The following is a 139639-nucleotide window of genomic DNA, read 5'->3' as shown; positions in this document are numbered from 1 at the left end:
AACACAATTACAAACAACACCATTAAGAAAATAAAAAAAAATAAAAAAATCACTGAACACATCCAGGACTGTCCGAGCTCTCTTGTGGACACCAGCACCTGTGAGCTGCTTTCTACATACAGGCCAGTGCAGAATCACTTTCCACAGTGATCCAGCATCCACAGGAGGAGCTTGTGGGTGAAAAAAACCACTCTGGAGCAGGAAACTGGTGAGAAATGAGAGCAGGCTCTGGTGGTGTGGACCACAACTTCAGGTCTAACTGGAGTCGCTGGTTTTTCCAGATGGAGGCTGAAATCCATCTCTGGTCCTGAGCAGGTCTATTTTATTCATCTCTGCTGGGAGCCAGCGAGGCTCAGAACCTGGAGCAGGCTGTGCTTCTGCTGCTGGAGCGTGAAGAGGGTCGGATGTGGAGAGCTTAGAGGGAGCAGTGGGAGGAGGAGCAGCCGGAGGAGGAGCAGATGGAGGTGGAGCAGATGGAGGTGGAGCAGATGGAGGTGGAGCAGACGGACACAGAGGTGGTTGTAGAGGACAGGGGGGGTTTGAGGAGCTGAGGATGAGGCTGACGACGTCCTGGACTGCAGACAGGTGACGGTGCTCTGCTTGTCGTGGTTCTGAATGTGACAGAGGACACAGAGGAGCTGCAGGCCTGATGAGAGAGGAAGAGAGAACAGCTCAAAACATAATGAATGACAGTGGATGGTGAGACTGTCAGTGACTATGAAGCATTTCAACAATCCCACTGAAATGAGGCAGACACCACCGTGCTGCTGCTACGTTACCTTGAAGACATGTTTTCTAGCCAAACTCAGGTTTGGGGTCAATGCAGCATCGTCAACATGTTTTCTCTAAATATTTTTGACATGACCAACACCTGTAACATCATTCATATTTACCAATGCCAAAGTCAAAGAGGGCCTGGGAGCAGTCTGTCCAGATGCTGCTGCTGACGGACCTGGATGATCTGGAGCGCTGGGGGATGTGACCGGGATGCTGCTGGAAGGCTGCAAGAGCACAGGGAAGGAAAATTAATAAAACACCTGCACACATTCATTTCATGAGATACTAACAACACCTTCTGTGCATGGAAACCACAGCTACATGTTTGCATCTGGCCAAACAAAGATGACCGTCCCTCAGCTGCATTGGGCATTTCTCAATCTACAATACAATCTGAATATATCTTATAATGCCTCACACTTTTTTAAATTAAGTTTATTCTTAAGTGCACACTGAATGCTGATTATTCTGTCCAACTTTACCTTCAGATAAAGATCAGGCCACTTCTTCTGGTGGTGCTGGTCTGTTTCCTGCCTCAGAGCCAAACGCTGGAAGCAGCAAACCTTTGCAGGGTGCAAACCCACCCCTCATCCCCCATGGCTCTGTGCTTCTTCTGTTTGGAAGAAGGAATAGATGCACACGTCACACCAAGAAGTCCAGCCAGAGTTATGCCTGAGAAATAACTATTACTGATATGTGTTATATTACTGTCATTATTATTTGGAGGTTCATAAGTTTAAAAAGCACAAATTCTAACATATTGTATGTATATTCTTTAATGCATAGTTAACCTCAGTGTTTTTTCTCATTTCTTTTTTGTGTGTGTGTGTGGGGGGACTTTACTGAGGTGACACTGCAAATTAATAAAAGCTTTTCAGTTAAATTTCTCAGCTGATATTTTTGCCAATATGACAGCACAGTGAAGCTGCAGTAAAAAAGGACTTCAGTGCTTGCAGTTCCAGTCAAGTCAGGCTAAACATGTGGCTCTGGAGCTCAGAGAAGCTCTCAGAAAATGTCAAATATATAAATTCATTGAGGTTAATTGGCACATTGCATAATTAAATAATACTCCTGTGGCTACGGTAACAATTAAAACAAAAGCAGCACTTTAAATAGCTAAAACAGCTTAAAAAACTATAGGTATTCTGAAGTGAAAAAAAAACAAGCATCTAAATAACACAATCAAAACAACAAGCAGGATAACACGAATGAAGGAATGAAATAACTCCAGAGTCACCACGATGCCACGGCCGTTTCTTTCTTGTGATCATAGCGGTGTCACATGTGTTGCTTATTGAGAAAGACTAAAAGAAAGTTAATATCAACTTACCTTGATGTGCAAAGCCACGGTGTTTGTCCACAGAGTTTGAGGAGGAGGAAGCGCACCGGCAGCGGGTCCATCGTGACTTGATACGAGTCCTGTCATTGGTTGTTTAGCGATCCAGTAGTAAGCCGGACATCGATTGGTCGAGAGAAGCCACGTGCTCAGATCTGGATTGGGTGGGTGATTCTGGGCAATTCTGGGCAGAAGAGACGTCGGTTGGCTAAAAAATTCTGGGGCTGGAGATACGCGATTGGTTGCTGTGAGAAATTCTGGACAATCTTGCTCCGGATTGGGTCGGGGATTCTGGGCAATTCTGGGCTGGAGAGAAGGAGATTGGCTGAAAAAGCTGGAGATGCGGAGACGCGATTCGACGAGGAAAAGCAGCCGGACGGCTCCCAGGTAACACATTCATACCTAGGGGCAATTTAGGGTGATCAATTAACCTACCATGCATGTTTTTGGACCGTGGGAGGAAACTCCACACAGAAAGGCCCCGAGCCCCGGCCGGTATTTGAACCCAGGACCTTCTTGCTGTGAGGCAAGAGCGCTAGCCACTGCGCCACCGTGCGGCCATTAAGGAGTTTTTCAACTTTAAAAATACTTATTTTCCACCATTACATACATTCAATAATGTGTCCAATGTGCCCTGACATGTTCATTGTAAGCACCGCTAACAGCACTAAACTGTCACTTGAAAGTCACAGTGCCGGTCCGGCTCCAGAATTGTTTTGGAGAGAATTTGAGACGATGTGACGTAATGCGCCTCCTGCTGGCCTGATATCCTTAGGTTTCGTTTTGTCCGCCATTACTCCGCCAGACGCTGAGCAGCAACAACTGAGCAGCGCTGAGGATGGAGCTTCCAGACAGTCAGAACAGACCGGCTTCTAGCGCTGCAGCTCCACACAGACCCACCAGGCAGGAGAAACTTACATTTTACTCGAGCGCTGCTAAAAGAGCGAGGAAGGAGTTCCCCTCTTCCGTGCACGTACATGGACGCAAGCCACAGACACGAGTGTTTCAGTAAGCTGCAGTTACACCCAAGGCCTGCAGGGGCCGCTGTTTTGCATAAAACGTGCAAACTCCTTAAAGCACCTTTAAACCAACAGCTGGGTTGCTGAAATAAAACAACTACAGGCTCAGTTTGATCACTCTGTGCTGCGCTGCGAACATTTGCTCAGTGTTTTAGTGCCGGTTGCACCGCTTCTCCTAGCATGACCAGACCGCCGCTAGCGCTGCACGCTAGTAGCTAAGCTACTCGGTTCAAACAGAACGTCAAACATGAAGCTCCAGGTCCATCCTCCACCTCTAACCTGTCAGTCTCCATCATCACACAGTTTGTCGTCCAGCCCCCCCCCCCCCCCCCCCCCCCCCCCCCCCCCCCGCTATGTGAGGAGAAGCAGCCCAGCGGCACGAAAAAAACTGTGCAAATCGTCGCGCCGCAGCTGGGATTGTGATTAAAAAGAGTCTTTTGGCCGAGTCGGTAAGCAGATTACTGTCAAGTCAGCACCGACCAACTCGGCCCCTTGAGAGCACCCCCCTGTCCCCCTGCCCCCCTGCCCCCGACACCCCCCCTGACGTAGACTGACTGGTAAATCCAGAGCTTCTCCTTTCAGTTCCTTCTTCACTACAACTGACCGAAACGACGACTGATCCTGCAGCTGCTGCTCCACCCTCCTGTCAGCCTCCTCCACCCTTCCTCCACCCTCCTGTCAGCCTCCTCCACCCTTCCTCCACCCTCCTGTCAGCCTCCTCCACCCTTCCTCCACCCTCCTTTCAGCCTCCTCCACCCTTCCTCCACCCTCCTGTCAGCCTCCTCCCCCCTCCTGTCAGCCTCCTCCACCCTTCCTCCACCCTCCTTTCAGCCTCCTCCACCCTTCCTCCACCCTCCTGTCAGCCTCCTCCATCCTTCCTCCACCCTCCTGTCAGCCTCCTCCACCCTTCCTCCACCCTCCTGTCAGCCTCCTCCACCCTTCCTCCACCCTCCTGTCAGCCTCCTCCACCCTTCCTCCACCCTCCTGTCAGCCTCCTCCACCCTTCCTCCACCTGAGAACCAGACCCTGAGATACTTCAACTCCTCCACTTCGGTCAGAGTCTCTCCACCGACCTGGAGAGGACAGACCACCTTCTTCTGATCCAGGACCAGGGCCTGGGATCTGGAGGCTCTGATCTTCATCCCTGTCACTTCACAGTCGGCTGCAAACCGCCCCAGTGCATGATGGTCCAGGTTCCATGGAGTCAGCAGGACAAAATCATCTGCAAAATACAGAGATGAAATCCTGAGGTCCCTGAACCAGACCCTCTGTCTGGCCCCCCTGGTCCCTGAACCAGACCCTCTCTCTGGCCCCCCTGGTCCCTGAACCAGACCCTCTCTCTGGCCCCCCTGGTCCCTGAACCAGACCCTCTCTCTGGCCCCCCTGGTCCCTGAACCAGACCCTCTCTCTGGCCCCCCTGGTCCCTGAACCAGGCCCTCTGTCTGGCCCCCCTGGTCCCTGAACCAGACCCTCTCTCTGGCCCCCCTGGTCCCTGAACCAGACCCTCTCTCTGGCCCCCCTGGTCCCTGAACCAGACCCTCTCTCTGGCCCCCCTGGTCCCTGAACCAGACCCTCTCTCTGGCCCCCCTGGTCCCTGAACCAGACCCTCTCTGGCCCCCCTGGTCCCTGAACCAGACCCTCTCTCTGGCCCCCCTGGTCCCTGAACCAGACCCTCTCTCTGGCCCCCCTGGTCCCTGAACCAGACCCTCTCTCTGGCCCCCCTGGTCCCTGAACCAGACCCTCTCTCTGGCCCCTGGTCCCTGAACCAGACCCTCTCTCTGGCCCCCCTGGTCCCTGAACCAGACCCTCTCTCTGGCCCCTGGTCCCCGAACCAGACCCTCTCTGGCCCCCCTGGTCCCTGAACCAGACCCTCTCTGGCCCCCCTGGTCCCTGAACCAGACCCTCTCTCTGGCCCCCCTGGTCCCTGAACCAGACCCTCTGTCTGGCCCCCCTGGGCCCTGAACCAGACCCTCTGTCTGGCCCCCCTGGTCCCTGAACCAGACCCTCTCTGGCCCCCCTGGTCCCTGAACCAGACCCTCTCTGGCTTTGTGGGCCATTTTCAAAATGGCTGCCCGCAGGTTGTCTTGAGAGGGCAGGGTGTGTGAGCCCATTCTTGAAAAAATCTCAAGTCCTCCTCAGCAGCTTCATCTGCGTCGCTCGCCCTGCACTGCTTTCTCAAGTCTCGCTCGCTCTCTGAAAGAAGTCTTGCAGTTGACAAACCAACAGACCTTCGTCCGCTGAAGTGAGTCCCTCACAGGCGGGACTAAAGCAGGTGATCGTCTGACTGGTGGGATTTTGTGTCCTTTTAACCACGCTCTTCCAAGAGCCTCCCCTTCCTTCTCTGAATCGTCTGCAGTCTGGGTCCTCTCTCATCCTCTCTCATCCTCCTCCTCACACTGTTCCAAACATTCTTCCCAGAATGCAGTATTTGCCTCTCTTGGGCCCCGCCACTGTCCACAGCGATCTCATTGGTGAATTCCATGTTTAAATGAGCATTCAGTACCTTTGGTTCCATAAAGACACTGAGAACATCCTCAGCTATATTTATCCGCCTCGACTTCACAGAGAGGAGCAGTTTTTCAGGGGTGTGGCGCTGCAGGAAGGCGCCTGAAGATGCAGGCCCTTCATTCAGTGTTGAGTGCTGCGAGTTAAGAAAGGAGGAAGGAAAACAAATCAGATGTGAATAATGACTGATTGATCTATTAATGAGAAGAAAATGCATCAACACATTATCAACAATCGATTAGCTTGCAAAGATGCTGATGTTATTGTGGCTCCAGATTTGTTGCTTTTCTGTTTTTCCTTGTACACACTAACAACAGTTGGGTTACAGAATAACCCAATTTTACCCCGACTGCTGCTTCAGAAAAGGACGAACTCCTTTCTGGGTTGTTTTAACCCGACAGGTTGGGTTCTTTTGTTGCAACCCAAATGTTGGGTTCTTCCTCACCCAACTATTGGGTTGCGCAGTTTAGTGCTCCCAATAGTTCGGTCAAAATAATTATAATAATAAATATATTTTACTGCTGGTTCATCCTACTCCTTCCCAACTACTTATCAGAATTATTTTTATTTTCAACGAGCGGCAGACACAGCAAAGGATGACCGAGTCTGCTCTTTAGTTTCACAAGCACACGAGTTTATTGTGATAAAATTAACCCAGTACACACCAGCGCCCTCCCCACAGGCGCGCAGGCCAGGCCCCTCCCCCAAAGGCCCCCTGGCCCACGCTGCTCACATAAATGAAATAAAAATAAAGGAAAACATGGCAACAGCACAGAACACCAATCAACAAACACCCCCACAACAAACTGGCCCCAAACAGCCCAAAACTCAGTCCCGTTTCCCAGGCTCCTTTGCGGCGGAACACAGCCTGCAGGGCAGCGGCCCTCTGGCGCCCCCAGCGACCCCCGCGACGCCACAATAATAAAACAGGTCAAAGGGAGACGAGAGAAACTCAAGTTCAATCTGATACTTTCTAAAGAAGCTACCAGAAACTGCAGCTCCTCCTCAGTGCCTGATGCAGCTCAGGTCACCGTGGAGGCCTTTCTGCGCTCTCCCTCCCAGATCCCTCCTTTTTCCTCCACCTTTTCATGCCCCTTTCCTGTTGGATCCCTCTCGCCACGTCTTATTCTCGCTCGTCCCTCGCTGATGGAGCCAGACATGTGTCTCCGCTCGGCGGGCCGTCTCAGAATCACAAATACTCCATTGGTCCCAGAGGGAAACTGTTGACTGCATGCAGCAAAGAGCAAAGGGATGAGGAGGAAGCACAGCTGGGCTGATGTTGAAGCTGAGGACTCCACTTGTTCCTGGACTCCTGACACATGGCTGGTGTCACTGCTGAGCACTGCAGATCACTGGAAACACAACACTGTCACATCCGAGCCATTTCCAGCTGCAGTGATGCGAGGGACGTTTCAAGGCTTTTTCTTTTTGTTCTTACCTCTGATGTTCCATTTGCACCATTTGGAGCTCTGGGAGCAGTGATGTGAGACTCTGGGTGAGCAAAGCGCTGGTGTAGCTCTGTATAGTTTTTCACTTAGTTTGTTTCAAAGAGTTGCAGCTGACAAGCTAAAGAACGGCTCTAAATATACAGGCTTTTTATTGAAAATATTTGTATGAGTATTACTTTATTTCAGTTTTACATTTATATGTCCCTATTTGCAACCTATATTTACTTTTTCAAGTTCCAAAACAGTTGGAATAAATAGTAGATTTTTTCAACTCAAATGTAATGATTTCTGTGTGTTTTTGGGCCCAGTGTGTTAATGAAGCAGGTTAAAATGAGAAAATAATTATCAGATCATATACATGAGGTTGTGGTGAAAAAAAAAACATACCAAGCAACATTTTTTTATGTGGTATAAAGGCAAAATCAGAAGTTTTCACCAACGGTCAAAACAGGCTGAGACTCCAGAGGGTTATTCCCACAACACTGCTGTGTGTGGTCAGAGTATCACACACAGCACGCTGCAGCATTTAGCACCTCTTTAAAAGGTAAAGGAAGCATTTCATGTCCTCAAGATGTGTGATTATAAATAATGTTAATGAGATTACTCCATAATATACCCCCCATCAAGAAACAAATAGCTTTTTAATTAAAAAAACAAAAAAAAACAAGCTCCTAACCCAAAGATGAGTTATCCTCTGAAAAACAACCCAAAAATGGTGCATAACCTTGAAAACCCAGAAATTGGGTTAAAATAATGTCCCTACAAGCCAGAAAATGGGCTACTCTTTATAGAAATAACACAAAATTTTAACTCAACACTAGCTGCACATAAATTGGGTTACCAGAATAACTCCACATGTTTTAGTGTGTATGTATTGGTTTTTTTAAATGTTCTGATTAAAAAGTAGGGATGCAGTTAATTGAGTGTCGCTTAATTGTCGATAAGAAATTACTCAAATTAAATAAATTAATTGCAATTAATTGCAAACCCGTAATTTGCTTCTAACAGACAGTCACTTATTTATTTTCATGTTTCAAGTCACATTAAAGCAGCCTTGTTGTGTCGTTGTTCCATTTGTGAATGTGTTGTTCCTGCTGTTCAGAACAAATCTTTTATTGAGAAATAGGATTTTCGTTTCCTCTTTCATAAGACAGACAAAGCTTTTTTGTAGAAAGGAACCTGTTGATTCAGAGGCAAATTCAGCTTCTCAGAGAAACTGGTGCTTCGATCGATCGATCATTGATTGAGAGGATGAAACAAATATTGATTAACGAATTACTCGATAATTTGCACCCCTTTGAAAAAGTAATCTGAAATGATGGCTCTGATTGACAGGTTGTTTAACTGGTCAGAAATCTGTCAAAATAAAAATTAAAAGGGAATCAGAAAGGTTCCGTTTCTGGCTCTGAGTCGGATGACTCGTCAGAAATGAGCGCTGAGCCCTTTGCCTGGCAGCATTAGACCCGCAGCTTCTCAATTCACTCTGTTCATACAGCCGGGACACTGTTACTTCACTACAGCATTATGACTGTAATCACCAATGTCAAACTGGAATTCTTCCACCGGACCTGTGGATGCTTGTCCATGAGGAAGAACAGATCTTTGCCTGTCGTTCCGCCTCCATTTCTTCTTCTGATTTGGTGATAAGTGCGTCTCTCAAAGCTGAGCCATCCCATCTCAACCCGCCGGCTGACTCTGACTGCGACTGTCCTGCCAGCACCGCGTTCTGCCGGTGGTAGCAGAGTCTCCCCGGTCCTCCAGCCTGAGCCTTCTGTTCCCCAAGAGGACAGACTTCACTGTCTCTGTTCCCGCTCGGCTTTCATTTGTTGCAGCTCTCTGACGACAAAACGCCTTTAGTGCAAGCCGGGCCCCATGTCTTGTGATAAACTGTCCTAATTCTCCGTCAGTCAGACCACGAATGACGCTGACGCTCTGTGAAAAGACGGGAAAGCCACAGAAACGTCTGAAACATGGAGAAGCTACAGCAAAACCACTTTGTAGCCCAGCATATTTCATTAAAGCATATTTCATGTTCACCTTGTCGTCTCCTCGTTGATTAGTTACACTTTCCGGTAAATTTGGGCCTCAGACAAGATAACAAGTCTTCCTCTGCCATTCTGAAGGTGAGGGAGGGGTGAGCCGGGAGGCTGGAGCAGCTCTGTGGCCTCAGACACTGAGCCTGGATGGAGCATCAGGAAGGAGGGAAGCCTTTCAGGCGCACCACAAACACAACACAAACCTGAAGCATTTCAGGTGAGCACCTGGATTTTTTTTTTATTTAATTTTTTGCATATCCCTTTAGGGGCTCCGTATTTTTCTGTTTTGATGTAAAAAAATGTGGAGGTTTTGCCACTGAAATGATTCACTTCTCAGCTCGATTCTGTTGGATTGAACTTTTATGTTTTAATTGCAACTTTATGTTTCTTGGTCTCAGCTCTCTTTTTGTTTGCAAAACCTTTTTTGATTGATTGAATAATAAAGAAACAACATTTTCTCCACCGCACGCCACCTGGCTTCAGAACCTTGAATGGGAGCTTTGTTAACGTGAGACTGTGGAGCCCAGCGAGGCGGCGACGTGTCGACACAGAGAGCAGGACAGCAGCCAGGCAGCGGTGAAGCCTGACCACCTGACCACCTGACCACCTGACCACCTGACCACCTGACCACGCCACGCCGGAGGACGAGCCGGACGAACGGGACCGACAGGCCACTGCCCCCCCCCCCCCAGATGAACGGGACCGACAGGCCACTGCCCCCCCCCCCCCCCCCCCCCCCCCCCCCCCCCCCCCCCCCCCCGTGAATATCACCGCAGCTGAAAGAGCAAACCTTAAACAGCGACACGAGGATGAAGGAAAGCTGTTCTGCAGAAGTTACAACAAAGTCATGGATCACAGAAGAAATTCAACAATAAAGATCACTCTGGTGTTTTTACTGCCCGCGGAATCTTAACTCTCATCTTCATTCACTTGTCTTTTTGTTCATTTGCTCGGATCAGGTCCTGACAGGTCAGGAGCTTCAGACGAGCCGCTGGATGATGAGGGTCAGAGGTCACAGCTGGTTTTACAGACAAGACTGGGAAAACAGAAAAACTGAGTACTTTTACTCTGAAAGACGAGCCGCTGGATGATGAGGGTCAGAGAGCAGACCCCCCCTACTCCTGGTCCCTGAACCAGACCCCCTCTGGACCCTGGTCCCTGAACCAGACCCCCCCTCGCTCCTGGTCCCTGAACCAGACCCCCTCTGGACCCTGGTCCCTGAACCAGACCCCCCCTCGCTCCTGGTCCCTGAACTGGAATGAAGACGGTCCTGACAGGCAGGAGGCTGAATGTGAAAGTGTGAACTCTGCAGGAACCGGATCCAGAAGAACCAGAAGAACCAGCTGACGCTGGTCTCAGTCTCCAGGGACCAGATTCCCTGGAACCGCTGCGAGGAAGTGCTGACAGGACCAGCAGCCGCTCAGGTGTGGAATGTGTCGAAACAGGAGCTGTCAGAGAACCTCCGGGGGATTCTGTGGAACCAGGAAGAGAACGCCGACTCTGGGTGTGACTGACGAGGAGCTGAGGACCGTCAGGGCTGCTGGACCGACAGGACCGACCCGAGCTCTGCAGGAACTGTCTTCATGTCACATGATCAGCTGGTCCAGATCAGCTGGTCCAGATCAGCTGGTCCAGATCAGCTGGTCCAGATCAGCTGGTCCAGATCAGCTGGTCCAGATCAGCTGGTCGCTCTGCGGCTGCAGACAGATCATCAAACAGGATTTACAGCAACAGAAACCAGGAAACTAAAAGTGATCAAACGTTTCCATCAGAACCATCAGAAAGGTTGCCATATCATTAAGAATGTGTCGGCTGACCCCCTTATTGTGTACTTGATTTTCTCCAACTTAATAAAATGACGCATGTCTCTAATCCACTGTTTGAATGTTGGAGGGTGGAGGTCTTTCCATCTAATCAAAATCTGTCGTCTGGCTATTAGTGTGGCAAAACACAAGAGGTTTTGGGAATATTTATAAATCGCTACCTTTTGTGTCACCACCCCAAAGAGAGCGAGAAGTGCAGATGGTTCTAGTACGAGTCCTATAGTTTCACAAAGTAACTTAAAAATCAGTGACCAGTAATTAGACAGACTCGGACGTCCCCAAAACATGTGGATCAAAGTGGCTTGGAATCGTTTGCAGCGATCACACATGGAGTTTATGTTTGGCACAAACCTTGACAATTTAACCTTGGTCCAGTGCAAACGATAGAAAATTTTGAGCTGCATAACAGTGTGTTTCATACAAATTGAGGATGTGTATATTTGTTTGATCATTTCCAACCATACAGACTCAGAAATTTCTGTACCAAGATCTCCTTCCCATTGGTTTTTAAGGGCATTAAGGGTTATGGACTCTTCATTTACTAATATGGAATATATATCCCCTGTTTTGCTCCTTCGAGATGGTATGAGATTATTAATAGAATTCATCAGTGTCTGTGAGGGTTTTGAGGGAAAATGAACTATATTAGATGAGATGAAGCTACGAATCTGTAAGTATCTGAAGAAATGGGACCTGGGAAGACCAAACTTCAGCATAGCCTGCTCAAATGATGCAAACACCCCATCAATGAACATGTCATTAAAAGAACAGATCCCATATTGAGGCCATGTACTAAATAAACCATCTGTCAGAGGGGGTGTGAAAACAGGATTTCCTAAAATAGGGGAAAGTAACGAGAAATGACAGATATTGAAATGCTGTCTGAACTGTTTCCAAATGTTTAATGAATGGACAACAACAGGGTTGGATGTATATTTAGACAATGGGTCGGGGAGTGGAATGCTACAGCATAATAAAGCGTTCAATGAGACATTACAGGAATTTTGTTCTAAAACCAGCCAGTCAGGAGCACCTGCTGTTCCTTTGTTTTGCAGCCAGTAGGAAATCATTTTAATATTTGCAGCCCAGTAGTAAAACTGAAAATTCGGTAAACCTAGTCCTCCCTCCTGACGAGGTCTCTGTAATACAGCATTGCGTATCCGGGGTTTCTTTTTATTCCAAATAAAAGACAATAGATTTTTGTCTAGGGAAATGAAAAACGTTTTGGTTAAAAAGACTGGAATGCATTGAAACAAATATAAAAGTCTGGGCAAAAGAGTCATTTTGATGGTATTAATCCTACCTGCCAAAGATAGTGGTAGCAGGCCCCATCGGTCTATATCCTCGTTAAGGGAGGACAGGAAAGATGGAAAGTTTGCATCAAAAAGATCTTTAAATTTGTGTGTGACCCAGACACCCAGATATCTTATCTTTTCCCTGCAAATCTTAAAGGGAAATGCATGTACAGACGATTCTTCTTTATAGTTAAATTTACCGGCATCAGTTCACTTTTTTGTTTGTTTATCTTATACCCAGAGATCTTACCAAATTTATCTAAGAGATCTAAGGTAGGGGGAAGAGAGGAGGATAAGTCAGACAAGTAAAGCAACACGTCGTCTGCATATAGCGAGATTTTGCATTCCAACCCTGCTCTTGTAATACCTTTAATATCCTTGTTGCTACATAAAGCTAAAGCTAGTGGCTCAATAAAGACTGTAAAAAGGAGAGGGGAGAGTGGACATCCCCGCCTAGTCCCACGAGTTAGTGCAAATAGAGTGATATATTATTGTTGGTCCGTACTGCTGCCATTGGAGAACTGTATAAGGTTTGAATCCAGGATAGAATATTGGGCCCAAAACCACATTTTTTGAGGGTATAAAATAAAAAGTCCCACTCCACCCGATCAAAGGCCTTTTCAGCATCTAGTGATATGACCACTTCAGATGTGCCGGGTGCAGAAGGATTATAGATTACATTGTACAACCGCCGAACATTTGCAGCAGAATGGCGGGTCTTTATGAAGCCCGTCTGATCTGGAGAGATTATAGTTGGGAGGACTGTTTCAAGGCGATGAGCAATCATTTTTGAAAGAATTTTACTGTCCACGTTGAGCAAGGAGATGGGGCGATATGATCCGCGGTCCAGTTTATTTTTTCCCTTTTTTAAAATAAGCGATATAGTAGCTTGTCGCAAAGTTTCAGGCAGCACGCCTGTTGAAAGGGATTCAGCATACACAGAATGTAGTATAGGAGCTAATTAGTTTGAAAACATTTTGAAGAATTCTGTTGGGAACCCATCTGGGCCAGGAGATTTTCCGTTTTGCATACTTTTAATGGACAATTCTATTTCTCTGATTGAAAATGGGGATTCTAGTTCAGTTGCTGATGCAAGGTCTATGTGAGGAAATTTAATGTTTTCAAAAAATGAATCGAATAAATTGTCACCTTTCAGCGATTCAGATGAATACAAACTCTCAAAATATCTTGCAAAGCATGCATTAACAGTTTGATGGTCCGTATGAATCTCTCCTGACTCATTTCGAATTTCTGGTATTATCTGACTTGCCGCTTTCTGCCGAAGTTTATGTGCGAGAATCCTTCCTGCTTTCTCCCCGTGCTCATAATAGGCACAACCAGATTTAATTAAGAGATTTTCCGCTTTTTGAGAAGACAAAAGGTCAAATTCTTTCTGAAGTAGTAGACGTTCTTTAAAGCCATCATCTGCTGGAGACCTGGCGAACTGCAAATCCAGACTGGCGATCCTGTTCATGAGTTCAGTAATACGACTGTTTCTAATTTTGTGTAATTGTGCGTTGTATGAAATGATTTGACCCCTAAGATATGCTTTTAGTGCTTCCCATACCATTGATGGTGACATATTTGGTGTTTGATTAATTTCCAAAAAGAAATCAATTTGGGAAGAAATATAATCTGAAAATGTTTTGTCTGACAGCAGCCATGCGTTCAGACGCCAGGGTCTGTAAAGAGGTTTTATGGTTGGTAGATTAAGTTTTAGCCGATGAGGAGCATGATCGGAGATTACGATTGCATCATAATCACTTTCTTGAACTAGTGGAAGAAGACGCTTATCCATCAGAATGTAATCAACTCGAGTAAAGGTTTTATGAACCGCTGAAAAGAAAGAATATTTACGCGCTGTTGGGTTTAAAGTGCGCCAGACATCTGCTACACCATAAGTGTCAAGAAACTGCCTGATTGAAGTGGCTGTCTTGGAACTCGGGGTCATCTTAGAAGAACTTCGGTCCAAGCAGGGAGATAACACACAGTTCAAATCTCCACCTAATATCAAGTTGTTTTTATTTAGGTCGGGAAGGCGAGAGAACAGATTTGTCAGAAATGCTGTGTCGTCCCAATTCGGGGCATAGACACTCACTAAAGTGACAGGCTTGCAAAAGAGTTTACCAGTAACAATTATGAATCGGCCCATGGGGTCCGCATCAACGTGAGAGGAAGCAAAAGGCACATGTTTACTGATAATCACAGCAGCTCCCCTTGATTTGGACCGAAACTTTGAGTGAAAAACTTCCCCAACCCAACTAGTGCGCAGGCGGAGATGGTCAGATAGCCCCAGGTGAGTCTCCTGAAGAAAAGCGATATCTACCTTTAAGTTTTTTAGGTGTGTGAGAACTTTTTTTGCATTTTATGGGATGGTTCATCCCCTTAACATTCCAGCTCACAAATGAGACTGGACATGAAGCTGTTACTCCTGTGTTCACAGTCTGAGCCATAGTCCAAAACAATAAGTATACATGAACATAAATAATAAAATGCACATCAGACCTCTTCTATTACATGTCTCAGGTAAAGAAAGAAAAATAAGTGACGAAACCCACAACTGAACAAATCCCACAGACTCCCTTTCCCCCCTTCCCACCCACTGATCCATAAACATTGGTCAGATTCAAACTTTCTCCCCAAAATATCAAAATCCGCACTATGTGCTTATGGAGGGGAAGCTACTGAGCTCGGAGCTGAGCTCAACAGATGTATAAACATTTTAGGCAGTAAAGTAAAAAAGTAATATTTTCTGAGACAATTATATTGGAAAACATCTAACCGGTCATATGAAACTTTTATCACTACAACCAGATACGTAAACTGGTGCCTCAAAGTAGCACATCATAAGAAGACATGAGCGATGAACATACATTGGCAGGCTGATTTTGGCACGTCACGGCAAAGTGTGGCGCACTATGCATGCTTAGGATGTATGTGCTAACAGGAGTATAACAGCATCGGCTATAATTATCACTGGTTAGCAGCATCATGACAGTCTGTGCAGAATGCATCAATTTCACGATGTCCGTCACTGAGTCGCTGCACCTGTTTTAGTCATGTTTTGCGTGATGTACCTCTGGGCTTCTTCCGGAGAGGAAAAGACCTTCTCCACTCCGTTACGAGTGATGCGAATGTCACCCTTGCTTCTTTGTGTGGTCTAAACAATCAAAAATCAAATCAATGTGGTGTCGCAGAAGCACCAATCCATCTAAATCCACACAAATTTTAGGGTTCTAATAGGTTCGTAAGGAGATTGGCGCTGACGACCTCGCTTAGAGAGGGAAAGGAAAGAAACCTCCAACCGCAATGAAAACACCGACACCTTGCTTTTGGTAAGAAGAAAACATAGAACATGTATTAAAACAGATTTTTAACTCTTCCAAAACAAAACAATGATACAACCGTAGAAATATACCAACAAAACAGATGATACAATGTCCATTTCAGTTCAGATCCTTCTCTTGTAGTTTCACAGTCTCTTTTTGTTATCAGTCTCTCTGATTATGGTTAGTCTCTATTTTTATAGTCAGGCCTGACTCAAAAAAAACGGGGGGTTGGGGGGTGGTCTGAGATCTCAGATTAATGGGGAGAAAAAAGGAGATTCACTCCCAAAGAAAATGGTGAATTGGATTTCTCTCCTACCGCCCTCCTGGGAAGTAGGTGACCTCCGAATTTGGGATCCTCTGTGGTCTTCGCAGATGCAGTCCGGCCCATGGACAACACAGATCAGTTCCTCAATTCGCTTTGATCAATCCCATATAAAAAACCAGCCTGCACAAAACATGCAGAGCCATCAATCAATGAGCAAATAAATTTCACAGTTAATCCTTTTGTCACAAAATAATGCAGAACATCTTCCAATAAATCTCTCTTTCTTGTTCCCAAGTTTCACAATTATAGGCCAATACAACATTTTATCTATGAAAAACACAAAAAAAACAGTCGTATCAGGCCCACGTGTCACTCTACACAGTGTGTTGATTCAATCCACAGTGCATTGCGTCTGCAGGAAAAAAACGTTTAGATGCACAACTTACTTTGTACATTTTCTACAGAAATTAACATTTCACCAAAGTCAAAACACATTTCCTCATTTCTGTGCAAAAGAAAGAACATATCCCGACTGGTTTTTTTTTTAAATAGGTTTGCATACACTCAGTTTCACTTTTTTTTCCTCATGGTGGAACACGATGCAATTTACACACATTTTCAGCCACTCACCGGAATATTCTTGAACTCTCTGCTAAAGGTATCACTCGAACTCAGCACAGACGCTTCCTTGTCCCAAAAAAAATGAAGTATCTCCAACAAAAAACACAGATTTATCTGAGTCACGTCTCCTCCGACTCCCCCAAAACCGAAAGTAAGACGGAAGCTGCACGAGGTGCATTCAAGGTGCATAGGACAAAACTACTTGTTGCACTGCGGTGCATTCACTGCACCTGGGATAGAAACAATATATGAAAAAAAAACCTCATTAATACTGAAAATCTAACTTGAGCAATGAAATAAACCTGGGTTACACTCTCCCCCTCTAAACGGCATGAGTCCCTTCATGCACAGCTGATCTTGGAAACTGTGGAGGTAAACTTCCAGTACTGGAGAATGCAACACCCAAAGTTTGGAAAAACGAACTAATGGCTAAAATCAGTGGCTCTCCCAGTTCATCATAAGTAAACTTACGAGGTGGGCGTCTTTCTCTGTCAGAGCGTCTCAAGCCTACTGACTCTGTAGCAACATTGCCAGTTTCAACAACATCACTACTGACTACAGATTCTGATGGAATGAGAACTGGGTCAGTCGAGGTGGGTACCATGTCAACTTCTGGAATGTCAATCACAACATGGTCTGGGGATCCAGCATCTGTAGGTGACAACTCAACGCTACTTAAACCAGGGACTTCATGTTGTGTATCCATGTCAGATTTGTCACAGTCAGGTACAGACATTTGTGGTCTTGTAATGTCTGGAGATGGCACAGAGGGTTGAACATGTGTGAGGGGTTGAGGTTCTGGAAGAAACTGCTCAGTTTGAACATAGGGACCTTTTGTGATGATTTGTGGCTCCCACATACCAACACAAGTTTCTTCATCATCGCTCTCTTCATCCTCTTCACTGTACACTCCCTCTTCTCCAGTGTCGGTTCTTTTGGTCTTGGGTTTGCTCCTTGTACAGATTTTGTTCCTTTGACGAGGAGAGTCTGATCCACTCTGATCCTCAACAGGTAAGAACCCGCAAGGGAAAAGCAAATCCCTGTGTAAGGTGCGGTGAGGACCGTCTCCAGTTTCCGGTTTAATCACATAAACAGGACTGTCCTTGATGCGCCTCACAACTGTGTGAATGGTTTCCTCCCAACGGTTTGCAAGTTTGTGCTTCCCTCTAATGTTGACATTCTTCACGAGGACTCTATCACCAACAAAGAGTTCAGCAGCCCTTATCCTTTTGTCAAACCGAACTTTGTTCTTCTCACCCATTTTCTTTGAGTGTTCAGACGCAAGGGCGTAGCTTTCTTGGAGGCTGTCACGAAGATTTTGAACATAGTCTGAATAGGACTTTGAAGTAGCCTTTCCAGGGTAAGTACCAAGAACAAGGTCGATGGGCAACCTTGGCTGTCTTCCAAACATTAGCTCATACGGGGAGTACCCCGTTGTGTCGTTTCTTGTACAGTTATAGGCATGTGTCAATGGCTTAATGAAGTCTCGCCAATGATACTTGTCTTTGTCCTCTAGCGTGCCTAGCATGTCTAGCAACGTCCTGTTGTACCGTTCCACCGGGTTTCCTCGAGGATGGTAGGGAGTGGTTCGGACTTTGCTCGTTCCAATCACACCACAGAGCTCTTTGATAATCCTTGATTCGAAATCTCTGCCCTGATCGCTAAGCAGACGACAAGGGAAACCATAGGGAATGATCAGGTTGTCCCAAAGAGCTTTGGCGATTGTTTTAGCTTTCTGATCTCTGGTTGGCACTGCCACAGCAAACTTCGTGAAATGGTCTGTCAATACCAAAACATTTCTAGTGTCTCGGCTATCTGGCTCAATGGACAAATAATCCACACACACTAGTTCAAGGGGATAATTTGAGTGGATGTTTTCCAATGGAGCGGCTTTTTGGGGAAGGGCCTTCCTCCTGAGACATCGAGGACATTTTTTGCATTTGTTTTCAAGTGCCTGGCCCATTTTTGGCCAATAGAACCTGGCTCGAGCAAGATGTAGGGAACGGTCAAAGCCAAGGTGACCAACCTCATCATGCACACCTTGCATAGCTCTCTCATGATACTGGTGTGGTAGTACTAACTGGTACACCAGGGAATCTCTGTCCTCAACCTTCCTGTGCAGCACTCCATTACGGAGCTCCAGTTTGTTCCATTGTCTTAGAAGGAGTTTAACATCGGAGGATTCGAGATTTCTTTCTTTGAATCCAGGTTTCACTCCTCCCTCCAACAAAGTTATGACCCGAGCAATGGAGGGATCTGCTCTTTGTGCCGTACACCAATCAGCATCTGTCATTGAGGGCAAGATATTTTCCCCATATGCCTCAGGGATAACTGTAGGGTCAATAGTGAGAGACTCTACAATAACAAGGGGTTGAGATGGAGATGACACTGAATGACGCTGACACAGAGCAGAAAAGGCTTCATGATCCAGTTCATTTTGTGCTTCACTGAGACGTTTTTTCATGTCATCAATGCGAGCTCTCTCTTTAACAAACTCTTCATCTTCATGGGGTGGCTGTTGGGGTCGCCGAGACAACCCATCGGCATCTCTGTTGGCTTGCCCCGCCCTGTACTTAATGGTGAAATGGTAAGTAGACAAAGCGGCCAACCACCTGTGTCCTGCTGCGTCCAACTTGGCACTCGTTAGAACATACGTTAACGGATTGTTGTCTGTCAGGACACTGAAAGAGGAACCATAAAGGTAGTCATTGAATTTCTCACACACAGCCCACTTGAGGGCTAGGAATTCAAGTTTGTGTGTGGGATAGTTTTGTTCACTCTTGGAAAGCCCTCGACTAGCATACGCAATAGCCCGAAGCTTCCCCTCCTGTTCCTGATAAAGCACAGCCCCCAATCCATCACAACAAGCGTCAGTGTGCAGTATGTATGGGAGTTTTGGGTTTGCGAAGGCAAGAATGGGTGCAGATGTAAGCTTGCTTATTATGGTTTGGAAGGCTGTCTCACATTCAGGAGTCCACTGTTCAGTGAAGGTCTGGTTGGATCCGTGATCACTCTGAGAAGGGGCGCGCTTGTAAATCTTGCCCCGTTTTCTTGGTGGGCGATAATTTGCAGTGAGGCGGTTGAGGGGTTTAGCCATCTTGGAATATCCTTCAACAAAACGCCTATAGTATCCTGCAAAGCCTAAAAAACATTTCAGTTCTTTGAAGGTGGATGGACGTGGCCATGTTTTTAAGGCTGCGATTTTGTCAGGATCAGTATGAACTCCTCTAGCATCCACAATGTGTCCCAAGTATTTGACCGAGTTCCGGAAAAAGTGACACTTCTCTGGGGACAGTTTAAGGCCATAATCTCTGAGGCGTGTCAGGACTTTCATTAATCGGGTTTCATGTTCTTCCAAGGTGTCTGAAAACACGATTAAATCATCCAGGAAGACAAGCACTTCATTGAGATGGAGATCTCCAACACATCGCTCCATGAGGCGTTGGAAGGTGCTTGGGGCGTTTGTGACACCCTGTGGCATCCTATTAAACTCATAGAAGCCAAGGGGGCACACGAAGGCTGTCTTTGGCTTGTCTTCTTCAGCCATTTCTACCTGATAGTAACCAGATTTGAGGTCCATGACTGAAAACCACTTTGCTCCGCTGAGAGCAGTGAATGTCTCTTCAATATTTGGCAAAGCATATGCATCTTTTATAGTTCTCAGATTTAATTTACGGTAATCAATGCATAGCCTGATTGAGCCGTTCTTTTTCCTGACCAATACAATTGGCGAAGAGAAGGGACTGTGAGACTCACGGATGATTCCTGCATCGAGTAGCTCTCTGAGATGCTGTTTCACTGCCTCTCTGTCACTTGGGTGAATTGGCCTTGGCCGTTCCTTGAAAGGTGTTTCATCATGTAACCTGATTTGGTGTTTCACGGCTGTAGTGTGGCCGTATGACTTGTCATCAAGAGCAAACACTTCAGAGATAGATTGCAATTTCTTTTGGATTCGCTCCTTCCATTGCTCAGAAATGGGAGATTCATCAAGATTGAAAGTGAGTTCACTGCGTCCCTGTTCTGCTTGACTTGGGAAAATCTTTGATTGACCAGGTGCTAACGGGGAAACGCGTTGGGCTGCACAAGCATGAGCAACAACTGTCTTTGGCTGCAGTGTTACATCATGTTCACTCACATTACACACCATAACAGGGACTTTGGTTCTGGCTTTGAAAGGAATGTCTACCAGAACTGGTTCGATAAACAATCCTCCAGGTAACTTTGACAGCTCACAAGGTTCGAGGACAAAGCTTATGTTTTGGTCATTCTTCTTCAATCCAACATTGCACATGAGACATAGCCTCTGGTTTGCATGGACTGTAACTGGCTTTTTACAGTGCAACATGACGGGGTAGGAATGAGTGTCATTTCTCTGGGCCTGGGCGACATGTTGAAGGATCATTGCAAACTGTTTAGAGTGAAATTTTTGGATAAACCCGGACCCATCTTGCTCTGCTAATTGTTCATATAGCCGCAACAGGGCATTTGTTCCGATCAGCAGTGGAATTTTACTGTTAAAGTGATATTCGGGAACCACAAGTGCTAGTACAGCCAGCTGCTGTTCTTTGCCTGCCATGTTTGGGGGGAAAGTAATGCTTATTTGAATATAGCCCAAGTATGGAACATTCTGCCCTCCAGCTCCCTCGATTTCAAGAAGAGTACTTATAGGCTGGATGGGAAGATGAGAAAGGTGCAACTTGTGGAAGGATTGAGAGATTGTGGTTACTTGGGATCCAGAGTCCATTATGGATTCACATGGCATACCATCAACGAATACAGAGGCTGCACAGCGTGGGCCTATGAGACCTTGGGGCAAAAATGAGTCACGGTTCAAGATGTCCATTGGTTGTAGTGGGTCCTGGTTCTGCAGCTCAGTGTCAAAAGTTTGGGGACTCTGACAATCTGGGGTCTCAGCTCCTGGGGGTCCCACGGCAGGAGCTGCCACTAGTTTAAAGCAAAAGGAGCAGTAGCCTGTCGTGCTGAAAAATCTGCCTGCCTCCTTTTCAATTCAGCATTCTTGTCTCGAACAAGAGTGGGGTTCGGGTCATTTGTGCAGTGGACTGCAATATGATTGTCTTCCCCACACTTGAAACAAAACCATGCACGAGGCATGCCAGAGACTTTGACAGAAGTCCGTGGTTGTCTGGTGTTCACAACAAAAGACTCCCTGGACTCGGTTTTCTCAGATTTGCTTGCACCCCTTTGGTTCTGGACAAGCATTTGAACCTGTTTGGTCAATTCAGCTATCTGATCTTCCAGCTTGGCAGTTTCATTTGGTTTTTGTTTCATTTGTTGTGGGCTTATTGGGGACTTGTTCAGTTGGATAGTGTCTTTTGGCTTCTGGCTTAACTTCTCCACTTGTTTTGTGAGTTCAGTGACTTTTTGTTCAAGTTCCAATGTTTCACTTCTTGACGAGGAGCTTGTAAGTGGCACTGGGTCGAAGACGGGCATGTTATAAACAGCGTGGGCATGTGCAGCAGCCTTTGTTGCGCCCAAATGCTTCTTCATCCGATCTAGTTTGGCTGATCGTCTGTCTTCCTCAGACCTTAACATGAGAAGAAGATCAGGGAATGAGGGGGGGTGGCTCTTTTTCGCTTCAAGCTGGAGACCAATGATCAAGCTCTGGTCCCAGCAGCCACGAATGAATTGTTTAAGGAGCAGCTCATTCGCATTTGAAGCACTAGCTCCCCCTCTAGAAATGACCCTAGTCAGGAGACTGTGAAGACGGTTAAGAAATGCAGAGGATTTTTCTCCGCTGTTTTGGTTGCATCCCAGGAATGCAGTGAAAAGCTCTTCCCCATCCTCAACAACACCAAAAGCTGACTCCAGCTGAGCAACATAGGTGCTGGGTGGTGCAATGACTCCTAGGGGCTTTACAATATCAGAAGCAGGGCTTAGTAAGCTCTCCAGTATCTTTCTCACTTTGTGTGCATCAGTCATAGAGGTGTCAGTGAGTAGAAGGTCAACTTGGGTGCGCCATGTCTCATAGTCAACTTCACCATTGGGTCTTGGTAGTCGACCCGAGAAAGTGCGGATTTTTGCATGTGAAGGTGGCGTGTGTGAAGGCTCATTACGAATGATGTGTTCAACTACCACTTTCTGGACATGAGGTGGGTTGTAAATACCTTCATCAATCTGAACTGGGCCTGTAGGGGGTTCAGCATGCACACCAAACGCACCTGCATTCACTACCCGTTCACTCTGGTCAGTGGAATGAGTTGTAGTATTGTCATGGTCATCAATAAGCTGGGTCTCAGTCTGGGGTGAGGAGCCTGCCTGCAGCTCACTTTGAAGGAAGCTAAAGAAGCCTGCTTTTGCACTACTCCCCAAAACTTCAAGTTCTTTCAAGTATCTGCGGGCCACTTCTTTGCCTATTTCCCCATGAGTGATGTCCCTAACAGTTTTAGAGAACCAAATAACACTTGGGTCTACAGGGCTCTGCAGTTCACCTAAGGTTGCGGGGTCAATCTTCAAAATGGCCTGTTCTGATTCATAAACTACAAGTATCCTGCCCAAAGGCTGCTGTGGCTCATCTGGAACTCTAATGATTTTAGATATCTTGCCATTAGCCACAAACACATCAGAAATGTCATCTTCACCACAACTCAGTTCAACTCCTGTGACATACAGGGTGTTTTGACCATCAACTTGAAAGCGTTCACAAAGATCCATTCTCTTAGGCAATTTATCAATGTATCAGTGTCTCATATAGGTTGGAGATGACAAAAGCTGTGCCAATCTCCTGGCTGGCTCGCCACTTATTATGTCACCCTTGCTTCTTTGTGTGGTCTAAACAATCAAAAATCAAATCAATGTGGTGTCGCAGAAGCACCAATCCATCTAAATCCACACAAATTTTAGGGTTCTAATAGGTTCGTAAGGAGATTGGCGCTGACGACCTCGCTTAGAGAGGGAAAGGAAAGAAACCTCCAACCGCAATGAAAACACCGACACCTTGCTTTTGGTAAGAAGAAAACATAGAACATGTATTAAAACAGATTTTTAACTCTTCCAAAACAAAACAATGATACAACCGTAGAAATATACCAACAAAACAGATGATACAATGTCCATTTCAGTTCAGATCCTTCTCTTGTAGTTTCACAGTCTCTTTTTGTTATCAGTCTCTCTGATTATGGTTAGTCTCTATTTTTATAGTCAGGCCTGACTCAAAAAAAACGGGGGGTTGGGGGGTGGTCTGAGATCTCAGATTAATGGGGAGAAAAAAGGAGATTCACTCCCAAAGAAAATGGTGAATTGGATTTCTCTCCTACCGCCCTCCTGGGAAGTAGGTGACCTCCGAATTTGGGATCCTCTGTGGTCTTCGCAGATGCAGTCCGGCCCATGGACAACACAGATCAGTTCCTCAATTCGCTTTGATCAATCCCATATAAAAAACCAGCCTGCACAAAACATGCAGAGCCATCAATCAATGAGCAAATAAATTTCACAGTTAATCCTTTTGTCACAAAATAATGCAGAACATCTTCCAATAAATCTCTCTTTCTTGTTCCCAAGTTTCACAATTATAGGCCAATACAACATTTTATCTATGAAAAACACAAAAAAAACAGTCGTATCAGGCCCACGTGTCACTCTACACAGTGTGTTGATTCAATCCACAGTGCATTGCGTCTGCAGGAAAAAAAACGTTTAGATGCACAACTTACTTTGTACATTTTCTACAGAAATTAACATTTCACCAAAGTCAAAACACATTTCCTCATTTCTGTGCAAAAGAAAGAACATATCCCGACTGGTTTTTTTTTTTAAATAGGTTTGCATACACTCAGTTTCACTTTTTTTTCCTCATGGTGGAACACGATGCAATTTACACACATTTTCAGCCACTCACCGGAATATTCTTGAACTCTCTGCTAAAGGTATCACTCGAACTCAGCACAGACGCTTCCTTGTCCCAAAAAAAATGAAGTATCTCCAACAAAAAACACAGATTTATCTGAGTCACGTCTCCTCCGACTCCCCCAAAACCGAAAGTAAGACGGAAGCTGCACGAGGTGCATTCAAGGTGCATAGGACAAAACTACTTGTTGCACTGCGGTGCATTCACTGCACCTGGGATAGAAACAATATATGAAAAAAAAACCTCATTAATACTGAAAATCTAACTTGAGCAATGAAATAAACCTGGGTTACACGAAGACGGGCCGGGTGAAGTATTCCAAAGCCAACTCCCTCGATCTCCCGCAGCTGTTGTCTGATGCCGTTGTAAGCCGCCCGTGCACGAGCAGCTTTTGCCGTGTAGTCCAGATACACCGAGACGGTTAAATCCTTGACCTTCACTCGTCTCAGTTCTCTGGCGTGGCGCAGGATGTTAGCGCAGTCGTGGAAGTAGTGAAGGCGAGCAATGACGGCTCGCGGAGGCGCTCCCTGTTTCGGCGGTGGCTGCAGGGTCCGATGCGCTCTGTCCAGTAGCGGAGCCTTTTCCAGCTGGAAAGCTTCTTTCAGAAGTGCGGAGATTGCAGTTGTGCTGCAGCTGCCTTGATCTTCGGGTACGCCCAATATTCGAATATTATTACGTCTAGATCTCCCTTCTAGGTCTTCGCATTTACTTTCCAAAGCAGCCACCTGAATTGAAAGTTGTTTTACAGTGTTCTGTAGCTCGGTTACGTCACCCGAGCATCCAGAAAGTCCCCGCTCCATCTCCTTCGTTGTGTTTTCCATCCCCGTCACCTGGGTCTGCACAGCCGTTTTAAAGCTAAGAAGCTCCGTCTTGGCGGCTTGAATTTCAGTCTTGATGACCGACATTTCACTCTCAAAAACCATCCGGATTTCGTCTTTGCGAACGGCCACAAAATCCGATCGGAGCGTTGTTAGCAGCTCCTCTTTGAAGGCAGTAATTTCGGCGGAGGCCGCTGAAGTTGGAGCTGCTGTAGCCTGGGCAGCTGAGCCACGCGAGGTCGCGGGCAGCGATACTTCCGTAGCTTTAGCAGGCCCGGTCGACGGAGTGTAGACGTTACGGCTTTTGGTGCTTCTGCTGGCCATGATATATCTTTCCATCCGGTTGGTGAAGAAAAGCAGAGCGAGAATTGTCACTATTAATCTCGATTTATGCCAGTTTATATCTTAAATGACAAAATGATCCGCAGAGCTCAGCGACACGCAGCCGACTCCACTGCTTGCTCACCAGCGCCCCCCCAGCTCAGACCTGTTTGAAGATGTATTCAACAACTTGCAGTTTCTTCTCTCAAAAAGCGGCAGACCTGCAGCTCACAGTGCTGCCCCCTGCTGAGCCGTGAGCCTGGAGGTCCGGTACTTCTGAAAGTAACGGAACAAGAGTTCAGAAGAGACTCGGATCAGGTCCTGACAGGTCAGGAGCTTCAGACGAGCCTCTGGATGATGAGGGTCAGAGGTCACAGCTGGTTTTACAGACAAGACTGGGAAAACAGAAATACTGAGTACTTTTACTCTGAAAGTACATTTCATAGCCTGTACTTTTTACTTTTTACTTGAGTAATTATTTCAATGAGTACTTTAACTTTTACCAAATTTGTTTTTTTTTCACAAGTACTTGTACTTTTACTGAGTACAGAATGTACTCCACTGCCCCTGAAACCCCCGGTCCCTGAACCAGACCCCCCCTCGCTCCTGGTCCCTGAACCAGACCCCCTCTGGACCCTGGTCCCTGAACCAGACCCCCCCTCGCTCCTGGTCCCTGAACCAGACCCCCTCTGGACCCTGGTCCCTGAACCAGACCCCCCCTCGCTCCTGGTCCCTGAACTGGAATGAAGACGGTCCTGACAGGCAGGAGGCTGAATGTGAAAGTGTGAACTCTGCAGGAACCGGATCCAGAAGAACCAGAAGAACCAGCTGACGCTGGTCTCAGTCTCCAGGGACCAGATTCCCTGGAACCGCTGCGAGGAAGTGCTGACAGGACCAGCAGCCGCTCAGGTGTGGAATGTGTCGAAACAGGAGCTGTCAGAGAACCTCCGGGGGATTCTGTGGAACCAGGAAGAGAACGCCGACTCTGGGTGTGACTGACGAGGAGCTGAGGACCGTCAGGGCTGCTGGACCGACAGGACCGACCCGAGCTCTGCAGGAACTGTCTTCATGTCACATGATCAGCTGGTCCAGATCAGCTGGTCCAGATCAGCTGGTCCAGATCAGCTGGTCCAGATCAGCTGGTCGCTCTGCGGCTGCAGACAGATCATCAAACAGGATTTACAGCAACAGAAACCAGGAAACTAAAAGTGATCAAACGTTTCCGTCAGAACCATCAGAAAGGTTGCCATATCATTAAGAATGTGTCGGCTGACCCCCTTATTGTGTACTTGATTTTCTCCAACTTAATAAAATGACGCATGTCTCTAATCCACTGTTTGAATGTTGGAGGGTGGAGGTCTTTCCATCTAATCAAAATCTGTCGTCTGGCTATTAGTGTGGCAAAACACAAGAGGTTTTGGGAATATTTATAAATCGCTACCTTTTGTGTCACCACCCCAAAGAGAGCGAGAAGTGCAGATGGTTCTAGTACGAGTCCTATAGTTTCACAAAGTAACTTAAAAATCAGTGACCAGTAATTAGACAGACTCGGACGTCCCCAAAACATGTGGATCAAAGTGGCTTGGAATCGTTTGCAGCGATCACACATGGAGTTTATGTTTGGCACAAACCTTGACAATTTAACCTTGGTCCAGTGCAAACGATAGAAAATTTTGAACTGCATAACAGTGTGTTTCATACAAATTGAGGATGTGTATATTTGTTTGATCATTTCCAACCATACAGACTCAGAAATTTCTGTACCAAGATCTCCTTCCCATTGGTTTTTAAGGGCATTAAGGGTTATGGACTCTTCATTTACTAATACGGAATATATATCCCCTGTTTTGCTCCTTCGAGATGGTATGAGATTATTAATAGAATTCATCAGTGTCTGTGGGGGTTTTGAGGGAAAATGAACTATATTAGATGAGATGAAGCTGCAAATCTATAAGTATCTGAAGAAACGGGACCTGGGAAGACCAAACTTCAGCATAGCCTGCTCAAATGATGCAAACACCCCATCAATGAACAGGTCATTAAAAGAACAGATCCCGTATTGAGGCCATGTACTAAATAAACCATCTGTCAGAGGGGGTGTGAAAACAGGATTTCCTAAAATAGGGGAAAGTAACGAGAAATGACAGATATTGAAATGCTGTCTGAACTGTTTCCAAATGTTTAATGAATGGACAACAACAGGGTTGGATGTATATTTAGACAATGGGTCGGGGAGTGGAATGCTACAGCATAATAAAGCGTTCAATGAGACATTACAGGAATTTTGTTCTAAAACCAGCCAGTCAGGAGCACCTGCTGTTCCTTTGTTTTGCAGCAATCCGTGTATCATTCGTTCAATTGATATTCAATTAAGAATCGAAAAACAAAATATTGAAAAATGAGTCGTTTTTCCTTTTTTCATTTTTAAAATGAAAACAAATAAATGAAAATTGGTTTTTTTTTCAATATCCCGTTTGTTAAGACAGATCAAATACAGGAAATTTGAAATACGGCCACAGAGCAGACTTTCACGTGATTTTTCAATTTCTTCGATCTCCGTGACCCGGAAGTTCTATCGTCTGTGTTTTGGTTTTTTTCCCGGCGGGAAAGTGGGCGGGTCACGTCAACCTGTGGGTCAGTTTAAGGCCAGCACACTGCAGAATCCCGATCTTCTCCTCCCGGCCGAAGCCGACAAGGTCCGACTGTCGGGAGTATACAAATGAGTTCGGCTCCGATCTTCGTATGGTGTGCGGTGCGTTCCGAGAGATTTTTTCCAGTCGGAGCCTCTCGGGAGGCGTCGGAAGGGGAGATCATCGATAATGAACATGTTTCATATTTCTGATCGCAAATCCTGTGGTGTGTGGAGCTCTGAGAGGCGCTGATCAGCTCCGAGTAGAGCTGTCCACACCCTCGAAATAAAGTTCCCTGATTGGCTGGTGCTGCTGCTTAAAAAAATCCCCTCTCAGCTGTCAGAGATGGAGACATGTGTGAAATATATTCTCTACATGACAATGAAAGAGAAAAGTCAGAACTCCTAAACTCAGCAGTGCAGAAAGTGAGGGGTTAATCCTCAATAACTGGATCGCTCCTGGATCAACTGTATTTCCTCCATTCAGACCCAAACTCCGATCTGATTCATCCATCTGCATCTCCAGAGTCCTGCAATAATCCCAATGTGTGAATTCATCTCCACCATTAACCATCACGGAAGAATAGGGAGAAAAAAAGCTTTCCCTGCCTTCAGAGAGACAGAGCGACATATCATTAAACTGACCTAATCAAAGCTCAACGAGTTTTTATTCTGGTGTAAACTATCCAATCTGGGGACAAAACGAATGATTTAAGATATTTGGTGATTTAAAAAAGTAGCTTCATTTGTCAGAGTCTGCTACTAATAACTTTATTCTACTGCTCCACTCGGCACACTACAGGATTTTTTCAATCTTCCCTGATTCAGAGACCACGCATGAGAAGACAACAGAGGACAGATCACTTGTCAGAAAATGTAAATAAATGTTCTAGTAGGCTACTGAAGAGGGAATCATAGTTTGAGATGATTTTCATATAAATTAACCTCTGCATTTTACAATAATTCAGCTTATTAATGTGTGCGTTTTTTTTTCTGTTTTTTTTTTACTTGTGGAGCAGTAGAATAAAGTTATTAGTAGCAGTCTGTGGTACTTTTTTGAATCAGCAAATATCTTAAATCATTCTTATTGTCCCCAGATTGGATAGTTTACACCAGAATAAAATCTCATTGAGCTTTAAGTTTCATTATGCGTTGCTCTGTCGCTCTGAAGTCACGGAGTCATTGACTTTTTTTCATGTATTTTTTTCCTCATTCTTCCGTGATGGTTAATAATGGAGATGAATTATTACTTTGGAATTATTGCAGGACTGGTGATGCAGATGAATGAATCAGATCGGAGTTTGGGTCTGAATGGAGGAAATACAGTTGATCCAGGAGCGATCCAGTTATTGAGGATTAACCCCTCAGTTTCTGCACTGCTGAGTTTAGGAGTTCTGACTTTTCTCTTTCACTGTCATGTCAAGAATATATTTCACAAACATGTCCCCATCTCTGGCAGCTGAGAGGGGATTTTTTTTTTAAGCAGCGGCACCAGCCAATCAGGAAGCTTTATTTCGAGGGTGTGGACAGGTCAGCTCGGAGCTGATCGGCCCCTCTCAGAGCTCCACACACAATAGGATTTGCGATCAGAAATATTAAGCATGTTCATTATCTACGATCTCCCCTTCCGACGCCTCCCGAGAGGCTCCGACCGGAAAAAGTCTCTCTGAACCCCCCGCACACTACACGAAGATCGGACCCGAACTCATTATCATACTCCCACAGTCGGACCCTGTCGGCTTCGGTCAGGAGGAGAAGATCGGGGCAAAATTCGGCCTGATCATTCTGTAGTGTGTGCTGGGCTTAAACTGGCCCACAGGTTGACGTGGCCCGCCCACTTTCCCGCCGGGAAAAAACCAAAACACAGACGATAGAACTTCCAGGTCACGGAAATCGAAGAAATTGAAAAATCACATTAAAGTCTGCTCTGTGGCCGCATTTCAACTTTCCTTTATTTGATCTGTCTTAACAAACGGGATATTGAAAAACAAACCAATTTTCATTTATTTGTTTTCATTTTAAAAATGAAAAAAGGAAAAACGACTCATTTTTCAGTATTTTGTTTTTTGATTCTTAATTGAATATCAATTGAACGAATAATACACGGATTTGCAGCCAGTAGGAAATCATTTTAATATTTGCAGCCCAGTAGTAAAACTGTAAATTCGGTAAACCTAGTCCTCCCTCCTGGCGAGGTCTCTGTAATACAGCATTGCGTATCCGGGGTTTCTTTTTATTCCAAATAAAAGACAATAGATTTTTGTCTAGGGAAATGAAAAACGTTTTGGTTAAAAAGACTGGAATGCATTGAAACAAATATAAAAGTCTGGGCAAAAGAGTCATTTTGATGGTATTAATCCTACCTGCCAAAGATAGTGGTAGCAGGCCCCATCGATCTATATCCTCGTTAAGGGAGGACAGGAAAGATGGAAAGTTTGCATCAAAAAGATCTTTAAATTTGTGTGTGACCCAGACACCCAGATATCTTATCTTTTCCCTGCAAATCTTAAAGGGAAATGCATGTACAGAGGATTCTTCTTTTATAGTTAAATTTACCGGCATCAGTTCACTTTTTTGTTTGTTTATCTTATACCCAGAGATCTTACCAAATTTATCTAAGAGATCTAAGGTAGGGGGAAGAGAGGAGGATAAGTCAGACAAGTAAAGCAACACGTCGTCTGCATATAGCGAGATTTTGCATTCCAACCCTGCTCTTGTAATACCTTTAATATCCTTGTTGCTTTACGTAAAGCTAAAGCTAGTGGCTCAATAAAGACTGTAAAAAGGAGAGGGGAGAGTGGACATCCCCGCCTAGTCGCACGAGTTAGTGCAAATAGGGTGATATATTATCGTTGGTCCGTACTGCTGCCATTGGAGAACTGTATAAGGTTTTAATCCATGATAGAATATTGGGCCCAAAACCACATTTTTTGAGGGTATAAAATAAAAAGTCCCACTCCACCCGATCAAAGGCCTTTTCAGCATCTAGTGATATGACCACTTCAGATGTGTCGGGTGGAGAAGGATTATAGATTACATTGTACAACCGCCGAACATTTGTAGCAGAATGGCGGGTCTTTATGAAGCCCGTCTGATCTGGAGAGATTATAGTTGGGAGGACTGTTTCAAGGCGATGAGCAATCATTTTTGAAAGAATTTTACTGTCCACGTTGAGCAAGGAGATGGGGCGATATGATCCGCGGTCCAGTTTATTTTTTCCCTTTTTTAAAATAAGTGATATGGTAGCTTGTCGCAAAGTTTCAGGCAGCACGCCTGTTGAAAGGGATTCAGCATACACAGAATGTAGTATAGGAGCTAATTAGTTTGAAAACATTTTGAAGAATTCTGTTGGGAACCCATCTGGGCCAGGAGATTTTCCGTTTTGCATACTTTTAATGGACAATTCTATTTCTCTGATTGAAAATGGGGATTCTAGTTCAGTTGCTGATGCAAGGTCTATGTGAGGAAATTTAATGTTTTCAAAAAATGATAAATTGTCACCTTTCAGCGATTCAGATGAATACAAACTCTCAAAATATCTTGCAAAGCATGCATTAACAGTTTGATGGTCCGTATGAATCTCTCCTGACTCATTTCGAATTTCTGGTATTATCTGACTTGCCGCTTTCTGCCGAAGTTTATGTGCGAGAATCCTTCCTGCTTTCTCCCCGTGCTCATAATAGGCACAACCAGATTTAATTAAGAGATTTTCTGCTTTTTGAGAAGACAAAAGGTCAAATTCTTTCTGAAGTAGTAGACGTTCTTTAAAACCATCATCTGCTGGAGACCTGGCGAACTGCAAATCCAGACTGGCGATCCTGTTCATGAGTTCAGTAATACGACTGTTTCTAATTTTGTGTAATTGTGTGTTGTATGAAATGATTTGACCCCTAAGATATGCTTTTAGTGCTTCCCATACCATTGATGGTGACATATTTGGTGTTTGATTAATTTCCAAAAAGAAATCAATTTGGGATGAAATATAATCTGAAAATGTTTTGTCTGACAGCAGCCATGCGTTCAGACGCCAGGGTCTGTAAAGAGGTTTTATGGTTGGTAGATTAAGTTTTAGCCGATGAGGAGCATGATCGGAGATTACGATTGCATCATAATCACTTTCTTGAACTAGTGCAAGAAGACGCTTATCCATCAGAATGTAATCAATTCGAGTAAAGGTTTTATGAACCGCTGAAAAGAAAGAATATTTACGCGCTGTTGGGTTTAAAGTGTGCCAGACATCTGCTACACCATAAGTGTCAAGAAACTGCCTGATTGAAGTGGCTGTCTTGGAACTCGGGGTCATCTTAGAAGAACTTCGGTCCAAGCAGGGAGATAACACACAGTTCAAATCTCCACCTAATATCAAGTTGTTTTTATTTCGGTCGGGATGGCGAGAGAACAGATTTGTCAGAAATGCTGTGTCGTCCCAATTCGGGGCATAGACACTCACTAAAGTGACAGGCTTGCAAAAGAGTTTACCAGTAACAATTATGAATCGGCCCATGGGGTCCGCATCAACGTGAGAGGAAGCAAAAGGCACGTTTACTGATAATCACAGCAGCTCCCCTTGATTTGGACCGAAACTTTGAGTGAAAAACTTCCCCAACCCAACTAGTGCGCAGGCGGAGATGGTCAGATAGCCCCAGGTGAGTCTCCTGAAGAAAAGCGATATCTACCTTTAAGTTTTTAGGTGTGTGAGAACTTTTTTGCATTTTATGGGATGGTTCATCCCCTTAACATTCCAGCTCACAAATGAGACTGGACATGAAGCTGTTACTCCTGTGTTCACAGTCTGAGCCATAGTCCAAAACAATAAGTATACATGAACATAAATAATAAAATGCACATCAGGCCTCTTCTATTACATGTCTCAGGTAAAGAAAGAAAAATAAGTGACGAAACCCACAACTGAACAAATCCCACAGACTCCCTTTCCCCCCTTCCCACCCACTGATCCATAAACATTGGTCAGATTCAAACTTTCTCCCCAAAATATCAAAATCCGCACTATGTGCTTATGGAGGGGAAGCTACTGAGCTCGGAGCTGAGCTCAACAGATGTATAAACATTTTAGGCAGTAAAGTAAAAAAGTAATATTTTCTGAGACAATTATATTGGAAAACATCTGAGAGGGTCTGAACCAGACCCTCTCTGGCCCCTGGTCCCTGAACCAGACCCCCCCTCACTCCTGGTCCCTGAACCAGACCCCCTCTGGCCCCTGGTCCCTGAACCAGACCCCTTCTGGACCCTGGTCCCTGAACCAGACCCCCCCTCACTCCTGGTCCCTGAACCAGACCCCCTCTGGCCCCCGGTCCCTGAACCAGACCCTGCCTCACTCCTGGTCCCTGAACCAGACCCTCTCTGGCCCCTCGTCCCTGAACCAGACCCCCCCTCACTCCTGGTCCCTGAACCAGACCCTCTCTGGACCCTGGTCCCTGAACCAGACCCCCCCTCGCTCCTGGTCCCTGTACTGGAATGAAGACGGTCCTGACAGGCAGGAGGCTGAACGTGAAAGTGTGAACTCTGCACGAACCGGATCCAGAAGAACCAGAAGAACCAGCTGACACTGGTCTCAGTCTCCAGGGACCAGATTCCCTGGAACCGCTGCGAGGAAGTGCTGACAGGACCAGCAGCCGCTCAGGTGTGGAATGTGTCGAAACAGGAGCTGTCAGAGAACCTCCGGGGGATTCTGTGGAACCAGGAAGAGAACGCCGACTCTGGGTGTGACTGACGAGGAGCTGAGGACCGTCAGGGCTGCTGGACCGACAGGACCGACCCGAGCTCTGCAGGAACTGTCTTCATGTCACATGATCAGCTGGTCCAGATCAGCTGGTCCAGATCAGCTGGTCCAGATCAGCTGGTCCAGATCAGCTGGTCCAGATCAGCTGGTCCAGATCAGCTGGTCGCTCTGCGGCTGCAGACAGATCATCAAACAGGATTTACTGCAACAGAAACCAGGAAACTAAAAGTGATCAAACGTTTCCGTCAGAACCATCAGAGTCCCGGTCCTGAAACGAGACGCTGAAGCTTCAAAGCTTCAGTCGACCGTCTGAAGCTCAGCTCTCAGCAGGGGGTCAGGAGACTCCGGCGGTTTACGGCTTCTCCAGTAGAATCCCAGTAAATCTCAGTGTGATTACCCATACTCCATGATAGTAATCTGATTACCCATACTTCATGATAGTAATCTGATTACCCATACTTCATGACAGTAATCTTTCTCCACAGCACGCCACCTGGCTTCAGATCCTTGAATGGGAGCTTTGTTAATGTGAGACTATGGAGCTCAGCTCGTGTCGTGGATTTTTATTTAAAAACTATCCTCGGCCAGTTGCGATGCAAAAAAACCCACAAACATATTTTCCAGAAAAACCGTAAAATCTTCAATTATATTCACTCTTGGTTAAAAATCAGACACGGAGTCGGAGTCAGACAAGTCGAGAACCTTTATTTGTGGAAGCTGGCGGCAGCCAGCCCGGCCGTCTGAAGCTGGAGAAAGACCGAGCTCAGCCTCGCCCTTTTATACTGAAGGACACCTGTGGCTGTTTGACACTCAGCGGGGACGGTACACATGCTAAACACTCCTCCTGATATCACTCCGTAGTGAATGTACACCTCTTGGCAAACCTGTCAGTTCCCTCTCTCCTTCCTCCACCAAGGTGTCCAGTCCTGGACCCCCCCAGTCCTCTCTGTCAGGACTTTCAGCTTCTCCATACATCTCACACCAGAGCCAAGTTCTTCCTAACATTTCATATAGTTCTTCATTGCTTGACTTGTGAAAAAAGGAAAAAGGAGCCCAGACCAGGTGGCCTCTGCCTCTGAAAAAAGAAGAACAGACTGGCAGGCTGCCCGGAGGATGCCAGTAAGAAAAAAGGGAAAAGGCGTGCAGAAAAAACAAAGAGAGGCAAACTAATACTTGGGTTTTGTGTCACTCATAATACATCTTTTTCACATCTGTTTTACACAAACACACAACTTAAACAGAAACATGCATAATATGAATAAGACTGAATCACATAATATAAAGAACACTAGATAAACATAATATGAAGAATACTGGATAATTATTCAACACCAGGCAGCAACGTGTCGACACAGAGAGCAGGACAGCAGCCAGGCAGCGGTGAAGCCTGACCACCTGACCACCTGACCACCTGACCACCTGACCACCTGACCACCTGACCACCTGACCACCTGACCACCTGACCACGCCACGCCGGAGGACGAGCCGGACGAACGGGACCGACAGGCCACTGCCCCCCCCCCCCCCCCCCCCCCCCCCCCCCGTGAATATCACCGCAGCTGAAAGAGCAAAACTTAAACAGCGACACGAGGATGAAGGAAAGCTGTTCTGCAGAAGTTACAACAAAGTCATGGATCACAGAAGAAATTCAACAATAAAGATCACTCTGGTGGAATCTTAACTCTCATCTTCATTCACTTGTCTTTTTGTTTATTTGCTCGGATCAGGTCCTGACAGGTCAGGAGCTTCAGATGAGCCTCTGGATGATGAGGGTCAGAGGTCACAGCTGGTTTTACAGACAAGACTGGGAAAACAGAAAAACTGAGTACTTTTACTCTGAAAGTACATTTCATAGCCTGTACTTTTTACTTTTTACTTGAGTAATTATTTCGATGAGAACTTTAACTTTTACCAAATTTGTTTTTTTTCACAAGTACTTGTACTTTTACTGAGTACAGAATGTACTCCACTGCCCCTGAAACCCCCGGTCCCTGAACCAGACCCCCTCTGGACCCTGGTCCCTGAACCAGACCCCCCCTCGCTCCTGGTCCCTGAACCAGACCCTCTCTGGCCCCCGGTCCCTGAACCAGACCCCCCCTCGCTCCTGGTCCCTGAACCAGACCCCCCCTCGCTCCTGGTCCCTGAACCAGACCCTCTCTGGCCCCTGGTCCCTGAACCAGACCCCCCCTCACTCCTGGTCCCTGAACCAGACCCCCTCTGGCCCCTGGTCCCTGAACCAGACCCCTTCTGGACCCTGGTCCCTGAACCAGACCCCCTCTGGACCCTGGTCCCTGAACCAGACCCCCTCTGGACCCTGGTCCCTGAACCAGACCCCCCCTCGCTCCTGGTCCCTGAACCAGACCCCCTCTGGACCCTGGTCCCTGAACCAGACCCCCTCTGGACCCTGGTCCCTGAACCAGACCCCCCCTCGCTCCTGGTCCCTGAACTGGAATGAAGACGGTCCTGACAGGCAGGAGGCTGAACGTGAAAGTGTGAACTCTGCAGGAACCGGATCCAGAAGAACCAGAAGAACCAGCTGACACTGGTCTCAGTCTCCAGGGACCAGATTCCCTGGAACCGCTGCGAGGAAGTGCTGACAGGACCAGCAGCCGCTCAGGTGTGGAATGTGTCGAAACAGGAGCTGTCAGAGAACCTCCGGGGGATTCTGTGGAACCAGGAAGAGAACGCCGACTCTGGGTGTGACTGACGAGGAGCTGAGGACCGTCAGGGCTGCTGGACCGACAGGACCGACCCGAGCTCTGCAGGAACTGTCTTCATGTCACATGATCAGCTGGTCCAGATCGGCTGGTCCAGATCGGCTGGTCCAGATCGGCTGGTCCAGATCGGCTGGTCCAGATCGGCTGGTCCAGATCAGCTGGTCGCTCTGCGGCTGCAGACAGATCATCAAACAGGATTTACTGCAACAGAAACCAGGAAACTAAAAGTGATCAAAGGTTTCCGTCAGAACCATCAGAGCCCCGGTCCTGAAACGAGACGCTGAAGCTTCAAAGCTTCAGTCGACCGTCTGAAGCTCAGCTGTCAGCAGGGGGTCAGGAGACTCCGGCGGTTTACGGCTTCTCCAGTAGAATCCCAGTAAATCCCAGTCTGATTACCCATACTTCATGATAGTAATCTGATTACCCATACTTCATGATAGTAATCTGATTACCCATACTTCATGATAGTAATCTGATCACCTGTACTTCATGACAGTAATCTGATTACCTGTATTTCATGACAGTAAGGGTCACGGTGTCATCCTGAGAGGGTGAATCAGAACCTCAGAACCCCCCCTGCCCCCCCCCCTCCCCGTCAAACACTGAGTCTTTCATCATACTGAAAGTTACGAAATGTTTTACTTCAAGTGTCACTTTGACTTCAATGAACTCTTATCTACTGCCCCCCCCCTCCACAGACACACCCCCACCCCCCCTCCACAGACACACCCCCACCCCCCCAGGGGAGGGCACAGCGTTGTGTATAAAGCCTGGGGAGTTGTCGCTTGTCGTCAGTCACTTGTTGAACATCACCGCTTCACCGCAGCATCATGTCCTCCTCCTCCTCCTCCTCCAGCGGGACGGCCCTGTCCCAGGCTCTGTCTCGGTCCAGCCTGGACCCCGGCGCCCCGTCCCAGAGCCCCCACCTGCAGACGTCCAGGAGGAAGCAGCTGCGGAGCCGCACCCCCTCTGAAGACCCGCTGGTCCTGGAGTTTCGAGTCCTGGTCCTCTACACCGGGGGAACCATCGGCATGAAGAAGGACAGCAAAGGAGGTAGAGAACCTCACTGTTCTGTTACTGTTTAAAGAGGGAGGGGGGGATTAGAGAGAGAGAGAGAGAGAGAGAGAGAGAGAGAGAGAGAGACAGACCAGGACCAGGACCATCTCCATTCTGTGAGTGAGGCTGTGTCCCGGACCTGGAGCTGGTCCTGCAGAACACTGAGAACACCTTCTGAAAAACTACAAAGAGACAATTTATTTTTATTCTTTTCATTTTTATTCTTGTTTCATATTTGCACCGTCCTGCAGTGTTTTGTGTCAAAGTGTTTATATTGTGTTTATTTTATGTAACGCTTTGGCAGTGAGTGTGTGTTTGTCACGCCAAGAAGGCTTCTTTGAATTGACTTGAAAGAGAGAGAGAGAGAGAGAGAGAGAGAGAGAGGGGGGGGGGGGGGGGGGGCAGTCCAGGCAGGAGACCACATGAACCAGTCCTTCAACAAACTGCTGACTCTGACGGTGACTGTTGAGGAAGAGCTGGTGATGAAGAGTCTTCTGGGAAAAGGAGCTGGAGGACGGAGGGTATTTATGGCTTCATGTGATGAAAATGTTGAAATGACTGCAGGAAATTGCAAAAACTGTGGTTTGATGAAAAAGAAAAAAAAGTGACGTGATAAAGGAAGAAACAGGAGAAGAAGTCAGAACTCAGTCCAACGGCCTGAAGACAGGAAGTGACTCAACACTAGAGGGACCAGTCAGTCCAGAACACCGGCTCCTCCAGTCTCCAGGTGACAGGGGGACCAGTCAGTCCAGAACACCGGCTCCTCCGGTCTCCAGGTGACAGGGGGACCAGTCAGTCCAGAACACCGGCTCCTCCGGTCTCCAGGTGACAGGGGGACCAGTCAGTCCAGAACACCGGCTCCTCCGGTCTCCAGCTGACAGGGGGACCAGTCAGTCCAGAACACCGGCTCCTCCGGTCTCCAGGTGACAGGGGGACCAGTCAGTCCAGAACACCGGCTCCTCCGGTCTCCAGGTGACAGGGGGACCAGTCAGTCCAGAACACCGGCTCCTCCGGTCTCCAGGTGACAGGGGGACCAGTCAGTCCAGAACACCGGCTCCTCCGGTCACTCGTCAGCCCGTTGGATGAAGACACTCCTCTCGGGCTCGTCTGGGGCGCTTAACGAGCCCGGGCCAGGACTGTCTGGGCCTCGGCTCCGGGATCTGAACCGTCAGTCAAACGTCCCGCTGGGCTTCAGCAGAGGACTGATGATGAGCCTGGCATGCCAGACCGACTTCATTTAAGTGTTACACACATATAATGTCACGGGCGCCAGGTGGAGTTCAACCTCATTTATTGCGGGTAACAGGAACGCAGGATTCAGGAACGCAGGATTGAGATTGCTCTTGGCACAGCTGCAAACCTGTCAATTCCCTCTCTCCTTCCTCCACCAAGGTGTCCAGTCCTGGACCCCCCCAGTCCTCTCTGTCAGGACTTTCAGCTTCTCCATACATCTCACACCAGAGCCAAGTACTTCCTAACATTTCATATAGTTCTTCATTGCTTGACTTGTGAGAAAAGGAAAAAGGAGCCCAGACCAGGTGGCCTCTGCCTCTGAAAAAAGAAGAACAGACTGGCAGGCTGCCCGGAGGATGCCAGTAAGAAAAAAGGGAAAAGGCGTGCAGAAAAAACAAAAAGAGAGGCAAACTAATACTTGGGTTTTGTGTCACTCATAATACATCTTTTTCCTGCACCTGTTTACACAATCACTCTGTACCTAAACAGAGACATGAATAACATGAACATTACTAAATAACATATTATAATAAAGAGGATGTGAAGAAAACTATATAATTATTCAACACGTGCCAGGCCAGAAGCTGATGGTTCCTCCACGGTTCTCTTCTAGAACTCCTCCAGACTCAGTCCCCCCTGTGTCCTGTCCCTCAGGTCTCGTCCCCGTCCCCGGCCTGCTCCTGAAGTTCCTGCGTTCGCTTCCCATCCTGCACGACCAGGACTATGCTGAGAAGCACCACCTGCGTGAGCGCTACGGGGATCAAACCCTGGTTCTGCCGTGAGTCCACTGAGCCTCTGCTCCGCTGACGAAGCTCCTGCCGCTGCTCTGCTTCATGTTCCACTGAAACCTCGTCTTTGTTCTAGACCTGGAACCGTCTCTCAGATGTGAAGAACGCTTGGTGGGCGATCACATGATCCAGCATGTTGTTGTTGGTCATGTTGTGTTTTTAGCTGTGGAGCTGATTGATAGAGCAGACAGTGGACTGTGGTCCGACTGGGGACTCCGTGGTTCTACTGGGGACTCCGTGGTTCTACTGGGGACTCCGTGGTTCTACTGGGGACTCCGTGGTTCTACTGGGGACTCCATGGTTCTACTGGGGACTCCATGGTTCTACTGGGGACTCCATGGTTCTACTGGGGACTCCATGGTTCTGCTGGGGACTCCGTGGTTCTGCTGGGTACTCCATGGTTCTACTGGGGACTCCGTGGTTCTACTGGGGACTCCATGGTTCTACTGGGGACTCCATGGTTCTACTGGGGACTCCGTGGTTCTACTGGGGACTCCATGGTTCTACTGGGGACTCCGTGGTTCTACTGGGGACTCCGTGGTTCTACTGGGGACTCCGTGGTTCTAGTGGGGACTCCATGGTTCTACTGGGTACTCCATGGTTCTACTGGGGACTCCATGGTTCTACTGGGGACTCCGTGGTTCTACTGGGGACTCCGTGGTTCTACTGGGGACTCCATGGTTCTACTGGGGACTCCATGGTTCTGCTGGGGACTCCGTGGTTCTGCTGGGTACTCCATGGTTCTACTGGGGACTCCGTGGTTCTACTGGGGACTCCATGGTTCTACTGGGGACTCCATGGTTCTACTGGGGACTCCGTGGTTCTACTGGGGACTCCATGGTTCTACTGGGGACTCCGTGGTTCTACTGGGGACTCCGTGGTTCTAGTGGGGACTCCATGGTTCTACTGGGTACTCCATGGTTCTACTGGGGACTCCGTGGTTCTACTGGGGACTCCATGGTTCTACTGGGGGACACAGACACAGGAACAGGGTGTAGTTTTCCCGTTGGTCCACTAGTTGGTGCTGTTTGAAAATAAAACTCCACATCAAGACAGTCAGCTTTCAGCTTCCTGCTCTTCTGACAATCAGCTTCATCCGGCGGAGTTTCAGGAACATGAAGCATCAGATCATCGTCCTGTCTCTGTCCTCGCTTTCTGTCCTCCTGCTGTGAACGTCCCACATGCAAAGACAGAGACATGTCCCTTCACGTCTCTTCTTCTCCTTCATTCAGTGAGAGTGCTGAGAGGAAGAGGGTGGTCTACACCATCGATGAGTACAACCCTCTGCTGGACTCCTCCAACATGACCCCCGAGGACTGGGTCAAGATCGGGACCGACATCGAGGTGCTTCATCCTTTCCCTGAGATCCATGTGCTGAGAGAAGGAACCGCTCCGGAAATATGACGTTCTCTGACACGTTCCAGTGTTTGAGGCTCTAAAGGTTCCTGGAGAAAAGTTTCATAACTTGGGGGAAATTCACAGTTACTAGAAAACAGCTCAACAGCGCCACCTGCATCACGCATCACATCCAGCTACCAAACCCAGAACACACGAGTACCATCACAAGACGGACATGAAGGTCTGGTAGAGCCAGAACCAGAACTCAGCAGGAAGTCCGTCTTTTGAATGACGTGTTCTCCAGCGATGGTTTGTTTCTGTTCTTTGGTTTTCTGGTGAAACAAGCTTCAAATCATGAATTTTGGTTTTTTGATTCCAACTTTCAAACCAGAAACGGGAGACGAGCCGCTCCTGGTTTTCGTCTCCGGACATCAAACCAGAAAACTGAGTCGTCTTGTTTGTGGTTTCTGGATTTCCCCAATCAGAAGGGAACTGGAACGGCCGGAAGGTCCCGGAACCTGAAACCATCCACTGCATGTCCTCGTCCTTTTCTCTGTCCTCCAGAAAAACTACGAGACGTACGCAGGATTCGTGGTCCTTCACGGTACCGACACCATGGCCTACACGGCGTCCGCCCTGTCCTTCCTGTGTGAACACCTGCGGAAACCGGTGGTGGTCACCGGCGCCCAGGTGAGCCGCCGTCTCGCCGCTCCGTCCTTGTCGGGTCTTGACGGAGCTGAAGACGTCTTTCTGTCTTCAGGTGCCGATCTACGAGTTGAGGAACGACGGCAGAGACAACCTGCTGGGGGCGCTGCTGCTCGCCGGACAGTTTGACATTCCTGAGGTGAGACGAGGACGTCACCACGCTGATTCTCCAGGCCGCTCTCACACCAGGACAGTCCGGGACTCGGTTCAGGTTTTGGTTTTCTGAGATCAGACCAAACTCCTGGACTACGTCACGTCGTTACACCAGCTGAGCACCTGGAGGCGCTGTGGCCGAAACCAGCACTGAGCAGAGAGGAAGTAAAGCCCGATGAGGAAGAAACCGGCTCGTTGACCGGTCTAGACCGGAAGTGGAAGTCCCCCTAGTGGCCGGCTAGCAGCTAGGAGCTAGTGGCTAGCAGCTAGGAGCTAGTGGCTAGCAGCTAGAAGCTAGTGGCTAGCAGCTAGGAGCTAGTGGCTAGCAGCTAGGAGCTAGTGGCTAGCAGCTAGGAGCTAGTGGCTAGCAGCTAGGAGCTAGTGGCTAGCAGCTAGGAGCTAGTGGCTAGCAGCTAGGAGCTAGTGGCTAGCAGCTAGGAGCTAGTGGCTAGCAGCTAGAAGCTAGTGGCTAGCAGCTAGGAGCTAGTGGCTAGCAGCTAGGAGCTAGTGGCTAGCAGCTAGAAGCTAGTGGCTAGCAGCTAGGAGCTAGTGGCTAGCAGCTAGGAGCTAGTGGCTAGCAGCTAGGAGCTAGTGGCTAGCAGCTAGGAGCTAGTGGCTAGCAGCTAGGAACTAGTGGCTAGCAGCTAGGAGCTAGTGGCTAGCAGCTAGGAACTAGTGGCTAGCAGCTAGGAACTAGTGGCTAGCAGCTAGCTAAGACATGCTGAGCATCAATCAATGAGCCGCTGCTCTTCCTCCAAACTCCTCGTCCGACTAGCAGACATTTTAACTATCTTTGTGTTTCACGGAACTACTCTGGTGGGCGGGGCTAGCTCATCACTACTTCCTGGTTCCTGGAGTTGGTCCCCACTTCCTGGTTCCAGAGCCAATCACATAAGAACTCCCAAAGTTGCCAGATTCTGTGTGTTCTATGTCTGCTCCATTGGTGCGATGCCCCTCGCCTGTCTAAACTCACTGAACTGTGGGCCGTCTCTCTCGGGGGGTATTTGGTGATGAAATTTTACTTATTGCACCATTAAGGAACATGTCCTCTGAGCCGTCACTTCACCATCCTGAGGAACGTTTTCCAGGACAGGAAGAACCTTGTGGACTTTCTTTCTGGTCCAGTCTGAAGATGTTCTCTCTGCCTGGTTCTCAGGTCTCCCTGTATTTCTACAACAAGCTCTACCGAGGGAACTGCTCCACCAAGGTGGATGCTGAGAGCTTCGATGCCTTCTGCTCCCCGAACCTGGTTCCTCTGGCCTCCACTGAGGCCCACATCAAAGGTCGGTCGCAGAGCTCCTGTCTGCTGACCAGAAACTCTGAGCTGTCTTCTAGCCTGTCCTCTCCGTCTCTCCTCCAGTCAACACGGACATCCTGTGGAAGGACAAATCCACGGACAAGTTCCAGGTCAGCAGACACCTGAGCCGGAACATCGGCCTGCTCCGACTGTTCCCGGGAATCACTGCCGCCACGGTGAGTCCCAGCTTCATGGAACCAGCCGGTTCCTCCAGTCAGACGTTGCTCTGAGACCCACAGAGAGCCGGACCTCTCCCTGGAGCAGGAGGGAGACGAGGCAGGGCGGAAGAACAGGAGCGGAGTTTGAAAATACACTGCAACACCTTTCAAGTGGCTCCAGATCCTCTCTGCGATATTATCATGTGCGCATTTTAGACACGATATTGAAATTTCACTTTTTAATACCACGATTATCGTCAATACCGGTTTACCGCGACAGCCCTACTTCAGGGGTGTGTTCTCTGAAGGGACCGTTGGCAGAACCTCGCGGTGAGTTCCGGGCTGTGGAGAACCGACCCGTGTCTTGTGGTCCAGGTGAAGGCGTTCCTGCACCAGGACCTGCAGGGGGTGGTCCTGGAGACCTACGGCAGCGGGAACGCCCCCGATAAAGACCAGGACCTGCTGCAGGCGCTGAAGAAGGCCACGGACGACGGCGTCATCGTCGTCAACTGTACGCAGTGTCTGCGAGGAACCGTGTCCATGACCTACGCCACCGGACAGGTACTGCTGCCGCGGCGCCGCCTCCGTCAGGATCCACAGGAACCCGGTCGGTTCTGTCTCTTCCAGGCGCTGATGGACGCCGGCGTGATCTCTGGAGGGGACATGACTCCGGAGGCCGCTCTGACCAAACTGTCCTACCTGCTGGGGAAGACGGGCCTGGACACCAAGACCAGGAGGACGGTCTGTGTCTCTGTTGAGGACAGAAGAGCAGCAGGGTTCTGCTGGGTCTGACCTTCAGAGTGTGTTCCTTCCAGATGATGGAGGAGAACCTGCGAGGCGAGAAACACACCGACCTGCCCGGAGTTCCGCTGCGTCTGAGCGACAGCGGCTTCATCCAGACCGTGGCCAGGTCTCTGCAGGTCTGCGTCCCCAAGGTGAGGACCGAAGCTCGTCTCCTGACGGCGGTCAGTCCCGTCACGTCCAGAGACCTGACCCTGTTTCCTCTGGTCCGGTTCTGGTTCTGAAGGAGCTGGAGGCCATCCGGGACGCTCTCGGCCCCCCGCTGTGCTGTGCTGCTGCCAGGATGGGGGACGTGGAGGCCTTACGAGTCCTGAAGGACCTGGTGAGAGACCCTGCAGCTCCATCACCTGCTCTGCCTCTCCACCTCAGTCACCGTACTGCGCCCTCCATCAGTACACCTGGGACCATTACTGGGCCTGGTCCAGATCCTCCTGGTCCTGGTTCCTGTCCAGATCCTCCTGGTCCCGGTCCAGATCCTCCTGGTCCTGGTCCCAGGATAGTGGTTCAATTGGTCCTCTATGTGTGTGGTTTCAGCTCCCTCTAGTGGCCCAACCTGAGAACTACATTGTTTTCAGTGTTTCTGCCGTTTCCATGGAAACGGGCCTCCATGAACACATCAGCAGGAAGCTCCTGTGAGGCGCCAGTGTTTAAAGAAGCGTTTGGTCTTGAGAGGTTCCATGCAGGGTTCCTCCGGAGCCGTCCGCTGCTCTCTGGTCCTGGTTCCTGGTTCCTGGTTCCTGGTTCCTGGTTCCTGGTTCCTGGTTCCTGGTTCCTGGTTCTCCACAGCTCAGGAATCCCGGACCGAGAGCAGAAACACGAAGCTCCAGCAGGTGGCGCCGTTCAGAACCCTGAGCCCTGACGTCCCTGTTCTGACAGGGCAGCGACCTGAGCGCGGGGGACCAGGACGGACGGACCCCGCTGCACGTGGCCTCCTGCCAGGGCCGCCTCCAGGCGGTGGAGCACCTGCTGACCGGCGGAGCCTCCCTCCACGCTCTGGACGTCTACGGGGACACGCCCCTCTCCGCCGCCGTGCGCTGCAGGTCAGTCCGGCTGCAGGGTCCGGGAGGGCGCTGGAAAACTGATCCAGACCAGACCTGGAGGGTCCCCCTTCAGGTTCTCCCTCCAGGTCCCCCTTCAGGTTGTCCCTCCAGGTCCCCCTTCAGGTTGTCCCTCCAGGTCCCCCTTCAGGTTCTCCCTCCAGGTCCCCCTTCAGGTTCTCCCTCCAGGTCCCCCTTCAGGTTCTCCCTCCAGGTCCCCCTTCAGGTTCTCCCTCCAGGTCCCCCTTCAGGTTGTCCCTCCAGGTCCCCCTTCAGGTTCTCCCTCCAGGTCCCCCTTCAGGTTCTCCCTCCAGGTCCCCCTTCAGGTTGTCCCTCCAGGTTCCCCTTCAGGTTCTCCCTCCAGGTCCCCCTTCAGTTTCTCCCTCCAGGTCCCCCTTCAGGTTCTCCCTCCAGGTCCCCTTCAGGTTCTCCCTCCAGGTCCCCCTTCAGGTTCTCCCTCCAGGTCCCCCTTCAGGTTCTCCCTCCAGGTCCCCCTTCAGGTTCTCCCTCCAGGTCCCCCTTCAGGTTCTCCCTCCAGGTCCCCCTTCAGGTTCTCCCTCCAGGTCCCCCTTCAGGTTCTCCCTCCAGGTCCCCCTTCAGGTTCTACCATCAGGTTCTCAGTTCTTTGATCTGTTCATTCTTCCTTCCAGCAAAACCGAAAACAGAAAATGTTTTATTTACTGAAGACGTCAAACAGAATCCAGATGATTAGAACACCGAGGAAAACCCTGGAAGGAGGCTGTCTGAGCGCGTTGTGGTAGTTTCCTGTAGTTCGTGGTAGTTTGTGGTAGTTCGTGGTAGTTTGTGGTAGTTTATGATAGTTTCTTGTCGTCTGCTGTTGTTTCCTCACGGAGCTCCTGTTTGATTGACTCAGGCGTAAAGACGTGGTGAGACTCCTGAGGAAGGCCGGCGCCCACCTGACCCCAGACCAGCATGAGGAAGCCGGAACCGAGCTGTGCAGGTGAGCCGTCCCGACACCCCCCCCCCCCCACCCCCCCACCCCACCCCGCCCCCCCTCATTCACCATGTCATGTGTCAGCCTGGCGCTGTGCGGAGACCTGGACGGCCTGGAGACCTGGAGCCTGGCCGGAGCAGACCTGGACCGGCCCGGATACAGCGGCCAGACGGCGCTTCAGCTGGTAGGCTGGACGGAGACGTAGAGCGGGACGCCGGGACGCCGGGACGCCTGGCTTCACGCTGTCACAACATCAATGCTTTCCACTGAATTAGCTTCCGGGTCAGAGGTCGGCTCGAAGGAAAGAAACAGGAGAGAAAAGTCTGAACTGAGATGAGTCCCGTCACTTTGGTCACTGTCGAGTGAATTCAGTTCAGAACAAACAACAAGAACAAACTCCACTCAGTCGAAAGACTCACATTAAAACAATTTTGTTCTTTGAACTGGTAATCTTTAATGGCGTCAATCGATTAAAACAAAATAACAGACATGAGACGGTGAAGAGAGACCAAAGTGTCCAGAGCAGAAGTTCAGTCTGTCCCACTTGTCCTGATTCATTAGTCTTTAGCAGCCTCTAGCGGCCGCAGGCGGTACTGTTTACTGCTGCTTCACCAGTCTGGTTCCTCCCAGCTGAGCTTCAGTCTCAGGACCAGAAACTGAGGAACACAGTCTGCAGGTCTGACTCGAGCTGGATCAGTGGATCAGGCAGTGGATCAGTGGATCAGGCAGTGGATCAGTGGATCAGGCAGTGGATCAGTGGATCAGGCAGTGGATCAGTAGATCAGGCAGTGGATCAGTGGATCAGGCAGGGGATCAGTGGATCAGGCAGTGGATCAGGCAGTGGATCAGTGGATCAGGCAGGGGATCAGTGGATCAGGCAGTGGATCAGGCAGTGGATCAGTGGATCAGGCAGTGGATCAGTAGATCAGGCAGTGGATCAGTGGATCAGGCAGGGGATCAGTGGATCAGGCAGTGGATCAGGCAGTGGATCAGTGGATCAGGCAGTGGATCAGGCAGTGGATCAGTGGATCAGGCAGTGGATCAGTAGATCAGGCAGTGGATCAGTGGATCAGGCAGGGGATCAGTGGATCAGGCAGTGGATCAGGCAGTGGATCAGTGGATCAGGCAGTGGATAAGTGGATCAGGCAGTGGACCAGTGGATCAGGCAGTGGATCAGTGGATCAGGCAGTGGATCAGTGGATCGGGCAGTGGATCAGTGGATCGGGCAGTGGATCAGTGGATCGGGCAGTGGATCAGTGGATCGGGCAGTGGATCAGTGGATCCGGCAGTGGATCAGTGGATCAGGCAGTGGATCAGTAGATCAGGCAGTGGATCAGTGGATCGGGCAGTGGACCAGTGGATCAGTCAGTGGATCAGGCAGTGGATCAGTAGATCAGGCAGTGGATCAGGCAGTGGATCAGTAGATCAGGCAGTGGATCAGTAGATCAGGCAGTGGATCAGTGGATCAGGCAGTGGATCAGTGGATCAGGCAGTGGACCTGGTCCAGTCCAGCAGAGTCCAGATGTTCCGGGTCTCACTGCTCTTCTGTCTCAGGCCAAAGCCGCGGGGAGCTCCAGGGTGGAGGATTTCATCCAGCAGCTCCGGAGCCGACCCGTCCAGGTGAGCCACTGCAGGCGGTGTCAAAGGGGCGTGGCCTCGCTGGCGGCGGGCTGACCGTTCTTTCTGTGTTTGTGAACAGCAGTAGCCGGTGTTCTTCCTGCCGCTCGCCACGGGAGGGCGGAGCTGCCTGGGTGTCCCAAGTCCCCGACCCGTCTTCAACACGCCGTCCGCCTCTTCGCTCGCTTTCTGAACGTCCGCTGAACCCGGAACCGCTGCTGTTCCTCTGGAGTCCAGGCAGAACCACAGCCGCTCAGCGGAGAGCGCCCCCACTCTGCTGCCTTTCAACAACTTCCACAGGAGACGCCGGGCTGTGATGTCATGACACGTCAGTGATGTCATAACGATGTCATAATGAGGTCTTGGTTTCATGGTGGCGTGATGACATCATAACGAGGTCTTGGTTTCTTTATGGCGTGATGATGTCATGCTTTGCGGGGTCTGTGCAGCCCCGCCCACCCGGCTGGGCTCCAGCAGGTCTCAGTGGAACCTTCAGTTCTCTGGAGAACGTCTCTCTTCAGGAACTCCGTTCAGCACTGATCATCTGGAAGATCGATTTTACTCACTTTTGGTTTTTCTGCTGCTTTATGCTAAAATATTCACGTTTGGGGACAAAACAAGAATAAATCTCTGGTTTGAGAAAGAAAAACCGTCTGCTGTGATTTCTACTGTGATGAACAAAACTCTGAAAGTCACATCAAAGTGAAGGTTTCCCATCATTCTCTGCATGAATTAGTCTCTTCTCATTCATTTTTTATTGTTATTTCTTAATTGCAGGATTGTCAGATGTGTCATGTTTTGGACTGCGTGTTTAAAATGGTTTCATTTTGCATCTGAACCCAGATGAATGAATTCATCCGATCAAACAGGAACATAAATCCTGCAGGATTCAGAGACCGGCTGAGTTTACAGAAACCTGCACCTGAAGAACCTGGATGAACCAGGAAGGCATGAGCTGTGGGCGGGGCTTAGAGATCATGTGACTTCTGAGAAACCAAGCTCAGAGACAAGCTGCGCACACACACACACACACACACAAACGCACACAGGCATACACTCTCTCTCTCACAGTGGAGGAATATTCTCCCCTCGGCGGACTAAAGAAGAGAAGAACCCTGGATCAACTAAAGGTAAATAAAGTTTCTTAGGGAATCATTAATGATCTCGTTTGCTGGTTTGCTGTGGGTCAAAGGTCATGAAAAATACTGAAGTCTAAGTGAAAGTCCTGCAGTTGGAAAACACCTGAGTGAGAGTCGGAGGTTCTCTTCTGCAGACCAACCAGACCAACCAGCGCCCACGTGAGACGCTTGTTTTATTCACCTGGTGAAATGTCAACCGTTTAGAAAGGTGAAAGCAGGACAGTTCAGTAACCAGACAGCAGTGTTGGGTAGTAACGCGTTGTTAGTAACGGCGTTACTTTTTCTAACGTAATGCGTTCTTTTTTTTAATTCAGTAACTCCGTTTCCGTTACCAGACGTTGCGTTACTCCGTTCCTGTTGGTGAGGTTTCGTACAGCGCTCTCATGCAGTGGCGGCCGCTCCTGGAACATCCAGCGAAGCTTCACTGAACTGAGAACAAACATTGGGCGCTCTCTCTCCCGCGTCCGCGCTCCGGTCAGTGTCTCTCGACCACTCTGGTCTGATGAGCAACAAGACGGCAGAGAAGCAGAGTTTCCAGCATGGCCGTTTCTTCCTATAGGCCAACTAGGCGAATGCCTAGGGCCCCCAAGCCACCAGGGGGCCCCAAAGCTGCATGTTCAACCTCTTCTGAGGATAATTGAAATGTCCTGTTTTTATCTGTAGCTAGCTCTTGTGTTTATTACACCTCTTATATGCTTAAAAATAAACGTTGGATATAATAAACTGCAATGATAAGCTGTGGCTGGTGCTTCTGTGGCGTCTGTTGGACCGCACTGTCACACAGCAAGTGACGTCACGTAGCGGCCGCCGACAGGTATGATGGGAATGATTGACAGCTACCCGGCATTAATGGCATCAAAAAGAAATAATCCCAGCGGAGCGGAAAAACGGAAGAAAAAGAAGAATGAGGAAGAAAAACGTTCAAAGGATCAAGGTAAGTCATTTGTTGGTGATGTGGGCTGGAGAGGTGGAGGTGAAACGAAGTTTTTTTTTGTGTGTTTTTTTTGCAAGTTTGTTTATTTGTCCCACTTGCCAGCTAGCTAGCGTCGGATAAATGTTAGCCTGCTGCCGGATATTATCTGTTCGTCACAAACTCAGCTTTAATGTTTGTGTCATGAAAGTTGGCCTGTCTTACCGTGGGAATGATTGGCTGACTCCGTAGACCCGTTCATTCAGATGGATGGAGAGGAGGAGAGGAGAGGAGGGAGGGCATGTTGTTGTGGTAGTCTGCTCTGTCAGTGTTCAGTGGAAGTTGTCTCAAAATATTTTACACTTTATTTTATGATTAGTTAGAATTAATTTACTAAGTTTAGTGTGTATTGTATAGGGCTGTAATTAGGGACCGAGCCTGGAGGGCAAGGTCTCTACATGGTTCTTAAAACTGCTACTGTTTTGTTTAGTTTTTAATTTAAAGAACTGTTTTAAAGATTTGTTTTTAATCTATTAATCAATCAACATTTATTTAATAGAGCCCTTTACAACACATACAGTGACCAAAGTGTGTTCCAACAAAATTAAAGCATATGAATAAAAATAACTACATCATTTAAAGCCAATAAAGCAAATAATAAAACAAGATTAAACCAATAAAAACAAATACAAGGAATTTATTTGATTATTGTGTTTTAATTGATGTATAAATATTATTCATGGCGTTTATCCTTATTTCAGACTTTTGTGGCAGTTTTTTTTGTCTCAGTTTTATTACTTTAGTACAATTTGTAAACTATTGCAGAAAACTCTAAAAAGTGGCAACTTTGTCAATCAATCAATCAATTTATTTTTGTATAGCCCAGTATCACAACAACAGCTGCCTCAGAGGCTTCAAAATGTTACATTGATTGGTAAAAATAAAAACAGTGAATAAGCATAATGTTAATATGTCAAATTCACTTTGTAACTGGATACAAACTTTAAAGGGACACTGTACATCACAATGTTTAATATAAAAACAGATTGCCAGTAATTTTAATTTTCTGTATTACTGCAACAACACTAATAATAAAACAGAATATGTACTCAGGATCTATTTTTTGCTTGATAACCTAATGAGCTTTGTCTTTGCAGGAGCAATTCTAAAATATTTCGGAGCTCCAGTCCAGACATCGAGCCTGAGTGATCGTCCGAACATCCTGACCCGGAAGCCCTGGGACCATCAGGTATCTCCTTCTGTCCAGGAAGCTCCAGAACAATCGCTAACATCAGAACCTCTTTCTGCCCAGGAAGCATTGGAGCAGAAGAAGATACAAATACAAACTCTGAGAGCAACTCCCTGTGTTGTGTCTACCTTGGCAAGTGTGCTCACACCCGGTCAGACCCCTTTCATTGATGGTAAACTTCAACCAGGTCAAATTTTTCCATTACTCAACCTTTCCATAACCCCACCTCACAATTTTAAGCAGTGGTTTGTTTTGATTGTTGCACTTTAAAATACATGTTGATTTGTTATGTTTTCTTATTTGAAATAAACGTGTTTCTTTTTATAAACACTCAATCTGTTTTATTTATTGACATGTAGAGGATGGTTTTCCTCGTATTATAGTTTTATCGGTTTAACTTGCCTGAGTGGCTCAACTCTTCAGACGTTTGATTTTAACTGTAGCCTGGGCTTAGTAGACCATCTAAAGGGTTAGGAATCTCTTCTTCACAGTCTGACAAAATAGGGGCCCCCAGACAACATCTGGCCTAGGGCCCCCATGAAGCTAGAAACGGCCCTGGTTTCCAGTCGTGCAGATATTCGCATTATTTCACGCATTAATTATTGCGTGTGTGACCCCGGGGAACATCCTTTTTTTTAACAAGGCATGATTTTCAGTAGAAATAAAACAATCTACTACTTCGACTATGATTTAATTTAATCCATTTATGAAACCCGTCCGGCCCGACGGACTGCGGGTCCAGCAGCTGTACGCGCCACTGCAGAGCGCCATGCACGCCAACGGCGAACAGTCACTATTTCTGTGATATTTGGCAAATTTCTTTTTATTCTGAAACATGCAGATTTGTCTTCATTGTGCGTTTCTACAGCACATTGCACATTGTTTCTTTCTTTATTTGGATTTTGCATATATCATTGTTTACATATTGCAAAGGGGATTTTTTTTGTTTTCCTGTGATATAATTGGCTGTTTCCGTATTGATATGCATGTGGTGTTGTGCATCAGTCTGCATTTCATATTCCATTTGTCCTCTTTAACAGAAGTTCTCAGGTGCTGAGTGAAAGCTCGTAAATTTGTCCAACTTGATTCTCAATAATAGTTTATATCAGAAAGTCTATATTTGCTTTAAGCCACTTTATTTTTTGCAGGCTGTTGCTGAATAAAATAAATAGGCATTGAAAAAATCCTCTGGTGTTTGTGTTGGAGCTCAGTGGAGAGTATTCCATCAGCAGTCAGATTCAGTGATGTGGAGCAGATGAGCTGAAACGCTCGGTTTCATCGACAGTCTGGAAAGTAACATCAGTCCAGACTGGAACCAGGGCGACAGGCAGTCCAATCAGCCAACCTTTAAAAGTAACTAGAAAGTTACTTTTTCAGTAATGCATTACTTTTTGGTTTAAGTAACTGAGTTACTAACTGAGTTACTTTTTCATGAAGTAACTAATAACTGTAACTAGTTACTATTTTTCAGTAACTAGCCCAACACTGCCAGACAGAGAGGAGGAGGAGCTTCAGTCAGCAGAACAGGTGGAACCTTTAACAGAGAGAGGACCGACCGCGTTAGGCTGGGATTAGAGTTAGACTCAGGTTCAAAGTTAGACTCAGGTTCAGACTTAGACTCAGGTTCAGACTTAGGCTGAATCCCATTTCACCCCTTAGCCCTTCCCCTTGGCCCTCCGCCTATGAAACGGAGTGCTAAGGGGTAGGGGAGAAAGTCAACCCCTCCGAATTGGGACACCCCTCCGACAATCGCGTACGTCATCAGTAGTCGCCGCTGCCGATGACGTAGGCAGATGCGACAATTATCTGCCGAAGAAGAATGTTTTTCTTACATTTTAAAACTTTATTAATTGACAAAATACTGACATTTATGAACGTCTTTCGTTGCGGACGCCGCCATCTTGCCGATCTTGGAAGGCTTTCTGAGAAATCTGTCATCCAGTGGCGCCGGTGGCGAGGGGCGCTTGTTTTGTTCGCCTGGACCGTCAGTGGCGGGTGGGGGAGTTCACTTCCGCATTGGCGGGGGCGCTCGTTTCCCACCCGCGCATTCCAGGCGGGCCGTGTTGAAGAAACCAGTTTATTGAAAATAATCGTCTATCTGTTGTGTTTGGAATGCGCCTGGAATGCGCGGGTGTGGAAACGATCACTCCCGTCAATGCGGAAGTGAATTCACCCCGCCCGCCAGGCATGACCTAGGCTGAAAGAACAAGCGCCCCTCGCCATCGCCCGATACCCCTCCGTTTGGAGTGTGCCTCTCGAGAATCTCCTTTTGGAGGGGTGACTGGCCCTCTTTCTTGGCCCTACCCCTCCGTCATAATGACAATTGGGACACTCCTACCCCTCCACGTGAACGCGCAAAACGAGGGGTAGGGCCAAGGGGAAGGGCTAAGGGGTGAAATGGGATTCAGCCTAAGTCAGCTGTGTGCAGCTGTTCACATGACAGAGTGAACCATACAGATGTGCAGCAAGCAGTTTGTAACACCAGAACAGCCGACATGCAGCTGTAAGTGTGTGTGATAAAGTGTGTGTGTGTGTGTGTGTGTGTGTGTGTGTGTGTGTGTGTGTGTGTGTGTGTGTGTGTGTGTGTGTGTGTGTGTGTGTGTGTGTGTGTGTGTGTCTTAAAGGTGTAATACAAGATTTTCTATTTGCTTTGAGTTCCGGGTGGATCATCAAAATAAATGTTGGGTCTGTTGGTCAGTCATTCTGAGGAGCTGCTCGCTCCCAACAAGCTTCTCCCTTCTGCGCATTCAGAGTGTTTCTGTAGCCGTGAGCTTCGCTTTCAGCTAGTAGCTACTGACCGATGGCGAGTCTGACATAATGAAACTGTAACTGTTTCAGAAAACAAGCTTTCTGAGCGAGGCCGATCGCAGAAACTGTGAACAGAGCCGTGCACGCCCAGAGAAGATGGGTCGCGCTCGCACGCCTCCGCCATTGATAGGCGTTTCCTGGGAGAAGCAGCAGAGCCGGGCGGATGGTCTGGCGCAAGCACGTTTTTCAAAAAGTGAGTAACAGACGTTTGGCTTCGTCTTTTCGAAAAAAAAATCCTGTATTACACCTTTAAGGTGCGTGGTGTGTGTCGGTCCAGGCTCGGTTATTGTTTAACCGCCCCCCCACAAAGAGGCGCTGAAGAGCCGCATAGCGAGGGGGAGGAGCCACCTGCCCAGTCTGTCCCTGAAGCTGCTGCTCTGCCTGCAGGTGGCGCTGTGCAGCGGATGGTCTGGACTGTCCCTGATGGACAGGAGCTTGTTGCGGTCCACCGCTCTGCTGTCCAGCTCTGTACCAACGACGACAACAGATTAGCAGAAATTAGATTAGTAAGAAACCTTTCTCCAAAAATAATGAAAAACTTTTGCATTTGTTGCCTGTTCCTGAAGAAACACCCCCTTAAAATAATCTGTCTGTCAATCAACAATGTCCTGGTCAAGTTTTTTCTTTCAAACTGAGACATGCAGGGGGCAGAGCTAGGCCCTGTCCCAATACTCGCACTCCCACTCTTGTGCCCCTCGATTGCGCGTTCCCGCTGAGGGTTGTGAGTGCGTAGGGTGTCCCAATCCTCCAGAGTGCTCTTTGGCCCCGCCCCCTTTGCGCCCTTGATCCACACTCCAGCGAAGCCCGCATCGGAGCGGACTCAGCCGAAGGAGATTACCCACAGTTCCTAACGGCCGACAAGACAGAAAAACATGGCGGTGGTCAGCGACGCTCCGGCGCCAAAAAATGTATTTTCAAGTGTAAGTATTACGATATTTGATTTTTTTTATGATGTACCTGTGGGTTAGCACTGTTACTTAGAAAGATACATCGAATGTGAATCATTATTTCACTGATAAATGCACCGTTTTGTATTTACGGATACTGAATTAACCATAACGTGGAGTGGAATGACTGAAATAAAAGTGTAAAAGCAAAAGTGAAATTTGCACACGTTTAGTATATTTATATTTATACTTGCCATTTATTTATTTTGTGTATGGAGGTAAGCCCCCTTGAGATTCACCATCTCGTTTTCAAGGGGACGCTTCACATCAGCTAAAATGAAACAAAAGACAATAGATTAAAATTACCGGTTGACGAAAGTCCGGCGCAGCGGCGAGTGCCTGGCGAATGAACCACATTCGTTTCTGGCTCTTCTTTCTCCGTAAAATCATCAACTGGTAATAATGATAATAATAATAATAATAATAATAATAATAATAATAATAATAATAATGCATTGGTTTTATAAAGCGCTGGTGCATTTTTGCAATCATTTTCAAAAGCAAAATTCCGAAGACAACGCCAACTCCCGCCATGATTAGTGTCGCAGATCTGATGCAGTGACGCAAAGCAAAGACGTAACCATCACCGTCCCAATTCTTCAATTTTTGCACCCTTGTAACCTACACACTTGAACCCTTACGCGCACTTCAACTAAGTGCACACTCCACTGAGGACCGGAGGGCGTAGTGTGGGTATTGGGACAGGGCCCTAGTCCCCTCACTACTTCCTGGTTCCTGTAGCTCTTCACTACTTCCTGGTTCCTGTAGCCCCTCACTACTTCCTGGTTCCTGTAGCTCCTCACTACTTCCTGGTTCCTGTAGCTGTTCACTACTTCCTGGTTCCTGTAGCCCCTCACTACTTCCTGGTTCCTGTAGCCCCTCACTACTTCCTGGTGTGCACAGTTCTCTGCTCCTGAGTTGTGAGAGCTCCTGCTTTTGCGAGCTGTTGCTCGATCGCCGACCCAAAACCTGAGTAATGCTCTTCCCGCACAGGCTCGTCCTATTCACCGGGTGTACCTGTGTCTCCTGGCTGAGCAGCCAGGGCGAACACCAGCATGTCACCGGTGTTTCCACCGGACGCTACACGAATTTTTTGTGCGATGAAATTACATACAAAGTCAATGTAATGATGCGGTTGTCGCTCAAACTTGAGCGGCCGGCAGCTATTGCATCCCCAAAGATGGTCCAGACAGCGGCGTGACTTCAATAAATGAGACTTTATTCTGGCATACATTTCCCATGATCCCCAGGGTGCAAACAGCGCCTACAAATACCTTATGTCATCACCACATTTACCCCCCCCCCCAAAAAAAAAAACACAAAAAGAAAACAACCCAGTGCAATAACTGACACGATAAAGCGATACAACCTGTCTAGACAAACCGGGTGGACCACTGGTTTGCCTCCACAGCCCAGTGGATTATTCTGCCACGTCACGGGCTCTGTACCTAAGGTCAAAAGTCCGTGATGTAGTCCTGGAGGTGTACGGGCCTCTGGCGGGCCCTGACTGGACGAGCTTCCGGCTGCTCAGATGGCACAGCCAACTCAGAGGGTTGCCCCACCGGGAATTAAGCAGGGCAAGAACGATGACCCCCCCCCCCCCATCATGGTGGTCTTTGAAGCAGACAATAATGGAGTCAATGAGATGAGAAGAGATGAGATGAGAGATCCTTTTGAAATAGTTCTGTTTGTGTTCACAGTGAGTCCTGAAGCAGTTGAACTTCTCATCGACCTCCAGAGGAAACTTCGTCAGATAGATTCAGAACCAGTCAGAGGGCGGAGCAGAGGATCTCCACCCACACCGCCGGACCTGATAGAGGTCTTCCAGAGAGCCACGTTCACCTCCCAGTTCCTAAAGCTTGAACCAGAACAAAAGAGGAACATGGATCATGCTCAGAGGTTTTCCCAACAACTGGAAGCCTTGAAAAAGAGAACACCCATGGAGGCGTTATCAACCAGCGGAGTCCCAGCTGCCGTGTGCATCGTGTTGGAGATCGTCATGGGAGGACTGGCGGGGCTTCCTCTGGTTGCTGCCGCAGCAGCAGCAGCTGCAGTAGGAGTAGGGTTGCCAACTCCCAGAGATTGAAATAAGGAACGCCTCTCGCGGGCAGCTGAAAAAAACAAGGTTTTTGGGGGGTGAAAAACGCATATATAACAGCATTTTGCCACAGTTATACCTATTACAGACTATAAAAACACATCAGGCTACTGCATTACACCTACAGTAGCAAGACTGTAATAACTCATGATCAGCTTGATCAGTTTGTATTTGAGGCCCACAGTGAGACAGTTATCATTCAAGTATCATCATCATCATGGACAGCAGCTCTCAGCCACTGCACCGGACGGTAAAGTAGCTCAGCAGCTCCTTCAGAGGTGACTGAGACCCTCAGAGCAGGAAGGAGCTACCACAGGCCTCTCATCCCCACCGCTGTCAGACTGTACAATTCTACTGTGTAGAATATAACCTAATCCTGGACATTATAATATCCTGCACCCGCCCTTTCAGAAATTCAGCGACACTTTATCATCCATTCACTCTGCTAAAACATATTGTACGTATTATATCATACTGCATCATATATTGCATATTGTATTGTATATATTGTATATTTTATACACACACACACACACACACACATATATATATATATATATATATATATATATATGTGTGTGTGTGTGTGTGTGTGTGTGTGTATATATATATATATATCCTGTTACATTTTTAAGATTCAGGTTGTACATACAGTTAAATCTTCATTGTCTTTAGCTTCTATTGTCCATCCTAGTATGATTTGCACTATAACTTGTTAATTATTGCACCATGCATTACTTTTGCACCCTGCTGTGTGTTCTCCACTCCACTCCACTGTGAGATTAATAAAGTCTTCTATTCCTATTCTATTCTATATTTATTGCTAAATGTGCAAAATAACAAACAGCTGCTGTCTCTTCTGGATTTTAACATGTTTTTTTTTTTAATTTTCAACTAAAAAAGTGCAAAATCAAAACTGAAAAACCTTCTGAACAGAAAAACCAACAAGGTTCCGTTTCTAAACTGAAAACACTCCACAGTCTGCAGCAGCAGACACAAATCAATGAACTAAACATAATATATCCGATATGGAAACGGCACAAACTTACATGTCTATGGAAGCCATGATGCGCGCTGCTGTAATGTTTTGATTTACTTCTTCCCATGCGCTCTGTGACCAAACTGACTACTGGCCAATGAGCTGCCGTAGCCTCCGAGGAACGGCCTTTTTTTGACCAATGAGATAACAGTGATTCTGTGTTGTCGAGCCATCTCTGTCAGCTCATTGGTCACAGAACGTCAGAGAGCCGGTGAACAATTTACCGTAAGTTTTAAAAAAAAAAGCGCAAGTTCCATTGCTCACGTTTTGACTCTCACAAAAATAAGGAACAAAGTGCGTTCCTTTTCAGCTCAATACGGAACGCACACTTTTACATTCAAATACGGAACGATTCCGTTTTTCAAGGAACGGTTGGCAACTCTAAGTAGGAGTAGCAGCAGGAGCTCTGGGAGGAGTCATAGGAACAGTAGCAGGAGCGCTAGGAGAAGCAGCGGGAGCAGCAGTAACAGGACCATTAGGAGCAGTAGCAGTATCAGATGTAGCAGCAGCAGCAGAGCAGCAGGAGCAGCAGCAGGAGTTTTAGGGGCAGCAGTGGTAGTTGGAGCAGCAGCAGGAGAAGCAGTACTAGAGGTAATGGTAGCAGCAGTAGAAGTAATAGTAGCAGCAGTAGCAGGATTAGGAGGAGGAGCAGGCGGAGCAACAGCAGCAGAAGCAGCATTGGCAGAATTAGGAAGAAGAAAAGAAAGAGCATCAGCTTCAAGATTAAGAAGAGGAGAAGGAGAAGCAGCAGGAGCAGGATAATCTCTGGACAGGGAGGAACATGTCAGAGAGCAGCAGCAGCAGGAGGAGAAGCAGCAGATCTTCATCAGGAACTCCAGAACATTAGCAGAGATGACTTGTGGAGACGTGGAGAAACTGGTGAAGGAGATCATTGAACCCATGAAGAACGACTTGGAGGAAATGTACACCACATGTTGACATCGGGAGGAGAACCAGACTAAAGACCTGGAGGAGAAACAGAGTGAACTCTGGTGAAGATGATCCAGGATCTGATCCAGGATGTGATCCAGGTCGTTCCACACAGGAAGAGAGACAGAACTTAAGACGCCACGATCCACTCAGCTGATCGGAGCGACAGGGTTCTAGATCACTTCTTCCTGATGAAGAAGGAACTGATGAAGATCAGATGGAGTGAAACTTCTGGGCCACATTGTCATCTGGCTCTGCTAACTGCTAGCTGTACTGTTAGCTATGCTCTAGCTGTGTTGTTAGCTGTTAGCTCTGTTCTGGCTGTATTGTTAGCTGTTAGCTGTGTTCTAGCTGCATTGCTCGTTCTGCCAGGTTAGCCTTTTTATTGTTTCTGAAGAAAACCAACGATCCACCCAAAGGCGGAGTCCGCCACGGAATCAGCCACGGAATCCCAGAAGGCGCCGACCTGCCGCTGAGGGTAGAGACCCGGAGAACACACGGAACAACAGCACCGCAGACATGGAGACCAGACGATCCGAACCGAGGAACACAGACCAGAGAACCCCAACAGCTCAGAGCACCAGGGGACTGGACTCCATCAGGGAGGGGCCTCTGTCACGCTGTTTTCCCAAGTCCAGAGTAAGAATCTTCTTCCGTGGTCTAACTTAACTTTGACTCTCAGTTGGCAGAAAAATGACCTGCACACTTTTTGGAAAAACAAAGTACCTGAGGAGCGTGTTGTAATTCATCATAAATGAGTATCTAAGCTCCACAGGGATTATAGGAGTTTGGATTGTGTGTGAGAGTTCATTTTGGTGGATTTTATATGTTTTCATGATTAGAAAATGTCCAGAGCTTTTTGGTCTTCTTGCCTCTGCGAAGAGCAGTGTGGATTTTTTGATTCTGTTAACTAACTGGTCCGGTCTCACCCGCTGGCTGGACCTGGATCCAATAGGGTTCAGATCCCAGTGACCCGTCTCCATTAGTGCTGTGATGTTCAATGAACGAGCCGTTCGTTTGAACGGCTCTTTTAAGTGAACAACGAGAGCCGGTTCACAGCTGTCTGAGAGCCGTTCCTTTGCTCAAATTGTCCACGCTTCCTTCACGTGTCTCCTGAGTGTCTCCTGAGTGTCTCCTGAGTCCAGCTGTCTCCGCTGCCTTCATGTAAACGACCGAGTTTCAGTTTTCCGCGGCAGCTCCAGTCACCTGAACGCAGCAGCTAGCTAGCGGAGGAGGAGTGTCCAGAACCCGGAGAGGAGCCGGTGTTTTGGAAGAACTGGTTTCCCTTTTAACTGGAGACGGGGTTTCTTTCTCGTCCCTTGTTGCTGATAGATGTTAAAAACCAGACAAAAAGCTGTCGGACCTTTAATGAGTCTGATTTCAACACTGATGGCTACGAGCAGCAGCAGCAGGAAGGGCTACAGGAAGTCAGTCACCAGTTAGCAAGGAAGCCAGTTAATTTGAAACACCGTATTGACCCCTTTGTCAAAGGTTTTAGCAATGGAACACACACACACACCCACACACCCACACACACACACACACACACACACACACCCACACACACACACACACACACACACACACACACACACACACGCACCATAAAATGCTCAGTTAAAGGACATGTAGCAGCGTTTTGAAGCTGTTCTCTGGGGACGACGTGCACGGTGAGCCACAATGTAATGTGTATCAGAAAAACATCTGTTAAATCTGTCATTAAACAAACTAAAGAACCAGATGAAAACTCATAGCTGAAAGTAAAGAAAATCCAGCATATTTCTACGTAGAACTTTTTGCAGTGAATGGATCAGAACCTGAACACGATCAGTGTCCATGAAGCAGTTCAACATGTACTTTCTGTGATTACTCTGTTAATAAAGTCAAAAACTGCTTCTGTTTCATGTCTCCTGTGAAGGTAAGGAGGTGCATGTGGCATCAGAGGAACAGTTGGTGTCGTTTGCCGTCACGTCCTCGTCGTTGGCGTTGAACTTCAGGGACTCGTCAGTCTGGATCTCTTCCCTCCTCAGTCACAGCTTCAGGTTTTTTAATGTTTTTCCACATTTCCTGCCATGGAGGGACGAGAAAACGCCACAGCAGCACTTTGCACCGCGTCGTCCTGCTCCTCCGGGGTGAGACGCCCACAAGCGTGGCTGGAAAGACGTCCATCTGTCCTGCAGGACAAGACGTCCATCTGTCCTGCAGGACAAGACAAGAAACACTGGACAAAGTGTCCTACAGCAGGAGGAACACAGTCAGAATGTGTGGTGCTTCGACTGTGCTGACCACTCTGTCAGACTTCTGTGATTCTGTCCTTCGGTCTGGGATCACCGCCGTCCCGGGTCCAGGTCTGAAGACGGTCCTGACAGGCAGGAGCTGAACCTGAAATTGTGAACTCTGCTGGAACCGGGCCAGAAGAACCAGGAGAACCAGCTGACACTCGTCTCAGTCTCCAGCGATCAGATTCCCTGGAACCGCTGCGAGGAACCGCTGACGTTCTGCTGATTAGCAGGAACTTCTCAGGTGTGGAACGTGTTGAAACAGGAGCTGTGAGGGCGAGTCAGAGAACCTCAGGGAACCTCTGTGGAACAACACACTAAAAAATGTCGGGTTAAAAACAACCCAATAAAGGTTATTTTTTAACCCAACACTGGTTAAATATTGGACAGAACACATGCTGGGTTAGTTTGACCCAACAAGTTGGGTTGGTTTCCTTAAAGGTCCCTGACATATTCATTGTAAGCACCGCTAACAGCACTAAACTGTCACTTGAAAGTCACAGTGCCGGTCCGGCTCCAGAATTGTTTTGGAGAGAATTTGAGATGATGTGACGTAATGCGCCTCCTGCTGGCCTGATATCCTTAGGTTTCGTTTTGTCCGCCATGACTCCGCCAGACGCTCAGCAGCAACAACTGAGCAGTGCTGAGGATGGAGCTTCCAGACAGTAAGAACAGACCGGCTTCTAGCGCTGCAGCTCCACACAGACCCACCAGGCAGGAGAAACTTACAGGAGCGCAACCTAAAGAGCGAGGAAGGAGTTCCCCTCTTCCGTGCACGTACATGGACGCAAGCCACAGGCACGAGTGTTTCAGTAAGCTGCAGTTACACCCAAGGCCTGCAGGGGCCGCTGTTTTGCATAAAACGTGCAAACTCCTTAAAGCACCTTTAAACCAACAGCTGGGTTGTTGAAATAAAACAACTACAGGCTCAGTTTGATCACTCTGTGCTGCGCTGCAAACATTTGCTCAGTGTTTTTGTGCCGGTTGCACCGCTTCTCCTAGCATGACCAGACCGCCGCTAGCGCTGCACGCTAGTAGCTAAGCTACTCGGTTCAAACAGAACGTCAAACATGAAGCTCCAGGTCCATCCTCCACCTCTAACCTGTCAGTCTCCATCATCACACAGTTTGTCCTTGCAAACCGCCCCAGTGCATGATGGTCCAGGTTCCATGGAGCCAGCAGGACAAAATCATCTGCAAAATACAGAGATGAAATCCTGAGGTCCCTGAACCAGACCCTCTCTCTGGCCCCCCTGGTCCCTGAACCAGACCCTCTGTCTGGCCCCCCTGGTCCCTGAACCAGACCCTCTGTCTGGCCCCCCTGGTCCCTGAACCAGACCCTCTCTCTGGCCCCCCTGGTCCCTGAACCAGACCCTCTCTCTGGCCCCCCTGGTCCCTGAACCAGACCCTCTCTCTGGCCCCCCTGGTCCCTGAACCAGACCCTCTCTGGCTTTGTGGGCCATTTTCAAAATGGCTGCCCGCAGGTTGTCTTGAGAGGGCAGGGTGTGTGAGCCCATTCTTGAAAAAATCTCAAGTCCTCCTCAGCAGCTTCATCTGCGTCGCTCGCCCTGCACTGCTTTCTCAAGTGTCGCTCGCTCTCTGAAAGAAGTCTTGCAGTTGACAAACCAACAGACCTTCGTCCGCTGAAGTGAGTCCCTCACAGGCGGGACTAAAGCAGGTGATCGTCTGACTGGTGGGATTTTGTGGTCAAGGTGTCCTTTTAACCACGCTCTTCCAAGAGCTTCCCCTTCCTTCTCTGAATCGTCTGCAGTCTGGGTCCTCTCTCATCCTCTCTCATCCTCTCTCATCCTCTCTCATCCTCTCTCATCCTCTCTCATCCTCTCTCATCCTCCTCCTCACACTGTTCCAAACATTCTTCCCAGAATGCAGAATTTGCCTCTCTTGGGCCCCGCCACTGTCCACAGCGATCTCATTGGTGAATTCCATGTTTAAATGAGCATTCAGTACCTTTGGTTCCATCAAGACACTGAGAACATCCTCAGCTATATTTATCCGCCTCGACTTCACAGAGAGGAGCTGTTTTTCAGGGGTCTGGCGCTGCAGGAAGGCGCCTGAAGATGCAGGCCCTTCATTCAGTGTTGAGTGCTGCGAGTTAAGAAAGGAGGAAGGAAAACAATTAGGAAATCAGATGTGAATAATGATTGATTGATCTATTAATGAAAAGAAAATGCATCAACACATTATCATCAATCGATTAGCTTGCAAAGATGCTGATGTTATTGTGGCTCCAGATTTGTTGCTTTTCTGTTGTTCCTTGTACACACTAAAAACAGTTGGGTTACAGAATAACCCAATTTTACCCCGACTGCTGCTTCAGAAAAGGACGAACTCCTTTCTGGGTTATTTTAACCCGACAGGTTGGGTTCTTTTGTTGCAACCCAAATGTTGGGTTCTTCCTCACCCAACTATTGGGTTGCGCAGTTTAGTGCTCCCAACAGTTCGGTCAAAATAATTATAATAATAAATATATTTTACTGCTGGTTCATCCTACTCCTTCCCAACTACTTATCAGAATTATTTTTATTTTCAACGAGCGGCAGACACAGCAAAGGATGACCGAGTCTGCTCTTTAGTTTCACAAGCACACGAGTTTATTGTGATAAAATTAACCCAGTACACACCAGCGCCCTCCCCACAGGCGCACAGGCCAGGCCCCTCCCCCAAAGGCCCCCTGGCCCACGCTGCTCACATAAATGAAATAAAAATAAAGGAAAACATGGCAACAGCACAGAACACCAATCAACAAACACCCCCACAACAAACTGGCCCCAAACAGCCCAAAACTCAGTCCCGTTTCCCAGGCTCCTTTGCGGCGGAACACAGCCTGCAGGGCAGCGGCCCTCTGGCGCCCCCAGCGACCCCCGCGACGCCACAATAATAAAACAGGTCAAAGGGAGACGAGAGAAACTCAAGTTCAATCTGATACTTTCTAAAGAAGCTACCAGAAACTGCAGCTCCTCCTCAGTGCCTGATGCAGCTCAGGTCACCGTGGAGGCCTTTCTGCGCTCTCCCTCCCAGATCCCTCCTTTTTCCTCCACCTTTTCATGCCCCTTTCCTGTTGGATCCCTCTCGCCACGTCTTATTCTCGCTCGCCCCTCGCTGATGGAGCCAGACATGTGTCTCCGCTCGGCGGGCCGTCTCAGAATCACAAATACTCCATTGGTCCCAGAGGGAAACTGTTGATTGCATGCAGCAAAGAGCAAAGGGATGAGGAAGAAGCACAGCTGGGCTGATGTTGAAGCTGAGGACTCCACTTGTTCCTGGACTCCTGACACATGGCTGGTGTCACTGCTGAGCACTGCACATCACTGGAAACACAACACTGCTACATCCGAGCCATTTCCAGCTGCAGTGATGCGAGGGACGTTTCAAGGCTTTTTCTTTTTGTTTTTACCTCTGATGTTACATTTGCACCACTTGGAGCTCTGGGAGCAGTGATGTGAGACTCTGGGTGAGCAAAGCGCTGGTGTAGCTCTGTATAGTTTTTCACTTAGTTTGTTTCAAAGAGTTGCAGCTGACAAGCTAAAGAACGGCTCTAAATATACAGGCTTTTTATTGAAAATATTTGTATGAGTATTACTTTATTTCAGTTTTACATTTATATGTCCCTATTTGCAACCTATATTTACTTTTCAAGTTCCAAAACAGTTGGAATAAATAGTAGATTTTTTCAACTCAAATTGAATGATTTCTGTGTGTTTTTGGGCCCAGTGTGTTAATGAAGCAGGTTAAAATGAGAAAATAATTATCAGATCATATACATGAGGTTGTGGTGAAAAAAAAAACATACCAAGCAACATTTTTTTATGTGGTATAAAGGCAAAATCAGAAGTTTTCACCAACGGTCAAAACAGGCTGAGACTCCAGAGGGTTATTCCCACAACACTGCTGTGTGTGGTCAGAGTATCACACACAGCACGCTGCAGCATTTAGCACCTCTTTAAAAGGTAAAGGAAGCATTTCATGTCCTCAAGATGTGTGATTATAAATAATGTTAATGAGATTACTCCATAATATACCCCCCATCAAGAAACAAATAGCTTTTTAATTAAAAAAACAAAAAAAAACAAGCTCCTAACCCAAAGATGAGTTATCCTCTGAAAAACAACCCAAAAATGGTGCATAACCTTGAAAACCCAGAAATTGGGTTAAAATAATGTCCCTACAAGCCAGAAAATGGGCTACTCTTTATAGAAATAACACAAAATTTTAACTCAACACTAGCTGCACATAAATTGGGTTACCAGAATAACTCCACATGTTTTAGTGTGTATGTATTGGTTTTTTTAAATGTTCTGATTAAAAAGTAGGGATGCAGTTAATTGAGTGTCGCTTAATTGTCGATAAGAAATTACTCAAATTAAATAAATTAATTGCAATTAATTGCAAACCCGTAATTTGCTTCTAACAGACAGTCACTTATTTATTTTCATGTTTCAAGTCACATTAAAGCAGCCTTGTTGTGTCGTTGTTCCATTTGTGAATGTGTTGTTCCTGCTGTTCAGAACAAATCTTTTATTGAGAAATAGGATTTTCGTTTCCTCTTTCATAAGACAGACAAAGCTTTTTTGTAGAAAGGAACCTGTTGATTCAGAGGCAAATTCAGCTTCTCAGAGAAACTGGTGCTTCGATCGATCGATCATTGATTGAGAGGATGAAACAAATATTGATTAACGAATTACTGGATAATTTGCACCCCTTTGAAAAAGTAATCTGAAATGATGGCTCTGATTGACAGGTTGTTTAACTGGTCAGAAATCTGTCAAAATAAAAATTAAAAGGGAATCAGAAAGGTTCCGTTTCTGGCTCTGAGTCGGATGACTCGTCAGACATGAGCGCTGAGCCCTTTGCCTGGCAGCATTAGACCCGCAGTTTCTCAGTTCACTCTGTTCATACAGCCGGGACACTGTTACTTCACTACAGCATTATGACTGTAATCACCAATGTCAAACTGGAATTCTTCCACCGGACCTGTGGATGCTTGTCCATGAGGAAGAACAGATCTTTGCCTGTCGTTCCGCCTCCATTTCTTCTTCTGATTTGGTGATAAGTGCGTCTCTCAAAGCTGAGCCATCCCATCTCAACCCGCCGGGTGACTCTGACTGCGACTGTCCTGCCAGCACCGCGTTCTGCCGGTGGTAGCAGAGTCTCCCCGGTCCTCCAGCCTGAGCCTTCTGTTCCCCAAGAGGACAGACTTCACTGTCTCTGTTCCCGCTCGGCTTTCATTTGTTGCAGCTCTCTGACGACAAAACGCCTTTAGTGCAAGCCGGGCCCCATGTCTTGTGATAAACTGTCCTAATTCTCCGTCAGTCAGACCACGAATGACGCTGACGCTCTGTGAAAAGACGGGTAAGCCACAGAAACGTCTGAAACACGGAGAAGCTACAGCAAAACCACTTTGTAGCCCAGCATACAAAGCATATTTCATATTCACCTTGTCGTCTCCTCGTTGATTAGTTACACTTTCCGGTATATTTGGGCCTCAGAAAGGATAACAAGTCTTCCTCTGCCATTCTGAAGGTGAGGGAGGGGTGAGCCGGGAGGCTGGAGCAGCTCTGTGGCCTCAGACACTGAGCCTGGATGGAGCATCAGGAAGGAGGGAAGCCTTTCAGGCGCACCAGAAACTTTCAGGTGCTCACCTGAAGCATTTCAGGTGAGCACCTGGATTTTTTTTTTTTTATTTAATTTTTTGCATATCCCGTTAGGGGCTCCGTATTTTTCTGTTTTGATGTAAAAAAAATGTGGAGGTTTTGCCACTGAAATTATTCACTTCTCAGCTCGATTCTGTTGGATTGAACTTTTATGTTTTAATTGCAACTTTATGTTTCTTGGTCTCAGCTCTCTTTTTGTTTGCAAAACCTTTTTTGATTGATTGAATAATAAAGAAACAACATTTTCTCCACCGCACGCCACCTGGCTTCAGAACCTTGAATGGGAGCTTTGTTAACGTGAGACTGTGGAGCCCAGCGAGGCGGCGACGTGTCGACACAGAGAGCAGGACAGCAGCCAGGCAGCGGTGAAGCCTGACCACCTGACCACCTGACCACCTGACCACCTGACCACCTCACCACGCCACGCCGGAGGACGAGCCGGACGAACGGGACCGACAGGCCACTGCCCCCCCCCCCCCCCCCCCCCCCCCCCCGTGAATATCACTGCAGCTGAAAGAGCAAAACTTAAACAGCGACACGAGGATGAAGGAAAGCTGTTCTGCAGAAGTTACAACAAAGTCATGGATCACAGAAGAAATTCAACAATAAAGATCACTCTGGTGGAATCTTAACTCTCATCTTCATTCACTTGTCTTTTTGTTTATTTGCTCGGATCAGGTCCTGACAGGTCAGGAGCTTCAGACGAGCCGCTGGATGATGAGGGTCAGAGAGCAGACCCCCCCTACTCCTGGTCCCTGAACCAGACCCTCTCTGGACCCTGGTCCCTGAACCAGACCCCCCCCTACTCCTGGTCCCTGAACCAGACCCCCTCTGGACCCTGGTCCCTGAACCAGACCCCCCCTCGCTCCTGGTCCCTGAACTGGAATGAAGACGGTCCTGACAGGCAGGAGGCTGAACGTGAAAGTGTGAACTCTGCAGGAACCGGATCCAGAAGAACCAGAAGAACCAGCTGACACTGGTCTCCGTCTCCAGGGACCAGATTCCCTGGAACCGCTGCGAGGAAGTGCTGACAGGACCAGCAGCCGCTCAGGTGTGGAATGTGTCGAAACAGGAGCTGTCAGAGAACCTCCGGGGGATTCTGTGGAACCAGGAAGAGAACGCCGACTCTGGGTGTGACTGACGAGGAGCTGAGGACCGTCAGGGCTGCTGGACCGACAGGACCGACCCGAGCTCTGCAGGAACTGTCTTCATGTCACATGATCAGCTGGTCCAGATCAGCTGGTCCAGATCAGCTGGTCCAGATCAGCTGGTCGCTCTGCGGCTGGAGACAGATCATCAAACAGGATTTACTGCAACAGAAACCAGGAAACTAAAAGTGATCAAACGTTTCCGTCAGAACCATCAGAAAGGTTGCCATATCATTAAGAATGTGTCGGCTGACCCCCTTATTGTGTACTTGATTTTCTCCAACTTAATAAAATGACGCATGTCTCTAATCCACTGTTTGAATGTTGGAGGGTGGAGGTCTTTCCATCTAATCAAAATCTGTCGTCTAGCTATTAGTGTGGCAAAACACAAGAGGTTTTGGGAATATTTATAAATTGCTACCTTTTGTGTCACCACCCCAAAGAGAGCGAGAAGTGCAGATGGTTCTAGTACGAGTCCTATAGTTTCACAAAGTAACTTAAAAATCAGTGACCAGTAATTAGACAGACTCGGACGTCCCCAAAACATGTGGATCAAAGTGGCTTGGAATCGTTTGCAGCGATCATACATGGAGTTTATGTTTGGCACAAACCTTGACAATTTAACCTTGGTCCAGTGCAAACGATAGAAAATTTTGAACTGCATAACAGTGTGTTTCATACAAATTGAGGATGTGTATATTTGTTTGATCATTTCCAACCATACAGACTCAGAAATTTCTGTACCAAGATCTCCTTCCCATTGGTTTTTAAGGGCATTAAGGGTTATGGACTCTTCATTTACTAATACGGAATATATATCCCCTGTTTTGCTCCTTCGAGATGATATGAGATTATTAATAGAATTTATCAGTGTCTGTGGGGGTTTTGAGGGAAAATGAACTATATTAGATGAGATGAAGCTGCGAATCTATAAGTATCTGAAGAAATGGGACCTGGGAAGACCAAACTTCAGCATAGCCTGCTCAAATGATGCAAACACCCCATCAATGAACATGTCATTAAAAGAACAGATCCCATATTGAGGCCATGTACTAAATAAACCATCTGTCAGAGGGGGTGTGAAAACAGGATTTCCTAAAATAGGGGAAAGTAACGAGAAATGACAGATATTGAAATGCTGTCTAAACTGTTTCCAAATGTTTAATGAATGGACAACAACAGGGTTGGATGTATATTTAGACAATGGGTCGGGGAGTGGAATGCTGCAGCATAATAAAGCGTTCAATGAGACATTACAGGAATTTTGTTCTAAAACCAGCCAGTCAGGAGCACCTGCTGTTCCTTTGTTTTGCAGCCAGTAGGAAATCATTTTAATATTTGCAGCCCAGTAGTAAAACTGAAAATTCGGTAAACCTAGTCCTCCCTCCTGACGAGGTCTCTGTAATACAGCATTGCGTATCCGGGGCTTCTTTTTATTCCAAATAAAAGACAATAGATTTTTGTCTAGGGAAATGAAAAACGTTTTGGTTAAAAAGACTGGAATGCATTGAAACAAATATAAAAGTCTGGGCAAAAGAGTCATTTTGATGGTATTAATCCTACCTGCCAAAGATAGTGGTAGCAGGCCCCATCGGTCTATATCCTCGTTAAGGGAGGACAGGAAAGATGGAAAGTTTGCATCAAAAAGATCTTTAAATTTGTGTGTGACCCAGACACCCAGATATCTTATCTTTTCCCTGCAAATCTTAAAGGGAAATGCATGTACAGAGGATTGTTCTTTTATAGTTAAATTTACCAGCATCAGTTCACTTTTTTGTTTGTTTATCTTATACCCAGAGATCTTACCAAATTTATCTAAGAGATCTAAGGTAGAGGGAAGAGAGGAGGATATGTCAGACAAGTAAAGCAACATGTCGTCTGCATATAGCGAGATTTTGCATTCCAACCCTGCTCTTGTAATACCTTTAATATCCTTGTTGCTACGTAAAGCTAAAGCTAGTGGCTCAATAAAGATTGTAAAAAGGAGAGGGGAGAGTGGACATCCCCGCCTAGTCCCACGAGTTAGTGCAAATAGAGTGATATATTATCGTTGGTCCGTACTGCTGCCATTGGAGAACTGTATAAGGTTTGAATCCATGATAGAATATTGGGCCCAAAACCACATTTTTTGAGGGTATAAAATAAAAAGTCCCACTCCACCCGATCAAAGGCCTTTTCAGCATCTAGTGATATGACCACTTCAGATGTGTCGAGTGCAGAAGGATTATAGATTACATTGTACAACCGCCGAACATTTGTAGCAGAATGGCGGGTCTTTATGAAGCCCGTCTGATCTGGAGAGATTATAGTTGGGAGGACTGTTTCAAGGCGATGAGCAATCATTTTTGAAAGAATTTTACTGTCCACGTTGAGCAAGGAGATGGGGCGATATGATCCGCGGTCCAGTTTATTTTTTCCCTTTTTTAAAATAAGTGATATAGTAGCTTGTCGCAAAGTTTCAGGCAGCAAGCCTGTTGAAAGGGATTCAGCATACACAGAATGTAGTATAGGAGCTAATTAGTTTGAAAACATTTTGAAGAATTCTGTTGGGAACCCATCTGGGCCAGGAGATTTTCCGTTTTGCATACTTTTAATGGACAATTCTATTTCTCTGATTGAAAATGGGGATTCTAGTTCAGTTGCTGATGCAAGGTCTATGTGAGGAAATTTAATGTTTTCAAAAAATGAATCGAATAAATTGTCACCTTTCAGCGATTCAGATGAATACAAACTCTCAAAATATCTTGCAAAGCATGCATTAATAGTTTGATGGTCCGCATGAATCTCTCCTGACTCATTTCGAATTTCTGGTATTATCTGACTTGCCGCTTTCTGCCGAAGTTTATGTGCGAGAATCCTTCCTGCTTTCTCCCCGTGCTCATAATAGGCACAACCAGATTTAATTAAGAGATTTTCTGCTTTTTGAGAAGACAAAAGGTCAAATTCTTTCTGAAGTAGTAGACATTCTTTAAAACCATCATCTGCTGGAGACCTGGCGAACTGCAAATCCAGACTGGCGATCCTGTTCATGAGTTCAGTAATACGACTGTTTCTAATTTTGTGTAATTGTGTGTTGTATGAAATGATTTGACCCCTAAGATATGCTTTTAGTGCTTCCCATACCATTGATGGTGACATATTTGGTGTTTGATTAATTTCCAAAAAGAAATCAATTTGGGATGAAATATAATCTGAAAATGTTTTGTCTGACAGCAGCCATGCGTTCAGACGCCAGGGTCTGTAAAGAGGTTTTATGGTTGGTAGATTAAGTTTTAGCCGATGAGGAGCATGATCGGAGATTACGATTGCATCATAATCACTTTCTTGAACGAGTGCAAGAAGACGCTTATCCATCAGAATGTAAACAATTCGAGTAAAGGTTTTATGAACCGCTGAAAAGAAAGAATATTTACGCGCTGTTGGGTTTAAAGTGCGCCAGACATCTGCTACACCATAAGTGTCAAGAAACTGCCTGATTGAAGTGGCTGTCTTGGAACTCGGGGTCATCTTAGAAGAACTTCGGTCCAAGCAGGGAGATAACACACAGTTCAAATCTCCACCTAATATCAAGTTGTTTTTATTTAGGTGGGGAAGGCGAGAGAACAGATTTGTCAGAAATGCTGTGTCGTCCCAATTCGGGGCATAGACACTCACTAAAGTGACAGGCTTGCAAAAGAGTTTACCAGTAACAATTATGAATCGGCCCATGGGGTCCGCATCAACGTGAGAGGAAGCAAAAGGCACGTTTACTGATAATCACAGCAGCTCCCCTTGATTTGGACCGAAACTTTGAGTGAAAAACTTCCCCAACCCAACTAGTGCGCAGGCGGAGATGGTCCGATAGCCCCAGGTGAGTCTCCTGAAGAAAAGCGATATCTACCTTTAAGTTTTTTAGGTGTGTGAGAACTTTTTTTGCATTTTATGGGATGGTTCATCCCCTTAACATTCCAGCTCACAAATGAGACTGGACATGAAGCTGTTATTCCTGTGTTCACAGTCTGAGCCATAGTCCAAAACAATAAGTATACATGAACATAAATAATAAAATGCACATCAGGCCTCTTCTATTACATGCCTAAGGTAAAGAAAGAAAAATAAGTGACGAAACGCACAACTGAACAAATCCCACAGACTCCCTTTCCCCCCTTCCCACCCACTGATCCATAAACATTGGTCAGATTCAAACTTTCTCCCCAAAATATCAAAATCCGCACTATGTGCTTATGGAGGGGAAGCTACTGAGCTCGGAGCTGAGCTCAACAGATGTATAAACATTTTAGGCAGTAAAGTAAAAAAGTAATATTTTCTGAGACAATTATATTGGAAAACATCTGAGAGGGTCTGAACCAGACCCTCTCTGGCCCCTGGTCCCTGAACCAGACCCCTTCTGGACCCTGGTCCCTGAACCAGACCCCCCCTTGCTCCTGGTCCCTGAATCAGACCCCCTCTGGACCCTGGTCCCTGAACCAGACCCCCCCTCGCTCCTGGTCCCTGAACTGGAATGAAGACGGTCCTGACAGGCAGGAGGCTGAACGTGAAAGTGTGAACTCTGCAGGAACCGGATCCAGAAGAACCAGAAGAACCAGCTGACACTGGTCTCCGTCTCCAGGGACCAGATTCCCTGGAACCGCTGCGAGGAAGTGCTGACAGGACCAGCAGCCGCTCAGGTGTGGAATGTGTCGAAACAGGAGCTGTCAGAGAACCTCCGGGGGATTCTGTGGAACCAGGAAGAGAACGCCGACTCTGGGTGTGACTGACGAGGAGCTGAGGACCGTCAGGGCTGCTGGACCGACAGGACCGACCCGAGCTCTGCAGGAACTGTCTTCATGTCACATGATCAGCTGGTCCAGATCAGCTGGTCCAGATCAGCTGGTCCAGATCAGCTGGTCCAGATCAGCTGGTCGCTCTGCGGCTGCAGACAGATCATCAAACAGGATTTACTGCAACAGAAACCAGGAAACTAAAAGTGATCAAAGGTTTCCGTCAGAACCATCAGAGTCCCGGTCCTGAAACGAGACGCTGAAGCTTCAAAGCTTCAGTCGACCGTCTGAAGCTCAGCTGTCAGCAGGGGGTCAGGAGACTCCGGCGGTTTACGGCTTCTCCAGTAGAATCCCAGTAAATCCCAGTCTGATTACCCGTACTTCATGATAGTAATCTGATTACCCATACTTCATGACAGTAATCTTTCTCCACCGCACGCCACCTGGCTTCAGAACCTTGAATGGGAGCTTTGTTAATGTGAGACTATGGAGCTCAGCTCGTGTCGTGGATTTTTATTTAAAAACTATCCTCGGCCAGTTGCGATGCAAAAAAACCCACAAACATATTTTCCAGAAAAACCGTAAAATCTTCAATTATATTCACTCTTGGTTAAAAATCAGACACGGAGTCGGAGTCAGACAAGTCGAGAACCTTTATTTGTGGAAGCTGGCGGCAGCCAGCCCGGCCGTCTGAAGCTGGAGAACGACCGAGCTCAGCCTCGCCCTTTTATACTGAAGGACACCTGTGGCTGTTTGACACTCAGCGGGGACGGTACACATGCTAAACACTCCTCCTGATATCACTCCGTAGTGAATGTACACCTCTTGGCAAACCTGTCAGTTCCCTCTCTCCTTCCTCCACCAAGGTGTCCAGTCCTGGACCCCCCCAGTCCTCTCTGTCAGGACTTTCAGCTTCTCCATACATCTCACACCAGAGCCAAGTACTTCCTAACATTTCATATCGTTCTTCATTGCTTGACTTGTGAGAAAAGGAAAAAGGAGCCCAGACCAGGTGGCCTCTGCCTCTGAAAAAAGAAGAACAGACTGGCAGGCTGCCCGGAGGATGCCAGTAAGAAAAAAGGGAAAAGGCGTGCAGAAAAAACAAAGAGAGGCAAACTAATACTCGGGCTTTGTGTGACTCATAATGCATCTTTTTTCACACCTGTTTTACACAAACACACTACTTAAACAGAAACATGCATAATATGAATAAGACTGAATCACATAATATAAAGAACACTAGATAAACATAATATGAAGAATACTGGATAATTATTCAACACCAGGCAGCAACGTGTCGACACAGAGAGCAGGACAGCAGCCAGGCAGCGGTGAAGCCTGACCACCTGACCACCTGACCACCTGACCACCTGACCACCTGACCGCCTGACCACCTGACCACCTGACCACCTGACCACCTGACCACCTGACCACCTGACCACCTGACCACCTGACCGCCTGACCACCTGACCACCTGACCACCTGACCACCTGACCACCTGACCACCTGACCACCTGACCACCTGACCACCTGACCACCCCACGCCGGAGGACGAGCCGGACGAACGGGACCGACAGGCCACTGCCCCCCCCCCCTGTGAATATCACCGCAGCTGAAAGAGCAAACCTTAAACAGCGACACGAGGATGAAGGAAAGCTGTTCTGCAGAAGTTACAACAAAGTCATGGATCACAGAAGAAATTCAACAATAAAGATCACTCTGGTGGAATCTTAACTCTCATCTTCATTCACTTGTCTTTTTGTTTATTTGCTCGGATCAGGTCCTGACAGGTCAGGAGCTTCAGACGAGCCGCTGGATGATGAGGGTCAGAGGTCACAGCTGGTTTTACAGACAAGACTGGGAAAACAGAAAAACTGAGTACTTTTACTCTGAAAGTACATTTCATAGCCTGTACTTTTTACTTTTTACTTGAGTAATTATTTCAATGAGTACTTTAACTTTTACCAAATTTGTTTTTTTTTCACAAGTACTTGTACTTTTACTGAGTACAGAATGTACTCCACTGCCCCTGAAACCCCCGGTCCCTGAACCAGACCCCTCCTCGCTCCTGGTCCCTGAACCAGACCCCCTCTGGACCCTGGTCCCTGAACCAGACCCCCCCTCGCTCCTGGTCCCTGAACCAGACCCCCTCTGGACCCTGGTCCCTGAACCAGACCCCCCTCGGTCCTGGTCCCTGAACCAGACCCCCTCTGGACCCTGGTCCCTGAACCAGACCCTCTCTGGACCCTGGTCCCTGAACCAGACCCCCCCTCGCTCCTGGTCCCTGTACTGGAATGAAGACGGTCCTGACAGGCAGGAGGCTGAACGTGAAAGTGTGAACTCTGCACGAACCGGATCCAGAAGAACCAGAAGAACCAGCTGACACTGGTCTCCGTCTCCAGGGACCAGATTCCCTGGAACCGCTGCGAGGAAGTGCTGACAGGACCAGCAGCCGCTCAGGTGTGGAATGTGTCGAAACAGGAGCTGTCAGAGAACCTCCGGGGGATTCTGTGGAACCAGGAAGAGAACGCCGACTCTGGGTGTGACTGACGAGGAGCTGAGGACCGTCAGGGCTGCTGGACCGACAGGACCGACCCGAGCTCTGCAGGAACTGTCTTCATGTCACATGATCAGCTGGTCCAGATCAGCTGGTCCAGATCACCTGGTCCAGATCAGCTGGTCGCTCTGCGGCTGCAGACAGATCATCAAACAGGATTTACTGCAACAGAAACCAGGAAACTAAAAGTGATCAAACGTTTCCGTCAGAACCGTCAGAGTCCCGGTCCTGAAACGAGACGCTGAAGCTTCAAAGCTTCAGTCGACCGTCTGAAGCTCAGCTGTCAGCAGGGGGTCAGGAGACTCCGGCGGTTTACGGCTTCTCCAGTAGAATCCCAGTAAATCCAAGTCTGATTACCCATACTTCATGATAGTAATCTGATTACCCATACTTCATGATAGTAATCTGATTACCCATACTTCATGATAGTAATCTGATCACCTGTACTTCATGACAGTAATCTGATTACCTGTATTTCATGACAGTAAGGGTCACGGTGTCATCCTGAGAGGGTGAATCAGAACCTCAGAACCCCCCCTGCCCCCCCCCTCCCCGTCAAACACTGAGTCTTTCATCATACTGAAAGTTACGAAATGTTTTACTTCAAGTTTCACTTTGACTTCAATGAACTCTTATCTACTGCCCCCCCCTCCACAGACACACCCCCACCCCCCCTCCACAGACACCCCCCCACCCCCCCAGGGGAGGGCACAGCGTTGTGTATAAAGCCTGGGGAGTTGTCGCTTGTCGTCAGTCACTTGTTGAACATCACCGCTTCACCGCAGCATCATGTCCTCCTCCTCCTCCTCCTCCTCCAGCGGGACGGCCCTGTCCCAGGCTCTGTCTCGGTCCAGCCTGGACCCCGGCGCCCCGTCCCAGAGCCCCCACCTGCAGACGTCCAGGAGGAAGCAGCTGCGGAGCCGCACCCCCTCTGAAGACCCGCTGGTCCTGGAGTTTCGAGTCCTGGTCCTCTACACCGGGGGAACCATCGGCATGAAGAAGGACAGCAAAGGAGGTAGAGAACCTCACTGTTCTGTTACTGAGGGAGGGGGGATTAGAGAGAGAGAGAGAGAGAGAGAGAGAGAGAGAGACCAGGACCAGGACCAGGACCAGGACCATCTCCATTCTGTGAGTGAGGCTGTGTCCCGGACCTGGAGCTGGTCCTGCAGAACACTGAGACCACCTTCTGAAAAACTACAAAGAGACAATTTATTTTTATTCTTTTAATCTTCATTCTTGTTTCATATTTGCACCGTCCTGCAGTGTTTTGTGTCAAAGTGTTTATATTGTGTTTATTTTATGTAACACTTTGGCAGTGAGTGTGTGTGGGGGGGGGGGGGGCAGTCCAGGCAGGAGACCACATGAACCAGTCCTTCAACAAACTGCTGACTCTGACGGTGACTGTTGAGGAAGAGCTGGTGATGAAGAGTCTTCTGGGAAAAGGAGCTGGAGGACGGAGGGTATTTATGGTTTCATGTGATGAAAATGTTGAAATGACTGCAGGAAATTGCAAAAACTGTGGTTTGATGAAAAAGAAAAAAAAGTGACGTGATAAAGGAAGAAACAGGAGAAGAAGTCAGAACTCAGTCCAACGGCCTGAAGACAGGAAGTGACTCAACACTAGAGGGACCAGTCAGTCCAGAACACCGGCTCCTCCGGTCTCCAGGTGACAGGGGGACCAGTCAGTCCAGAACACCGGCTCCTCCGGTCTCCAGGTGACAGGGGGACCAGTCAGTCCAGAACACCGGCTCCTCCGGTCTCCAGGTGACAGGGGGACCAGTCAGTCCAGAACACCGGCTCCTCCGGTCTCCAGGTGACAGGGGGACCAGTCAGTCCAGAACACCGGCTCCTCCGGTCTCCAGGTGACAGGGGGACCAGTCAGTCCAGAACACCGGCTCCTCCGGTCTCCAGGTGACAGGGGGACCAGTCAGTCCAGAACACCGGCTCCTCCGGTCTCCAGGTGACAGGGGGACCAGTCAGTCCAGAACACCGGCTCCTCCGGTCTCCAGGTGACAGGGGGACCAGTCAGTCCAGAACACCGGCTCCTCCGGTCACTCGTCAGCCCGTTGGATGAAGACCCTCCTCTCGGGCTCGTCTGGGGCGCTTAACGAGCCCGGGCCAGGACTGTCTGGGCCTCGGCTCCGGGATCTGAACCGTCAGTCAAACGTCCCGCTGGGCTTCAGCAGAGGACTGATGATGAGCCTGGAATGCCAGACCGACTTCATTTAAGTGTTACACACATATAATGTCACGGGCGCCAGGTGGAGTTCAACCTCATTTATTGCGGGTAACAGGAACGCAGGATTCAGGAACGCAGGATTGAGATTGCTCTTGGCACAGCTGCAAACCTGTCAGTTCCCTCTCTCCTTCCTCCACCAAGGTGTCCAGTCCTGGACCCCCCCAGTCCTCTCTGTCAGGACTTTCAGCTTCTCCATACATCTCACACCAGAGCCAAGTACTTCCTAACATTTCATATCGTTCTTCATTGCTTGACTTGTGAGAAAAGGAAAAAGGAGCCCAGACCAGGTGGCCTCTGCCTCTGAAAAAAGAAGAACAGACTGGCAGGCTGCCCGGAGGATGCCAGTAAGAAAAAAGGGAAAAGGCGTGCAGAAAAAACAAAAAGAGAGGCAAACTAATACTTGGGTTTTGTGTCACTCATAATACATCTTTTTCCCACACCTGTTTACACAATCACTCTGTACCTAAACAGAGACATGAATAACATGAACATTACTAAATAACATATTATAATAAAGATGATGTGAAGAAAACTATATAATTATTCAACACGTGCCAGGCCAGAAGCTGATGGTTCCTCCACGGTTCTCTTCTAGAACTCCTCCAGACTCAGTCCCCCCTGTGTCCTGTCCCTCAGGTCTCGTCCCCGTCCCCGGCCTGCTCCTGAAGTTCCTGCGTTCGCTTCCCATCCTGCACGACCAGGACTATGCTGAGAAGCACCACCTGCGTGAGCGCTACGGGGATCAAACCCTGGTTCTGCCGTGAGTCCACTGAGCCTCTGCTCCGCTGACGAAGCTCCTGCCGCTGCTCTGCTTCATGTTCCACTGAAACCTCGTCTTTGTTCTAGACCTGGAACCGTCTCTCAGATGTGAAGAACGCTTGGTGGGCGATCACATGATCCAGCATGTTGTTGTTGGTCATGTTGTGTTTTTAGCTGTGGAGCTGATTGATAGAGCAGACAGTGGACTGTGCTCCGACTGGGGACTCCATGGTTCTACTGGGGACTCCGTGGTTCTACTGGGGACTCCGTGGTTCTACTGGGGACTCCGTGGTTCTACTGGGGACTCCGTGGTTCTACTGGGGACTCCATGGTTCTACTGGGGACTCCGTGGTTCTACTGGGGACTCCGTGGTTCTACTGGGGACTCCATGGTTCTACTGGGGACTCCGTGGTTCTACTGGGGACTCCGTGGTTCTACTGGGGACTCCATGGTTCTACTGGGGACTCCATGGTTCTGCTGGGTACTCCATGGTTCTACTGGGGACTCCATGGTTCTACTGGGGACTCCATGGTTCTACTGGGGACTCCATGGTTCTGCTGGGTACTCCATGGTTCTACTGGGGACTCCATGGTTCTGCTGGGTACTCCATGGTTCTACTGGGGACTCCATGGTTCTACTGGGGACTCCGTGGTTCTACTGGGGACTCCATGGTTCTACTGGGGACTCCATGGTTCTACTGGGGACTCCGTGGTTTTACTGGGGACTCCATGGTTCTACTGGGGGACACAGACACAGTAACAGGGTGTAGTTTTCCCGTTGGTCCACTAGTTGGTGCTGTTTGAAAATAAAACTCCACATCAAGACAGTCAGCTTTCAGCTTCCTGCTCTTCTGACAATCAGCTTCATCCGGCGGAGTTTCAGGAACATGAAGCATCAGATCATCGTCCTGTCTCTGTTCTCGCTTTCTGTCCTCCTGCTGTGAACGTCCCACATGCAAAGACAGAGACATGTCCCTTCACGTCTCTTCTTCTCCTTCATTCAGTGAGAGTGCTGAGAGGAAGAGGGTGGTCTACACCATCGATGAGTACAACCCTCTGCTGGACTCCTCCAACATGACCCCCGAGGACTGGGTCAAGATCGGGACCGACATCGAGGTGCTTCATCCTTTCCCTGAGATCCATGTGTTGAGAGAAGGAACCGCTCCGGAAATATGACGTTCTCTGACACGTTCCAGTGTTTGAGGCTCTAAAGGTTCCTGGAGAAAAGTTTCATAACTTGGGGGAAATTCACAGTAACTAGAAACAGCTCAACAGCGCCACCTGCATCACGCATCACATCCAGCTACCAAACCCAGAACACACGAGTACCATCACAAGACGGACATGAAGGTCTGGTAGAGCCAGAACCAGAACTCAGCAGGAAGTCCGTCTTTTGACTGACGTGTTCTCCAGCGATGGTTTGTTTCTGTTCTTTGGTTTTCTGGTGAAACAAGCTTCAAATCATGAATTTTGGTTTTTTGATTCCAACTTTCAAACCAGAAACGGGAGACGAGCCGCTCCTGGTTTTCGTCTCCGGACATCAAACCAGAAAACTGAGTCGTCTCGTTTGTGGTTTCTGGATTTCCCCAATCAGAAGGGAACTGGAACGGCCGGAAGGTCCCGGAACCTGAAACCATCCACTGCATGTCCTCGTCCTTTTCTCTGTCCTCCAGAAAAACTACGAGACGTACGCAGGATTCGTGGTCCTTCACGGTACCGACACCATGGCCTACACGGCGTCCGCCCTGTCCTTCCTGTGTGAACACCTGCGGAAACCGGTGGTGGTCACCGGCGCCCAGGTGAGCTGCCGTCTCGCCGCTCCGTCCTTGTCCGGTCTTGACGGAGCTAAAGACGTCTTTCTGTCTTCAGGTGCCGATCTACGAGTTGAGGAACGACGGCAGAGACAACCTGCTGGGGGCGCTGCTGCTCGCCGGACAGTTTGACATTCCTGAGGTGAGACGAGGACGTCACCACGCTGATTCTCCAGGCTGCTCTCACACCAGGACAGTCCGGGACTCGGTTCAGGGTTTGGTTTTCTGAGATCAGACCAAACTCCTGGACTACGTCACGTCGTTACACCAGCTGAGCACCTGGAGGCGCTGTGGCCGAAACCAGCACTGAGCAGAGAGGAAGTAAAGCCCGATGAGGAAGAAACCGGCTCATTGACCGGTCCAGACCGGAAGTGGAAGTCCCCCTAGTGGCCGGCTAGCAGCTAGGAGCTAGTGGCTAGCAGCTAGAAGCTAGTGGCTAGCAGCTAGAAGCTAGTGGCTAGCAGCTAGGAGCTAGTGGCTAGGAGCTAGGAGCTAGTGGCTAGCAGCTAGGAGCTAGTGGCTAGCAGCTAGGAGCTAGTGGCTAGGAGCTAGGAGCTAGTGGCTAGCAGCTAGGAGCTAGTGGCTAGCAGCTAGCTAAGACATGCTGAGCATCAATCAATGAGCCGCTGCTCTTCCTCCAAACTCCTCGTCCGACTAGCAGACATTTTAACTATCTTTGTGTTTCACGGAACTACTCTGGTGGGCGGGGCTAGCTCATCACTACTTCCTGGTTCCTGGAGTTGGTCCCCACTTCCTGGTTCCAGAGCCAATCACATAAGAACTCCCAAAGTTGCCAGATTCTGTGTGTTCCATGTCTGCTCCATTGGTGCGATGCTCCTCGCCTGTCTAAACTCACTAAACTGTGGGGCGTCTCTCTCGGGGGGTATTTGGTGATGCAATTTTACTTATTGCACCGTTAAGGAACATTTCCTCTGAGCCGTCACTTCACCATCCTGAGGAACGTTTCCAGGACAGGAAGAACCTTGTGGACTTTCTTTCTGGTCCAGTCTGAAGATGTTCTCTCTGCCTGGTTCTCAGGTCTCCCTGTATTTCTACAACAAGCTCTACCGAGGGAACTGCTCCACCAAGGTGGATGCTGAGAGCTTCGATGCCTTCTGCTCCCCGAACCTGGTTCCTCTGGCCTCCACTGAGGCCCACATCAAAGGTCGGTCGCAGAGCTCCTGTCTGCTGAGCAGAAACTCTGAGCTGTCTTCTAGCCTGTCCTCTCCGTCTCTCCTCCAGTCAACACGGACATCCTGTGGAAGGACAAATCCACGGACAAGTTCCAGGTCAGCAGACACCTGAGCCGGAACATCGGCCTGCTCCGACTGTTCCCGGGAATCACTGCCGCCACGGTGAGTCCCAGCTTCATGGAACCAGCAGGTTCCTCCAGTCAGACGTTACTCTGAGACCCACAGAGAGCCGGACCTCTCCCTGGAGCAGGAGGGAGACGAGGCAGGGCGGAAGAACAGGAGCGGAGTTTGAAAATACACTGCAACACGTTTCAAGTGGCTCCAGATCCTCTCTGCGATATTATCATGTGCGCATTTTAGACACGATATTGAAATTTCACTTTTTAATACCACGATTATCGTCAATACCGGTTTACCGCGACAGCCCTACTTCAGGGGTGTGTTCTCTGAAGGGACCGTTGCAGAACCTCGCGGTGAGTTCCGGGCTGTGGAGAACCGACCCGTGTCTTGTGGTCCAGGTGAAGGCGTTCCTGCACCAGGACCTGCAGGGGGTGGTCCTGGAGACCTACGGCAGCGGGAACGCCCCCGATAAAGACCAGGACCTGCTGCAGGCGCTGAAGAAGGCCACGGACAACGGCGTCATCGTCGTCAACTGTACGCAGTGTCTGCGAGGAACCGTGTCCATGACCTACGCCACCGGACAGGTACTGCTGCCGCGGCGCCGCCTCCGTCAGGATCCACAGGAACCCGGTCGGTTCTGTCTCTTCCAGGCGCTGATGGACGCCGGCGTGATCTCTGGAGGGGACATGACTCCGGAGGCCGCTCTGACCAAACTGTCCTACCTGCTGGGGAAGACGGGCCTGGACACCAAGACCAGGAGGACGGTCTGTGTCTCTGTTGAGGACAGAAGAGCAGCAGGGTTCTGCTGGGTCTGACCTTCAGAGTGTGTTCCTTCCAGATGATGGAGGAGAACCTGCGAGGCGAGAAACACACCGACCTGCCCGGAGTTCCGCTGCGTCTGAGCGACAGCGGCTTCATCCAGACCGTGGCCAGGTCTCTGCAGGTCTGCGTCCCCAAGGTGAGGACCGAAGCTCGTCTCCTGACGGCGGTCAGTCCCGTCACGTCCAGAGACCTGACCCTGTTTCCTCTGGTCCGGTTCTGGTTCTGAAGGAGCTGGAGGCCATCCGGGACGCTCTCGGCCCCCCGCTGTGCTGTGCTGCTGCCAGGATGGGGGACGTGGAGGCCTTACGAGTCCTGAAGGACCTGGTGAGAGACCCTGCAGCTCCATCACCTGCTCTGCCTCTCCACCTCAGTCACCGTACTGCGACCTCCATCAGTACACCTGGGACCATTACTGGGCCTGGTCCAGATCCTCCTGGTCCTGGTTCCTGTCCAGATCCTCCTGGTCCCGGTCCAGATCCTCCTGGTCCTGGTCCCAGGATAGTGGTTCAATTGGTCCTCTATGTGTGTGGTTTCAGCTCCCTCTAGTGGCCCAACCTGAGAACTACATTGTTTTCAGTGTTTCTGCCGTTTCCATGGAAACGGGCCTCCATGAACGCATCAGCAGGAAGCTCCTGTGAGGCGCCAGTGTTTAAAGAAGCGTTTGGTCTTGAGAGGTTCCATGCAGGGTTCCTCCGGAGCCGTCCGCTGCTCTCTGCTCTCTGGTCCTGGTTCCTGGTTCCTGGTTCCTGGTTCCTGGTTCCTGGTTCCTGGTTCCTGGCTCTCCACAGCTCAGGAATCCCGGACCGAGAGCAGAAACACGAAGCTCCAGCAGGTGGCGCCGTTCAGAACCCTGAGCCCTGACGTCCCTGTTCTGACAGGGCAGCGACCTGAGCGCGGGGGACCAGGACGGACGGACCCCGCTGCACGTGGCCTCCTGCCAGGGCCGCCTCCAGGCGGTGGAGCACCTGCTGACTGGCGGAGCCTCCCTCCACGCTCTGGACGTCTACGGGGACACGCCCCTCTCCGCCGCCGTGCGCTGCAGGTCAGTCCGGCTGCAGGGTCCGGGAGGGCGCTGGAAAACTGATCCAGACCAGACCTGGAGGGTCCCCTTTCAGGTTGTCCCTCCAGGTTCCCCTTCAGGTTCTCCCTCCAGGTCCCCCTTCAGGTTCTCCCTCCAGGTCCCCCTTCAGGTTCTCCCTCCAGGTCCCCCTTCAGGTTGTCCCTCCAGGTCCCCCTTCAGGTTCTCCCTCCAGGTCCCCCTTCAGGTTGTCCCTCCAGGTCCCCCTTCAGGTTCTCCCTCCAGGTCCCCCTTCAGGTTGTCCCTCCAGGTCCCCCTTCAGGTTCTACCATCAGGTTCTCAGTTCTTTGATCTGTTCATTCTTCCTTCCAGCAAAACCGAAAACAGAAAATGTTTTATTTACTGAAGACGTCAAACAGAATCCAGATGATTAGAACACCGAGGAAAACCCTGGAAGGAGGCTGTCTGAGCCCGTTGTGGTAGTTTCCTGTAGTTCGTGGTAGTTTGTGGTAGTTTATGATAGTTTCTTGTCGTCTGCTGTTGTTTCCTCACGGAGCTCCTGTTTGATTGACTCAGGCGTAAAGACGTGGTGAGACTCCTGAGGAAGGCCGGCGCCCACCTGACCCCAGACCAGCATGAGGAAGCTGGAACCGAGCTGTGCAGGTGAGCCGTCCTGACACCCCCCCCCCCCCCCCCCCCCCCACCCCGCCCCCCCTCATTCACCATGTCATGTGTCAGCCTGGCGCTGTGCGGAGACCTGGACGGCCTGGAGACCTGGAGCCTGGCCGGAGCGGACCTGGACCGGCCCGGATACAGCGGCCAGACGGCGCTTCAGCTGGTAGGCTGGACGGAGACGTAGAGCGGGACGCCGGGACGCCGGGACGCCTGGCTTCACGCTGTCACAACATCAATGCTTTCCACTGAATTAGCTTCCGGGTCAGAGGTCGGCTCGAAGGAAAGAAACAGGAGAGAAAAGTCTGAACTGAGATGAGTCCCGTCACTTTGGTCACTGTCGAGTGAATTCAGTTCAGAACAAACAACAAGAACAAACTCCACTCAGTCGAAAGACTCACATTAAAACAATTTTGTTCTTTGAACTGGTAATCTTTAATGGCGTCAATCGATTAAAACAAAATAACAGACATGAGACGGTGAAGAGAGACCAAAGTGTCCAGAGCAGAAGTTCAGTCTGTCCCACTTGTCCTGATTCATTAGTCTTTAGCAGCCTCTAGCGGCCGCAGGCGGTACTGTTTACTGCTGCTTCACCAGTCTGGTTCCTCCCAGCTGAGCTTCAGTCTCAGGACCAGAAACTGAGGAACACAGTCTGCAGGTCTGACTTGAGCTGGATCAGTGAATCAGGCAGTGGATCAGTGGATCAGGCAGTGGATCAGTAGATCAGGCAGTGGATCAGTGGATCAGGCAGTGGACCAGGTCCAGTCCAGCAGAGTCCAGATGTTCCGGGTCTCACTGCTCTTCTGTCTCAGGCCAAAGCCGCGGGGAGCTCCAGGGTGGAGGATTTCATCCAGCAGCTCCGGAGCCGACCCGTCCAGGTGAGCCACTGCAGGCGGTGTCAAAGGGGCGTGGCCTCGCTGGCGGCGGGCTGACCGTTCTTTCTGTGTTTGTGAACAGCAGTAGCCGGTGTTCTTCCTGCCGCTCGCCACGGGAGGGCGGAGCTGCCTGGGTGTCCCAAGTCCCCGACCCGTCTTCAACACGCCGTCCGCCTCTTCGCTCGCTTTCTGAACGTCCGCTGAACCCGGAACCGCTGCTGTTCCTCTGGAGTCCAGGCAGAACCACAGCCGCTCAGCGGAGAGCGCCCCCACTCTGCTGCCTTTCAACAACTTCCACAGGAGACGCCGGGCTGTGATGTCATGACACGTCAGTGATGTCATAACGATGTCATAACGAGGTCTTGGTTTCTTTATGGCGTGATGATGTCATAACGAGGTCTTGGTTTCTTTATGGCGTGATGATGTCATGCTTTGCGGGGTCTGTGCAGCCCCGCCCACCCGGCTGGGCTCCAGCAGGTCTCAGTGGAACCTTCAGTTCTCTGGAGAACGTCTCTCTTCAGGAACTCCGTTCAGCTTTCCTGGCTCTGACTGATCATCTGGAAGATCTGATCGATTTTACTCACTTTTGGTTTTTCTGCTGCTTTATGCTAAAATATTCACGTTTGGGGACAAAACACGAATAAATCTCTGGTTTGAGAAAGAAAAACCGTCTGCTGTGATTTCTACTGTGATGAACAAAACCCTGAAAGTCACATCAAAGTGAAGGTTTCCCATCATTCTCTGCATGAATTAGTCTCTTCTCATTCATTTTTTATTGTTATTTCTTAATTGCAGGATTTTCAGATGTGTCATGTTTTGGACTGCGTGTTTAAAATGGTTTCATTTTGCATCTGAACCAAGATGAATGAATTCATCCGATCAAACAGGAACATAAATCCTGCAGGATTCAGAGACCGGCTGAGTTTACAGAAACCTGCACCTGAAGAACCTGGATGAACCAGGAAGGCATGAGCTGTGGGCGGGGCTTAGAGATCATGTGACTTCTGAGAAACCAAGCTCAGAGACAAGCTGCGCACGCACACACACACACACACACACACACACAAACGCACACAGGCATACACTCTCTCTCTCACAGTGGAGGAATATTCTCCCCTCGGCGGACTAAAGAAGAGAAGAACCCTGGATCAACTAAAGGTAAATAAAGTTTCTTAGGGAATCATTAATGATCTCGTTTGCTGGTTTGCTGTGGGTCAAAGGTCATGAAAAATACTGAAGTCTAAGTGAAAGTCCTGCAGTTGGAAAACACCTGAGTGAGAGTCGGAGGTTCTCTTCTGCAGACCAACCAGACCAACCAGCGCCCACGTGAGACGCTTGTTTTATTCACCTGGTGAAATGTCAACCGTTTAGAAAGGTGAAAGCAGGACAGTTCAGTAACCAGACAGCAGTGTTGGGTAGTAACGCGTTGTTAGTAACGGCGTTACTTTTTCTAACGTAATGCGTTCTTTTTTTTAATTCAGTAACTCCGTTTCCGTTACCAGACGTTGCGTTACTCCGTTCCTGTTGGTGAGGTTTCGTACAGCGCTCTCATGCAGTGGCGGCCGCTCCTGGAACATCCAGCGAAGTTTCACAGAACGGAGAACAAACATTGGGCGCTCTCTCTCCCGCGTCCGCGCTCCGGTCAGTGTCTCTCGACCACTCTGGTCTGATGAGCAACAAGACGGCAGAGAAGCAGAGTTTCCAGTCGTGGAGATATTCGCATTATTTCACGCATTCCCGGGGAACATCCTTTTTTTTTAACAAGGCATGATTTTCAGTAGAAATAAAACAATCTACTACTTCGACTATGATTTAATTTAATCCATTTATTAAACCCGTCCGGCCCGACGGACTGCGGGTCCAGCAGCTGTACGCGCCACTGCAGAGCGCCATGCACGCCAACGGCGAACAGTCACTATTTCTGTGATATTTGGCAAATTTCTTTTTATTCTGAAACATGCAGATTTGTCTTCATTGTGCGTTTCTACAGCACATTGCACATTGTTTCTTTCTTTATTTGGATTTTGCATATATCATTGTTTACATATTGCAAAGGGGATTTTTTTTGTTTTCCTGTGATATAATTGGCTGTTTCTGTATTGATATGCATGTGGTGTTGTGCATCAGTCTGCATTTCATATTCCATTCGTCCTCTTTAACAGAAGTTCTCAGGTGCTGAGTGAAAGCTCGTAAATTTGTCCAACTTGATTCTCAATAATAGTTTATATCAGAAAGTCTATATTTGCTTTAAGCCACTTTATTTTTTGCAGGCTGTTGCTGAATAAAATAAATAGGCATTGAAAAAATCCTCTGGTGTTTGTGTTGGAGCTCAGTGGAGAGTATTCCATCAGCAGTCAGATTCAGTGATGTGGAGCAGATGAGCTGAAACGCTCGGTTTCATCAACAGTCTGTAAAGTAACATCAGTCCAGACTGGAACCAGGGAGACAGGCAGTCCAATCAGTCAACCTTTAAAAGTAACTAGAAAGTTACTTTTTCAGTAATGCATTACTTTTTGGTTTAAGTAACTGAGTTACTAACTGAGTTACTTTTTCATGAAGTAACTAATAACTGTAACTAGTTACTATTTTTCAGTAACTAGCCCAACACTGCCAGACAGAGAGGAGGAGGAGCTTCAGTCAGCAGAACAGATGGAACCTTTAACAGAGAGAGGACCGACCGGGTTAGGCTGGGATTAGAGTTAGACTCAGGTTCAAAGTTAGACTCAGGTTCAGAGTTAGACTCAGGTTCAGACTTAGACTCAGGTTCAGACTTAGGCTGAATCCCATTTCACCCCTTAGCCCTTCCCCTTGGCCCTCCGCCTATGAAACGGAGTGCTAAGGGGTAGGGGAGAAAGTCAACCCCTCCGAATTGGGACACCCCTCCGACAATCGCGTACGTCATCAGTAGTCGCCGCTGCCGATGACGTAGGCAGATGCGACAATTATCTGCCGAAGAAGAATGTTTTTCTTACAGTTTAAAACTTTATTAATTGACAAAATACTGACATTTATGAACGTCTTTCGTTGCGGACGCCGCCATCTTGCCGATCTTGGAAGGCTTTCTGAGAAATCTGTCATCCAGTGGCGCCGGTGGCGAGGGGCGCTTGTTTTGTTCGCCTGGACCGTCAGTGGCGGGTGGGGGAGTTCACTTCCGCATTGGCGGGGGCGCTCGTTTCCCACCCGCGCATTCCAGGCGGGCCGTGTTGAAGAAACCAGTTTATTGAAAATAATCGTCTATCTGTTGTGTTTGGAATGCGCCTGGAATGCGCGGGTGTGGAAACGATCACTCCCGTCAATGCGGAAGTGAATTCACCCCGCCCGCCAGGCATGACCTAGGCTGAAAGAACAAGCGCCCCTCGCCATCGCCCGATACCCCTCCGTTTGGAGTGTGCCTCTCGAGAATCTCCTTTTGGAGGGGTGACTGGCCCTCTTTCTTGGCCCTACCCCTCCGTCATAATGACAATTGGGACACTCCTACCCCTCCACGTGAACGCGCAAAACGAGGGGTAGGGCCAAGGGGAAGGGCTAAGGGGTGAAATGGGATTCAGCCTAAGTCAGCTGTGTGCAGCTGTTCACATGACAGAGTGAACCATACAGATGTGCAGCAAGCAGTTTGTAACACCAGAACAGCCGACATGCAGCTGTAAGTGTGTGTGATAAAGTGTGTGTGTGTGTGTGTGTGTGTGTGTGTGTGTGTGTGTGTGTGTGTGTGTGTGTGTGTGTGTGTGTGTGTGTGTGTGTGTGTGTGTGTGTCTTAAAGGTGTAATACAAGATTTTCTATTTGCTTTGAGTTCCGGGTGGATCATCAAAATAAATGTTGGGTCTGTTGGTCAGTCATTCTGAGGAGCTGCTCGCTCCCAACAAGCTTCTCCCTTCTGCGCATTCAGAGTGTTTCTGTAGCCGTGAGCTTCGCTTTCAGCTAGTAGCTGCTTACCGATGGCGAGTCTGACATAATGAAACTGTAACTGTTTCAGAAAACAAGCTTTCTGAGCGAGGCCGATCGCAGAAACTGTGAACAGAGCCGTGCACGCCCGGAGAAGATGGGTCACGCTCGCACGCCTCCGCCATTGATAGGCGTTTCCTGGGAGAAGCAGCAGAGCCGGGCGGATGGTCTGGCGCAAGCACGTTTTTCAAAACGTGAGTAACAGACGTTTGGCTTCGTCTTTTCGAAAAAAAAATCCTGTATTACACCTTTAAGGTGCGTGGTGTGTGTCGGTCCAGGCTCGGTTAATGTTTAACCGCCCCCCCACAAAGAGGCGCTGAAGAGCCGCATAGCGAGGGGGAGGAGCCTCCTGCCCAGTCTGTCCCTGAAGCTGCTGCTCTGCCTGCAGGTGGCGCTGTGCAGCGGATGGTCTGGACTGTCCCTGATGGACAGGAGCTTGTTGCGGTCCACCGCTCTGCTGTCCAGCTCTGTACCAACGACGACAACAGATTAGCAGGAATTAGATTAGTAAGAAACCTTTCTCCAAAAATAATGAAAAACTTTTGCATTTGTTGCCTGTTCCTGAAGAAACACCCCCTTAAAATAATCTGTCTCTCAATCAACAATGTCCTGGTCAAGTTTTTTCTTTCAAACTGAGACATGCAGGGGGCAGAGCTAGGCCCTGTCCCAATACTCGCACTCCCACTCTTGTGCCCCTCGATTGCGCGTTCCCGCTGAGGGGTGTGAGTGCGTAGGGTGTCCCAATCCTCCAGAGTGCTCTTTGGCCCCGCCCCCTTTGCGCCCTTGATCCACACTCCAGCGAAGCCCGCATCGGAGCGGACTCAGCCGAAGGAGATTACCCACAGTTCCTAACGGCCGACAAGACAGAAAAACATGGCGGTGGTCAGCGACGCTCCGGCGCCAAAAAATGTATTTTCAAGTGTAAGTATTACGATATTTGATTTTTTTTATGATGTACCTGTGGGTTAGCACTGTTACTTAGAAAGATACATCGAATGTGAATCATTATTTCACTGATAAATGCACCGTTTTGTATTTACGGATACTGAATTAACCATAACGTGGAGTGGAATGACTGAAATAAAAGTGTAAAAGCAAAAGTGAAATTTGCACACGTTTAGTATATTTATATTTATACTTGCCATTTATTTATTTTGTGTATGGAGGTAAGCCCCCTTGAGATTCACCATCTCGTTTTCAAGGGGATGCTTCACATCAGCTAAAATGAAACAAAAGACAATAGATTAAAATTACCGGTTGACGAAAGTCCGGCGCAGCGGCGAGTGCCTGGCGAATGAACCACATTCGTTTCTGGCTCTTCTTTCTCCGTAAAATCATCAACTGGTAATAATGATAATAATAATAATAATAATAATAATAATAATAATAATAATAATAATAATAATAATGCATTGGTTTTATATAGCGCTGGTGCATTTTTGCAATCATTTTCAAAAGCAAAATTCCGAAGACAACGCCAACTCCCGCCATGATTAGTGTCGCAGATCTGATGCAGTGACGCAAAGCAATGACGTAACCATCACCGTCCCAATTCTTCAATTTTTGCACCCTTGTAACCTACGCACTCGAACCCTTACGCGCACTTCAACTAAGTGCACACTCCACTGAGGACCGGAGGGCGTAGTGTGGGTATTGGGACAGGGCCCTAGTCCCCTCACTACTTCCTGGTTCCTGTAGCTCTTCACTACTTCCTGGTTCCTGTAGCTCCTCACTATATCCTGGTTCCTGTAGCCCCTCACTACTTCCTGGTTCCTGTAGCTCCTCACTACTTCCTGGTTCCTGTAGCCCCTCACTACTTCCTGGTTCCTGTAGCCCCTCACTACTTCCTGGTGTGCACAGTTCTCTGCTCCTGAGTTGTGAGAGCTCCTGCTTTTGCGAGCTGTTGCTCGATCGCCGACCCAAAACCTGAGTAATGCTCTTCCCGCACAGGCTCGTCCTATTCACCGGGTGTACCTGTGTCTCCTGGCTGAGCAGCCAGGGCGAACACCAGCATGTCACCGGTGTTTCCACCAGACGCTACACGAATTTTTTGTGCGATGAAATTACATACAAAGTCAATGTAATGATGCGGTTGTCGCTCAAACTTGAGCGGCCGGCAGCTATTGCATCCCCAAAGATGGTCCAGACAGCGGCGTGACTTCAATAAATGAGACTTTATTCTGGCATACATTTCCCATGATCCCCAGGGTGCAAACAGCGCCTACAAATACCTTATGTCATCACCACATTTCCCCCCCCCCCCCCCCCCCCCCAAAAAACACAAAAAGAAAACAACCCAGTGCAATAACTGACACGATAAAGCGATACAACCTGTCTAGACAAACCGGGTGGACCACTGGTTTGCCTCCACAGCCCAGTGGATTATTCTGCCACGTTACGGGCTCTGTACCTAAGGTCAAAAGTCCGTGATGTAGTCCTGGAGGTGTACGGGCCTCTGGCGGGCCCTGACTGGACGAGCTTCCGGCTGCTCAGATGGCACAGCCAACTCAGAGGGTTGCCCCACCGGGGTCTCCGCCTGTGCTGGAATCCCTGCCGGTGCACGAGGAGGGTCCCAGACCTCATCTGTCAAAAGGCCTGCGGGTCAGGCGATTTCTGCCCCTTAAGGAGCGTTAGGCGAATGGGGCCCCCTGCTGGTCATGCAGGGGTAGTGACGTCTGTTTCAGAATCAGAATCAGAATCATATTTATTGGCCAAGTACAGTTGCCCATACAAGGAATTTGATGCGGTGGAGAGACACCCAGGCAGCCAGTTGGGGTGCCTTATCTTGAAAGGGCAAAGAGTTGAGGGTTGTTTGGAATTCCAAAGGACTCCAGAATGCAATCAGTAGGTCTCTTGTTTTGCTGGAAGGAGCCGTCTGACCTTCCTCTGCTCGGTTCTCAACTTCTCAGACAGCAGCTGAGTTTAGCCCTCTCGTGATGGAATCCAACTTGCGTCTCAAATCGTCCTCAACCCCAATCAAACTGTCCATCTTTCAGTGAAAGGAAGGGAGAAGTAAAGTAGAGAGCAATAGTAAAAATGTCTGCCTCCTCCGAGAGCCAAGCGGCGTTTCGCTGGTCACATGACGCACCTGCAGGCTGGTTTGGCCGGACGCCGTCTGTTCTGGCTCTGCTGTTAACGGCTGCGGGTCAGTGCACGCTAGTGACCACAGAACTTGGTTCACAGTGTCCCGTTGGGTCCCAAGCCTGAAAAGGAGATCCGCCCTGGTGAGACAGGGGGGACATAGACCATGAATGATGCTCATACGGCGCAACGGTTTCTTTCTGTCCGATGTGCTTGGACAGAACGCAAACACCGATGGCCTTAATGAAGCTCTGGGCGGAGCCTGCTGACAGTAGGCGGTGACTGCGTTGCACCTGATTGGGAGGTGCATCGTGCTAGCACAAAGCTGTCAGCAGGTCCTCGTTGATGGCAGCTTTCTCAGACCAGAGAACCAAGAGTGTCTCAGATTTTGATGAGCAGTGGAAGGACAGGTGATCGTGAGAGCAGTTCTGGTTCCCAGCTCATGGCGGCTGGTGACGGTCCGGAGGTGTGGTCAGGGATGTCTGCAAGCTGAATTCTGGGAGCAGCATGAGCATCAGTACCAGACCCGGAGACTCCATGACAATGACTCTGCTGTCGGAAGCGGCCTGGTCCATCTCTGGACCGGGTTGAGTCAGACTACTGATTTGGGCCCATAGGTGCCCAAGATGTCAACCAATCAGCAGAGCCAGCTGGTCTGGGAGGTCTTGAACAATGAGAATTGCCTCTGTGTTCAGTGTGGTGACGGAGATGGGATGAACCAATGGTGTCTTCTGGAAGACGATGTCCACCCAGACCCGCTGGGTGACGGGTGAAGAGTCCTGAGTGTAGCTGCTGATGCTAACACTGCAGGCTTCCTCTTGAAGTGGTTCCCTGAGAGAGAGCAGGGTTCTCTGGACCTCTGCGGAAGTCGCGGAACACATTGAGCTGATTTCAGACCCAGAATCAAGCAGGGCAAGAACGATGACCCCCCCCCCCCATCATGGTGGTCTTTGAAGCAGACAATGACGGAGTCAATGAGATGAGAAGAGATGAGATGAGATGAGAGATCCTTTTGAAATAGTTCTGTTTGTGTTCACAGTGAGTCCTGAAGCAGTTGAACTTCTCATCGACCTCCAGAGGAAACTTCGTCAGATAGATTCAGAACCAGTCAGAGGGCGGAGCAGAGGATCTCCACCCACACCGCCGGACCTGATAGAGGTCTTCCAGAGAGCCACGTTCACCTCCCAGTTCCTAAAGATTGAACCAGAACAAAAGAGGAACATGGATCATGCTCAGAGGTTTTCCCAACAACTGGAAGCCTTGAAAAAGAGAACACCCATGGAGGCGTTATCAACCAGCGGAGTCCCAGCTGCCGTGTGCATCGTGTTGGAGATCGTCATCGGAGGACTGGCGGGGCTTCCTCTGGTTGCTGCCGCAGCAGCAGCAGCTGCAGCTGCAGTAGGAGTAGCAGCAGGAGCTCTGGGAGGAGTCATAGGAACAGTAGCAGGAGCGCTAGGAGAAGCAGCGGGAGCAGCAGTAACAGGACCATTAGGAGCAGTAGCAGTATCAGATGTAGCAGCAGCAGCAGAGCAGCAGGAGCAGCAGCAGGAGTTTTAGGGGCAGCAGTGGTAGTTGGAGCAGCAGCAGGAGAAGCAGCAGCAATAGACATTCTTCAGTAGGAGCAGTACTAGAGGTAATGGTAGCAGCAGTAGAAGTAATAGTAGCAGCAGTAGCAGGATTAGGAGGAGGAGCAGGCGGAGCAACAGCAGCAGAAGCAGCATTGGCAGAATTAGGAAGAAGAAAAGAAAGAGCATCAGCTTCAAGATTAAGAAGAGGAGAAGGAGAAGCAGCAGGAGCAGGATAATCTCTGGACAGGGAGGAACATGTCAGAGAGCAGCAGCAGCAGGAGGAGAAGCAGCAGATCTTCATCAGGAACTCCAGAACATTAGCAGAGATGACTTGTGGAGACGTGGAGAAACTGGTGAAGGAGATCATTGAACCCATGAAGAACGACTTGGAGGAAATGTACACCACATGTTTACATCGGGAGGAGAACCAGACTAAAGACCTGGAGGAGAAACAGAGTGAACTCTGGTGAAGATGATCCAGGATCTGATCCAGGATGTGATCCAGGTCGTTCCACGCAGGAAGAGAGACAGAACTGAACAGACGCCACGATCCGCTCAGCTGATCAGAGCGACAGGGTTCTAGATCACTTCTTCCTGATGAAGAAGGAACTGATGAAGATCAGATAGAGTGAAACTTCTGGGCCACATTGTCCTCTGGCTCTGCTAACTGCTAGCTGTACTGTTAGCTATGCTCTAGCTGTACTGTTAGCTGTTAGCTCTGTTCTAGCTGTGTTGTTAGCTGTTCTGCTGTGTTCTAGCTGAATTGTTGTTAGTTGTTCTTCTATGTTCTAGCTGCATCGTCAGCTGTTAGCTATGTGCTAGTGGTTTTGTTAAGCCAGGTTTACACTTGCGTGATTCTGTGGCACGCATTGGCATGAATCGAGTCGCAAACCACTCGTAAAGTGGCGTGACGTGTGCGTAAACCCATCGTGACTGCGTGCTATGTTGGGACGAGAATTTTGACATGTTCAAAATTTTGGTCACGACAAAACATCGCGACCGGGCCGTGAACTATGCGCCAACTGTTCGTGAACTCGTCGTGAACGTGTCCGGACAGTGCGGGAGGATGCGTGCCAGTCGTGGCATGGCACGCACTGCCACACACTGCAACGAATAGTTCACAAACTACCCACGTCGAATTGCGCAACCACGTCGTGCCAATGCGGGAAGCACGTAAACTATGCGTGAATGCGTCATGCCAGTTCATGACACTGACGGGCGCGTATTCGTGCGCATTCGTGAACAATTCATGCACTTTTCGTCAACAGTGTGGGAGGCTGCCAGTTTGTGACTCCAGATTGGCACGCCTTGCCACGACAACATTGTGGCAAAAAGCCGTGCAAGTGTGAACCTACGCTTAGCTTTTGTGCTATGTTGTAGCTGTACTGTTAGCTGTTAGCTGTGTTCTAGCTGTACTGTTAGCTGTTAGCTCTGTTCTAGCTGTACTGTTAGCTGTTAGCTCTGTTCTAGCTGCATTGCTCGTTCTGCCAGGTTAGCCTTTTTATTGTTTCTGAAGAAAACCAACGATCCACCCAAAGGCGGAGTCCGCCACGGAATCCCAGAAGGCGCCGACCTGCCGCTGAGGGTAGAGACCCGGAGAACACACGGAACAACAGCACCGCAGACATGGAGACCAGACGATCCGAACCGAGGAACACAGACCAGAGAACCCCAACAGCTCAGAGCACCAGGGGACTGGACTCCATCAGGGAGGGGCCTCTGTCACGCTGTTTTCCCAAGTCCAGAGTAAGAATCTTCTTCCGTGGTCTAACTTAACTTTGACTCTCAGTTGGCAGAAAAATGACCTGCACACTTTTTGGAAAAACAAAGTACCTGAGGAGCGTGTTGTAATTTATGATAAATGAGTATCTAAGCTCCACAGGGATTATAGGAGTTTGGATTGTGTGTGAGAGTTCATTTTGGTGGATTTTATATGTTGTCATGATTAGAAAATGTCCAGAGCTTTTTGGTCTTCTTGCCTCTGTGAAGAGCAGTGTGGATTTTTTGATTCTGTTAACTGACTGGTCCGGTCTCACCCGCTGGCTGGACCTGGATCCAATAGGGTTCAGATCCCAGTGACCCGTCTCCATTAGTGCTGTGATGTTCAATGAACGAGCCGTTCGTTTGAACGGCTCTTTTAAGTGAACAACGAGAGCCGGTTCACAGCTGTCTGAGAGCCGTTCCTTTGCTCAAATTGTCCACGCTTCCTTCACGTGTCTCCTGAGTGTCTCCTGAGTGTCTCCTGAGTCCAGCTGTCTCCGCTGCCTTCATGTGAACGACCGAGTTTCAGTTTTCCGCAGCAGCTCCAGTCACCTGAACGCAGCAGCTAGCTAGCGGAGGAGGAGTGTCCAGAACCCGGAGAGGAGCCGGTGTTTTGGAAGAACTGGTTTCCCTATTAACTGGAGACGGGGTTTCTTTCACGTCCCTTGTTGCTGATAGATGTTAAAAACCAGACAAAAAGCTGTCGGACCTTTAATGAGTCTGATTTCAACACTGATGGCTACGAGCAGCAGCAGCAGGAAGGGCTACAGGAAGTCAGTCACCAGTTAGCAAGGAAGCCAGTTAATTTGAAACACTGTATTGACCACTCTGTCAAAGGTTTTAGCAATGGAACACACACACACACCCACACACACACACCCACACACACACACGCACCATAAAATGCTCAGTTGAAGGACATGTAGCAGCGTTTTGAAGCTGTTCTCTGGGGACAACGTGCACGGTGAGCCACAATGTAATGTGTATCAGAAAAACATCTGTTAAATCTGTCATTAAACAAACTAAAGAACCAGATGAAAACTCATAGCTGAAAGTAAAGAAAATCCAGCATATTTCTACGTAGAACTTTTTGCAGTGAATGGATCAGAACCTGAACACGATCAGTGTCCATGAAGCAGGTCAACATGTACTTTCTGTGATTACTCTGTTAATAAAGCAAAAACTGCTTCTGTTTCATGTCTCCTGTGAAGGTAAGGAGGTGCATGTGGCATCAGAGGAACAGTTGGTGTCGTTTGCCGTCACGTCCTCGTCGTTGGCGTTGAACTTCAGGGACTCGTCAGTCTGGATCTCTTCCCTCCTCAGTCACAGCTTCAGGTTTTTAAATGTTTTTCCACATTTCCTGCCGTGGAGGGACGAGAAAACGCCACAGCAGCACTTTGCACCGCGTCGTCCTGCTCCTCCGGGGTGAGACGCCCACAAGCGTGGCTGGAAAGACGTCCATCTGCCCTGCAGGACAAGACGTCCATCTGTCCTGCAGGACAAGACGTCCATCTGTCCTGCAGGACAAGACGTCCATCTGTCCTGCAGGACAAGACAAGAAACACTGGACAAAGTCTCCTACAGCAGGAGGAACACAGTCAGAATGTGTGGTGCTTCGACTGTGCTGACCACTCTGTCAGACTTCTATGATTCTGTCCTTCGGTCTGGGATCACCGCCGTCCCGGGTCCAGGTCTGAAGACGGTCCTGACAGGCAGGAGCTGAACCTGAAATTGTGAACTCTGCTGGAACCGGGCCAGAAGAACCAGGAGAACCAGCTGACACTCGTCTCAGTCTCCAGTGATCAGATTCCCTGGAACCGCTGACGTTCTGCTGATTAGCAGGAACTTCTCAGGTGTGGAACGTGTTGAAACAGGAGCTGTGAGGGCGAGTCAGAGAACCTCAGGGGGATTCTGTGGAACAACACACTAAAAAACAACCCGATAAAGATTATTTTTTAACCCAACACTGGTTAAATATTGGACAGAACACATGCTGGGTTAGTTTGACCCAACAAGTTGGGTTGGTTTCCTTAAAGGTGCATTAAGGAGTTTTTCAACTTTAAAAATACTTATTTTCCACCAGAAATATGTTACATACATTCAATAATGTGTCCAATGTGCCCTGACATTTTCATTGTAAGCACCGCTAACAGCGCTAAACTGTCACTTGAAAGTCACAGTGCCGGTCCGGCTCCAGAATTGTTTTGGAGAGAATTTGAGACGATGTGACGTAATGCGCCTCCTGCTGGCCTGATATCCTTAGGTTTCGTTTTGTCCGCCATGACTCCGCCAGACGCTCAGCAGCAACAACTGAGCAGTGCTGAGGATGGAGCTTCCAGACAGTAAGAACAGACCGGCTTCTAGCGCTGCAGCTCCACACAGACCCACCAGGCAGGAGAAACTTACAGGTTACTCGAGCGCTGCTAAAAGAGCGAGGAAGGAGTTCCCCTCTTCCGTGCACGTACATGGACGCAAGCCACAGGCACGAGTGTTTCAGTAAGCTGCAGTTACACCCAAGGCCTGCAGGGGCCGCTGTTTTGCATAAAACGTGCAAACTCCTTAAAGCACCTTTAAACCAACAGTTGGGTTGCTGAAATAAAACAACTACAGGCTCAGTTTGATCACTCTGTGCTGCGCTGCGAACATTTGCTCAGTGTTTTTGTGCCGGTTGCACCGCTTCTCCTAGCATGACCAGACCGCCGCTAGCGCTGCACGCTAGTAGCTAAGCTACTCGGTTCAAACAGAACGTCAAACATGAAGCTCCAGGTCCATCCTCCACCTCTAACCTGTCAGTCTCCATCATCCATCATCACACAGCCCCCCTGGTCCCTGAACCAGACCCTCTGTCTGGCCCCCCTGGTCCCTGAACCAGACCCTCTCTCTGGCCCCCCTGGTCCCTGAACCAGACCCTCTGTCTGGCCCCCCTGGTCCCTGAACCAGACCCTCTCTGGCCCCCCTGGTCCCTGAACCAGACCCTCTCTTGCTTTGTGGGCCATTTTCAAAATGGCTGCCCGCAGGTTGTCTTGAGAGGGCAGGGTGTGTGAGCCCATTCTTGAAAAAATCTCAAGTCCTCCTCAGCAGCTTCATCTGCGTCGCTCGCCCTGCACTGCTTTCTCAAGTGTCGCTCGCTCTCTGAAAGAAGTCTTGCAGTTGACAAACCAACAGACCTTCGTCCGCTGAAGTGAGTCCCTCACAGGCGGGACTAAAGCAGGTGATCGTCTGACTGGTGGGATTTTGTGTCCTTTTAACCACGCTCTTCCAAGAGCTTCCCCTTCCTTCTCTGAATCGTCTGCAGTCTGGGTCCTCTCTCATCCTCTCTCATCCTCTCTCATCCTCTCTCATCCTCTCTCATCCTCTCTCATCCTCCTCCTCACACTGTTCCAAACATTCTTCCCAGAATGCAGAATTTGCCTCTCTCTGCCCCCGCCACTGTCCACAGTGATCTCATTGGTGAATTCCATGTTGAAATGAGCATTCAGTACCTTTGGTTCCATAAAGACACTGAGAACATCCTCAGCTATATTTATCCGCCTCGACTTCACAGAGAGGAGCAGTTTTTCAGGGGTGTGGCGCTGCAGGAAGGCGCCTGAAGATGCAGGCGATTCATTCAGTGTTGAGTGCTGCGAGTTAAGAAAGGAGGAAGGAAAACAAATCAGATGTGAATAATGATTGATTGATCTATTAATGAGAAGCAAATGCATCAACACATTATCAACAATCGATTAGCTTGCAAAGATGCTGATGTTATTGTGGCTCCAGATTTGTTGCTTTTCTGTTTTTCCTTGTACACACTAACAACAGTTGGGTGAGAGAATAACCCAATTTTACCCCGACTGCTGCTTCAGAAAAGGACGAACCCCTTTCTGGGTTATTTTAACCCGACAGGTTGGGTTCTTTTGTTGCAACCCAAATGTTGGGTTCTTCCTCACCCAACTATTGGGTTGTGCAGTTTAGTGCTCCCAGTAGTTCGGTCAAAATAATTATAATAATAAATATATTTTACTGCTGGTTCATCCCACTCCTTCCCAACTACTTATCAGAATTATTTTTATTTTCAACGAGCGGCAGACACAGCAAAGGATGACCGAGTCTGCTCTTTAGTTTCACAAGCACACGAGTTTATTGTGATAAAATTAACCCAGTACACACCAGCGCCCTCCCCACAGGCGCGCAGGCCAGGCCCCTCCCCCAAAGGCCCCCTGGCCCACGCTGCTCACATAAATGAAATAAAACTAAAGGAAAACATGGCAACAGCACAGAACACCAATAAACAAACACCCCCACAACAAACTGGCCCCAAACAGCCCAAAACTCAGTCCCATTTCCCAGGCTCCTTTGCGGCGGAACACAGCCTGCAGGGCAGCGGCCCTCTGGCGCCCCCAGCGACCCCCGCAACGCCACAATAATAAAACAGGTCAAAGGGAGACGAGAGAAACTCAAGTTCAATCTGATACTTTCTAAAGAAGCTACCAGAAACTGCAGCTCCTCCTCAGTGCCTGATGCAGCTCAGGTCACCGTGGAGGCCTTTCTGCGCTCTCCCTCCCAGATCCCTCCTTTTTCCTCCACCTTTTCATGCCCCTTTCCTGTTGGATCCCTCTCGCCACGTCTTATTCTCGCTCGCCCCTCGCTGATGGAGCCAGACATGTGTCTCCGCTCGGCGGGCCGTCTCAGAATCACAAATACTCCATTGGTCCCAGAGGGAAACTGTTGACTGCATGCAGCAAAGAGCAAAGGGATGAGGAGGAAGCACAGCTGGGCTGATGTTGAAGCTGAGGAACTCCACTTGTTCCTGGACTCCTGACACATGGCTGGTGTCACTGCTGAGCACTGCACATCACTGGAAACACAACACTGCTACATCCGAGCCATTTCCAGCTACAGTGATGCGAGGGACGTTTCAAGGCTTTTTCTTTTTGTTCTTACCTCTGATGTTACATTTGCACCATTTGGAGCTCTGGGAGCAGTGATGTGAGACTCTGGGTGAGCAAAGCACTGGTGTAGCTCTGTATAGTTTTTCACTTAGTTTGTTTCAAAGAGTTGCAGCTGACAAGGTAAAGAACGGCTCTAAATATACAGGCTTTTTATTGAAAATATTTGTATGAGTATTACTTTATTTCAGTTTTATATGTCCCTATTTGCAACCTATATTTACTTTTTCAAGTTCCAAAACAGTTGGAATAAATAGAAATTGGGTTAAAATAATGTCCCTACAAGCCAGAAAATGGGCTACTCTTTATAGAAATAACACAAAATTTTAACTCAACACTAGCTGCACATAAATTGGGTTACCAGAATAACTCCACATGTTTTAGTGTGTATGTATTGGTTTTTTAAATGTTCTGATTAAAAAGTAGGGATGCAGTTAATTGAGTTTCGCTTAATTGTCAATAAGAAATTACTCAAATAAAATAAATTAATTGCAATTAACTGCAAACCCGTAATTTGCTTCTAACAGACAGTCACTTATTTATTTTCATGTTTCAAGTCACATTAAAGCAGCCTTGTTGTTTCGTTGTTCCATTTGTGAATGTGTTGTTCCTGCTGTTCAGAACAAATCTTTTATTGAGGAATAGGATTTTCGTTTCCTCTTTCATAAGACAGACAAAGCTTTTTTGTAGAAAGGAACCTGTTGATTCAGAGGCAAATTCAGCTTCTCAGAGAAACTGGTGCTTCGATCGATCGATCATTGATTGAGAGGATGAAACAAATATTGATTAACGAATTACTGGATAATTTGCACCCCTTTGAAAAAGTAATCTGAAATGATGGCTCTGATTGACAGGTTGTTTAACTGGTCAGAAATCTGTCAAAATAAAAATTAAAAGGGAATCAGAAAGGTTCCGTTTCTGGCTCTGAGTCGGATGACTCGTCAGACATGAGCGCTGAGCCCTTTGCCTGGCAGCATTAGACCCACAGCTTCTCAATTCACTCTGTTCATACAGCCGGGACACTGTTACTTCACTACAGCATTATGACTGTAATCACCAATGTCAAACTGGAATTCTTCCACCGGACCCGTGGATGATTGTCCATGAGGAAGAACAGATCTTTGCCTGTCGTTCCGCCTCCATTTCTTCTTCTGATTTGGTGATAAGTGCGTCTCTCAAAGCTGAGCCATCCCATCTCAACCCGCCGGCTGACTCTGACTGCGACTGTCCTGCCAGCACCGCGTTCTGCCGGTGGTAGCAGAGTCTCCCCGGTCCTCCAGCCTGAGCCTTCTGTTCCCCAAGAGGACAGACTTCACTGTCTCTGTTCCCGCTCGGCTTTCATTTGTTGCAGCTCTCTGACGACAAAACGCCTTTAGTGCAAGCCGGGCCCCATGTCTTGTGATAAACTGTCCTAATTCTCCGTCAGTCAGACCACGAATGACGCTGACGCTCTGTGAAAAGACGGGTAAGCCACAGAAACGTCTGAAACATGGAGAAGCTACAGCAAAACCACTTTGTAGCCCAGCATATTTCATGTTCACCTTGTCGTCTCCTCGTTGATTAGTTACACTTTCCGGTAAATTTGGGCCTCAGAAAGGATAACAAGTCTTCCTCTGCCATTCTGAAGGTGAGGGAGGGGTGAGCCGGGAGGCTGGAGCAGCTCTGTGGCCTCAGACACTGAGCCTGGATGGAGCATCAGGAAGGAGGGAAGCCTTTCAGGCGCACCAGAAACTTCCAGGTGCTCACCTGAAGCATTTCAGGTGAGCACCTGGATTTTTTTTTTTTATTTAATTTTTTGCATATCCCTTTAGGGGCTCCGTATCTTTCTGTTTTGATGTAAAAAAATGTGGAGGTTTTGGTCTGAAATTATTCACTTCTCAGCTCGATTCTGTTGGATTGAACTTTTATGTTTTAATTGCAACTTTATGTTTCTTGGTCTCAGCTCTCTTTTGTTTGCAAAACCTTTTTGATTGATTGAATAATAAAGAAACAACATTTTCTCCACCGCACGCCACCTGGCTTCAGAACCTTGAATGGGAGCTTTGTTAATGTGAGACTGTGGAGCCCAGCGAGGCGGCGACGTGTCGACACAGAGAGCAGGACAGCAGCCAGGCAGCGGTGAAGCCTGACCACCTGACCACCTGACCACCTGACCACCTGACCACCTGACCACCTGACCACCTGACCACCTGACCACCTGACCACGCCACGCCGGAGGACGAGCCGGACGAACGGACCGACAGGCCACCGCCCCCCCCCCCCCCCGTGAATATCACCGCAGCTGAAAGAGCAAAACTTAAACAGCGACACGAGGATGAAGGAAAGCTGTTCTGCAGAAGTTACAACAAAGTCATGGATCACAGAAGAAATTCAACAATAAAGATCACTCTGGTGGAATCTTAACTCTCATCTTCATTCACTTGTCTTTTTGTTTCTTTGCTCGGATCAGGTCCTGACAGGTCAGGAGCTTCAGACGAGCCTCTGGATGATGAGGGTCAGAGGTCACAGCTGGTTTTACAGACAAGACTGGGAAAACAGAAATACTGAGTACTTTTACTCTGAAAGTACATTTCATAGCCTGTACTTTTTACTTTTTACTTGAGTAATTATTTCAATGAGTACTTTAACTTTTACCAAATTTGTTTTTTTTCACAAGTACTTGTACTTTTACTGAGTACAGAATGTACTCCACTGCCCCTGAAACCCCCGGTCCCTGAACCAGACCCCCTCTGGCCTCTGGTCCCTGAACCAGAGGCCCCCTCACTTCTTGTCCCTGAACCAGACCCCCCCTCGCTCCTGGTCCCTGAACCAGACCCTCTCTGGCCCCTGGTCCCTGAAGCAGACCCCCCCTCTGGACCCTGGTCCCTGAACCAGACCCCCTCTGGACCCTGGTCCCTGAACCAGACCCCCCCTCGCTCCTGGTCCCTGAACTGGAATGAAGACGGTCCTGACAGGCAGGAGGCTGAACGTGAAAGTGTGAACTCTGCAGGAACCGGATCCAGAAGAACCAGAAGAACCAGCTGACACTGGTCTCAGTCTCCAGGGACCAGATTCCCTGGAACCGCTGCGAGGAAGTGCTGACAGGACCAGCAGCCGCTCAGGTGTGGAATGTGTCGAAACAGGAGCTGTCAGAGAACCTCCGGGGGATTCTGTGGAACCAGGAAGAGAACGCCGACTCTGGGTGTGACTGACGAGGAGCTGAGGACCGTCAGGGCTGCTGGACCGACAGGACCGACCCGAGCTCTGCAGGAACTGTCTTCATGTCACATGATCAGCTGGTCCAGATCAGCTGGTCCAGATCAGCTGGTCCAGATCAGCTGGTCCAGATCAGCTGGTCCAGATCAGCTGGTCCAGATCAGCTGGTCGCTCTGCGGCTGGAGACAGATCATCAAACAGGATTTACTGCAACAGAAACCAGGAAACTAAAAGTGATCAAACGTTCCGTCAGAACCGTCAGAGTCCCGGTCCTGAAACGAGACGCTGAAGCTTCAAAGCTTCAGTCGACCGTCTGAAGCTCAGCTGTCAGCAGGGGGTCAGGAGACTCCGGCGGTTTACGGCTTCTCCAGTAGAATCCCAGTAAATCCCAGTCTGATTACCCATACTCCATGATAGTAATCTGATTACCCATACTTCATGATAGTAATCTGATTACCCATACTTCATGACAGTAATCTTTCTCCACAGCACGCCACCTGGCTTCAGAACCTTGAATGGGAGCTTTGTTAATGTGAGACTATGGAGCTCAGCTCGTGTCGTGGATTTTTATTTAAAAACTATCCTCGGCCAGTTGCGATGCAAAAAAACCCACAAACATATTTTCCAGAAAAATCATAAAATCTTCAATTATATTCACTCTTGGTTAAAAATCAGACACGGAGTCGGAGTCAGACAAGTCGAGAACCTTTATTTGTGGGAGCTGGCGGCAGCCAGCCCGGCCGTCTGAAGCTGGAGAAAGACCGAGCTCAGCCTCGCCCTTTTATACTGAAGGACACCTGTGGCTGTTTGACACTCAGCGGGGACGGTACACATGCTAAACACTCCTCCTGATATCACTCCGTAGTGAATGTACACCTCTTGGCAAACCTGTCAGTTCCCTCTCTCCTTCCTCCACCAAGGTGTCCAGTCCTGGACCCCCCCAGTCCTCTCTGTCAGGACTTTCAGCTTCTCCATACATCTCACACCAGAGCCAAGTGCTTCCTAACATTTCATATCGTTCTTCATTGCTTGACTTGTGAGAAAAGGAAAAAGGAGCCCAGACCAGGTGGCCTCTGCCTCTGAAAAAAGAAGAACAGACTGGCAGGCTGCCCGGAGGATGCCAGTAAGAAAAAAGGGAAAAGGCGTGCAGAAAAAACAAAGAGAGGCAAACTAATACTCGGGCTTTGTGTGACTCATAATACATCTTTTTTCACACCTGTTTTACACAAACACACTACTTAAACAGAAACATGCATAATATGAATAAGACTGAATCACATAATATAAAGAACACTAGATAAACATAATATGAAGAATACTGGATAATTATTCAACACCAGGCAGCAACGTGTCGACACAGAGAGCAGGACAGCAGCCAGGCAGCGGTGAAGCCTGACCACCTGACCACCTGACCACCTGACCACCTGACCACCTGACCACCTGACCACCTGACCACCTGACCACCTGACCACCTGACCACCTGACCACCTGACCACCTGACCACGCCACGCCGGAGGACGAGCCGGACGAACGGGACCGACAGGCCACTGCCCCCCCCCCCCCCCCCCCCCCCCCCCCCCGTGAATATCACCGCAGCTGAAAGAGCCAAACTTAAACAGCGACACGAGGATGAAGGAAAGCTGTTCTGCAGAAGTTACAACAAAGTCATGGATCACAGAAGAAATTCAACAATAAAGATCACTCTGGTGGAATCTTAACTCTCATCTTCATTCACTTGTCTTTTTGTTTATTTGCTCGGATCAGGTCCTGACAGGTCAGGAGCTTCAGACGAGCCGCTGGATGATGAGGGTCAGAGGTCACAGCTGGTTTTACAGACAAGACTGGGAAAACAGAAAAACTGAGTACTTTTACTCTGAAAGTACATTTCATAGCCTGTACTTTTTACTTTTTACTTGAGTAATTATTTCAATGAGTACTTTAACTTTTACCAAATTTGTTTTTTTTCACAAGTACTTGTACTTTTACTGAGTACAGAATGTACTCCACTGCCCCTGAAACCCCTGGTCCCTGAACCAGACCCCCTCTGGACCCTGGTCCCTGAACCAGACCCCCCCTCGCTCCTGGTCCCTGAACCAGACCCCCTCTGGACCCTGGTCCCTGAACCAGACCCCCTCTGGACCCTGGTCCCTGAACCAGACCCTCTCTGGACCCTGGTCCCTGAACCAGACCCTCTCTGGACCCTGGTCCCTGAACCAGACCCCCCCTCGCTCCTGGTCCCTGTACTGGAATGAAGACGGTCCTGACAGGCAGGAGGCTGAACGTGAAAGTGTGAACTCTGCACGAACCGGATCCAGAAGAACCAGAAGAACCAGCTGACACTGGTCTCAGTCTCCAGGGACCAGATTCCCTGGAACCGCTGCGAGGAAGTGCTGACAGGACCAGCAGCCGCTCAGGTGTGGAATGTGTCGAAACAGGAGCTGTCAGAGAACCTCCGGGGGATTCTGTGGAACCAGGAAGAGAACGCCGACTCTGGGTGTGACTGACGAGGAGCTGAGGACCGTCAGGGCTGCTGGACCGACAGGACCGACCCGAGCTCTGCAGGAACTGTCTTCATGTCACATGATCAGCTGGTCCAGATCAGCTGGTCCAGATCAGCTGGTCCAGATCAGCTGGTCGCTCTGCGGCTGCAGACAGATCATCAAACAGGATTTACTGCAACAGAAACCAGGAAACTAAAAGTGATCAAAGGTTTCCGTCAGAACCGTCAGAGTCCCGGTCCTGAAACGAGACGCTGAAGCTTCAAAGCTTCAGTCGACCGTCTGAAGCTCAGCTCTCAGCAGGGGGTCAGGAGACTCCGGCGGTTTACGGCTTCTCCAGTAGAATCCCAGTAAATCCAAGTCTGATTACCCATACTTCATGATAGTAATCTGATCACCTGTACTTCATGACAGTAATCTGATTACCTGTATTTCATGACAGTAAGGGTCACGGTGTCATCCTGAGAGGGTGAATCAGAACCTCAGAACCCCCCCTGCCCCCCCCTCCCCGTCAAACACTGAGTCTTTCATCATACTGAAAGTTACGAAATGTTTTACTTCAAGTTTCACTTTGACTTCAATGAACTCTTATCTACTGCCCCCCCCTCCACAGACACACCCCCACCCCCCCTCCACAGACACACCCCCACCCCCCCCAGGGGAGGGCACAGCGTTGTGTATAAAGCCTGGGGAGTTGTCGCTTGTCGTCAGTCACTTGTTGAACATCACCGCTTCACCGCAGCATCATGTCCTCCTCCTCCTCCTCCTCCTCCAGCGGGACGGCCCTGTCCCAGGCTCTGTCTCGGTCCAGCCTGGACCCCGGCGCCCCGTCCCAGAGCCCCCACCTGCAGACGTCCAGGAGGAAGCAGCTGCGGAGCCGCACCCCCTCTGAAGACCCGCTGGTCCTGGAGTTTCGAGTCCTGGTCCTCTACACCGGGGGAACCATCGGCATGAAGAAGGACAGCAAAGGAGGTAGAGAACCTCACTGTTCTGTTACTGTTTAAAGAGGGAGGGGGGGGGGGTTAGAGAGAGAGAGAGAGAGAGAGAGAGAGAGAGAGAGAGAGAGAGAGAGAGAGAGAGACCAGGACCAGGACCATCTCCATTCTGTGAGTGAGGCTGTGTCCCGGACCTGGAGCTGGTCCTGCAGAACACTGAGAACACCTTCTGAAAAACTACAAAGAGACAATTTATTTTTATTCTTTTCATTTTTATTCTTGTTTCATATTTGCACCGTCCTGCAGTGTTTTGTGTCAAAGTGTTTATATTGTGTTTATTTTATGTAACACTTTGGCAGTGAGTGTGTGTTTGTCACGCCAAGAAGGCTTCTTTGAATTGACTTGAAAGAGAGAGAGAGAGAGAGAGAGTGTGTGTGTGTGGGGGGGGGGGGGGGGCAGTCCAGGCAGGAGACCACATGAACCAGTCCTTCAACAAACTGCTGACTCTGACGGTGACTGTTGAGGAAGAGCTGGTGATGAAGAGTCTTCTGGGAAAAGGAGCTGGAGGACGGAGGGTATTTATGGTTTCATGTGATGAAAATGTTGAAATGACTGCAGGAAACTGCAAAAACTGTGGTTTGATGAAAAAGAAAAAAAAGTGACGTGATAAAGGAAGAAACAGGAGAAGAAGTCAGAACTCAGTCCAACGGCCTGAAGACAGGAAGTGACTCAACACTAGAGGGACCAGTCAGTCCAGAACACCGGCTCCTCCGGTCTCCAGGTGACAGGGGGACCAGTCAGTCCAGAACACCGGCTCCTCCGGTCTCCAGGTGACAGGGGGACCAGTCAGTCCAGAACACCGGCTCCTCCGGTCTCCAGGTGACAGGGGGACCAGTCAGTCCAGAGCACCGGCTCCTCCGGTCTCCAGGTGACAGGGGGACCAGTCAGTCCAGAACACCGGCTCCTCCGGTCTCCAGGTGACAGGGGGACCAGTCAGTCCAGAACACCGGCTCCTCCGGTCTCCAGGTGACAGGGGGACCAGTCAGTCCAGAACACCGGCTCCTCCGGTCTCCAGGTGACAGGGGGACCAGTCAGTCCAGAACACCGGCTCCTCCGGTCACTCGTCAGCCCGTTGGATGAAGACACTCCTCTCGGGCTCGTCTGGGGCGCTTAACGAGCCCGGGCCAGGACTGTCTGGGCCTCGGCTCCAGGATCTGAACCGTCAGTCAAACGTCCCGCTGGGCTTCAGCAGAGGACTGATGATGAGCCTGGCATGCCAGACCGACTTCATTTAAGTGTTACACACATATAATGTCACGGGCGCCAGGTGGAGTTCAACCTCATTTATTGCGGGTAACAGGAACGCAGGATTCAGGAACGCAGGATTGAGATTGCTCTTGGCACAGCTGCAAACCTGTCAGTTCCCTCTCTCCTTCCTCCACCAAGGTGTCCAGTCCTGGACCCCCCCAGTCCTCTCTGTCAGGACTTTCAGCTTCTCCATACATCTCACACCAGAGCCAAGTACTTCCTAACATTTCATATAGTTCTTCATTGCTTGACTTGTGAAAAAAGGAAAAAGGAGCCCAGACCAGGTGGCCTCTGCCTCTGAAAAAAGAAAAACAGACTGGCAGGCTGCCCGGAGGATGCCAGTAAGAAAAAAGGGAAAAGGCGTGCAGAAAAAACAAAAAGAGAGGCAAACTAATACTTGGGTTTTGTGTCACTCATAATACATCTTTTTCCCACACCTGTTTACACAATCACTCTGTACCTAAACAGAGACATGAATAACATGAACATTACTAAATAACATATTATAATAAAGATGATGTGAAGAAAACTATATAATTATTCAACACGTGCCAGGCCAGAAGCTGATGGTTCCTCCACGGTTCTCTTCTAGAACTCCTCCAGACTCAGTCCCCCCTGTGTCCTGTCCCTCAGGTCTCGTCCCCGTCCCCGGCCTGCTCCTGAAGTTCCTGCGTTCGCTTCCCATCCTGCACGACCAGGACTATGCTGAGAAGCACCACCTGCGTGAGCGCTACGGGGATCAAACCCTGGTTCTGCCGTGAGTCCACTGAGCCTCTGCTCCGCTGACGAAGCTCCTGCCGCTGCTCTGCTTCATGTTCCACTGAAACCTCGTCTTTGCTCTAGACCTGGAACCGTCTCTCAGATGTGAAGAACGCTTGGTGGGCGATCACGTGATCCAGCATGTTGTTGTTGGTCATGTTGTGTTTTTAGCTGTGGAGCTGATTGATAGAGCAGACAGTGGACTGTGCTCCGACTGGGGACTCCATGGTTCTACTGGGGACTCCGTGGTTCTACTGGGGACTCCGTGGTTCTACTGGGGACTCCATGGTTCTACTGGGGGACTCCGTGGTTCTACTGGGTACTCCATGGTTCTACTGGGTACTCCATGGTTCTACTGGGGACTCCATGGTTCTACTGGGGACTCCGTGGTTCTACTGGCGACTCCATGGTTCTACTGGGGACTCCGTGGTTCTACTGGGGACTCCGTGGTTCTACTGGGGGACTCCATGGTTCTACTGGGGGACACAGACACAGGAACAGGGTGTAGTTTTCCCGTTGGTCCACTAGTTGGTGCTGTTTGAAAATAAAACTCCACATCAAGACAGTCAGCTTTCAGCTTCCTGCTCTTCTGACAATCAGCTTCATCCGGCGGAGTTTCAGGAACATGAAGCATCAGATCATCGTCCTGTCTCTGTCCTCGCTTTCTGTCCTCCTGCTGTGAACGTCCCACATGCAAAGACAGAGACATGTCCCTTCACGTCTCTTCTTCTCCTTCATTCAGTGAGAGTGCTGAGAGGAAGAGGGTGGTCTACACCATCGATGAGTACAACCCTCTGCTGGACTCCTCCAACATGACCCCCGAGGACTGGGTCAAGATCGGGACCGACATCGAGGTGCTTCATCCTTTCCCTGAGATCCATGTGTTGAGAGAAGGAACCGCTCCGGAAATATGACGTTCTCTGACACGTTCCAGTGTTTGAGGCTCTAAAGGTTCCTGGAGAAAAGTTTCATATCTTGGGGGAAATTCACAGTAACTAGAAAACAGCTCAACAGCGCCACCTGCATCACGCATCACATCCAGCTACGAAACCCAGAACACACAAGTACCATCACAACACGGACATGAAGGTCTGGTAGAGCCAGAACCAGAACTCAGCAGGAAGTCCGTCTTTTGAATGACGTGTTCTCCAGCGATGGTTTGTTTCTGTTCTTTGGTTTTCTGGTGAAACAAGCTTCAAATCATGAATTTTGGTTTTTTGATTCCAACTTTCAAACCAGAAACGGGAGACGAGCCGCTCCTGGTTTTCGTCTCCGGACATCAAACCAGAAAACTGAGTCGTCTTGTTTGTGGTTTCTGGATTTCCCCAATCAGAAGGGAACTGGAACGGCCGGAAGGTACCGGAACCTGAAACCATCCACTGCATGTCCTCGTCCTTTTCTCTGTCCTCCAGAAAAACTACGAGACGTACGCAGGATTCGTGGTCCTTCACGGTACCGACACCATGGCCTACACGGCGTCCGCCCTGTCCTTCCTGTGTGAACACCTGCGGAAACCGGTGGTGGTCACCGGCGCCCAGGTGAGCCGCCGTCTCGCCGCTCCGTCCTTGTCCGGTCTTGACGGAGCTGAAGACGTCTTTCTGTCTTCAGGTGCCGATCTACGAGTTGAGGAACGACGGCAGAGACAACCTGCTGGGGGCGCTGCTGCTCGCCGGACAGTTTGACATTCCTGAGGTGAGACGAGGACGTCACCCTCGCTGATTCTCCAGGCCGCTCTCACACCAGGACAGTCCGGGACTCGGTTCAGGGTTTGGTTTTCTGAGATCAGACCAAACTCCTGGACTACGTCACGTCGTTACACCAGCTGAGCACCTGGAGGCGCTGTGGCCGAAACCAGCACTGAGCAGAGAGGAAGTAAAGCCCGATGAGGAAGAAACCGGCTCATTGACCGGTCTAGACCGGAAGTGGACGTCCCCCTAGTGGCTGGCTAGCAGCTAGGAGCTAGTGGCTAGCAGCTAGGAGCTAGTGGCTAGCAGCTAGGAGCTAGTGGCTAGCAGCTAGGAGCTAGTGGCTAGCAGCTAGGAGCTAGTGGCTAGGAGCTAGGAGCTAGTGGCTAGCAGCTAGGAGCTAGTGGCTAGCAGCTAGGAGCTAGTGGCTAGCAGCTAGCTCAGACATGCTGAGCATCAATCAATGAGCCGCTGCTCTTCCTCCAAACTCCTCGTCCGACCAGCAGACATTTTAACTATCTTTGTGTTTCACGGAACTACTCTGGTGGGCGGGGCTAGCTCATCACTACTTCCTGGTTCCTGGAGTTGGTCCCCACTTCCTGGTTCCAGAGCCAATCACATAAGAACTCCCAAAGTTGCCAGATTCTGTGTGTTCCATGTCTGCTCCATTGGTGCGATGCCCCTCGCCTGTCTAAACTCACTAAACTGTGGGGCGTCTCTCTCGGGGGGTATTTGGTGATGAAATTTTACTTATTGCACCGTTAAGGGACATGTCCTCTGAGCCGTCACTTCACCATCCTGAGGAACCTTTCCAGGACAGGAAGAACCTTGTGGACTTTCTTTCTGGTCCAGTCTGAAGATGTTCTCTCTGCCTGGTTCTCAGGTCTCCCTGTATTTCTACAACAAGCTCTACCGAGGGAACTGCTCCACCAAGGTGGATGCTGAGAGCTTCGATGCCTTCTGCTCCCCGAACCTGGTTCCTCTGGCCTCCACTGAGGCCCACATCAAAGGTCGGTCGCAGAGCTCCTGTCTGCTGAGCAGAAACTCTGAGCTGTCTTCTAGCCTGTCCTCTCCGTCTCTCCTCCAGTCAACACGGACATCCTGTGGAAGGACAAATCCACGGACAAGTTCCAGGTCAGCAGACACCTGAGCCGGAACATCGGCCTGCTCCGACTGTTCCCGGGAATCACTGCCGCCACGGTGAGTCCCAGCTTCATGGAACCAGCAGGTTCCTCCAGTCAGACGTTACTCTGAGACCCACAGAGAGCCGGACCTCTCCCTGGAGCAGGAGGGAGACGAGGCAGGGCGGAAGAACAGGAGCGGAGTTTGAAAATACACTGCAACACGTTTCAAGTGGCTCCAGATCCTCTCTGCGATATTATCATGTGCGCATTTTAGACACGATATTGAAATTTCACTTTTTAATACCACAATTATCGTCAATACCGGTTTACCGCGACAGCCCTACTTCAGGGGTGTGTTCTCTGAAGGGACCGTTGGCAGAACCTCGCGGTGAGTTCCGGGCTGTGGAGAACCGACCCGTGTCTTGTGGTCCAGGTGAAGGCGTTCCTGCACCAGGACCTGCAGGGGGTGGTCCTGGAGACCTACGGCAGCGGGAACGCCCCCGATAAAGACCAGGACCTGCTGCAGGCGCTGAAGAAGGCCACGGACAACGGCGTCATCGTCGTCAACTGTACGCAGTGTCTGCGAGGAACCGTGTCCATGACCTACGCCACCGGACAGGTACTGCTGCCGCGGCGCCGCCTCCGTCAGGATCCACAGGAACCCGGTCGGTTCTGTCTCTTCCAGGCGCTGATGGACGCCGGCGTGATCTCTGGAGGGGACATGACTCCGGAGGCCGCTCTGACCAAACTGTCCTACCTGCTGGGGAAGACGGGCCTGGACACCAAGACCAGGAGGACGGTCTGTGTCTCTGTTGAGGACAGAAGAGCAGCAGGGTTCTGCTGGGTCTGACCTTCAGAGTGTGTTCCTTCCAGATGATGGAGGAGAACCTGCGAGGCGAGAAACACACCGACCTGCCCGGAGTTCCGCTGCGTCTGAGCGACAGCGGCTTCATCCAGACCGTGGCCAGGTCTCTGCAGGTCTGCGTCCCCAAGGTGAGGACCGAAGCTCGTCTCCTGACGGCGGTCAGTCCCGTCACGTCCAGAGACCTGACCCTGTTTCCTCTGGTCCGGTTCTGGTTCTGAAGGAGCTGGAGGCCATCCGGGACGCTCTCGGCCCCCCGCTGTGCTGTGCTGCTGCCAGGATGGGGGACGTGGAGGCCTTACGAGTCCTGAAGGACCTGGTGAGAGACCCTGCAGCTCCATCACCTGCTCTGCCTCTCCACCTCAGTCACCGTACTGCGACCTCCATCAGTACACCTGGGACCATTACTGGGCCTGGTCCAGATCCTCCTGGTCCTGGTTCCTGTCCAGATCCTCCTGGTCCCGGTCCAGATCCTCCTGGTCCTGGTCCCAGGATAGTGGTTCAATTGGTCCTCTATGTGTGTGGTTTCAGCTCCCTCTAGTGGCCCAACCTGAGAACTACATTGTTTTCAGTGTTTCTGCCGTTTCCATGGAAACGGGCCTCCATGAACGCATCAGCAGGAAGCTCCTGTGAGGCGCCAGTGTTTAAAGAAGCGTTTGGTCTTGAGAGGTTCCATGCAGGGTTCCTCCGGAGCCGTCCGCTGCTCTCTGGTCCTGGTTCCTGGTTCCTGGTTCCTGGTTCCTGGTTCCTGGTTCTCCACAGCTCAGGAACCCCGCACCGAGAGCAGAAACATGAAGCTCCAGCAGGTGGCGCCGTTCAGAACCCTGAGCCCTGACGTCCCTGTTCTGACAGGGCAGCGACCTGAGCGCGGGGGACCAGGACGGACGGACCCCGCTGCACGTAGCCTCCTGCCAGGGCCGCCTCCAGGCGGTGGAGCACCTGCTGACCGGCGGAGCCTCCCTCCACGCTCTGGACGTCTACGGGGACACGCCCCTCTCCGCCGCCGTGCGCTGCAGGTCAGTCCGGCTGCAGGGTCCAGGAGGGTGCTGGAAAACTGATCCAGACCAGACCTGGAGGGTCCCCCTTCAGGTTGTCCCTCCAGGTCCCCCTTCAGGTTCTCCCTCCAGGTCCCCCTTCAGGTTGTCCCTCCAGGTCCCCCTTCAGGTTGTCCCTCCAGGTCCCCCTTCAGGTTGTCCCTCCAGGTCCCCCTTCAGGTCCCCCCTCCAGGTCCCCCTTCAGGTTGTCCCTCCAGGTCCCCCTTCAGGTTGTCCCTCCAGGTCCCCCTTCAGGTCCCCCCTCCAGGTCCCCCTTCAGGTTCTCCCTCCAGGTCCCCCTTCAGGTTGTCCCTCCAGGTCCCCCTTCAGGTTCTACCATCAGGTTCTCAGTTCTTTGATCTGTTCATTCTTCCTTCCAGCAAAACTGAAAACAGAAAATGTTTTATTTACTGAAGACGTCAAACAGAATCCAGATGATTAGAACACCGAGGAAAACCCTGGAAGGAGGCTGTCTGAGCGCGTTGTGGTAGTTTCCTGTAGTTCGTGGTAGTTCGTGGTAGTTCGTGGTAGTTTGTGGTAGTTTATGATAGTTTCTTGTCGTCTGCTGTTGTTTCCTCACGGAGCTCCTGTTTGATTGACTCAGGCGTAAAGACGTGGTGAGACTCCTGAGGAAGGCCGGCGCCCACCTGACCCCAGACCAGCATGAGGAAGCCGGAACCGAGCTGTGCAGGTGAGCCGTCCCGACACCCCCCCCTCCCGGCCCTCCTCCACCCCCCGCCCCCCCTCATTCACCATGTCATGTGTCAGCCTGGCGCTGTGCGGAGACCTGGACGGCCTGGAGACCTGGAGCCTGGCCGGAGCGGACCTGGACCGGCCCGGATACAGCGGCCAGACGGCGCTTCAGCTGGTAGGCTGGACGGAGACGTAGAGCGGGACGCCGGGACGCCGGGACGCCTGGCTTCACGCTGTCACAACATCAATGCTTTCCACTGAATTAGCTTCCGGGTCAGAGGTCGGCTCGAAGGAAAGAAACAGGAGAGAAAAGTCTGAACTGAGATGAGTCCCGTCACTTTGGTCACTGTCGAGTGAATTCAGTTCAGAACAAACAACAAGAACAAACTCCACTCAGTTGAAAGACTCACATTAAAACAATTTTGTTCTTTGAACTGGTAATCTTTAATGGCGTCAATCGATTAAAACAAAATAACAGACATGAGACGGTGAAGAGAGACCAAAGTGTCCAGAGCAGAAGTTCAGTCTGTCCCACTTGTCCTGATTCATTAGTCTTTAGCAGCCTCTAGCGGCCGCAGGCGGTACTGTTTACTGCTGCTTCACCAGTCTGGTTCCTCCCAGCTGAGCTTCAGTCTCAGGACCAGAAACTGAGGAACACAGTCTGCAGGTCTGACTCGAGCTGGATCAGTGGATCAGGCAGTGGATCAGTGGATCAGGCAGTGGATCAGTGGATCAGGCAGTGGATCAGTGGATCAGGCAGTGGATCAGTAGATCAGGCAGTGGATCAGTAGATCAGGCAGTGGATCAGTGGATCAGGCAGTGGATCAGTGGATCAGGCAGTGGATCAGTGGATCAGGCAGGGGATCAGTGGATCAGGCAGTGGATCAGTAGATCAGGCAGTGGACCTGGTCCAGTCCAGCAGAGTCCAGATGTTCCGGGTCTCACTGCTCTTCTGTCTCAGGCCAAAGCCGCGGGGAGCTCCAGGGTGGAGGATTTCATCCAGCAGCTCCGGAGCCGACCCGTCCAGGTGAGCCACTGCAGGCGGTGTCAAAGGGGCGTGGCCTCGCTGGCGGCGGGCTGACCGTTCTTTCTGTGTTTGTGAACAGCAGTAGCCGGTGTTCTTCCTGCCGCTCGCCACGGGAGGGCGGAGCTGCCTGGGTGTCCCAAGTCCCCGACCCGTCTTCAACACGCCGTCCGCCTCTTCGCTCGCTTTCTGAACGTCCGCTGAACCCGGAACCGCTGCTGTTCCTCTGGAGTCCAGGCAGAACCACAGCCGCTCAGCGGAGAGCGCCCCCACTCTGCTGCCTTTCAACAACTTCCACAGGAGACGCCGGGCTGTGATGTCATGACACGTCAGTGATGTCATAACGATGTCATAACGAGGTCTTGGTTTCTTTATGGCGTGATGATGTCATAACGAGGTCTTGGTTTCTTTATGGCGTGATGATGTCATGCTTTGCGGGGTCTGTGCAGCCCCGCCCACCCGGCTGGGCTCCAGCAGGTCTCAGTGGAACCTTCAGTTCTCTGGAGAACGTCTCTCTTCAGGAACTCCGTTCAGCTTTCCTCGCTCTGACTGATCATCTGGAAGATCTGATCGATTTTACTCACTTTTGGTTCTTCTGCTGCTTTATGCTAAAATATTCACGTTTGGGGACAAAACAAGAATAAATCTCCGGTTTGAGAAAGAAAAACCGTCTGCTGTGATTTCTACTGTGATGAACAAAACCCTGAAAGTCACATCAAAGTGAAGGTTTCCCATCATTCTCTGCATGAATTAGTCTCTTCTCATTCATTTTTTATTGTTATTTCTTAATTGCAGGATTGTCAGATGTGTCATGTTTTGGACTGCGTGTTTAAAATGGTTTCATTTTGCATCTGAACCAAGATGAATGAATTCATCCGATCAAACAGGAACATAAATCCTGCAGGATTCAGAGACCGGCTGAGTTTACAGAAACCTGCACCTGAAGAACCTGGATGAACCAGGAAGGCATGAGCTGTGGGCGGGGCTTAGAGATCATGTGACTTCTGAGAAACCAAGCTCAGCGACAAGCTGCGCACACACACACAAACGCACACAGGCATACACTCTCTCTCTCACAGTGGAGGAATATTCTCCCCTCGGCGGACTAAAGAAGAGAAGAACCCTGGATCAACTAAAGGTAAATAAAGTTTCTTAGGGAATCATTAATGATCTCGTTTGCTGGTTTGCTGTGGGTCAAAGGTCATGAAAAATACTGAAGTCTAAGTGAAAGTCCTGCAGTTGGAAAACACCTGAGTGAGAGTCGGAGGTTCTCTTCTGCAGACCAACCAGACCAACCAGCGCCCACGTGAGACGCTTGTTTTATTCACCTGGTGAAATGTCAATCGTTTAGAAAGGTGAAAGCAGGACAGTTCAGTAACCAGACAGCAGTGTTGGGTAGTAACGCGTTGTTAGTAACGGCGTTACTTTTTCTAACGTAATGCGTTCTTTTTTTTAATTCAGTAACTCCGTTTCCGTTACCAGACGTTGCGTTACTCCGTTCCTGTTGGTGAGGTTTCGTACAGCGCTCTCATGCAGTGGCGGCCGCTCCTGGAACATCCAGTGAAGTTTCACTGAACTGAGAACAAACATTGGGCGCTCTCTCTCCCGCGTCCGCGCTCCGGTCAGTGTCTCTCGACCACTCTGGTCTGATGAGCAACAAGACGGCAGAGAAGCAGAGTTTCCAGTCGTGGAGATATTCGCATTATTTCACGCATTAATTATTGCGTGTGTGACCCCGGGAACATCCTTTTTTTTAACAAGGCATGATTTTCAGTAGAAATAAAACAATCTACTACTTCGACTATGATTTAATTTAATCCATTTATTAAACCCGTCCGGCCCGACGGACTGCGGGTCCAGCAGCTGTACGCGCCACTGCAGAGCGCCATGCACGCCAGCGGCGAACAGTCACTATTTCTGTGATATTTGGCAAATTTCTTTTTATTCTGAAACATGCAGATTTGTCTTCATTGTGCGTTTCTACAGCACATTGCACATTGTTTCTTTCTTTATTTAGATTTTGCATATATCATTGTTTACATATTGCAAAGGGGATTTTTTTTGTTTTCCTGTGATATAATTGGCTGTTTCTGTATTGATATGCATGTGGTGTTGTGCATCAGTCTGCATTTCATATTCCATTCGTCCTCTTTAACAGAAGTTCTCAGGTGCTGAGTGAAAGCTCGTAAATTTGTCCAACTTGATTCTCAATAATAGTTTATATCAGAAAGTCTATATTTGCTTTAAGCCACTTTATTTTTTGCAGGCTGTTGCTGAATAAAATAAATAGGCATTGAAAAAATCCTCTGGTGTTTGTGTTGGAGCTCAGTGGAGAGTATTCCATCAGCAGTCAGATTCAGTGATGTGGAGCAGATGAGCTGAAACGCTCGGTTTCATCAACAGTCTGTAAAGTAACATCAGTCCAGACTGGAACCAGGGCGACAGGCAGTCCAATCAGCCAACCTTTAAAAGTAACTAGAAAGTTACTTTTTCAGTAATGCATTACTTTTTGGTTTAAGTAACTGAGTTACTAACTGAGTTACTTTTTCATGAAGTAACTAATAACTGTAACTAGTTACTATCTTTCAGTAACTAGCCCAACACTGCTCATCACACCCTACAGCCCGGCCCGAAGCCTGAGGTCCAGACCAGAACCTTCTGAGAGTCCCCTGCTGGGCGCCTCTGGGACCAGGTCCCTCCGGACCTGCTCCCTCCAGACCAGCTCCCTCCAGACCTGCTCCCTCCAGACCAGCTCCCTCCAGACCAGGTCCCTCCAGACCTGCTCCCTCCAGACCAGCTCCCTCCAGACCAGGTCCCTCCAGACCTGCTCCCTCCAGACCAGCTCCCTCCAGACCTGCTCCCTCCAGACCAGGTCCCTCCAGACCAGCTCCCTCCAGACCAGGTCCCTCCAGACCTGCTCCCTCCAGACCTGCTCCCTCCAGACCAGCTCCCTCCAGACCAGGTCCCTCCAGACCTGCTCCCTGGACTCGGATGCCTTCAAGAAACTCTGAAGACGTTCTTGTTCCAGAAGGCTTTCTGGACCCCAGTCACAGTTCTCTTGGTAGTAACACGTACTTTTTATACGATATGTTCTCATGTACTGTCAATCTTTTTTTTTGTTGTGATTTTTAAACTGTGAAGCACTTTGTGACCGACGTCTGTGAAAAGCATGATAGAAATAAATTTTACTGACTTTCTTCTCTGATTCAGCTCATTATTTCAAACCTCTCAGATCTTTTGGTGAAACGTTCTCCAGTTCAGCTCAGAACCTCGGTTCTCCTGCTGAAGCTCCTCCCTCTCCAGACCGGTTCTCTCAGAACCTCGGTTCTCCTGCTGAAGCTCCTCCCTCTCCAGACCGGTTCTCTCAGAACCTCGGTTCTCCTCCTGAAGCTCCTCCCTCTCCAGACCGGTTCTCTCAGAACCTCGGTTCTCCTCCTGAAGCTCCTCCCTCTCCAGACCGGTTCTCTCAGAACCTCGGTTCTCCTCCTGAAGCTCCTCCCTCTCCAGACCGGTTCTCTCAGAACCTCGGTTCTCCTCCTGAAGCTCCTCCCTCTCCAGACCGGTTCTCTCAGAACCTCGGTTCTCCTGCTGAAGCTCCTCCCTCTCCAGACCGGTTCTCTCCGGTTCCAGAGCTTCAGTTCTTTCCCATATAAACAGCCAGAACCTCCAGATTGTGAAGAACCTTCTCAGCAGCTTCGGCTCGTTTCTCCAGACAGACCAGACGTTCTCAGTTCTCCTGGTTCTCTTGTCAAGAACAGCCTGGACGGTTCAGCAGGACCTCGGTTCTCCTGTCAGACACCAGGTCTCTTCAGAACGGTTCCCTCAGGAGGAAAAACTACCCTTCTCTCTCTAACAGATGATCAGTGTCCTCACTCAGGTCCGTCCCTCTGGCCTGGTGTCTCTGACAGTCAGGACGTTCAGACGTTCCGTCTTTAAGGCAGAAGAACATAGAACCGTTCCTCCGTCAGAGCTCAGCGCACAGGAGGACAGCAGGGGGACAGACGGGAGGACAGCAGGGGGACAGACAGGAGGACAGCAGGGGGACAGACAGGAGGACAGCAGGGGGACAGCAGGGGGACAGACAGGAGGACAGCAGGGGGACAGCAGGGGGACAGACAGGAGGACAGCAGGGGGACAGACAGGAGGACAGCAGGGGGACAGCCAGGAGGACAGCAGGGGGACAGCAGGAGGACAGACAGGAGGACAGCAGGGGGACAGCAGGGGGACAGCAGGGGGACAGACAGGAGGACAGCAGGGGGACAGCAGGGGGACAGCAGGGGGACAGCAGGGGGACAGCCAGGAGGACAGCAGGGGGACAGATGGGAGGACAGCAGGGGGACAGACAGGAGGACAGCAGGGGGACAGACAGGAGGACAGCATGGGGACAGACGGGAGGACAGCAGGGGACAGCAGGGGGACAGCCAGGAGGACAGCTGTCCTCCTGGCTGTCCTCCTGTCTGTCCTGCTGTCTGTCCTGCTGTCCTCCTGGCTGTCCTCCTGTCTGTCCTGCTGTCTGTCCTGCTGTCCTCCTGGCTGTCCTCCTGTCTGTCCTGCTGTCTGTCCTGCTGTCCTCCTGTCTGTCCTCCTGATGTGTCCTGCTGGTCAGACTGTTGATCAGCTGATCAGGTGAGACGAGGCGGATCTGTTCTGGACAGAACGACCATGAGGCTGAGAACCAGTCGATCCGTTTAGATCAAGCTGATCTGTTCTCTTTAAACTGAGCTGAGTCCGGCCTTCCTGTCATTAATCATCTGCAAAGACGCGCTGAGACATCGGGACGTGGACAAAGACATGTCCACTGTGCTGCCACGAGGAGACACTGCTCTGCTGTGAGCAGGAACAGGGCAGTCTGGAAGTTTCTCGTGTTCTGTAGAGGTTTTATTTTCTGTTTCAAGAAATGAGCCGAACCACTGGAGAAGAACTGTGACCCTCACTGTCGCCCCCTGCTGGGGTTTCCCCGAAACTACAGCTTTTATGAAAGTAGTGTGGGAGTGTACAGCTGAGGCTACAGCAGCAGCTCAGCTCCACCCAGTGGAGAGAAGGAAGAATGCAGTGTGAAGCGTCTGAGTGTCCAGAAAAGCGCTGTATGAAACCACTGCTTTATTATTATTATTATTATTATTATGATTATTATGATTATTATCATTGTTCAGCTCTTCAGCACTGTCTCCATGCTGGAGGACAAGGTGGAGGGTGGTGCTCGGTGGACTCAGTGCTGTGGCGGTCCTGGCTTGTTTTGCACCCCTGGGCGAACCCCCCCGACCCAGAACCCCCCCCCAGGCCCCCCCCCCCCCCCGGCCCCCTGCTGCCCCGGTGCTCAGTAACCTGAGTCTCTACTTGAATTTAACCAGAGGAAGACTCACTGCAACTAAAGTTTAATAAAGCAGTGAAACACTGGTGATGTTTGGGTTCTCTTGTGTCGCGTTCTGCCTCAGCGGGTTCTGTGGTTCTGTCTTTTCCTGTCTCGGTGTCAGGTGGGCGGAGCCAGGGCTCTGGCTGCTGATTGCTGATGTGTTCCACCTGTGGTGCCGGGTGAACGTTCCCCCTGGGGTGGAGCCGGTTCCTCTGATGAGGACCAGCAGTGTTCCAGGGTTCTGGAGCCTCCCCGGCGCCGCTGGACCTCCTCTAGACCACAGCCAGCTGAGAGGAGCGTCTGCCAGGTCTGTACCTCCAGCCTGGCCTCCAGCCTGGCCCTCCAGCCTGGCCTCCAGCCTGGCCCTCCAGCCTGGCCCTCCAGCCTGGCCCTCCAGCCTGGCCCTCCAGCCTGGCCCTCCAGCCTGGCCCTCCAGCCTGGCCCTCCAGCCTGGCCCTCCAGCCTGGCCCTCCAGCCTGGCCTCCAGCCTGGCCCTCCAGCCTGGCAGGTCTCAGAGCTCTGATCCGACCCGGTTCAGGCTGCAGGCGAGCTCAGGGAGAACCAGGCTGTCATGTCGTCTCTGTCTGTGGAAACTTCAAGCAGCAGCAGGTTCAGATGAGGGTCTGTGTGATTTCCAGCTGGTTCAGGGATCTAGTTCCAGGACGCCACTTCCTGGTTTTAGAACGTTGCTTCCTGGTTCTAGAATGTCGCTTCCTGGTTCCAGGACGCCGCTTCCTGGTTCCAGGACGCCGCTTCCTGGTTCCAGGACGCCGCTTCCTGGTTCCAGGACGCCGCTTCCTGGTTCCAGGACGCCGCTTCCTGGTTCCAGGACGCTGCTTTAAGTATATCCAGCTGCAGACCACAGACCCATGCAACCTCTGTGACGGTGAGGGTCAGGGTCAGGGATGATGACATGACTCCTTCATGTCTTCACTTCCGCTATAATTGCCGCCATGGGCGTGTTTTGTAGGGCCTGCAGCTGGACCCTCCTCCACTGCTTCCTGGTTCTAGAACATCACTTCCTGGTTCCAGAAAGCTCCTTTCTGGTTCTCCAACATTGCTTCCTGGTTCCAGAACCCCACTTCCTGGTTCTAGAACGCTGCTTCCTGGTTCTGGTTCCTGGTTTCACACGGAGCTTTGTTCTCAAAGGGTTTTCCAGAAGAATCACTGAGACGGCGAATAGAAACATGAACTTTATTAACAAAGAGAACAGAAACATTTCCCATCAGCACCTCCTCCTCCGGCACTTCCTGTCCCTCCCCTCTGGCTCCGCCTCCTGCGGCCTCTTCCGGAGGCTGGCCGTGCTCGCCGGGGACTCCCGGCCCTCCTTCGCCTCCGTCGCCATGGAGACGTCGACCAGCGGAACGGGAAACCCGTCGATGGTGACGGTCTGGGTGAGGAGCAGCGGCGAGTAGCCGAACAGGGCGAAGACCGCCTCCTGCAGCATCACGTTGTTCCGCTGGACCACCGCGCCGCCGGGCTCTGCCCCGCCCCCACAACACAGAGAGAACGCCGGGTTCACACCTGGATCCAAACCGGATTCAGACCTGGATTCAGACCTGGATCCAAACCTGGTTTCAGACTGGATTCAGACCTGGATCCAGACCTGGTTTCAGACCTGGTTTGACACCAGATTCAAACCAGATTCAGACCTGGTTTCAGACCTGGTTTCAGACCTGGTTTCACATCAGATTGAAACCTGGATTCAGATCTGGATCCAAACCAGGTTTCAGACTGGATTCAAACTTGGATTCAAACCAGATGCGAACCTGGAGTCAAACCTGGTTTGACACCAGATTCAAACCAGATTCAGACCTGGTTTGACACCAGATTACAACCGGGATTCAGACCTGGTTCAGACTAAAGCTGGTTGTAGACTAGCCTAGACTAAACGGAAGTTAACTTTAGAGTCTTCAGCCTGGGTTCAGGGGTGTTTGATCTGGTTTCGCTGAGCATCATGGGAACGTGGTTCTGCTGCAGCGGTTTAGACCAGCTGACGGCTGGTTTTCTGCCGCCCTGATCGGGGCTGGCGGGGTCAGAGGTGACGGCTCTGGGACTCGGACCTGGTACCTTTCGGAGGCGCTCTGGGCTGCTTCTCCCTGAACTCGGTCCTGAGGGCCGAGACCTGGGCCTGCAGCGTCTCCACCTGCCGCTCGCTGCGCTCCAGGTCCCGGCAGGCCGCCTGCGGACACAAGACACACCTGAAAGCACCCCGTGGTCTCCAGAGGGCGCCGTGCTAACGGCTAATGGCTGAATGCTAACGGCTATCGGCTAACTGCTAATGGCTACGGACATCGACACGCAGAAAAAAGGCAAACAAAAAGTTACTTAAACCAGAGTAGTTACTGAGTGAAGTGAGGAGGGGAACAGGAAGTATCCTGAGATGAAACTTGTTGAAGATGAAGCTGCTGCTTCGCTTCTGTGCTGCTCGGTGCACGTCGTTAGCATTAGCATTAGCTTTAGGATTAGCCAAGAGCGGCTCGGTTACTTTTAACTCCAGTAACTGAAAAAGTAGCCATGCTAATCTGAGTAGATCAGACAGCAACATGAAGCAGGCCCGGTGCATTGTGGGACAGCGCCCACTGCGGGACAGTTGGTCAGGAACCAGGTGCATTGTGGGACAATTGGTCAGGAACCAGGTGCATTGTGGGACAGTTGGTCAGGAACCAGGTGCATTGTGGGACAGTTGGTCAGGAACCAGGTGCATTGTGGGACAGTTGGTCAGGAACCAGGTGCATTGTGGGTGTGTCCTCACCTGCAGCTGCTCCTGCAGCGTGTCGTTCATGCGGTTCACCTCCGTCACTTCCTTCAGCCCGCCGTCGGAGCAGAAGAACCTGGAGCTGGAACACAGAGTCAGCACCAGCAGGCGCCAGCGGGGCGGCGCCAGCGGGGCGGCGCCAGCGGGGCGGGGCCAGCGGGGCGGCGCCAGCGGGGCGGGGCCAGCGGGGCGGCGCCAGCGGGGCGGGGCCGGCACGGCGGCGCGTGCAGCATCTTACCTGTGTTTCTTCATGGTTAAACTGTAGCCGGCGGCCGAGCACGGCGCCGACACCTTCCAGTAGCCCTGCTGCTCCAGCTGCCCCAGGTTAGCGACCAGGACGGGCACATTCTGGAGGCGCCTGGACCGAGACCCCAGCCAATCAGGAGGCGGGACGCAGAGACGGCAGCCAATCAGGACGAGGGCACAGAGACGACAGCCAATCAGGAGGCGGGACGCAGAGACGACAGCCAATCAGGAGGCGGGACGCCGAGACGACAGCCAATCAGGAGGCGGGACGCCGAGACGACAGCCAATCAGGAGGCGGGTTGCCGAGACGAGAGCCAATCAGGAGGCAGGACACCGAGACGACAGCCAATCAGGATGAGGGACACACACACACTCAGACACAGTGTGTGGTTTGAGCTGACCTGCTGCGGGAGACGAAGGCGGAGTACTCCGTCTTGTGGGTGGAGCCTGTTGGGGTCACCTGACTGGGCGTCAGCAGCAGGAAGAGCAGGTGGGGGTTGGACAGCGCCCCCTGCAGGCTTTCATGGACCAGCTTCTCCCTGAAGGTCATCTGCTGCTCCGAGTTCCTGCGCTGCCGGTACCATCCGATCACACTCTCCTACACACACACACACACACACACACACACACACACACACACCCCCCATCAAGCCACGACCTCACACAGACACACTTCCACCTGAACCTTCACTCACCTGTTTGTCTACGAGCTTCTGCAGCTCCTCCATGTTCACCTGTCCACTGCTGCTGTACAGCCTGAGACAAGTCCACACAGCGGGACAGGAAGTCACACCGCGGGACAGGAAGTCACACCCCGGGACAGGAAGTCACACCCCGGGACAGGAAGTCACACAGCGGGACAGGAAGTCACACAGCGGGACAGGAAGTCACACAGTGGGACAGGAAGTCACACCCCGGACAGGAAGTCACACAGCGGGACAGGAAGTCACACAGCGGGACAGGAAGTCACACAGCGGGACAGGAAGTCACACCCCGGGACAGGAAGTCACACAGCGGGACAGGAAGTCACACCCCGGGACAGGAAGTCACACAGCGGGACAGGAAGTCACACAGCGGGACAGGAAGTCACACAGCGGGACAGGAAGTGACACCCCGGGACAGGAAGTCACACCCCGGGACAGGAAGTCACACCGCGGGACAGGAAGTCACACCCCGGGACAGGAAGTGACACCCCGGGACAGGAAGTCCACACCCCGGGACAGGAAGTCCACACCCCGGGACAGGAAGTCACACCCCGGGACAGGAAGTCACACAGCGGGACAGGAAGTCACACAGCGGGACAGGAAGTGACACCCCGGGACAGGAAGTCACACCCCGGGACAGGAAGTGACACCCCGGGACAGGAAGTCACACAGCGGTACTCACCTGTTGATTCGCTGACAGGCCACATGTTTCTGGACGTCTGTGGGAGAAGCCCCATCGATGAGTCGAACAGAGTTAAAGGAATTACGCCGGTTCAGAGTTTACTCACTGTAAACCTCCTGGATGTGGATCAGATCAGACTGAGAGTCACTGATGGTGACCTGTTCATCGAACCTGCTCTCCCCCAGGATCAGTCCATCCTAATGGAAGAAAACATCTGGATCAGTCCCTCCTAATGGAAGAAAACATCTGGATCAGTCCCTCCTAATGGAAGAAAACATCTGGATCAGTCCATCCTAATGGAAGAAAACATCTGGATCAGTCCCTCCTAATGGAAGAAAACATCTGGATCAGTCCCTCCTAATGGAAGAAAACATCTGGATCAGTCCCTCCTAATTTAAGAAAACATCTGGATCAGTCCCTCCTAATGGAAGAAAACATCTGGATCAGTCCCTCCTAATTTAAGAAAACATCTGGATCAGTCCCTCCTAATGGAAGAAAACATCTGGATCAGTCCCTCCCAACAGAAGAAAACATCCAGACCTGAACCTCCAGACCCATCAACACCTGTAACTCAGGTGTTTTCTTGGTGTTCAACACATTACAGCTCAATATCCTGACCAGGATATTTGTATTTGGTTTTATCTTTAAATCTATTTTTAAGTTGTGTGACATGTCTCCTGAAAACGTTCCGCTGTGATCTACTGGATCCATTCTGTTCTCCCGGGTTTGAACATGACGGTGGCTTCAGGTGATTCTGGGTGATGTGCGCCATCTACTGATTTACTGCGCAAATGATGGATCCATAACTCGCACAAACCCTTATAAAAATAAAAAACGGCAAGATCGATACGTATGTTCCTGCGCGATCTATAGATCGCGCAAATCGCCCAAACAGCGGTGAACTGTCCTTAAATCCGGAGATAAATGAATGGAGTCTGGTGTGCTGTGCTCAAGAACAGTCAAAATTCACGACTGACAAAAAATATATTTGGGTCACAGATACGCCGAATTGACTAACACACGTGTTCGATGGCGAAAAGGTCAATAATTTTCTTTAAAAGTGAAGGATTTCCTGTTGATGCAGCAGTTCTCTTTAAAAACGCAGATTTTTTTTAAAGGAGGTTGGTGACTGCTGTTAGCCTGATTAGAAAGTTATAGAAAGAAGCACTTTGGGAGTTTTAACTTCCCCTAAAGGGCAAACAGAACTAAAACCACGCCGACCTCTCAATAAAGTAACTTTTAAATATGTGATAAAAACTTTAAAGTCAGTTCAGAGCGTGCAGTTTGGCGGCTATACGAGTTAGCCACAGGCTCGGTCTGACCGCGCGCCAGACTCCATTGGGAAAACCGTGGATTTAAGGGCGCGTGCAGCTTCGTCTCACCACGTCCGAGTCCGCGTTCACGTGCTGGAAGGCGAGAGAGGCGAACACGATCCCGGGCACGCGCACGGACGGTTCGGCCGCCATGGCGGGTCTGGAGCGGGTCTGGAGCGGGTCTGGAGCGGGTCTGCTCCGGGTCTGGGCAGCCGGCAGCGCCGCGCAGCGGAGATGCGTTTTCCCGGCGCAGCTCGGAGCTCACGAGCCGAGCAGGAGGGCGGAGCCTCCGGGTCCGAGTCCGGCTCAGTCCGGGAAGAGGTCCGCTTCAGGGGGACGCGAGTCCGGGACGAGCCGCAGACCGGGACCACGACCGGGACCGGGACCAGCAGCGAGCCCCGCGCTCAGGTCAGTCCCCGTCCGGGCGGGTTAGTTAGCTGGTTGAGGCTGTAACCAGCCTGCTGGAGTAACGGAGTAACGGGGTAACGGTGCAGCTGAAAAGTTCCAGACGCGACTCACATTTCAGAACAGCTCCTGTAAATACAGACTGAAAACGTTTTTAAAAGTACAAACATTTTACGCTTATTTTAATTTATTCAGTAATTTGTGTTTTCCGCACATCTGGCCTGATGAATAATCAATCCTTAATTAGTTAATTAATTAAGCCTGTTAGACCGTCGTGAGACAAGTTAGTCTTACCCTACTGATGATGTGTTTTTACAATATTAATTAATTAATTAATGGTTCTTTGATACATTGATGGAAAATCATTAAAATGATAGTTTAAAGCTTCAACTAACAGATAAAGACTCTCTGGTCCAATGTTCTGGAGAAAGTTTGATTACAGTGTGTGTGTGTGTGTGTGTGTGTGTGTGTGGGTCAGACGCAGGCCTGATGGAGGCTGGGTGGAGTGCTGCTGGAGGTCTCCTCCACCTCTGGCTCTTCGTGGTTCTCTTCCTCATCCTGCTCCCCGCCATGTTCGGCGTGTCGCTGGGCGTCACCGGGGTCTACATCCAGGTGCTGGTGCACATCCTGGAGGTGAGCGATCAGTGTGTGTGTGTGTGTGTGTGTGTGTGTGTGTGTGTGTGTGTGTGTGTGTGTGTGTGTATGTGTCTGATGGTGTGTGTGTGTTTGCAGTGGGCCACAGTCCGGATCCAGAGAGGCCGTAAGGAACAGTCCAGTGTGCCGGTTCCACTGCCCAACGGTGAGCCCTGTGTGTGTGTGTGTGTGTGTGAGAGAGAGACTGTGCATGAGTGTGTGTGTGAGACTGTGTGTGTGCGCCCCACGTGCTGTGTGGTCATCATGTGACTCTGTGGATAAGCCTCGGGGCTCCTGATTGGTCGGCTGCAGCGTGTGATGTCGGGGCGCCGCATGGCTCGTCTCAGGGTGATGATGCAACCGCAACTTGCACAATGTTAGCCAAACAGAGGACACACACAAACACACACACACACACACACACACACACACACACACACACACACATCTTGTGTCACCTTTTTAAAAAATCCTGGAAAAACTTTTCATGGAGAGGTTCTCAAAACCATTCAATGAGCTCAAATGAAAACAGGTATGAGGGAAGTAAGACGACACTAAAGTAACTAAAACTACACTAAAGTAACCAAAAGTACACTGAAGTAACTAAAACTACACTGAAAGTAACCAAAACTACAGTAAAGTACGTAAAACCTACACTAAAATAGCTGAAATTACACTTAAGTATCCAAAAACTATACTTAAGTAACTAAATACTACACCAAAGTAACTGAAACTACACTAAAGTGACTAAAAACTACACTAAAGTAACTGAACCCACTAGAGTATCTAAAACTACACTGAAACTAATCAAAATTACACTGAAAGTAAGCAAAACTACAGTAAAGTAACTAAAACCTACACTAAAATACCTGAAACTACACTTGAGTATCTAAAAACTACACTTAAGTAACTAAATACTACACTAAAGTAACTGAAACTGCACAAAAGTGACCAAACCTGTACTAAAGTAACTAAAACTTCATTAAAGTAACTAAAACCTGCACTAAAGTACCTGAAACTACACTTGAGTGTCTTAAAACTACACTTAAAGGGACTTAAGGAAAGATCAGTGAAAAGCTTCCCCTGCATCTCCAGTGTATTCAGCGCTAACGGGGCGTGAAGCAGTGAAACCTCAACAGGCCGGTCGGCGGGTCTGTCTGCTGCCTCATCCAGGCTGTGAGCCAAATAATTTGTTGCTGTTCGGGTCCGAATTTCCCGCGCAGTCGTGTGGATGTGACGTAAACTGACGCTGTATGCGCGTTGCCGAACAGGAAGAACATGGCCGCCGTGGACGCGGACTCAAACACTGCTGGGATCAGGGGCGGGCGGTGTTGCCAACTTGGCGACTTTCTCGCTAAATCTGGCGACTCTCCAAAGCCTCTTGGCGACTTTTTTTGTCAAAAGCGACTAGCGACAAATTTAGCGACTTTTTCTGGTGCTGTGGAGACGTGACAGGACGTCTCCGCTGTCCTCAGCAGGCAGCGGGTGCTGCGTGAGCCCCTCCCCCGTCCCAAAGCGCTCCCAGGCGGCCGGTCTCAGCAGCGCCCCCTGCTGCAGGCAGAGCAGAGAGCAGACCCACACCACTCCTCCACACGGCAAATGAATCGCGCTGCGCAAATACGCCGCTGCTCACTGCTGACAAACCAAGAATCAACAGAAGAAAGTTAATTTGTAGTTCTATTTGTAGTTTCATTTGTCCGCTCTCCCGGTATGTTATACATTTGCTCCCGGTCTGTGAATCCATGCCCCCCCCCCCCCCCCCCCCCCCCCCCCCCCCCCCCCCCCCCCCCCCCCCCCCCCCCGCTCTTCATACAGTCGGCTAACTGCATCCACTCAGAGCCCACTAAAAACACCACAAAGAAAAAAAGGACTTTATCAGCGTTATCTCATGAGTCAACAAAAAAAAAAAGAGCGAAGCCGCAGGCAGCCGAATAAATATTGGATCTGCGTTTGATTCCTGGAGGAACTTCAGCTGCATTTGGGAGTGAAAACGGATGCTGACAAAAATCACATGATCTGCGCTGTGGTCTTGCAGTAAACCGCGACGTAGTGAACAGCAGGAGCATCCCTGCTGCAGCGCCGTGAAGACGGACTTTCTGTAAAGTGTTTGTGGCGCTCCGGCGCCGCCTCGGCTGCTGGCTGCAGTTCCCCGCAGCGCCTATCGCGGCAGCACTCAGGTACATTTTGAAAAGTTGCCTTAAGTCCCTTTAATTAACTAAATACTACACTAAAGTAACTGAAACTACACAAAAGTATCAAAAACTACACTGAAGTAACCAAACCTATACTAAAGTAACTAAAACTTAATTAAAGTAACTAAACACTACACTAAAGTAACTGAAACTACACTAAAGTGACCAAACCTGTACTAAAGTAACTGAAACTACTTCAAAGGAAATTAAACTACACCAACGTAACTAAGACTACACTAAAGTAACTAAAAATAATTTCAGAGTAACTAAAATTACAATAAGGGGACACAAAACAATCTCATGCCGTGTTTCCACCAGGCGCAACGTGAGTTTTCCCGCGATGAGATCACCTACAAAGTCAGTGTGATGACGCGATTGTCGCTCAATCTTGAGTGGCAAGTGGCTTGCGGCGAGCGGCGTGCGGCGAGTTTTGAGTGGCGAGTTTTGAGCGGCGTGCGGCGAGTTTTGAGCAGCGTGCGGCGAGTTTTGAGCGGCGTGCGGCGAGTTTTGAGCGGCGTGCGGCGAGTTTTGAGCGGCGAGTTTTGAGCGGCGTGCGGCAAGTTTTGAGCGGCGAGTTTTGAGCGGCGAGCGGCGAGTTTTGAGCGGCGAGCGGCGAGTTTTGAGCTGCGAGTTTTGAGCGGCGAGCGGCGAGTTTTGAGCAGCGTGCGGCGAGTTTTGAGCTGCGAGTTTTGAGCTGCGAGTTTTGAGCGGCGAGCGGCGAGTTTTGAGCTGCGAGTTTTGAGCGGCGAGCGGCGAGTTTTGAGCTGCGAGTTTTGAGCAGCGTGCGGCGAGTTTTGAGCTGCGAGTTTTGAGCAGCGTGCGGCGAGTTTTGAGCGGTGAGTTTTGAGCGGTGACTTTTGAGCGGCGAGCGGCGAGTTTTGAGCGGCGAGCGGTGAGTTTTGAGCGGTGAGTTTTGAGCGGCGAGCGGCGAGTTTTGAGCTGCGAGTTTTGAGCGGCGAGCGGCGAGTTTTGAGCGGTGAGTTTTGAGCGGCGAGCGGCGAGTTTTGAGCTGCGAGTTTTGAGCGGCGAGCGGCGAGTTTTGAGCGGTGAGTTTTGAGCGGTGAGTTTTGAGCGGTGAGTTTTGAGCGGCGAGCGGCGAGTTTTGAGCTGCGAGTTTTGAGCGGTGAGTTTTGAGCGGCGAGTTTTGAGCGGCGTGCGGCAAGTTTTGAGCGGCGAGTTTTGAGCGGCGTGCGGCAAGTTTTGAGCGGCAAGTTTTGAGCGGCGAGTTTTGAGCGGCGAGTTTTGAGCGGTGAGCGGCGAGTTTTGAGTGGCGAGTTTTGAGTGGCGAGTTTTGAGCAGCGAGCGGCGAGTTTTGAGCTGCGAGTTTTGAGCGGCGAGCGGCGAGTTTTGAGTGGTGAGTTTTGAGCGGCGAGCGGCGAGTTTTGAGCAGCGTGCGGCGAGTTTTGAGCGGTGAGTTTTGAGCGGTGAGTTTTGAGCGGCGAGCGGCGAGTTTTGAGCTGCGAGTTTTGAGCGGCGAGCGGCGAGTTTTGAGCGGTGAGTTTTGAGCGGTGAGTTTTGAGCGGCGAGCGGCGAGTTTTGAGCTGCGAGTTTTGAGCGGCGAGCGGCGAGTTTTGAGCTGCGAGTTTTGAGCGGCGAGCGGCGAGTTTTGAGCTGCGAGTTTTGAGCGGTGACTTTTGAGCGGCGAGCGGCGAGTTTTGAGCTGCGAGTTTTGAGCGGCGAGCGGTGAGTTTTGAGCGGCGAGTTTTGAGTGGCGAGTTTTGAGCAGCGAGCGGCGAGTTTTGAGCAGCGAGCGGCGAGTTGTGAGCGGTGAGTTTTGAGCGGCGAGTTTTGAGCGGCGAGCGGCGAGTTTTGAGTGGTGAGTTTTGAGCGGCGAGCGGCGAGTTTTGAGCAGCGTGCGGCGAGTTTTGAGCGGTGAGTTTTGAGCGGTGAGTTTTGAGCGGCGAGCGGCGAGTTTTGAGCTGCGAGTTTTGAGCGGCGAGCGGCGAGTTTTGAGCTGCGAGTTTTGAGCGGTGACTTTTGAGCGGCGAGCGGCGAGTTTTGAGCTGCGAGTTTTGAGCGGCGAGCGGCGAGTTTTGAGCTGCGAGTTTTGAGCAGCGTGCGGCGAGTTTTGAGCGGTGAGTTTTGAGCGGTGACTTTTGAGCCGCGAGCGGCGAGTTTTGAGCGGCGAGCGGTGAGTTTTGAGCGGTGAGTTTTGAGTGGTGAGTTTTGAGCGGCGAGCGGCGAGTTTTGAGCGGTGAGTTTTGAGCGGCGAGCGGCGAGTTTTGAGCTGCGAGTTTTGAGCGGCGAGCGGCGAGTTTTGAGCTGCGAGTTTTGAGCTGCGAGTTTTGAGCAGCGTGCGGTGAGTTTTGAGCGGCGAGTTTTGAGCGGCGAGCGGCGAGTTTTGAGCGGCGAGTTTTGAGCGGCGAGCGGCGAGTTTTGAGCGGCGAGTTTTGAGCGGCGAGCGGCGAGTTTTGAGCGGCGAGCGGTGAGTTTTGAGCAGTGAGTTTTGAGCGGTGAGTTTTGAGCGGCGAGCGGCGAGTTTTGAGCGGCGAGTTTTGAGCGGCGAGTTTTGAGCGGCGAGCGGCGAGTTTTGAGCGGCGAGCGGTGAGTTTTGAGCAGTGAGTTTTGAGTGGTGAGTTTTGAGCGGCGAGCGGCGAGTTTTGAGCAGCGTGCGGCGAGTTTTGAGCGGCGAGTTTTGAGCGGCGAGCGGCGAGTTTTGAGCGGCGAGCGGTGAGTTTTGAGCAGTGAGTTTTGAGCGGCGAGCGGTGAGTTTTGAGCAGCGTGCGGCGAGTTTTGAGTGGTGAGTTTTGAGCGGTGAGCGGCAAGTTTTGAGAAGCGTGCGGCGAGTTTTGAGCGGCGAGTTTTGAGCGGCGAGCGGCGAGTTTTGAGCGGTGAGCGGCAAGTTTTGAGCAGCGTGCGGCGAGTTTTGAGCGGCGAGTTTTGAGCGGCGAGTTTTGAGCGGCGAGCGGCGAGCGCGATTTCATTAGTTCGCTGCTTGTGGTGGAAAGCGGGCGTCAGCCTGAAGCCGCGCTGGAACAGCGGCTCCTGCAGACGGTGAAACGCACCGAGCTCAGACCGCCTCCAGGGGGCAGCAGGCAGCCGGAAGAGATGGCGGCGCCTCGCCTGGAGGCGGGGATGTTTCTGCAGGATGTTTTGTTTTGCATATTTGTACCAGCAGTAAAACTCGAGCGCCGAGCGCGGCGTTATTTTGTCGCACGAATGAATCACACACCGGCGACGACACTTGCATTAAACGCATCCGGTGGAAACACGGCGTCATTGTGGGAAAACTGTATTTAAGGGACGGACCCCTCTGGAGACCCAGACCTGTACCTGACAGACCCCTCTGGAGACCCAGACCTGTACCTGACAGACCCTTCTGGAGACCCAGACCTGTACCTGACAGACCCCTCTGGAGACCCAGACCTGTACCTGACAGACCCCTCTGGAGACGCAGACCTGTACCTGACAGACCCCTCTGGAGACCCAGACCTGACCCGGGTTCCGGTCTGCCCTCCAGGGATCATTGAGCGGGCGGGCGGCTCCATGGCGGAGGAGCTGGAGCGGCGGCGGCGGTCCCGCCCCCTGCCCAGCGGCGAGTTCGCCCTCAGCGACGCGCTGTACTTCCTGAAGACGGGCGTGGAGAGCATCGTGGACGACCAGGTGACCCAGCGGTTCTCCTCCGAGGAACTGGCCTCCTGGAACCTCCTGACCCGCACCAACCACAACTTCCGCTACATCAGCCTCCGCCTCACCGTCATCTGGGGCCTGGGCGTCCTGGTGCGATACGGCGTCCTCTTCCCGCTCAGGTGGGGCCGTCAGCAGAACGTCAGCAGAACGTCAGCAGAACGTCAGGAGACTCATGATGAGCTTTGTGTGTTTGTTGAGTTTTGGTGGTTGGTGTTCTTTCAGCCTGTAGGGTTGTACTGTTCATAGAGAGGGGCGGGGCTAACGCTGCATCCCCCACAGCATTCTCATTGGCTGTATAAAGTCTGGTCAAGAAGAGACTTGAGACAGAGACCAGAACCTGGTCTGGAACCAGGAGCTTTATGTTTATTTACATTCTGAAAATCACTGTTTTTGAATGGGTTCTAATGAGACCCATCGCCCCCTGCTGGAAATCCCTCAGTATTACAGCTTTTCTGCACTTCAGCGTTATCTCCATGTTTCACCAGCAGAGGGCGCCCTGGGTTAACAGCTCTGTGTTCTGTACGGTTCTGCTCCGCTGAAGCTCATGTTCCTCCTTCAGGATCACTTTGGCCGTCATCGGTCTGTCCTGGCTGGTCATCGGCACGAGTCTGGTGGGACTCCTGCCTGAGAGCAGGTACCTCCTCCTCCTCCTCCTCCTCCTCCTCCTCCTCTTCCTCCTCCTCTTCCTCTTCCTCCTCCTCTTCCTCTTCCTCTTCCTCCTCCTCCTCCTCCTCCTCAATCAATCAATCAATTTATTTTTGTATAGCCCAGTATCACAACAACAGTTGCCTCAGAGGGCTTCAAGATGTTACATTTGTCGGTAAAAGTAAAAACAGTGAATAAGCATAATGGTAATATGTCAATATCCTCCTCTTCCTCCTCTTCCTCCTCCTCCTCCTCCTCCTCCTCCTCCTCCTCCTCTTCCTCCTCCTCCTCCTCTTCCTCCTCCTCCTCCTCTTCCTCCTCCTCCTCCTCCTCCTCTTCCTCTTCCTCTTCCTCCTCCTCTTCCTCCTCTTCCTCTTCCTCTTCCTCCTCCTCCTCCTCTTCCTCTTCCTCCTCCTCCTCCTCCTCCTCTTCCTCCTCCTCTTCCTCCTCCTCTTCCTCCTCCTCCTCTTCCTCCTCTCCCTCCTCCTCCTCCTCTTCCTCCTTCTTCTCTTCCTCCTCCTCCTCCTCCTCTTCCTCCTGCTCCTCCTCCTCCTGCTCCTCCTCTTCCTCTTCCTCCTCCTCTTCCTCCTCCTTCTCTTCCTCTTCCTCCTCCTCTTCCTCCTCTTCTTCCTCCTCCTCCTCTCTCTCACCTCCTCCATGTCTTCCAGTGCTAAGCGGTGGCTCAGTGAACTCGTCCATCTGACCTGCTACAGGATTTGTGCCAGAGGACTTTCAGCCACCGTCCAGTACCACAACAAGTCAGTCAGCTGCCAGACGCCGACACGCTGTACCGATACTGTACTGATACTGTACCGATACTGTACCGATACTGTACCGATACTGTACCGATACTGTACTGATACTGTACCGATACTGTACTGATACTGTACCGATACTGTACGAGCGCGGGCTTCTCAGGCGCCCTGGGCAAGCTCGACACGAGCGCCCCGTGGTAGTGTCGCGGAGAGTCCCGAAAGTTGTCAAGCGGGGGGGGGGGGGGGGGGGCGGGGGGGGGGGGGGGGGGGGGGGCGGGCGACCGACCGAGCGAAGCCAAGCAGTGCGCTGCTCAAACGGCTGTCACAGCGGCGCCCCCTGGGCGGTGCGCCTCACGGCCTCAGGCGCCCCCTATGGCTCGGCGCCCTGGGCAAGTGCCCCGGATGCCCCAGCCTAATCGCCGGCCCTGCCGATACCCTACTGATCCAGTACTGACACTGATGCTCTAATGATACCGTACCGATACCGAGACTCTACTGACACTGATACTGTACCAATACTTTACTGATACTGATACCATACCGATACTCCACTCATACTGATAATGTACCCATACTCTACTGACACGATACTGTACTGTTACTCAACTTTTACTGTACTGATACTAATATTGTACCGAAACTTTACTGATACTGTACTGATATTGTACCGATACTGATGCTGTACCGATAATGTGTTCTGTATCGATACGATGCTGTGCAGACACAGCACCATACAATAACGGTACAATACTGACACTACAGTAATAACAGCGTAGCGGCACTCTGCCATTACTCCATAGACACTGTGTGAGTACTGTACTGATCCTGTATCTGAGTACTTCCTGTGTGTTCCCGGTTCCCTGCAGAGAGAACCGCCCTCAGAAAGGAGGAATCTGTGTAGCCAATCACACGACCCCGATCGACGTGGTGATTCTGGCGAACGACGGCTGCTACGCCATGGTGAGTGGTGCCGCCGCGCCGCCGCGCCGCCACCGCCGCCACGCCGCTGCGCCGCTGCGCCGCCACGCCGCTGCGCCTGCTCTCCGGCCTTTCTGACGGCGGCTCGTCCGCAGGTGGGGCAGATTCACGGGGGTCTGCTGGGGGTCATCCAGAGGTCCATGGTGAGGTCGTGCCCCCACGTGTGGTTCGAGAGGTCCGAGATGAGAGACCGCCACGCCGTGACCAGCAGGTGGGTTCCAAGGTCGATTCCACACGGCGTGCTGCGGCTTGTCGTGTACTGCCGCCATGTGACGACAGCCTCGCCATGTGATGATGTCACCGTGTGACAACAGCGTCACCATGTGATGTCACCATGTGATGTCATCACATAGTGATGTCACCATGTGATGACAGCGACACTGTGTGATGACATCACGGTGTGATAACAGCGACACTGTGTGATGTCATCACCTGGTGACAACGCTGTGGTGAGGAGGTGCTGGAGCAGCTGGGCGATGAGAGAGGAGGAGGTGATTGCTCCCAGTTGTGATTGGTTAACCGCTGCCCCCCCCCCCCCCCCCCCCCCCCCCCCCCCCCCCCACCTGACTGGCGCCTGCTGCTCCCCCTGCAGGCTCAGAGCTCACGTTGCTGCCAGGACCAAACTGCCCATCCTGATATTTCCTGAAGGTTTGTGATGATGATGTTGAATGTGATGATGATGATGATGATGAATGTGATGATGATGATGATGAATGTGATGATGATGATGGTGATGAAGACGTCATTACAGGAACCTGCATCAACAACACGTCGGTCATGATGTTTAAGAAAGGAAGCTTTGAGATCGGAGGGACCATCCACCCGGTCGCCATCAAGGTACCGTGCTCTTCCTGGTGGTGACATCACAGCAGCGGGAGCCAATGGGAGCCCAGTTTGCGTGACCCCCGCCTGTCTTCTGTCCGTCGTCCTCAGTACGACCCTCGGTTTGGAGACGCCTTCTGGAACAGCAGCAAGTACAACATGGTGAGCTACCTGCTGCGCATGATGACCAGCTGGGCCATCGTGGTCAACGTGTGGTACCTGCCCCCCATGACCATCCAGGTAGGACGGCGGGGACAGAGACACCGGGGACAGAGCCTGGGACATACCTGGGGGACACTCTTCACGCCGTCTCGTTGTCTCTGCAGGAAGACGAAGACGCCGCTCAGTTCGCCAGCAGAGTGAAGTCTGCCATCGCGGATCAGGGAGGCCTGCTGGACCTGGCCTGGTGGGTTCTGAGCTACTGCTAGCATAGGCTAATGCTAACAGTCTGAGCACTGCAGAGGACACCTGGACGCCCAACCACCCCTCCATCCATCCCTCCATCCATCCAACCATACATCCAACCACCCCTTCATCCATCCCTCCATCCCTCCATCCCTCCATCCCTCCATCCATCCAACCATACATCCAACCACCCCTTCATCCATACATCCATCTTTAACCACTAATCCAGACCAGGTCTTGGGGGAAGCAGTCTCAGCAGGGACGCCCTGCGGGACAGGAAGTGACGCCCTGTGGGACAGGAAGTGACGGCGCTCCGTGTGTTTCAGGGACGGCGGTCTGAAGAGGGCGAAGGTGAAGGAGTCGTTCCGAGAGGAGCAGCAGAAGATGTACAGCTGCTTCATCGTGGGACACGGCGGCCCGGAGTCCAGCGCCTGACGGCCATCTTCATCTTCATCCTCATCTTCGTCAGCCGCTGACGGCGGAGCTCCTCTGACCTCCTGCAGGAGCACAGCGCCTCCAGCAGGGGGCAGCAGGAGACAGCTGCTGCTCTTCCTCCTGATGTGATCACTGTGAAGGAAACACACACACACACACACACACACACACACACGCTACATGAGACAAGAACAAGATTAAATTTATGCTTTCAATCATTTTGATCAAAGTGGACAAACGTTGAACATGAAGGATCCTTCAGCTGCAGACTCGGAACTCGGAGTGAAAAACTGGATTTTAAAAGATCAAAAGTTTCAAACGGGAACAAAATGAAATGACGGAGGAGAAGAAAAGACTGGATCTGAAGGAAAAGGAGGATGAGCAGGAAGAGGAAGGAACGAGGCAGGTTTCCAGCTGTGCAGAGGTCAAAGGTCAAAGTGTGAGTGGACCCGAGTCAGACTGTTACTCTGAGAGGCCCGTCGGAACAACCCGGAACCGAGCCGCATGAGACCCGTGACGGCGCTCAGCAGCGGCTGAAGGCGCAGGGCTATGGCGAGCAGAACCAGAACCGCCGTCATCAACGGCTGTACGTCCACCGGATCCAGACCCGGGACCAGAGACCCGGGACCAGAGACCCAGGTCCAGAGACCCGAGGTCCGGTTCACCGTCTCCAGCTGAGGCCTGTGGAGAGGAGGACCAGCAGCTGGTCGCCTGTTTCATCTGGGCGGCGGTGACGTTGGGTCCATCGGTCGATCGGTCAGTTGCGGCTTCGGGTCGATCCGGACTCCCAGCGACTCGTCGCTTTGCCGTCCAATCAGATCACCGACTGGAAATACAGCCGTCTATTGCAATGGTGCTAGAGCACGGAGCCATGTCTGTGTCCACATGTCTGTGTCCACATGTCTGTGTCCACATGTCTTTGCTCGCAGCGGCTGCTGCGTGACGGAACGTTCCGCTGAGGTTCTGTTCCGGGTGGTTCTGAGGGGTGAAACTCTTCACTCTGCTTCTGTTTGTGTCGACGAATCGAATCCGGAAAATCATCTGAAGCAGTAAAATCAATGAAAACTCCGTTTCGGTCCAAAGTTATTCTTTAAAATTCTTTTTGTGTCGTTATTTGACTTTTGGGAATTTTTAATTCAATCAGTGATAGTTAAAAAAAAAAAAATCATGTGAAGTTAATTATTCACAGAAGTAGAACCCGGTAAAACAGACAACTAAGACCACCTGCAGAACCAGGTTCAGAGGAGGACCCTGCAGAGCCAGGTTCAGAGGAGGACCCTGCAGAACCAGGTTCAGAGGAGGACCCTGCAGAACCAGGTTCAGAGGAGGACCCTGCAGAGCCAGGTTCAGAGGAGGACCCTGCAGAACCAGGTTCAGAGGAGGACCCTGCAGAACCAGGTTCAGAGGAGGACCCTGCAGAGCCAGGTTCAGAGGAGGACCCTGCAGAACCAGGCTCAGAGGAGGACCCTGCAGAACCAGGTTCAGAGGAGGACCCTGCAGAACCAGGCTCAAGGGAGGAAATAACTTAAATATGAAATAAATAAATCCTCGGACTAAATCTTGAGAAATAATCATAATTTTAAATTAGTTTTTTTTATAACCGATGTTTAAAACATCTTTCTGTTTCTTCTTTTTGAAGCAATGCCTGATGACATTCATTTTTAATCAATAAAACTTCACTTTCCTTCACTGATAAAGATTCGATTTGACAGGAGGACTGAGCAGTACTGAGGGCGTCCAGCAGGGGGCAGGACGAGCCTGAGCCGCAGCGCGCCGCTCTTTACGGTTCAGGAACGGGAGGAACGGGAGGAACCGGTCCGAGGAATAAAACACCTGCAGCACAAAACACCAAAGACATCAATACTCAATGCTCAAATGCTGCAAACATTTCAAGTAAATGAGTGAAAATGTCAGTAAAGTGAAGATATTCACTTTAAAAATCAACATTTTATCCACAATTTATTTATGGATTCTTCCCCCCCCAAAAAAATCGTTTTTAAATAAAGATTAAACATTATTAAACGGAATAACTAAAAAAATTAAACTTGTTTTTTTCAGAATATCAGAGGAAAATTTAACTGAATGTGTTCTGATAAAAATGCTCTTTTCTGTTCTGTTGATCTGTTAAAAACTGACTAACATCAAAATGATTTTTTTTTAAATACGATTTTACTTTATTTAAAACAGAGAACTTTAATCTGATCTAATCCGAGTGTGTGTGCTGCAGTCAGGTGTAATCAGGGAATTAGGTTTTCCTCTCAGAGACCTAAATAAGGAAACATGATTTAAAAAAAAAAAGTGATTTAAACTGAACAAATTCATCCGATGAAAAAAATAAGTTTGAATTTACATTTATTATATATATGAATGAGAACAGCATTGTGTTGTGTTCATCTGTATTCGGGAAATTTTTATACTATTTAAAGAATAATTAAAATAAAAGAAAATCTGAGGTGAAGTTAATCCAGGAAAATTGGTTTTGAGAGATTTTTAAAATAAAATTATCAACATAAATAACGTGTGAATTAATGATGCCTTCAGGTGTCAAACAGACATTTTTA

General features: G+C 49.8%; 5 protein-coding genes and 2 long non-coding RNA genes across 13 annotated transcripts; 6 read left to right on the top strand and 1 right to left on the bottom strand.

Annotated features, from left to right (window-relative positions):
- Positions 1-37352: 37352 nt before the first annotated feature.
- Positions 37353-48073, top strand: LOC115383142 (60 kDa lysophospholipase-like). 2 transcript variants are annotated; one of them, XM_030085221.1, is made up of 16 exons: positions 37353-37596; positions 39487-39610; positions 40853-40964; positions 41523-41648; positions 41719-41802; positions 42973-43099; positions 43177-43289; positions 43647-43832; positions 43899-44012; positions 44087-44206; positions 44299-44394; positions 44949-45112; positions 45984-46070; positions 46149-46248; positions 47619-47684; positions 47767-48073. In XM_030085221.1, the coding sequence occupies exons 1-16, from the start codon at positions 37374-37376 to the stop codon at positions 47767-47769; spliced, it is 1845 nt and encodes a 614-aa protein (XP_029941081.1). In that variant the 5' UTR covers positions 37353-37373; the 3' UTR covers positions 47770-48073. The 2 variants fall into 2 exon arrangements, with proteins under 2 accessions (XP_029941081.1, XP_029941080.1); XM_030085220.1 differs by having other exon boundaries at positions 47764-48071.
- Positions 48074-48684: 611 nt separating this feature from the next.
- LOC115383143 (uncharacterized) lies at positions 48685-56888 on the top strand. Its single transcript, XR_003930638.1, has 3 exons — positions 48685-48811; positions 53818-53980; positions 56435-56888. It is a non-coding gene; the product is annotated as an uncharacterized LOC115383143 (long non-coding RNA).
- Positions 56889-75982: 19094 nt separating this feature from the next.
- LOC115383141 (60 kDa lysophospholipase-like) lies at positions 75983-85372 on the top strand. 2 transcript variants are annotated; one of them, XM_030085219.1, is made up of 16 exons: positions 75983-76231; positions 78092-78215; positions 79218-79329; positions 79887-80012; positions 80083-80166; positions 81063-81189; positions 81267-81379; positions 81736-81921; positions 81988-82101; positions 82176-82295; positions 82388-82483; positions 83038-83201; positions 83754-83840; positions 83916-84015; positions 84662-84727; positions 84810-85372. In XM_030085219.1, exons 1-16 carry the CDS (start codon positions 76006-76008, stop codon positions 84810-84812), a joined length of 1848 nt encoding a protein of 615 aa, XP_029941079.1. In that variant the 5' UTR covers positions 75983-76005; the 3' UTR covers positions 84813-85372. The 2 variants fall into 2 exon arrangements, with proteins under 2 accessions (XP_029941079.1, XP_029941078.1); XM_030085218.1 differs by having other exon boundaries at positions 84807-85371.
- A 392-nt stretch (positions 85373-85764) lies between these two features.
- LOC115382398 (uncharacterized) lies at positions 85765-97410 on the top strand. 2 transcript variants are annotated; one of them, XR_003930554.1, is made up of 4 exons: positions 85765-85882; positions 88699-88861; positions 92788-95062; positions 96289-97410. It is a non-coding gene; the product is annotated as an uncharacterized LOC115382398 (long non-coding RNA). The 2 variants fall into 2 exon arrangements; XR_003930555.1 differs by lacking the exon at positions 88699-88861.
- Positions 97411-106421: 9011 nt separating this feature from the next.
- Positions 106422-115781, top strand: LOC115382925 (60 kDa lysophospholipase-like). 2 transcript variants are annotated; one of them, XM_030084896.1, is made up of 16 exons: positions 106422-106670; positions 108575-108698; positions 109443-109554; positions 110113-110238; positions 110309-110392; positions 111269-111395; positions 111473-111585; positions 111943-112128; positions 112195-112308; positions 112383-112502; positions 112595-112690; positions 113224-113387; positions 114010-114096; positions 114174-114273; positions 115060-115125; positions 115208-115781. In XM_030084896.1, exons 1-16 carry the CDS (start codon positions 106445-106447, stop codon positions 115208-115210), a joined length of 1848 nt encoding a protein of 615 aa, XP_029940756.1. In that variant the 5' UTR covers positions 106422-106444; the 3' UTR covers positions 115211-115781. The 2 variants fall into 2 exon arrangements, with proteins under 2 accessions (XP_029940756.1, XP_029940755.1); XM_030084895.1 differs by having other exon boundaries at positions 115205-115781.
- A 5872-nt stretch (positions 115782-121653) lies between these two features.
- On the bottom strand, positions 121654-126606 carry abraxas1 (abraxas 1, BRCA1 A complex subunit). 2 transcript variants are annotated; one of them, XM_030085362.1, is made up of 9 exons: positions 126248-126606; positions 124972-125062; positions 124866-124902; positions 124175-124235; positions 123881-124077; positions 123472-123591; positions 123231-123315; positions 122546-122657; positions 121654-121999 (listed from the first exon to the last, which is right to left on the bottom strand). In XM_030085362.1, the coding sequence occupies exons 1-9, from the start codon at positions 126329-126331 to the stop codon at positions 121701-121703; spliced, it is 1086 nt and encodes a 361-aa protein (XP_029941222.1). In that variant the 5' UTR covers positions 126332-126606; the 3' UTR covers positions 121654-121700. The 2 variants fall into 2 exon arrangements, with proteins under 2 accessions (XP_029941222.1, XP_029941223.1); XM_030085363.1 differs by having other exon boundaries at positions 121654-121957; positions 126248-126603.
- On the top strand, positions 126378-138400 carry gpat3 (glycerol-3-phosphate acyltransferase 3). 2 transcript variants are annotated; one of them, XM_030085361.1, is made up of 13 exons: positions 126378-126586; positions 127062-127216; positions 127316-127382; positions 132869-133157; positions 133598-133672; positions 134397-134441; positions 135305-135398; positions 135512-135627; positions 136009-136064; positions 136168-136253; positions 136350-136478; positions 136565-136644; positions 136970-138400. In XM_030085361.1, exons 2-13 carry the CDS (start codon positions 127073-127075, stop codon positions 137076-137078), a joined length of 1290 nt encoding a protein of 429 aa, XP_029941221.1. In that variant the 5' UTR covers positions 126378-126586; positions 127062-127072; the 3' UTR covers positions 137079-138400. The 2 variants fall into 2 exon arrangements, with proteins under 2 accessions (XP_029941221.1, XP_029941220.1); XM_030085360.1 differs by having other exon boundaries at positions 134352-134441; positions 136970-138398.
- Positions 138401-139639: the final 1239 nt, after the last annotated feature.

This window comes from Salarias fasciatus, assembly GCF_902148845.1.
Source record: "Salarias fasciatus chromosome 7 unlocalized genomic scaffold, fSalaFa1.1 super_scaffold_4, whole genome shotgun sequence".
NCBI lineage: Eukaryota > Metazoa > Chordata > Actinopteri > Blenniiformes > Blenniidae > Salarias > Salarias fasciatus.
The sequence above is the reverse complement of the archived record's forward strand: the minus strand, read 5'-3'. Positions and strand labels throughout refer to the sequence as shown.

Bases quoted from the DNA above. Each gene is read 5' to 3' on its own strand.
- LOC115382925 (XM_030084895.1), top strand. From the start codon at position 106,445: ATGTCCTCCTCCTCCTCCTCCTCCTCCAGCGGGACGGCCCTGTCCCAG. The intron at 110,239-110,308 runs GTGAGCCGCCGT...TTCTGTCTTCAG, and splicing joins TGGTGGTCACCGGCGCCCAG to GTGCCGATCTACGAGTTGAG. The intron at 110,393-111,268 runs GTGAGACGAGGA...CCTGGTTCTCAG, and splicing joins GACAGTTTGACATTCCTGAG to GTCTCCCTGTATTTCTACAA.
- LOC115383141 (XM_030085218.1), top strand. From the start codon at position 76,006: ATGTCCTCCTCCTCCTCCTCCTCCTCCAGCGGGACGGCCCTGTCCCAG. The intron at 76,232-78,091 runs GTAGAGAACCTC...CCTGTCCCTCAG, and splicing joins GAAGAAGGACAGCAAAGGAG to GTCTCGTCCCCGTCCCCGGC. The intron at 82,484-83,037 runs GTGAGAGACCCT...CTGTTCTGACAG, and splicing joins TACGAGTCCTGAAGGACCTG to GGCAGCGACCTGAGCGCGGG.
- gpat3 (XM_030085360.1), top strand. From the start codon at position 127,073: ATGGAGGCTGGGTGGAGTGCTGCTGGAGGTCTCCTCCACCTCTGGCTC. The intron at 133,158-133,597 runs GTGGGGCCGTCA...TTCCTCCTTCAG, and splicing joins GGCGTCCTCTTCCCGCTCAG to GATCACTTTGGCCGTCATCG. The intron at 136,065-136,167 runs GTTTGTGATGAT...ACGTCATTACAG, and splicing joins CATCCTGATATTTCCTGAAG to GAACCTGCATCAACAACACG.
- abraxas1 (XM_030085362.1), bottom strand. From the start codon at position 126,331: ATGGCGGCCGAACCGTCCGTGCGCGTGCCCGGGATCGTGTTCGCCTCT. The intron at 125,063-126,247 runs GTGAGACGAAGC...TTCTTCCATTAG, and splicing joins TGAACGCGGACTCGGACGTG to GATGGACTGATCCTGGGGGA. The intron at 124,078-124,174 runs GTGAGTGAAGGT...GTGTGTGTGTAG, and splicing joins AGAAGCTCGTAGACAAACAG to GAGAGTGTGATCGGATGGTA.
- LOC115383142 (XM_030085220.1), top strand. From the start codon at position 37,374: ATGTCCTCCTCCTCCTCCTCCTCCAGCGGGACGGCCCTGTCCCAGGCT. The intron at 44,395-44,948 runs GTGAGAGACCCT...CTGTTCTGACAG, and splicing joins TACGAGTCCTGAAGGACCTG to GGCAGCGACCTGAGCGCGGG. The intron at 46,071-46,148 runs GTGAGCCGTCCC...GTCATGTGTCAG, and splicing joins GCCGGAACCGAGCTGTGCAG to CCTGGCGCTGTGCGGAGACC.